This window comes from Mytilus trossulus, chromosome 11, assembly GCF_036588685.1.
Source record: "Mytilus trossulus isolate FHL-02 chromosome 11, PNRI_Mtr1.1.1.hap1, whole genome shotgun sequence".
In the NCBI taxonomy this organism is placed as follows: domain Eukaryota; kingdom Metazoa; phylum Mollusca; class Bivalvia; order Mytilida; family Mytilidae; genus Mytilus; species Mytilus trossulus.
The window spans coordinates 61,521,425-61,665,603 of record NC_086383.1 but is presented as its reverse complement, the minus strand read 5'-3'; the positions used below and the strand labels follow the sequence as shown (position 1 = coordinate 61,665,603).

Genomic DNA, 144,179 nt, shown 5'->3' with positions numbered 1-144,179 from the left:
TTAACGAGCTTTTTTTATTGACCATGCTTTATAGTTATTCTTATTTTATGAATTGAACACATTTTAAATTTGGTAATCTGAATTATATTTTTTTTGCATTCAACTTCACCTAAAACGGTCAAACCTTAACATATCTTAATACAAGTAAGAAACAAAATTCATTTATTGATGTAATTGGCTTTAAACTGACTGTCGTTAATGGTAAGAATTTTTAGATTCACACTTAATCATGTTTATGTCTAGTGTTTTTTGTGTTTTTTAACACAAAACAAATACGTTTGTATACTCTAATGAAACTATAAACTAAAAACCAACAAGGTAGACATATACTTGCTACAAACATTTTGATTTGTTCATAATCTATTTTCAGTCTTCTTTATACAAAGCTGATTATTTGAGCAATGATTAAAAAAAAAAAGACAATTTATAATAACGGAGTTTCTTTTTTTTTTAAATCCTGAACGAAATACACATTGTTACTATTTAATTTTACATGTAAAGAAAAATTCTACAAATCAGATTTCTTTAGATTTAAGTAAGTTGTTAATTTTGTTTTTAATTAAATATTACAGCAGTATACTACCATGCCTTTATTTAACGCAAAGTCATCACATATAAGTAAAGTTAGTACTTCCTTTTCTGACGGATTACCTAATATTTCGTTTAAGGTGGTACCCAACACTTTCACTAAAATTAATTTGGCTCGTTCAATTTTCATAAAATTTTGTCAAAGTATTTACTTTGACCCTTTAACAAAACTATAAAAATTTCAAAAATTTTGAACCAACCATTTTGTCAGAAAAATTACACTGGTTATATAGCAGTTTGACAAACACCAATTTTGATCATTGAGAAGCTTTATATTAATTTTACAACACAACCTCATTAAAACGTTTAGCTAACTTTACAGAGTTATCTCCCTGTAGTGTTAGGTACCACCTTAAAACGCAATGTAAACATTAAAAAACATTACTTACTGCATGGTTATAATTTGATATGTCAAAAATATTTTGTTCATCAGTACAGTTTCACGCCAGTATCTATTATAGCAAAATCTTCAGTTACCTAGGAATTTATTCATACCTAATAAATAAAACTGGTTATCATACTATTTCCTCAAAACATACTACAACTAAGATAATTCTAGAATTGTTCAACCTATTTTGTTTTCACAAATATTTGTGTTGTCTTCTCTGCTCTGTCATATTTACGTGTGATCCTAACACATGTAGCATCTTTCTTTTTTTCAAATTAAGTTTATTACGTCTTATTTTGGTAATTTCTGACTAAATATAAATTTAAAGAGCTCTTTTATTGACCATGCTTTATAGATTTTCTAATTTTATGAATTGAACACGTTTTAAATTTTGTGAGTCTGAATTATTTATTTTTTTGGCATTCAACTTCTTCACCATATATGGGTAAACCTTATCAGATCTATTTAGTACTAGTAAGAAACAAAATTAATTCATTGATGTTATTGGCTTTAAACTGACTTTCGTTAAGAGAGAGAGAGAGAGAGAGAGAGAGAGAGAGAGAGAGAGAGAGAGAGAGAGAGAGAGAGAGAGAGAGAGAGAGAGAGATAGTGTGAGATCGGGAGAGCGGGAGAGAAAGACATATAGTGTGTGTGAGAGTGGGTGAGCAGCGAGAGTGCGACAAAGAGAGACAAAGACAGAGATAGAGTGAGAGAGATAGAGAGAAATTTGTGTTGTTGGGATGTACAAGTACCTAGCCACGTCCGCTCTGTGTTGTTGTTAGATGTATTTCTATTTGTATCCATCTGATGATTTATTAGATATAGGAAGATGTGGTGTGAGTGCCAATAAAATAACAATTTAAAAAAGTAAACCATTATAGGTCATTGTACGGCCTTCAACACGGAGCCTTGGCTCACACCAAACAACAAGCTATATAGGGCCCAAAAACTACTAGCACTACAAACTGCTCAGAGTCTGAATTGACCAGTTTTTGTGCTCGACCAGTAAAATTGAGCACACATTTTACTCGACTGGACTTAACTATACTTAAGTGTACTCGACTAGGTCTCGACTTTACTTAATTAGTCTGAAATGGTCTTAACCCAAGCCTCAACCTGTCTCGACTCACTCTGAACTAGTCTTGACCTGTCTCGACCAGTCTCGACTCAGTCTGAACCAGTCTTAACCTGTCTCGACTAGTCTCGACTCAGTCTGAACCAGTCTCCACCTGTCTCGACTCTGTGGTAAAAAATGCTAGGATTTGCAATTTCGGACAAAATAGAAGTAGTACACTTTAATTTTTTTCATAACTTTTTCAAATCAACTTGGAATTTCATCAAACTAGGCAGCTATCTTAGATATATATCAAGCTTACTGAATCCCATTTCATTTAGTTTTTTGTTGTATTGCTGTGAAATTTAAGAATTAAAGTCATCTCGGTAAAAAATGCTAGGATTTGCAATTTGGACAAAATAGAGGTAGTACACTTCAATTTTTGTTTATAAATTTTTCAAATCAACTTGGATTGTCATCAAACTATGCAGCTATCTTTGATATATATCAAGCTTACTGAATTCCATTTCATTTACTTTTTTGTTGTGTTGCTGTAAAAATTAAGAATTGAAGTAATGAGGGTAAAAAGGCAAGGATTTGCAGTTCGGACAAAATAGAGCTAGTACACTTTAATTTTTTAATAACTTTTTCAAATCAACTTGGATTGTCATAAAACTATGCAGCTATCTTAGATATATATCAAGCTTACTAAATCCTATTTCATTTACTTTTTTGTTGTATTTCTGTGAAATTTAAGAATTAAAGTCATCTCGGTAAAAAAATGCTAGGATTTGCAATTCGGACAAAAAAGAGCTAATAGACTTTAATTTTGTTAATAACTTTTTCAAATCAACTTGGATTGTCATCAAACTATGCAGCTATCTTAGATATATATCAAGCTTACTAAATCCCATTTCGTTTACTTTTTTGTTGTATTGATGTAAAATTTAAGAATTAAAGTCATCTCGGTAAAAAAAAGCTAGGATTTGCAATTTCGGACAAAATAGAGATAGTACACTTTAAATTTTTTAATAACTTTTTCAAATCAACTTGGATTTTCATCAAATTATGCAGCTATTTCAGATATACATCAAGCTTACTGAATCCCAGGTTATTTTGTTTTTTGTTGAATTGCTGTCAAATTTAAGAATTTTATTAATCTAGGTCAAAAAAGCTAGAATTTGCAGTTCAAACAAAATAGAGATAGTACACTTTAATTTTTTTAATATTTTTTTCAAATGAACTTGGATTTTATTCAAACTATATAGCTACCTTGGTGATGTACCAATCTTACTGAACCATAGGTTGTTATTTAGTTTGGTGTATTTCTGTCAATTTGAAGAATTTAATTAATCTTCATGTAGGTCAAAAAGCTACAATATAAGAAATATATCTTTCCTCATAATTTTGGAAAAAGTATATATAAATTAGTTATATAATTCCTTTAATGTTTTATTCCTTTTCATGTATATATCATATAAATATATCAAAAAGCAAAGAAAAATTAAAGAAATTATTAAAATAGTTCTTCTGATTTGTGGTGATTTATAAAGCAAGACCTTCTGCTTGGGGCAAACTTATTAAAAAGATCACATCTACCAGAGAGTTTTAAATTCTAAATAACATTTATTCAAAGTTGCAACATCCTGTTAAATCTAAATCACAAGGCTTTTGAATTCTCTAGATAAGTAATACACTAGTTTAAGAAAAGTAGCCCTTTCTTTTTACCTGTAAAACTCAGGTGTACTGATGTAATTAAACCATGTATAGTGCCATGTCATTAAATTTGACAATAAAATTACTGTAATTTTGGAACACATTTCTTTTTGTAAAAGGTTATCAAGAATTGATATGAAAGTTCATGATATTAAATTTTTGTTTTACAAAAAAAAGGTGTTTATTATGTTTAAGCTGATTTGAAAAAGTTATGAAATCTTAAACAAGACACCTTTTTTTTTGTTAAAACAAAAATTTAATATCATTTATATTTAAAGAAAGATATATTTCTAATATCAAAGCTTTTTGACCTACATGTAGATTAATTAAATTCTTAAATTTGACAGAAATACACCAAACTAAATAACAACCTATGGTTCAGTAAGATTGGTACATCACGATGCCACTGCTGGTGGACGTTTCGTCCCCGAGGGTATCACCAGCCCAGTAGTCAGCACTTCGGTGTTGACATGAATATCAATTATATGGTCATTTTTATAAATTTTCTGTTTACAAAACTTTGAATTTTTCGAAAAACTAAGGATTTTCTTACCCCAGGAGTAGATTACCTTAGCCGTATTTGGCACAACTTTTTGGAATTTTGGATCCTCAATGCTCTTCAACTTTGTATTTATTTGGCGTTTTGACTATTTCGATCTGAGCGTCACTGATGAGTCTTATGTAGACGAAACGCGCGTCTGGCGTATAAAATTATAATCCTGGTACTTTTGATAACTATTTACACCACTGGGTCGATGCCACTGCTGGTGCACGTTTCGTCCCCGAGGGTATCACCAGCCCAGTAGTCAGCACTTCGGTGTTGACATGAATATCAATTATATGGTCATTTTTATAAATTTTCTGTTTACAAAACTTTGAATTTTTCGAAAAACTAAGGATTTTCTTACCCCAGGAGTAGATTACCTTAGCCGTATTTGGCACAACTTTTTGGAATTTTGGATCCTCAATGCTCTTCAACTTTGTATTTATTTGGCTTTTTAACTATTTCGATCTGAGCGTCACTGATGAGTCTTATGTAGACGAAACGCGCGTCTGGCGTATAAAATTATAATCCTGGTACTTTTGATAACTATTTACACCACTGGGTCGATGCCACTGCTGGTGGACGTTTCGTCCCCGAGGGTATCACCAGCCCAGTAGTCAGCACTTCGGTGTTGACATGAATATCAATTATATGGTCATTTTTATAAATTTTCTGTTTACAAAACTTTGAATTTTTCGAAAAACTAAGGATTTTCTTACCCCAGGAGTAGATTACCTTAGCCGTATTTGGCACAACTTTTTGGAATTTTGGATCCTTAATGCTCTTCAACTTTGTATTTATTTGGCTTTTTAACTATTTCGATCTGAGCGTCACTGATGAGTCTTATGTAGACGAAACGCGCATCTGGCGTATAAAATTATAATCCTGGTACTTTTGATAACTATTAGTAAGATATTTAGCAAGAATATTGCAAAGATAGTAATAGAGTTTGATGAAAATCTAAGTTGATCTCAAAAAGTTATGAAAAAATTAAAGTGTACTACATGTATCTCTATTTTGTCAAAACTGCAAATCCAAGCTTTTTTTACCTAGATGACTTTAATTCTTAAATTTTACAGCAATACAACAAAAAAGTAAATGAAATGGGATTCAGTAAGCTTGATATATATCTAAGATAGCTGCATAATTTGATGAAAGTCCAAGTTGATTTGAAAAAGTTATTAAAAAAATTAAAGTGTACTATCTCTATTTTGCCCGAATTGCAAATCCTAGCATTTTTTACCGAGATGACTTTAATTCTTAAATTTAACAGCAATACAACAAAAAATTAAATGAAATGGGATTCAGTAAGCTTAATATATATCTAAGATAGCTGCATAGTTTGATGACAATCCAAGTTTATTTGAAAAAGTTATTAGAAAAATTAAAGTGTACAAGCTCTATTTTGTCCAAATTGCAAATCCTAGCTTTTTTACTGAGATGACTTTAATTCTTAAATTTTACATCAATACAACAAAAAAGTAAATGAAATAGGATTTAATAAGCTTGATATATATCGAAGATAGCTGCATAGTTTGATGACAATCCAAGTTGATTTGAAAAAGTTATTAAAAAAATTAAAGTGTACTATCTCTATTTTGTCAGAAATTGCAAATCCTACTATTTTTTACCAACATTACTTTAATTCTTAAATTTTACAGCAATACAACAAAAAAGTGAATGAAAAGGGATTCAGTAAGCTTGGTATATATCTAAGTTAGCTGCATAGTTTGATGACAATCCAAGTTGATTTGAAAAAGTTATAAAAAAAATTAAAGATGCCTATCTGAATTTATATAATAATTTTTATTTTTACCTATTGTAAAATTTTTTTTTTTATTTCTTAGCCAGTAATCAAACTACCTAGTAAGCTTGAATTTTGTATGATCAATATTTAATTTAGTGAGATGGGCTTCTGTATACTACTCAAAACTAAATTTGAAGGTCAAGACAAGTCAAAACAGGTGAAGACTGGTTCAGACTGAGTCGAGACTAGTCGAGATAGGTCGAGACTGGTTCAGACTGAGTCGAGACAGGTCGAGCCTTGGTCAAGACCATTTCAGACTAATTAAGTAAAGTCGAGACCTAGTCGAGTACACTTAAGTACAGTTAAGTCCAGTCGAGACAATGCCGAGACTAGTCGAGTAAAATGTGTGCTCGATTTTACTGGTCGAGCACAAAAACTGGTCAATTCAGATTCTGAGCATTATGTAGTGCAGTGTAAAACCATTCAAACCGCTTTTTCAACTGATTATTATATTTTGTTCTCATGTTGTACTGTTTCACCTCTGTTCCAGGTTAGAGGAGTGTTGGGCTACTGCTAACATGTTTTACCTTGCCACATTCTTTATGTGCCTGTCCCACGTAAGGAGCCGGTAATTTAGTGGTTGTTATTTGTCACTATTCCTCGTATGCGTTGTTTATTTATTGTTTTGTATAGTTCTTGTTTTGTTCTGTTACACCGTTGTCCCGGGATTAGGAGAGGGTTAGCGCCCGCTAACATGTTTAACCCCGCCACATTCAGGAGCCTGTAATTCAGTGGGTTTGTTGCTGTGTTACATATGACGCTATTAACGCTAGATAAAAATATTTTTTTCTTTTAAAACCAGGACTGTTTGCAATGACTGAAATGCAAATACTACTTCATAAGTCAGAACGGAACAAAATACACGACGCTGTAAATGAGAACAAGGAACAAGATGTTTTTTTTTACTGCAACTAGACAAAATATTGAATGTTTGGTATTTATATATTAACAAATAACTGATAACAAATCTACTTTTCATGAGAATAGCATATCTGTAGATTTTAAACGGCCATCACACATCTTATAGGCAATCGCATATTGCGGTATTGGCCAAGCATACAACATCTTCTTTTTTATATTACTTAAAAAGGGGGAAAATTTACATGTCTACTCACTTAGATAAGGTCTCGTAATTTACGGATAAGACGTAATATCACCTTGACATTTTAAGCCATGGATACATATATAGAAATAATATCTGATAATGCCTGTCAATAATGTTACTACTATCTGGTGTCATGATACTGCGATTAGATGGTTTACTTTTGTTTGATAAAATAGACAACAAACATTATTTCTATATTATAAATTGCATTGATTTTCAGAACGGCAACATGCAAAAAAAAAATCCAAAAAAAAAATCACTGATTTATATAAATTCTTAAAACTCTAAAAATGACATCATCAAGATGCTTGAATTTTGTAACGAAAGAAGAACAGTTCGCATTCTAAAGGTAACCAACGTTCGACTTGTGTCTTTATTCAATTAAGGCAGACTTCATACAGAAGCTTCAATGAATAATCAGCTAGCATTATCCTTTAACTTGAACGTTCCTCTATATAAGATATATGCACTCATTAAAAAATTCAATGGTCTATTACTTTATGTATTGCATCTATCCGGTTTTTTACTCCATTATAGTACAGAAAAAGTTAGGTTTGTATGATGCCTTGAAAAACATCTAGAAATTGGTCATGAGGGTTAGATTATTTCAGTTTCCAGTTGTGAAATTTCCATTTTGATGTAGCAGAATTCTCCATCATCGGATACGAAATATATATTTCCAAGTTGGTACGATATTTCAGAGGTTGCGTTCCCAATCATGATCTCCTTGTTGCTTCCAATGAATCTTTTGAGGCAAGGCTTCCAAGAGACAAACTCGTCCCTTTGACAGTTGTACGGTCGTCATTGACAGTTATTGCATCTATCTGTTTAACAATTGTCGTATCCACAATCCCGTCATGTTTTCTTCCATTGTGACATCTACGGATGAGATTCATTGCATAATATGTTGTAACCATGACCAACACAACAGGTGCAACTATTGGAACAGAATCTTTCTACTCTATCGGACACCTGAGACCACCGTTCAGTTTTGTTTGTTTCAGGGTTGGCAAAGTATTACCCGGGGTGGAAAAAACCAGGTTTTCCCGAGCTGGGCAATACACCCAGAAATGGAAAATACTGGGCATTACTGGGCATTACTGGGCAATATGATTTTTTTTAGCTTATTTTAATATAAAATAGTAAAGTCTTGGTGTAGTTTCATAGTATTACAGCTAAATATATACTTTTTATACAGATAACCATTGACAGTCATTTCTAAAAGACTTCATTTCCTTCTTCATGTATGTAGCCGGAATAAAAGATTTGCACATTTAAGGAAACCTTGTTTATTACCAATTCTAATATGACGTCCTTATTACGCTTTGTAGACAAAGCCGTGTTCTAATGAGCATCAAAAATATGTTTGACACATGCGCACGCACTTACTGTGTATATAAACGTTATTTCCATCGTTATCCTTTAAAATGTATACATTTAAGCTTCTAGCATAAACTTTTATTATATATTTATATAAAACAACATATATTCACCCTGCTCGTGGTTTTTAAACTTATCAAATATGAATTGTAATGCACAGGCTCCTCGGGGAGGAAATGGGAAAAGTCAAACGCTTTTACGGTATTTTCTTACGCTTCGACCTATACAAACACTGCATTTGTCCTATTAGAATCGAAATAATTCATTCATGTCATGTTCTTTGCTCATTTTAACATGGGTAGGCATTATATTTGACCACATTTTACACCTCGCTAACGCTCAGTGTAAAATATCGACAAATATAATGCCTACCCATGTTATAATGAGCATAGAGCATGACATGAAGGAATTATTTCTTAAGCATTGTTTCAATAATCCATACTTTGAAGAAAAAAAACATTGCAATGTTTAAGTGAATTGTTAATTTAAATGTTATACATTCATACATTTGTCATATTGCTAAATAAACACCCTAAGGGGTCATGCCATTAACACTTACTAAAATTAAAAGGACTGATTATTGTTACATAAAGAAATCTGCATTCTAATCAGAATAGTTACTTACTACTGTAAATTCATTTATTTTCGTGGGTACCAATTTTCGTTGTTTAAGGAAAACTTGAATAATCGTGGACGTTATATTTCGTGGTTTTGCCGAAGTCTTCATACAAGCCTATGTAACATTTGTCATCCGTTGAACATTTAATTTCGTGGTTCATCTCTGCCCGCGAAATCCACGAAAATTGGTATCCAACGAATATTAATGAATCCACAGTAATTAGTGACAGTACATATATACATTATTTAAATGTAATTTTTCTTACATGTAATTGTTAATTCTTAATAGGAGTTATATTTATTTAAAAAAGTTTTTTGTTTTATGAATTACAGTCTTGCCAATCCAGACAAACAAAAAAGGTTATATATATCTTAAATGGATAAAATTTGTGTTTGATCACTGAATCCTCTATAAAATTCAGACTAGTATTTTATATTACCCAGTATTGCAAAGTATTACCCACTTAAGCCCAGTAAACCCCGGGTTTTCCCAGTATTTCCCACCGGGCTGGGCAATACTCATAAAACCCAGGTTTTTGCCAAACCTGGTTTGTTTCCAGTTGCTCAATTTTTATTTAAATTCTGTGTTTCGTTATCATTTATGTGTTATCGTCGTCTCTCATTTTTTGTCATGACTTTATATTTTTATATCGAATTTTAATTTTAGAATTTTGCTTTTTGTAAATCATATCAGTACTGGATATTGGATGGATGTTACCCTCGTGGACTTATTGTTCCTATCATAGGTAGAAATAAAAAGTTGATATGATTTCAGAACGTGTAGGGAGACTCAGATATAGCATTAGGTATGATCGTGATCAAAAGTTTAGAAATGTACATGTATACTGTTAAAAAGAGAAACGCATAGCTCGGATAAATTTTCCAAAATTCAAAATATATATTTTACAAGGTAGATGAAAAGTCAATTTCTTGAGTAAATTCATGTTGCGATTTCAGGCATTTAATGCTAAGAACAGTGATCGCATGACAATTTGTCCATGACAAATCAGTCTGGTTTGATACAACTTCAATTAATAAGAAGCGAAATTTAATAGAAGAATGAAAGAACAAAGAAATAATCCATATTTTTAACGTAAAAAAGAGGCAAAGGTAACAATATGAATTTCCTTATAGTTCGGTACGTCTGTTATCTTTTTTTTTTTTATCACAATACATAAAGAGACATTAGTTGTCAAATTCATCTTCACTGATTTGACTCAAGTTCTCATATTTGATTTATAACATACTAAAACGTATATTCAAATGACAAGAAGTATAAAATAAACAATTAACAATGCATAGACTCAATAATATATACGTCGTCTAATTAACCATCGAGATGACATCCGAAGACTGTCGACGGTCAAATAATTTGATATAAACATAAATACAAATACAAACAGATAGCGTCCACGTATTATTGGATTTGTCTAGGTCTGTTTTATTTCATATTGTAGGTCAAAAAGTATGTTTATCGTCGATTTTACGTGCGTAAGAATGATTTGTTTTGTGGATCGGATCAGTCAATCAAATTATTAATCCTTGTTTCACTTTCAGTGTTGACATTCTATTCCTTTTAATAACTGAATACATGCGTTACCCATTTCCAGCTCAGGTAAAAAGTCACATGAATACGGATTCAATTAGGTCGAATTATTCACTTTAAATGAATAATTCATCAGCGATGCTTCTTGTCTTATTTTGACAACATTGAAACAAATTGGCTGTTAAAAGCGAATTAGTATATCACTATATCACTTAATGATTCAACAAAAAACTATCATATTTTATTTAATGTTTTATATCTCGTAGCTAATGCCCCTTCAAAAGAAATGCTTTTGTTTTAGATTTACACCTATCATAACATATTGAACTATCCAAATTACACCATTATATATTGCACTACAAAAATCTTGTATCAATTAAGAAATGTTTATTGATCTAGAATACCTTGTGTTTTGTTAGATGTTTTTCTACCTTGTACCCATCTGATGAGTAAAGCCTTTTTCAGCTGATTTTTATGCTGGGCCTTTTATAGACGACTATACGGTATATTTTTTTTCTCTCATTATTGCAGGCCGCACAGTTCCCTGTCATTGCTGACATCCACTTCATTTGAACTTTAGTGGAAAGTTGTTTCATTGGCAATCATATCACATCTCCTCATTTTTTATATTATGAGTTATTATTTGTTATTGCTTGAGTAAACCTTATTGCGATTTCAGGCATTTACCACTTGAATATTGATATTTCAATATGTTATAGCAATATTTAATATTTTATTTTCCTTCTTAAATGTCTTACTTATAATTAGGAATGTCAACTCGGTGAAGATTTACTAATCGATTACTCGTTGGATTTACCGAGAGATACTCGAGTACTCGCTCGTGAAAAGATTTACAAAATGGAAACACAAAATCATACATTTGTACCCGTTTCGTGTATCGTGGGTCGTTGTCTTATGAACGTAAAACCCTCAACATTATTACCTAGAACCAGATATTAGTCAAAGGAATTCACTACCATAATTAATAACTCATTTACAACATGATTGCAGTAATTATGTAAACTGGCAATAATCTAATCAAGAAATTAATTAATAACTCTAGAAAAATTATTTCTCAAGAAACAGTATTTGGGAACCGTATAAAACACATTTAATGATCAACAAAGGGGTGATGATTAGAACTTACTGATGCCTTATTAATTTTCTGAAGATCGACACAGGGTGCAATGAATTTGGTATTATTTAAAAATATTATCTTGTCAACCCTTTGATGAGGCGTATTGTCAACTTTGGTTGGTAGCTTACAGTCCTGCTGATGAAAAAATATATGCTCGGACGGTACAGATGTAGAGGAATGACTAATGTTAGCTACAAGTGTAAGCTTTGACAAAATGCTCTTGTACATAGCCTACCTCTGTCTTGATGAATTTTAAATGACAATTAAAGTCAAACATCCGAATAGACAACTTTCGAGTTAGATGCATTTCCGTCAAAAACTCCGTTTTAAGTGAACGTCATTTGTGCGATTAGGGGCGTCGTCACTTCCATTTCAATGTTGCGCGATGGGTTGGTTAATTAACTATATTTCTATATTGTACGAATTTTTCGGAAAATTGAATTCTCAAAATTGACAATCAGCACTGCTGTCATTAGGGAATTGTTATTAAGTACATACATAACAACCATTATTTCTAGTTCATCCTGCACAATGACGAGCACCAAGACCCTTGATAAACGTTAAAAGTGCAGGCGCTCTCAATACAATATTTTTTGTTTAAGCTTATGAAAGCAACAACATTCAAACAGGGAACCGATTAGTCGAGTATCATTTTGGTAATCGATACTCGGTACTACCGAGCGATACTCGAGTACTCGAGTACTCGTTGCCCTCCCTACTTATAATCGAGAGTATCACCCCTTTTTTATATCTTATTCTATATAAATAAGATGAGATGTACGATTCACCTAAATGAAAAAGCAATATAACCTTTTCATTAACATCTAGGTATCAACAAATGGTCTTCAGACTTATAGGATACAGTTGTGTGTTGCTGTCAGCATAAGACAAATGTTTCCTGTATTTTCAGTTCTAAATTGCAATCTCACTCTGTTCATGGCAAATACAAGTTTAGTGGTAAGTCGTATTTGATGATATCACAATCGAGGAAAAGAGAGCTTTTGATACAGTCAAACTCATCAAAGATTGCAGGCTAATACAATGTTATACTCTAGTTCGTCAAATAAAACTATTTAGATGCACTCGGATCAAAACAGTTGAGAGAACAGATACGCAGTCAAAAACCATTTCAAACCGAAATTTTCGATCGTTTGTGCCAATAAGGGCCTCGGTGTACAAAACCATAGTGTTTCGAATAATTCAACATTCTATAAACAGTAAATTTACTTAATTGAACATATTGATATTTCATGTCAACACATGCATTGACTGCTGTTCATGATCGTTGTCATATTCGAAATCTCGTTTATACATGCTTCATTCCATTTCACAATGAATTTAATAGAATTAATAAAAATATAACCAGTTGTACGCATTCCAATAAAATATTTTTATTAAATTATTCTGAAATGCATTCATTAGGATATGTCTGTTGTAATTTTCAAACAGTCTTTGTTTATATTAAAGGTTGGAACATTGTAAACCTAGACTTCGTTCCGGTACTCAACGAGAATCTCATGAGAAATTACTGACTGTTTGACAGTAATGCAAAATTAAGTAATAAAGTTTATTTAGGAATTTTTAAATGCAAACCGATATTTTAATTTGTGTTTGCTTTATTTTGAAGTACACAATACAACCGTGTTTACCATTAGAGTTCACTTATTTGTTTTTATTATTTGTTTCGTGATTAACAAGAGTGTGAATCTGACATTTTGTCGACATGTTTAATGTCAAATACCAAATATTGAGTCTACGTTTTTCTACAATCAGCGTTGCCACCACCATGGTACATGTGTTTATACATCATCTTCATCTGGTACACTCTGGACACCATGGATGGTGTACGGAAATGTGCCAAAATATGGTCATAATTCTGCAAGATTTTATATAAAAATTACCCTCCTTTTTGTAACATCCTATACTACAATGCATTTACGTTTGATAACTGTATATCGGTTGTGGGTATATATGATCTATATATCATAATAAATATGCTATTGAGGTAAAGGGGGAGGGTTGAGATCTCACAAAATATGTTTTACCCCACCGCATTTTTGCGTCTGTCCCAAATCAGGAGCCTCTGGCCTTTATTAGTCTTGTATGTTTTTTTATTTTATTTCTGGTCATTTATATGTTTCGGAGTTTAGTGTGACGTCCATTTTCATTGAACTAGTACACATTTTGTTTAGGAACCAGCTGAAGCCTGAAGCCTGCCTCAGGCTGCGGGACTTTTTCGCTGTGTTGAAGACCCGTTGGTGGCCTTCGGCTGTTTTCTGCTCTTTGGTTGAGGTGTTGTCTCTTTGACACATTCCCCATTTTCCCTTACATGTTTAATGATCAATTATTATCTTCAATTAAATTAATTCATTTGAAAGTTCACCTTTCAAATAAGTTTCCAAATGAACCCCGGAAATTTTTCCCCTGATTTGTATATAAGTATAAGTCATTCTTTCTCAAATATTTATATAACTAAAGGATCTGAATTTCAGTAAATGTTATATTTTTTTAGGGAAAAGTGGCATACTCCTACCAAAAAAATATCGAGGTAACCCTCTCCCCGTGCCTGACACAAGATTAGAAAGGCTATTTGAAAAAGACGCAAATACAAAAGGGGCATCCAAAAGTCAAAAGAACCCGACAACAAATGGGGGAAAATACCACGAAAAGACAACATTCTTCAAAACACTACATTTAAGATTAAAGACTGAACCACAAGAACACATACAAAAAAAAAAGATAAATAAAATAAGTATTTTTTTTGTAATTCCTTTAAGTCTTTAACTGTAATAATTGATCTCGTTGAGATTCTAATGCATGACCCTTAAATTCCTTTCCGCATTCTTGAAATTTGATTTCAGATACTTTGAAATCATCTATTTGTTTTAAAACATAATACGTTCTCTTTAACAGATTTTTAAGTTTATCTGAGATATTATTAGTGTTTGTCTTTCAATAAGCGTTAGCATACTTTATGAAAGTTACGACAAAATATATTTATAATGTTATTCTATAGTGCATTTCTTTTTATCAAATTTCTTTTGTCATAATCCAGCATGCAATCGATTACCATTATATTACAGTTTGACACGTCGTTTTGAGAGGTAGTCCAACATTTCCAGATCTCCCATATGTTTCTTTTATCAAACAAAGCATTGAATCTTATGTTAAAACACAAATAACTATATTTTACAAACTCTACTTCACAATGTTCTACATAATCATGATAATGTTTTGTAATATATGATATACACTTTGATAATAAAAATATAACTTGTCTTATGAAATGTTTTATAGTAATTAAAGTTTGTTGGATATCATTTATTATTAGTAAGATAAATAGATAAATGTTTACTCATTCAGTTTAAGGTCAAGGTTGTGTGATATGAGCTTGCCATATCTGATAAGGCATTTAAATTGTGTTTATTATTTTCTTATTCATTGCCACTTCACGCATTTCGTGTCGATAAAATAGATAACAAACATTCCTATTATCAGAGGGAAGTAATTCATGGTTTTCCGATTGTAAATTAATTTCCCACAATGCAAAACGCCACAAATGGTGCTTCTGATGATGTCCTAAAATATAGATACCCATGATAGTTATATTTCAAAACATCAAAAATCAAAATGGTATAATTATGGACTGCAAATAAAAACTATAAAAGAGCGATGATTTGAGTAAATTTAGGCATTTAGTACTCAGAATTTATCATTGAATGATAATCAGTCCATCAAAAATCAGCCTGAATGGATTTAACTCCAGTTAATCACGTATGTAGGTCTTGTTATTTGTGTATTTACAATTGCAAAGATTTAATCATTATTTTTGTTATTATTAAAATATTTTCCTTTTTGAAATCATCTTTATATAGTGGTAGAACATATATGCAGAAAATTCAAATTTGAAACTCCCATGTAAAAATGAAAACCATACCATGTTCTCATCATGATGAAGGTGTAATGGTTGTCACAAAGCGTTAAATATCAACCAAGCCATCAAAATGTTCTTGTGAAACAATCATTTCGTCTCCGATGATATCACCAGCAAAGTAGTAGGCACTTCAGATCAGAGCTGACATAAATATCAATTGTATGGTCATTATATAAAATTTCCCCTGTTTACAAAAGTATGACTTTTTCGAAATACTCATTTTTTTCTTAATTCTTAGAATAGATTACCTTAGACATATTTGAAACTACATTTTTGGAATTATGGGTCATCAAATTGAATGCTGTTCAACGTCGTACTTGTTTAATTTTATAAAACCATTCAATCCAGCATTTTTCTACATTTGAAAATGCATGTACAAAGTTAGGAATATGACATTTGTAGTCCAATCTTTAGATGTATTTTATCATTTGATTTTGCCATTTGATGATTGACTTTCCGTTTTGAATTTTCCTCGAAAATCAGTATTATTGTGATTATTTTTTCTTATCCCAGGAAAAGATTACCTAAGCAGTATTTGGCACAATTTTTTGGGGATTTTTGGATCCTCAATGCTTTTCAACTTTTTTAACATTCCCAAGCATGACAAAAAAGTGTAGAAAATTGAGAATTTTTCAAGTTGAAGGACCATAACTCTGCACACAATCAACATAACGGAACAAAATTCAAAATTGAACTGTAAATTGCCAATATAAAACAATATACCAAATATAAAATAAAACTCGTCAAGCATGAAGAATAAGGTGTGGAAAATTGATTTGCCGATTTAACGGACGGACAGACAGACGGATATATATTGAACTACCAAAATATTCAACTAATCTTCAAGCTTCATTAATAACCTTATATATTACATAGTAAATCCTTGATTTTAATATTTATGATATGGTTTGTGTCTTTACTGGACTACATGCGACCAGAGTTGCGGCTCAATGACCTCGGTTTCTTCTTTTAATAGTTTAGATAATATCATGGGGATAGTTTATGTTGCATCCGATTTTTTTCCCGTTCAAGTAAAGTAGAAAAAATAGAATAGGAATATTTTTGTTTATTTTCAAATAGAACTGGTTTAAGGATTTTTGTAAAAATAAAACTAAACAGTGCATCTTATGTTAAAACACAAATAACTCTGTTTCTTGATCATGTTGATATCTACTTCACAATAATCTATACAATCTTCAGTTATGTGATGTACTCTTTGATAATAAAAAGATACTTTTTCTGATATGTTTTATAGTAATTAAAGTTCGTTGGATATCATTTATTTTTAGTAAGATAAATATTTACATGCTAACTCATTCAGTTTAAGGTCAAGGTTGTGTGATATCAGCTTACCATATCTGATAAGGCATGTAAATTGTGTTTATTCTTTTATTATTGATTGCCACTTCACGCATTTCGTGTCGATAAAATAGATAAAAAAAAACATTACTTTTATCAGGGGGAAGTAATTCATGGTTTTTCGATTGTAAATTGATTTCCCACAATGCAAAACGTCACAAATGGTGTTTCTGATGATGTCCTAAAATATGGATACCCGTGATAGCTAAATGTTTGAAAACATCAAAAATAAAATGGCATAATTATGGACTGCAAATAAAAACTATAAAAAAGATGCAATGATTTGATTAAATTTAGGCATTTAGTTCTAAGAATCAGTCATTGAATGATAATCAGTCCATCAAAAATCATCCTGAATAGATTTATCTCCAGTTAACACTAATGTAGGTTTCTTTAACAAAACTAAATGGAAAATTAAGAACAAATAGAAAATAGATTATCTTGATTTGTCGTATATCAATAGCATTCACACATATTATTACATATCGAATTATCATGTACTTTTCAACTTTCCTTTATCACCTTATATTACTAAAAAAATCCTTGATTGTTCAGTATTATTGTGATTATATTTTCTTATCCCAGGCAAAGATTACCTTAGCAGTATTTGGAACAACTATTTTGAAATTTTGGATCCTTAATTCTTTTCAACTTTGTACTTGTTTGACTTTATTATTATTTTAAATATGAGCGCCACTGATGAGTCGTATGTAGTCAAAACCTGCGTATTGCGTACTAAATTATAATCCTGGTACCTATGATAACTATTTAGCTAGGAAATTATAACTTTTAATCCTGATGCTTAGTCTTTACTTTTCAATGTTGTGTGTTGCGTTCTTTTGTATGTCTGTTGGTCTTTTTTATCTTGGGGTTGTTATTTTCACAAACTGCTATTTTGCAAGTATGTATGTTAAGCCTGGTGCATTACTTTGTTTATAATTTTCAACATACGCCCTCAAAAAAGTAGGACAAAAATAACACATTAGATTTGAATAGTATGTACTGGTTTTTCACAAATACATATTTTTTTTTAAAATAGAAAAAAACACATATTGTGGTTTGAGATTCCGTACAGATTAGACGAATATTTTACATGTGCATTAATGTGTTATTTGTTTAGTGATATATGAAGTAATAAATTGTCCACAAAATAACACGAATTAATACGTTTTTTTTAGGAAAATGTTAGTCCATACAAATCTGTACTACAAACAAATGTATCAGAGAAAGTTTATAATTAGCAAAATAAAGAAAATGTACAAGTTCATCAACAGGTATGTGATTTTGTTTGATTTTTTTTTTAAATGTCCCCTACATTTTTCACTTTGTCCCTTAGTAGTTTGTTGCTTATCTGTTGTCTGCTTACCCTTCCGGAGCACCTGAGATCACCCCTAGTTTTTGGTGGAGTTCGTGTTGTTTATTCTTTAGTTTTCTATGTTGTGTCATGTGTACTATTGTTTTTCTGTTTGTCTTTTTCATATTTAGCCATAGCGTTGTCAGTTTGTTTTCGATTTACGAGTTTGACTGTCCCTTTGGTATTTTTCGTCCCCCTTTGTATAGAAAAGGATTGGAATGGTTTTACACTTGTCATTTTGGGGCCCGTTATAGCTTGCTGTTAGGTGAAAACCCGTAAATTTCTAAAAGTTTAATTTTACAAATTGTGACATGGAAGAGTTGGCTCATTGCCACTCATACCACATTTTCTTATATCTATCTAGATGTACTTTTATTTATCTAAATTTGATGTCACTCAGCCAACATATACTTTTTGTTTATATTATGTACTATTTTTTTCTTTTAGAATGTAAATGAAAAACAGTTACCGGTATTTAACACAGGACTCTGACAAATAGACATATTCACCGGGAAACACTGTCAGCTTTTCCACTAGAGCAGTTTTTCGATGGTTTGAGGGAAGACATTGCCTACTATCCGGAAGAGGCCAAAATCCTGCGATGAATAAAGGCACCACAGTTTTTAGTACAAAATATTTCAGGAAAGGGTCATAGCTTCTACTGCTGGCAAAATGATAGAATGACAGATCAAATTATACAGGATACAAATTTGATTTAAATCGCAATCAAATTAAGAAGATGTGATCAGGAGAAAATAAATAGCATGTAGAGAGTCAAAGAGTTTATTGATTTGTACAATCAGAAGCTGCTTTCTTGTTGTTTAATTACTTACTAATTGGTTAAATGTATCGGTTAAACATGACAATCCAAAGAGTATAAAATGCTTATGTTTACTAGACACATCATTTCAAGATCATGAAGTCTTTCTTAAGCCTTTTTTATTGATCAGTTATAAAATTTGATTACTATAAAAAAGAAGATGTGGTATGATTGCCAATTGTTCAAAAGAGACCACATTAACAACTATAAGTCACACAGAAAAATCACCAAAAGAGACCAATATTTTTTTTTAAACAAGGTGATCACCGTTTAGCCTTCAACAAAAAACAATGCCCATACTGCAAAATTAGACTTAACATACAAAAAAGGAAGATGTGATGTGATTGCCAATGAGACAACTCTCCACCAAAAACCAAAATTACACAGAAATTAGTAGCTATAGGTAACTGTACTGCCTTAAACAATGAGCGAAGACATACCGCATAATCCGCTATTAAGGCCCCGAAATAACAATGTAAAACAATTTAAACAAGAAAACTCACGGCCTTGTTTATGCCACTGCTGGTGGACGTTTCGTCCCCGAGGGTATCACCAGCCCAGTAGTCAGCACTTCGGTGTTGACATGAATATCAATTATATGGTCATTTTTATAAATTTTCTGTTTACAAAACTTCGAATTATTCGAAAAACTAAGGATTTTCTTACGCCCAGGAGTAGATTACCTTAGCCGTATTTGGCACAACTTTTTGGAATTTTTGATCCTCAATGCTCTTCAACTTTGTATATGTTTTGGCTTTTTCACTATTTTGATCTGAGCGTCACCGATGAGTCTTATGTAGACGAAACGCGCGTCTGGCGTATGAAATTATAATCCTGGTACTTTTGATAACTAATTATATAAAAAATTTAGACAAACAAATATGTAACACATAAACAAACGGCAACCACCGAACTGCAGGCTCCTAACTTGTAACAGACACGTACATACATAATGTGGCGGGTTAAACATGTTAGCGAGATCCCAACCTTACACTAGTACAGTACAATATAAAAACTAACTATGAAAATTAGTTGAAAAAGGCTTAACTCATCAGATGGACAATAATACAAGTACGTTTATTTCAATAGTTTATACAACCTCTTTAGTTGTAATCTATCTACAAGTCATTGGTCGTGTTAAGATACTGCATTATTTTCCCTTCCACAACATTTGCAATAGATCTTATATTAACAAAAATCGGCCATGGATTTGGAATTTACAAAATTTACCATAAATTTGGGATGGCATGACGTCATGATTAGAAAATTTAAAAAAACAACTTGCCATAGATTTTGGATGGCATTACGTCATATTTACCATAGATTAGGAATCCGCCATAGATTTGGAACCCACCATAGATTTTTTAATCTTACATAAATATTCAAAATAGCGTGAGCACTGTAGAAATATAATATATACAAAAACGCTCTGTTTTGTTGAACAAAGTGCATTATAGTCAAGCAACAGTAAATGGGCTATGTCACAGATTTTGCTCAAATATTGCAAGCAAATCAAAACTAATAAAACATTTATATTTTGATATTGGTGAATGTGTGTATGGAAAACACATAAAATCTGCAAAATAAAATGTCTTACAAATCGTCAAATCTCTAATTCTACTCAATAGAATCTTCTTTAAAAACTATATGCTGTTGATACATACATTTCTGTTTACTGATATAAAATAATCATATGGTCACCGCCTGTTCTTCAATATATGAACCCCTGGTAGGAATAACTTTACAACGGTCATCCAAGCCTTCCATAACGATCCCCTCATAGTCCAAATCAAGTAAAAATAACGAATTTGGATATTTCTATTTTGCTGATTATGTGTTGTTTTGGAGTATCCACTATTAAAAGTATCAAAGTCTATACCATACAAATTTTCCTCAAATGAATAGTTCAAATCCAAGAGAAAATGTTAACACTATATATTAAGCCCTCAGTTTGCAAATCCAGACAATTTATGAACAAAACAAATATAGAGGATTCAAACACATTGTTTGTTTGTTTGTTTGATTAAAAGTCATCTGTTATTAATAAAGAGTTTAATTATTGAATTGGATGTGAAAACAGGCTTTGCTCAAAAGAGGTATACTTCATATGCTAAGATATACTAACTATAACATTTTTAACACACTCGTGGTGTCTTTTTCTTTCATAAACTCTGTACTCTACTTTCAGAATAACACAAATCGTCGCTATGCACTAATATAGAAAATTAAAGGTGCACATGTCCGTCTCATTGGGTTTTATGACCTTGATCATATTTCCATGGTTTATGCAATATTAGCCAGCATTAATCAATAAGGAGGGTGAAAACATTTTAAATTTTAAAAGTGACCTCTCTTTTTTTCATTTGTTTTTACCTGAATTATTAAAAGGAACATTTGGTTTATCCTGAATACGACGGAACTTGCAATAATTGCATATTCGGAATGTAATCAAAATTAATTGAAAACCTAACTGTGTCATATACTTGACACAGTCATATGTGTTGCACTTAGATCAATTGTTTTTCTTGACGTCATGTTCAGGAAACTGTTATTAAATGGGGCGTACTTTAGCATTCTTCAAAATGAATTAACTAATGTAGTTCCTAATATTATATGTTATAGTACTGACAAATTTGGAAAATTTGATTTCGATAAACATTTCATATAATTGTCCAGCTTGAATCATCTTCCTCGTCTTGAATCTGTATGGATTGTTTCCTTCTTTAGGAGACCAAAACATTTACACTAAAAAATGTATGTCCAGAATCCAAATCTTACGTGTTCAACGTCTTTCATGGAATAATTCTCAATAGAAACCCTAAAGTAATAAACTCATGAAAGCCAATATACAAACATTATAGATCATTGTAACTGAGGGGGTTCTAACAAATTATCAAGATAGCTTTTTTCGAAACTATATGAGAGGTTCTATGATTTTTGATTATCGACTAGAACATAGAAATTAATAGAAAAAAGCAATGTGTTATATTGCGAAAAAGACCACATTTGTTAATTTACTGACCATCATGCACACTATTTGCATCTTATTCCTAGGCTTCTATGTTCTATCATTATTAATTTGATAGAGAATTGCTACTCACAATGAAGCAAATGAACCAAGAGTTCCAAGTGGTGAAGTTGAAAACATTTTTCGTAAATTTACATCACAAGTTGGCCAACCGTTATAGAATAACCGTTTCACAGATGAAATCGGATATATTCCATATGCCGTAACGACAATCCCCTTATATTTTCACGAGTATATTACCTACCAGATTATACTATTTACTGGGTTTGTAATAACATGAGCAACACGACGGGTCTCACATGTGGAGCAGGATCTGCTTACCCTTCTGTTGCACCTGAGGCCACCCCAAGTTTTTGATTGTGTACGTTTTGCTTAGTCTTTAGTTTTCTATGTTGTGTATTGTGTTCTATTATGTGTCTGTTTGTCTTTTTCTTTTTTAGCTGTGGCATTGTCAGTCATATTTTTTTTATGTGTTTGACAGTGCTCTGGTATCTGTTGTCCCTGTTGTAATATGACATCGAAGAAGAAAACAATTGTACACTTCAGTTAACTTTGACACATGGCCAGACCAATTTGTCTTGGTTGCCGTAAAATGTATGGAGTGTCGGATTCACTTGATCGTCCTAGTACATATATTGAAACAGCTTTTGTGTTAAGAAAATACACCTGTTTATTATGAAGTCGGTGTAACATATTAAGTCATGTTATTTTTCGAATATCAAAACACAAATAGAATTTGATCCATGAATATATCAATGTCAAATCAATATTTGGTATTTATCTTACCTCCTGTACATTTCTAGGAATATGATAAGTCAACATCAACCGCGTATATTACATATTAGGCTAGCAGTTATTTCAATACACGGTTCGTAGTGATGTTATGTCCCTTTATATACTTGAACAACACAGGGGTGAGATTTCAACAGACGATGAAATTTATAATGAACAGTTTGAAATAAACTCATAAAACACATCTACAAATAACAAACTGTTTTTGTTGGCATTTGGTTTTGTATAGACCAATGAAAGAATATTCATAATGCTAACAGTATTGAAGACTTGATCACCTGTATAGGCCACTAGTCTAAATACCACATGTTAAGATAGTCGGGTAATATAAAGTCGTTACATAGCTATACATGGGGTTTGTAAATTCTAAATGGCACATTAACACACTATGTAACTAAAAATATAATCCCCAAGTCAATTAATAATTGTTTTGGAAAAAAATATGAAATTAATAAATTTAATATCATTTTTTGAAAATAAAGTTTTTATTTTATTTTTTTTAAATTATAGATGCACAAACGTAAGAAACAAATGTCTTATAGTGTGTATTGGGAGAGTGCACTGTATACTGTAGGATTTCTTACAAAAGATGACGAGAGCAGGTAATTTGTGAATATCATATCAAATATGATAAGTGCTATATATCAGTATGTATGCTTGGATTATGTTTCTGTGTGTAAGAGAGAGTTGTTCCCCTTTTGCCAGTGTTTTTTTTTTGTTTTGTTTGTGACATTAAAATGTAGAAAATGGAAGCAGATGTGTTTTTATCTGTATATAATCGGCTCCATCCTTGCTACCAGAGCTATTCCCCAAGTCTGTAAAATATGTATAAATAAAGTTCATTATGTGGCAGTGTGACATTATCCTAAAATTCTTTTCGCATTCTGTAATACGTTTGTAAATACATTGAAACTATCGAGTAGTTTAAACTGATCGATGTTGTTTTACAGAGATTATTAAGGTAACTTTGAAAATTGTTATTTCTGTTTGTTCCCTATTAACATGATTAATAATCATTGCAATAGTACACCTTTTGCAAAGTTAATCATAGTCTTCTGGATTGCATTTTTATGTTTTTATGGGGGAAGGGGGCGTCATATTTAAACAATTCATTTCCTACATGCGTTTGACTGTCTCTGTGGTATCTTTTTGAATGATTCCTCTAAAAATTGTTTACATTAAACATGTTAAACGAAATAAACGAAGCATCCGATCGTATGTAATAAAACAAAGAACTATATAAACGATTAAAGTTGCAACTTCTCATATAACAACTATCCGTTTACCGTTTCGGAATACGATTTATACTCTGACAATACAAAATTAATTATCTTTTTATGATATATTTATGACTCATTTAATTTAAGGTTTCGTTTTTTACGTATCAGACTTAATATCACCTTGACATTCTAAGCCAATGACACATGGCAGAAATTGTATTTATGATAAGGCCTGTCATGCAATAATGTTACGACTATCTGATGTCATGCTGCTTCCCTAATACTTGTGTATGATACATTGCCAAGACGTTTATTCCGTGTCAATATCATAATAATATAAACAACAAACTTTATTTTTATCAGTTACAGTGTTTTTTTCAATTGTAAATGTCATCTTCACAAATGCAGAATGCGAGATTGATGATTCCATCAGACAACATACAAAGAAACAATGATTAAAAATAAACAACTGATTTATGTAAAAAAAATTCTCTCAGACTGATATTATTAAGATGCAGTCGGGTCTGTAATTTATAGTTTTCAATTGGAAAATATCCATTTTTAAATAGAAGAATTTTAAAATCTTCGGATACGGAATATAAATTTCCTAGTCGGCACGGTATTCTAGATCTTGCGTTCCTAATAACTGCTTTCATTGAATCTTTCGAGGAAAATCATCCCGATTGGATGTTACTACAATTAATCAGTAATGAAAGTGTTATTAACAAAATTAGATTGAAAAAATAAAGGGTAAAAAAACAAAAAAAAATAATACCGATTTGTCTTTTAAAACTAGCTTTATTTCTAATATAATTAAACTGAATGCGACCGGAAAATAAGATAACTGGAAAAATAACTGCAAGCATTTAAAAAATTAGTTCTAGGAAATGATTAATAACATGAAAAATGTTGACTACATCGGGAAGTACTCTTATCATCAAATTCCTGGTAGGCATTGAAAGACATTCAATTGAAATGCACTTGACATATAGTTGTAGATATTTTCAATTGGCAAGATTTAATCATTGTTTGTTTTGTCTTTATATGTAAAACATTTTTCTTTTTGAAACCATATTCATTTAGCAGTAAAACAGATATACAGAAAATTCAAATTTGAAACGTGCATGTAAAAAACAGTTGTTGGCATGACACGGGTTATGTTCTTCTCATATATGTTATGATGGTATAATACTAAACCCCTAACAGGGAGGATTGTGCCTGATGTTCATATGATGAAATCATAAACTTTCAGTCAGTTTAATTGAAGTCTGGAGCTGGCATGTCAGTTAACTGCTAGTAGTCTGTTGTTATTTATGTATTATTGTCATTTTGTTTATTTTCTTTGGTTACATCTTCTGACATCAGACTCGGACTTCTCTTGAACTGAATTTTAATGTGCGTATTGTTATGCGTTTACTTTTATACATTGGTTAGAGGTATAGGGGGAGGGTTTTGATCTCACAAACATGTTTAACCCCGCCGCATTTTTGCGCCTGTCCCAAGTCAGGAGCCTCTGGCCTTTGTTAGTCTTGTTATATTTTAATTTTAGTTTCTTGTGTATAATTTGGAAATTAGTATGGCGTTCATTATCACTGAACTAGTATATATTTGTTTAGGGGCCAGCTGAAGGACGCCTCCGGGTGCGGGAATTTCTCACTACATTGAAGACCTGTTGGTGACCTTCTGCTGTTGTTTTTTTATTTGGTCGGGTTGTTGTCTCTTTGACACATTCCCCATTTCCATTCTCAATTTTATGTAAATATTAAAGTCATACAATGTTCTCATCATGATATAGGACTAATGTGTGCCGTCAAATGTTAAACAATAATTCACCCATCAAAATGTTCTTGTGAAAAAATCGTATCGTCCCCGAAGGAATCACCAGCCTAGTAGTCAGCAATTCGGTGTGACATTAATATTAATTGTATGGTCATTAACATTAATTTCCTGTTAACAAGTATGGTTTATTCGAAATACTAAGGATTTTCTTATCCAGAGTAAAGCTTACCTTATCCGTATATGGCACAACTTAGTGGAATGTTGGGTCCTCAATTCTCCTTATCTCTGTACTTGTTTGGTTTTATAACTTTTTTTATCTGAGCGTCACTGATGAGTCTTATGTAGACGAAAAGTGTGTCTGGCGTCACTGATGAGTTTTATGTAGACGAAAAGTGTTTCTGGCGTATTTAAGTATAAGCCTGGTACCTTTGATAACTACATCGTTACATAAAACCTATTTCATTAAGATATTCACGAAGTAGTTTTTTTTTTATTTAGAAACGGCAGAATTCTGGCATCGCAAGATACGATACATATTTTCAAATCAGTAACAATATTTCAGAGCTTTCGTTCTAAATCACTATCTCTTCAGTATATGATTGCTGCTTTTAACGAATCTTTTGAAGAAAGGCTTCCAAGAGTCACGTGTGTCCCTTTGACAGTTGTACGGTCTTCATTGATGATCACAAATGATATCGGATATGTTCCTTACGTCGTAACTACAATTCCCTTCCCTTTCATTAATGTGACCTATCAAATTAATCTATTTCCCGGATTTGTTATCAAATAAGCGACACAACGGGTGCCACATTTGGAACAGGGTCTGCTTAGCCTTCCGAAGCACATGAGAACACCCCTAGTTTTTGGTGGGGTTCGTGTTGTTCATTCTTTAGTTTTCTATGTTGTTTCATGCGTACATTTGTTTGTCTGTTTGTCTTTTTCATTTTAACCATGGCGTTGTCAGTTTATTTTCGATTTACGAGTTTGACTGTCTCCCTGGTATCTTTCGTCCCTCTGTTATCGCATCTATTATTTATTTTTAAATTCTCGTATCCACCATCGCATTATCTTTTGAACGATTGAAATATCTCCGGCTGAGACTAATTACATAATCTATTAAAACTATGAACAGCACAACAGGTGTTGTGTTTTTTGGATAGGCCCTTTCTACCCTTCAGGGTGCCTGATACCACCTTTACGGTTTGTAGGTTTGTTGCTTAATTCGTAGTCAAATTCAATGTTTAACCTAACATGATGGTGATATCATCGCTTATTTCTTTCTTGTCATGACTTTGTCAGTTTATATTGAGGTTTGCTTTATTCTTTTGCGCTTTCTGTTTATCATGTCAGTACTGGTTATTGAAGGAATTTTACTCCTGGGAACTTCCAATCATGGGTAAAAAAAACAAGATTGGTATAAGTTATGCATGGAAAGAGAGACTAAGAAATAGCATCAAATGAGACCAAAAATTCAGAAACATTATTCTTATATGTATGCGCTAGATTTAAGGTAAATTTTTAGTGCTTAGAATAAGTAATTGTAGTTGCAAGCCTTTTTAAAAACAATTTTTTTATTCGAGTGTCACTGATGAGTCTTTTGTAGGACAAAAGCGCGTCTTGCGTGAATATAATATTTTAATCCTGGTATCTATGATGAGTTTATGAAAGATATCAATTCAATATCTTCATGCATGACGAATAAAAAGTGTGGAAAACTGAAAATTCAAGGACCATAACTCAGCACGAAATCATCTGACCGGAACAAAATTCATATTTAAACTACATTTTGTCATGATAAAACTGTGAACCATTTGTTAAGTTAACATCCCCATGCATGACGAAAAAAAGGGTAAAAACTTGAGATTTTTTTAAAGTTGAAGGACCATAACTCTGCACAAAATCAACACAACGGAACATAATTCAAACTTGAACTGCAACTTGCCAATATAAAATAATATACCAAATATCAAATAAAACTCTTTAAGCAAGAAGAAAAGGGTTTGAAAAATTGATTTGCCGATCTAACGGTCGGACGCACGGACAGACAGACAAACAGACAGATATATATTGACCTTCAGGAACACCTGAGATCACCCCTAGTTTCTGATGGGGTTCGTGTTGTTTATTCTTTGGTTTTCTATGTTGTGTCATGGGTACTATTGATTTTCTGTTTGTCTTTTCCATTTTTATTCATGGCGTTGCCAGTTTGTGTTAGATTTATGAGTTTGACTGTCCCTTTGGTATCTTTCCTCTCTCTTTTTTGAGCTACCAACATACTTCTTAATAACCTTATTTAACATAGTAAATCCTTGATTGTAATATGTTTGATATAGTTTGTGTTTTTACTGGACTAAATGCGACCGGAAGAAAAGAAATAAAACCCTTCATTTAAACGTTGAATCACAATTATTTCCAACTGTGTATGGTTTCAGATGAGTTACGGTCTCTTCTTTTAGTAGTTTAGATAATATCATGGGGATAGTTTATGTTGAATCCGAATTTTTTTCCCATTCAAGTAAAGTAGAAAAAATAGAATAAGCATAATTTTCTTTATTTTCAAATAAAACTGGTTTGAGATTTTTTTTTAAATTAAAGTAAAACATCTGATGTTAAAACACAAATAACTATGTTTCTTGATTTCTACTTCACAATAATCTATAAAATCTTCAGTTATGTGATGTACTCTTTGATTATACAAATATAAATGTTTCTGATATGTTTTATAGCAATTAAAGTTCGTTGGATATCATTTATTTTTAGTAAGATAAATAGATACATTCTAACTCATTCAGTTTAAGATCTAGGTTGTTTGATATCAGCTAACCATATCTGATAAGGCATGTAAATTGTGTTTATTAGTTTTTTATTCATTGCCACTTCACACATTTCGTGTCGATAAAATAGATAAAAAAAACATCACTTTTATCAGGGGAAGTAATTCATTATTTTCTGATTGTAAATTGATTCCCCCTCAATGCAAATGTCACAAATGGTGTTTCTAATGATGGCCTTAAATATGGATACCCATGATAGTTAAACGTTTGAAAACCCCAAATATTAAAACGGCTTAATTATGGACTGCCAATAAAAACTATAAATTAGCGATGATTTGAGTAAATTTAGGCATTTAGTACTCAGAATCAGTCATTGAATGATAATCAGTCCATCAAATATCAGCCTTAATGGATTTAAATCCAGTTAACACGAATGTATGTCTTGTTGGTCTAAATGGAAAATGAAGAAAACATATCAAATAGATAATTCAGACTTGTCGTATAACAATAGCATTCACACATATTATTACATATCGAAAAAAGTCAAATCACAAAAATACTGAACTCAGAGGAAAATCAATACGGAAAGTCCATAATCACATGGCAAAATCAAATAACAAAACGCATCTAAAACGAATAGACAAGAACTGTCATATTCCTGACTTGGTACAGGCATTTTCAAATGTAGAAAATGGTGGATTAAACCTGGTTCTATAGCGCTAACCCTCTCTCTATTTAATAACAGTCTCATCAAATTCCGTTATATTTACATGATGCGTTAAATAAACAGTCACAATTAATAAAATAGTCAAAATATGGGTACATCAGTCATCATCGCATAACAATTTTAAAAGGGACAATTTAACAAAACACAAAAACATCTATCTACGAACACATGGATTGACTTGAGTGTCTGACGTCATAAAATTTGTATACGTCACATAAATTTGTCGTTCAATGTGCATACAAACAGTTTTAAAATTTACATAGGCAATGTAAGCATACAGAATTATCATGTACTTTTCAACTTTCCTTTATCACCTTATATTACTTCATAAATCATTAATTGTAAAACTTAAGATGATTGAACAATTAAGGTTATTGTTTTGTGTTTCACTTGAATAATATAGTTAAACTGAATGCGACCGAAAACAAAAAGATAAATGTGAAGTTTACTGGAAGCATTTAAAGTTTTAGTTTGAGAAGATTTAAAATAACACGAATACTTTTGACTACAACAGGAAGTAAATTGGAGTGCAGTTATTGATTACCTTCAAATGAGTCGCACTTGACATATATTCGTATATTTACAATTGAAAAGATTTAATCACTATTTTTGTCATTGTTAAAATATTTTCCTTTTTGAAATCATCTTTATATAGTGGTAGAACATAAATGCAGAAAATTCAAATATGAAACTCCCATGTAAAAATTAAAACAATAGCATATTCTCATCATGATGAAGTAGTAATGGTTGTCATCAAGTGTTAATAAAATTAACGGTTCGAATTTGCTTGCACCGGATGCGCATTTCAACAATACATGTCTCTTCAATGATGCTCGTGGACAAAATATCTGATATCCAAAGCTAATATAAAAGATGAAGAGCTATAATCCAAATAATATAAGTTAAATATCAACCCAGCCATCAGAATGTTATTGTAAAACAATCGTTTCATCTCCGATGATATCGCCAGCCAAAATGTAGGCACTTCAGAGCTGACATAAATATCAATTGTATGGTCACTTATATAAAGTTCCTGTTTACAAAAGTATGACTTTTTCGAAATACTCAGAATTTTCTTATCCTAAGAATATATTATAACAAGAGTGCATACGCTAAAATGTCTCGCCTACTTTATTAATCATTGATATTATGTTGATAGTTCTAAGTATAAAGCTTTATTAAAAACTGTCACATAAACTTAAAGTTAATCAAGATAACTAAAAATAGACCAATGAACCCATGAAAAAAGTCAAGGTCAGATGAACCATGCCAAGTAGACATGTTCAGCTTACAATGCCTCCATACAACAAATACAGTTGACCTATTGCTTATAGTTTAAGAAATAGTTATCAAAGGTACCAGGATTGTAATTTAGCACGCCAGACGAGCGTTTCGTGTATATAGGACTCATCAGTTACGTTGATAAGAAAAATAGACCAAAACACAAAAACTTAACACTGAGCAATGAACCCTGAAACTGAGGTCGAGGTCAAATTAAACGACTGACATAAAGATCATGAAATATTTCCATGCAACAAATAAAGTAGAGCTATGGCATATCGTATGAGAAAAACAGACCAAAACACAAAAACTTAACTTTGACCACTCAACCATGAAAATGATGTCAAGGTCAGATGACATCTGCTAGACATGTACACCTTACAATCATTCCATACAACAATTATAGTAAATCTTTTGCATAAAGTATGAGAAAAACAGACAAAACACAAAAAATTAACTATAAACACTGAACCATGAAAATGAGGTCAAGGTCAGATGACACCTGCCAGTTGGACATGTACACCTTACAGTCCTTCCATGCACTGAATATACTAGCCCTATTGCTTATAGTATCTGAGATATGGACTTGACCACCAAAACTTAACCTTGTTCACTGATCCATGAAATGAGGTCGAGGTCAAGGTCGAGGTCAAGTGAAAACTCTCTGACGGACATGAGGACCTTGCAAGGTACGCACATACTAAATAGTATTATCCTATTACTTATAATAAGAGAGAATTCAACATTAAAAAAAATTGAACTTTTTTTTCAAGTGGTCACTGAACCATGAAAATAAGGTCAAGGATATTTGACATGTGACTGACGGAAACTTCGTAACATGAGGCATATATATACAAAGTATTAATCATCCAGGTCTTCCACCTTCTAAAATATAATTAAAAGCTTTTATATAGTTAGCTAACGCTGCCGCCGCCGGATCACTATCCCCATGTCGAGGTTTCTGCAACAAAAGTTGCAGGCTCGACAATAAAACCATTCAATCCACCATTTTTCTACACTTGAAAATGCGTGTACAAAGTCAGGAATATGACACTTATTGTCCATTCTTTAGATGTGTTTCATCATTTGATTTGACATTTGATGATGGACTTTCCGTTTTGAATTTACTCAGTGTTCAATATTTTGTGATTATATTTTCTTATCCCAGGCAAAGATTATCTTTAGCTAGCAGTATTTGGCACAACTTTTTTGGAATTTTGGATCCTAAATGCTTTTCAACTTTGTACTTGTTTGACTTCATTATTATTTTGGATAAAAGCGCCACTGATGAGTGTTATATATGTAGACAAAACGCGCGTATTGTGTACTTAATTATAATCCTGGTACATGTATCGTTCATAGCTATTAAACTATGAAATTATAACTTTTTAATCCTGATGCTTAGTCTTAAGTTTTCAATGTTGAGTGTTGCGTACTTTTGTTTGTCTGATGATCGCTTTTTTTTTACAATAGTTTCTTCAGTTTTACTGCACATCACTCAGATGTATATCTTTTGCTTTTTGATACTCGTGTTAACACTAGTTTCAGATATTCTTTCAATTTGGAAAATTAATATCCATAAAAATTAGATTGGAAATGGGGAATGTGTAAACCCGACCAAAGAGCAGACAACAGCCGAAGGCCACCAATAGGTCTTCAATGCAGCGAGAAAATCCCACATCAAGAGGCGGGCTTTAACTTGCCCCTGAACAAACATGTATTCTACAGTACTACCTGTGACTTTATCTTATTAATGATGGCCATAAAAAATATGTTCACCATGGTGGCCCTATATGTTCATCATCATACCCCCTGTTGCTTTTTTAATACACAAGGTATTAATCAAAAACTAGTCAAGGATAAAGGGAAATCTTGAATGCATTGAAGTGTTAAATTATATAACTAACAGGTCATGTGTCTCAGGTAAAATATGTACGTGTTTGTCAAATTTAATAACTGTGATTATGACAAGAAATTAAAAAATAAAATGAAATAAAACTAGTTGAAAAAACAGCTTTATAAAAAAATTATTGTCTCATGACTATTAGTTGTAATATTATACCTTTTAAATAATTTTTAATCAATTAAAGTTATTTTTTTATATTTAAAGTCTATTTTTTGGTAAGTGAAAAAAAAATGAATATCATTTTCAAATATAACTGCATTTACAATGCCTGCCTTTTTTTATTGACAAGGTCATGAAGGTGTTTCTCAAATTATTTTTTTTAAATCAAAATGGTTTATTATTGTTTATAGACTGCATTCAACATTGTTTAACATATGTTTAAGATTGTCTTGAGGACTTATGCTAGATAACATTTAGGCAATTCATTATTTCTCTAAATATTGAATAAAATATAAATATTAGAAATATTCATTACAGCAAAATTTGATAAATTTTTTATTGTCATATGATATTTTAGACATGATCCATGTTTTCGAGGTTAAGCATTTCTTTTACTTTTTGTTTTAAGGTAAGCGACATTATTATGAGAAGGTAAATAATTTTCAAAAACATTATCTTATTTAGATGTTTTGTTAATTCTAAAATCAAGGAATAGGTGTTCTTCATTGACCGATAAATGGCAGTTTACACATTCTATCCTTTTTAGGAGTTTTATACATGTTATATTGTCCACTATTTTCTACTTTTAAAATATGATCAAAAATTCTCTACCTATTGACCCAATACAGTTTACAGTTTTAATCATAGTTTATATTCTCAAGTTTTTCTTTAAATTCATTTTTTATTAAGGTCTTTAAAAGTCTTAATTCATCTAATTCCCTGCAATTATTAATTTTATCTAATAGGCCTAGGTTGAGTGAAATATTCTTTGCAAATGTATACCAAGAATAATTATCATGCCAGTCCAGCACTAACTACAATATAATACACTGGGGAAAAAAATATTTAATTAATAGACCATAAAAGTGTCACCATCTTTAGAAGTGCACTTTATATTTGAAAGAAATTAACCAAAGTGAAGATAATATATTTAATAAGTTTCAAGACAATTTCTTTAAATAATTTATTTTCATAAGATTCACTTTATTCAAATATATAACAACATTTTTCATTATGATTAGCATTTTTAATGAACATTGATCAAAATTTGATGATAACTAGGTGGGAATTTGGAAAATAAGTCTTTTCAATGATTGTTTGTGCACAACTCTTGTTTTAAGATTTGAAAAAAATTAAAATTAGTTTTTTTCCTAAACCATATAATGATACATGTAGTTTTCCTTAGTAGTATTAGACATGTTAGATGTTATATACATTTATATAAACCTTAAAATTATTAAAAGTCTGTGTATTTCAAATGCTAGTCAATAACTTTATCTTTGACTCTTGGCCATTTCTACTCAAGATTCTTATGAAGAAGAAATTAAAAGAATAAGAAACAAAAAAGTACTGAAAAAACAAAGGCACAAATAAAAATTAAATAAGATTAAATACAAAAAAAATAATAATAAATATATTTTATTCTACAATCTCAAAAAAAGGTGAAATGTCAATTTTAAAAGAAACCTGAGTTACCTGTACAGGTAAATATTAATGTACCATACCAGCTGAAAACTTCAACCCTGATTGATTTTTACAGGTAACATAATCAGATAAAACATCAACATATGTTTTATGACCCCCAATAAATGGCCAACATCTCAAGATTGAATACCCCAATAAATGTTCACCATTGGATGTTGACTATGCAAGAGGGTGGACATAACTAAGAGAACGTCACAGGTTGTACTGTAGTTCCTTAATAATGTACGTCATACTAACATCCGAAATATTTAGAAACTTAATTTTAAAATCATACAACTTAACAAAGGCCAGAAACGGTCAGTCGCAAAAATGAGGTGAGGTTAATAATGTTTTATTAGATCTTAATCCTCTTTCTATACCTCTAGCCAATGCAGAAAAAAACAAACACACAACAATACACACAATAAAACTCAGCTTAAAAGAAGTCTAAGCCCGAATAGGTTACAGAAGAAACTAAACAAAATGACAATGATAAATATATTAACAAAGTCAAAGGACTACTAGCAATTACTGACATGACAGATCCACCCCTCAATTAAACTTATTGAAGGATTATGACTTCATCATTTTAATTTCGTTAGAGGTTAAGTAATACACCATCATAAAATGAATGAGAAGAACATAATTCGTATCATGCCAACAAATGACATGCAGGTTTTAGAATAAATGTGTCTAATTCCGATGCAAAGACCTAATACATTATTATAAGTGAATCAATATTAAAGCCAAAATAAGCTTTGTCTGCTAAGAGCTGCAAAAAGTAAACTTAATTAAGACAAGACGAAAATGAATATTCAGCAACATTGAATTTCACGATAAAGCTCGTGAACACATTGAAGTGCGTTCAGTGCCAATTTAATCATTCCACTTTTACAGACATTCTAGAAATATGTTCAGACATATTTATTAAAAATGTTAAACAGACAATTTAATGACATAGCCACAAAAGCTATATAAAGAACACATTTACCCGCTGTAGATTTCGAATCCTCGCCGATAGAGCGAGAGTTCACGTTGGAACTTATACTTTGTTTTGTTTTTAGTTCCAAATAGTTTTGACATTTTTCTCGGTACTGCCATAATATAATATCATCGGGATGGTCAATGTTAAAACCAAATGTTTGCAATAACAATTTTGTCTGTTGGTTTAAAATATCATGGGAGAATTTACAATTCGGACGCGCACATTTCCCAGCAAACCAGTCTTTACAAATGTGCGGGAACGGGCATGCGTCGTCTGCTATAAAACAGCCTTTGTCATTATAATAATAGCACGGTCCTGATATCGTTTTAGAAGGAAAGTCTTTGAGCCATTTAGTACACTTTTCCTTATAAAGTTTTGACAGACGAGAATACTGTTTCTCAACCGGAAATCCGCATTTTTTAAGTTTTTCTAATGATTCTTTGTTGAGCACGTGATGTTTAGTACACATATCATTGCATCCATCGTCTGATAAAATATATTTCGCACAAACATGGGGCCAAATACAGGGTGAATGAGGGGTATCTTGGTTATAGTTTATGCAAGGTAATGGCACAAATGATATTGTAAGCATCGATCCTGGAAATTCTGAAAAAGATAAATTGAAACAGTTTAAAAGTTGGTGCTGTGGTACACAACTGCTAAAATATCACATTTTCGAGATATACATTAATTTGCAGATATGGTATTGACATGTTTCACGAATAAAACATTCCTAAGAAAAAGAATCAACTTCATATAGTGTATATAAAAGACACATGCTTATCTATATCCAGAAAAGAGAAGAAGAAAAGAAAAATGCAACCGCTCATAGGTCTCAATGTATAGTGTTGTATGTAAACCTCTTCTTGATATGTTTAGTGCAACAGTATGGAAGCAAACGTGGAAAGCGACTGAAATACAAAAACAGAAACATTCAAGGAGATTGCCATAGGTACAAGGATGAAGTAGAAAGTGTGTGCATGCATTGTTTATTTTCATTATTTATATATTTATAATGTATATCATACATGTATAATATTTTAAGCCATTGGCCCATAAATGCGTAATGTGCTTTTTCAATACTAGTAAAGATATCAAAATTACCTGTAACTTCCATGTCATTAATAACATCAACAATATCTGGAATCTTTTCGTCAAGTCCAGCTTGCAACAACATATATGTATATGGCATGAGTGCTTCAGGTACCATACAACTGTCTAATTTTAAAATAATTGGCGGGAAACCTTTATTATCCATGTGTAATTGAACTATTTCGGTCATTTCAATATGGCACCAATAACTGTTTTTGAAATTTTCTGATAGAAGGACAATAGTTTTCAGAGACTTTTTCATGTATGTTTTTATGTTGTCCTCTATGAGATGTCCTGCTTGAAACTCAATTTCGTGTAAACAACATGTAAAGCTACTTTCACATAGTTTCGAATATAAAGCATGTGCGATCTGTCGGTCTGGTTCCATTGTTGCGTATGATATGAACACGTGGTATGTTTTCCCATCTGGAAGCGGAAACGGTTGTCGACCTCCATTTTGTATTGAACTGCAGTGCTTCATTGTTCTTTTTTTTCTCGTCTTTCCTTCACTTTGTATTTTGTTTACATTATTGGTTAACTCTCTCCTTGACAACAGTCTGAAATACAAAACAAAATATTTGATGCACGTTTTGGTGGACCAACGTATTGGTTATTGGATAAGCAACCAAACAGCTCAAATGAAAAAAAGACTGTTACGTAAAGTTTGCCTTCCGCAATACACTGGTGACTTTACAATACGAACACAATATCTGTACAATATTACCACAAGCCAAACCACCGTAAATGCCTTTACCGTGATAAGGGTATGGAACACCATAACTTGTCATATATGTACATGTAAAGAGTTCCACATAGTCATTTAGCTATGTTTAATTTGCCAGATACAAAATTCATGTCATAACAGATACACAAAACAAACCCTAAATTCTAACCTATTTATGCGATGTTAAAAATTGATATTTAAAGGACAAAAAAGTCGCGTGTTTCTCCATAATACGTACTTAGTATACAACATAATCGTAAACAATATAATTATATAGGAAGTAATATCCCATTGTCAGGTACAGGTACAGTCACACCTCAAAAACAAATCTTTTTATCTGTAAAATACTTTAGTAAAATGTTTAAGTAATTTATGGTAACGAATTATTATATCCTGACTTAAAGTAATATGATATTAACAATTTCAAAAGATGAATAGGTTTTAAACACTTGAGTAAGTTTTACTATGAAACACGTGTGCTTAGAATTTCTTTTAACAAAACATTTTAATTTTTATCCAAATATTCAGAAAGCATTTTAATCTTACTACTGTCTGAATATCAGGCAGATAACCTTAAAATTATTCTCCTTATTATCTCTCTGCATTCTAATTGTCCGAAATAAAAATATAATTTCAAGGCACACATTTTTCATGCTTTTGCTACTATACACATTAGAAAGCTTTTTTTTCGAATCCCACTTTTCAAATAGACAGAGTATACAGTCTAGTATTTCAATCTGGCTGTCTGATATGTGATTCCTTATTTTCCAGTGTCAAACATTACATGAGAGGGGGTATGACCTTTATGGGGACTTCGGGATCGGGTGTTTTAAAGCTCGGTATTTTGGGATTGACGCTTTCGGGGTCCGGGAATTCTTGTTTTTAATTTCGGGACCTCGGGAATTCGTGTTTTTAAGCCCGGGATTTCGGGATTCCGTGTTGTAAAGCCCGGGATTTCGGGATCAGGACCCATCCTACCCTCCCTCTTACATGCATATTATATATATGATATGTTGCTATATTACGTATTATAAATGTGTCGAGTTTTGGTTTTCTGAAAGATTAACTACAAAGTATGAAATTTCCAAATAAACTGAGAATACTAGTATTTCAATCTGACTGTCTGATGCTGATAGATGGTTCCTTATCGTCCAGTGGCAAACATTACATACATATTAAATACGATATGTTGATATCGTCGTATTACTTTATAAATCAATGTGTCGAGTCTAGGGTTTGTGCTTGGATTAACCACATAGAGACGTCAGCATAAATTATGAATATGATACTGTAATTTGTAATAGATCGACCGGATTTTAATGTGCAAGCTCACATGATAAACTTCAGAGGAAAACATGTCTCCTTATCAATCCTACTTAATAAGTATCAGCTCATACGTTTTACTGAAAATTGAGTGCATAGCAGAAAAACAGCATGTGCCAATTTTCAAGTATGGTACGTTTGACCATTAGCATATCGAAACAGTGGCGGATCCAGAACTTTTCATAAGGGGGCGCTGACTGACCTAAGGGGGGGGGGGGGGGGGGCTGCTCCAGTCATACTTCAGTGATTCCCTATATAATCAACAAAATGTCCCACGAAAGGGAGGGGCCCGTGCTCCCCCAGCCCCCCCTGGATCCGCCTATGCGAAACTACGGGTTAAGACAATTGTAGGTCAGGGGTTTCAACTAACATCTGGAAAGCAACCGTAAATAAAGATGCAATATAAAAAGGGAACTTTTAAAAATAAAGTCATGCAATATTTCAAATAATTTTATATTATTGTTTGAAATGACACAGTTAATTTAACAATTAATATTATCCTATGGTATATCAGGTATGAAATATTTGCCATCGGACGTTAAGCAAACAACAATCAATCAATCACTGAATTATAGACGATTCAGTACTGATAATTGTCTCATTTGCAAGCATACCAAACATCCTTATATTTGTATTTATAAAGCTTGTTAGAGTTTTAATTTCTTGTGCTTTATTTTTTGTACATTTGCAAAATTGTTTAAATTCGATATTAGTATAAATCCTTCGTGCTATGTATGTTTTATAGCTGATACTTATAGATTATATTGTATCAATAGTCCCTGAGTTTACAGCTACTATAAATAATCAATTCATTAATTCATAGAAAAAACGCGATAATATTTTATTTTCATTTTCAAAAGAAGTAAAATTCAGTATGATAACAAACCATCGACATTTGATATAAACTAAAAGCCCATAAGAGCCTCGTGTTTATATACAAATTTCGCCGGTATGCGGAAGATAGATATTTTGCAATCACTACAAGATCCTTCAACTGTACCAAGGATAATGATAAAACATTTAAAACTATTTTTCAAACTGGTAAAGCATGAAAAATCTTACCTTAGTCAGACAATTCCTTCATTAGTACATGAAAGTGTTTATTTTTACCTATGACAACACAACTGTGACAGTTTAACATGTTTAATGACCTAGTTTTCCTCCAGTCGATTTCATAGTTTGTTTGACGTCATACACACATTATCTAGTAGATATATCACTATATTCATATATTAATATCAGCTGACATACAACAGTGATTCATATGATTTTTCTTGTGTAGAGATGACATGAAATTACTTGGAATAAATTTCCATAATTTTCAATTACCGGATATACGTTTTCAGACCAAAAAAAATCCAATTTTTAATTATGAGACAGTTTTTACTTAACTTGATGACCATATTTTGTAATAAAGTGACACACGTTTCACTGGCAATATATTATTATGATAATTATCTTCTTTATGCATGCATGTATAGATGTATACTTTTATATTCATTTTTTAAGCCAAAACTTCAAGATGTTTAAATTATTTCAATGTAATTTCTAACATTCTAATTATAATATAAAACATTATAGTGATTATAATTCTTTGTCTTTTTTACATGTCAATATTAGATTTTTGTTTAATATCTCAGATTAAGGATTAAGAAATTTTGTCGTTTAACAATAAGTTTGAAATGACTTGATAAATAATCTGAATTAGCCCCTTATTGTTAATTTAACCTTTATTTTCATTAAAAATTTGGTGAAAAATGTGTGAATTATGTAATGTAATGTTTGCAATTCATGTTGTCTACAGGGGGATTAAACAGGACTAGTAAAGCCTCTGTCATTGAAGGACTGATAACCTTATCTCTTTTTTTTTAATTTTTTTTTGGTGATTGTCAGCCAGGTGAGGCAGTTTAAAAAGAAAGACTAATTAGAATTCAAATCAAGAAAACGAGAATTGAACCTTTTGGACATATTATTTGGGCGATGAACTTAAAATTAATAGTTAAATACAAATGCTAGAACTTTAATTGTGAAATTATGTATGTACATAATATTTGAATGTAAAAATAATTTATAACATTAAAATACAATAGAAGATCTAGATAAATTGTTTTAAAATACTTAAGCTAAATGATGACCCCACAAGCAGGTCCAACCTTGACCACACACCAAGTAATAGGTCAACACTACCATGTGTCTGCTAATCCATCCCACAGTAAATCAATGATGAGGGTCAAGTTTTCATGCACATCAATCCAGACATGTGTATAAATGTCTCTGCCTCATGCTTGTCAAATTCTAATTTTGTTTTAATTCAACTTTACAACACTTATTATTGTCAGGGTTGGATTCTGTTTTGAAAGGAGCATAATAAAAAAAAAAAAATGATCTACAATGTCTTCATGAGGGACAATTACAATACCCCCTTTTAAAGCAAATTATGTAAATTCCTATCTCAAATCAGGACACCTGTAATTCAGTGTTAGTCATTTGTTGGTGTATATCATATTTGTTTTATCGTTCATAGTTTCGTTTATAAATCATGCTATTAGTTTTCTTGCATGAATTGTTTAAGAGCTAATTATGCTGTGTGGGTTTTGCTCATTGCTGAGGGCCTTATGGTGACCAAAAGTTATTCTACTCATTTGGTCTCTGGTGGAGAGTTTTCTCATTGGCAATCATACCACATCTTCTTATCTATAATACTAAAATTACGAGGTCCAATTTGTCAGCCGTCATCACGTAAAAACGACGAATCAAAGAATTCAACTTTATATTTAACTAATATAGTACAAAGGTGTAGATTAAAAATTACACCACTCCACGCCCTTTTGTTTTCCATGTAATTAATATTGCCAATAATTAAGAAGTTCCGGGTCGAGTCCGATACAGATACCAATAGTATATTCACCTGTTTCCTATTACCTTATCTGTACGTTCCGCATCCGACAGGAGCACCACCAAACGGTGTATTCAGGATTAATATGCTATATACACGGGTCATAATTACAGGGTTGACACTACTAAATTGTCAAATTGTTACCTTTTGTAGTATTTTAATCAGTAAGACTTTCTAAGATAACAAATCTGGGCTAAAAATAAGGCGTATAGGTACAATTTTCAATTTGTTAGTGGGCATGCATGACATAAAACAGCGAATCAAAGAATTCAACTTTATTTATAACTAATATATGACAATGCTGTTTATTAAAAAATACTTCATTCCAAATAGTTAATATTACCAATAATTGATAAGTTCCAAATCGACGGGTTCAAACAGAAAGATTTGAAAGCAGAGAAAACTGTGTATCTTATAATCGGCATGACTTTATCCGATGACAATACTAATAGTACTTAAATAAAGCTTGCGCATAGTTATATACTTTAATTCATTCACGGACCCGCGATATCACGGGTGTGTTCTAGTTTTATATATATATATGAACATGTAAATCATTATGATCTAGGTTACAAGAGGATGTAACCATGACTTCATGCTAAACAAATCAAATCTATAATTTTAAAATGTTCAGAGAAATCAAGAAATCAATATATCACAAGTCATGTATATTCTTTCAAAGAGATAATGATAGAAGAAGCACAATCTGGGTACAGTCCACTTGCCAATTACTGATTTGATTCTACTATTACACACTTTTAAAACAAATTACTTCCCTTTGTCAATTGTAGACTGGTTCCATACCGGACAAGATTCCCTTTTGCCAATGCAAAGCATGATGAATTGAAAGTGATGTATCAGCGGTTTAACTAATTTTTCATAAAAAATAATTTCTGATGTCAAAAGTATTTAGCTAAACAACAAATTAATGTAATTAAAAGATTTAAAAATCTTTTAGATTACTCATTATACACAGGTAAATTTGCTCTTTCTGCTAGCTCTCTATTGTAAATGAAAGTTAATGTCCCTCATAAGTGAGGCAACTGAAAGAGGGATCTCTAATTAAAGGGTCAATTACAGGAATTGGCAAATAGCCTATTGTACAAGATGATTAAGCTTGGTGTATATGTGATAAAAGATAAACAGATGTTATGCAAAAGGTATTGCACTTTCTTTATTTCTTTCAAAATCATCAAATCTATATTTAATTTACAACAATTATTAAAATACATTACTTTTTGTCTTGTAAAAATCATCTAATAATAAACAAGTACATAATTTACAAATAAAATACATAAAATTATATATATGTTAATAATTTATATAATTATCAGCAGTTTGTTTTGATATGACTTTAGACACATATCATGTGACTATGATAGAACCTGTACTCTATAAACTGTTAATTCAGAAATTATTTCGAAAAAAAATTGACAGGGTCATAATCGCATTAATTTAAACTCACCTTTTTTATTATTTTTATAGGAACTGAACAGGATTTCCTCAATATCCCAAAAACTAAAATCGCATTTCAGTCCAAAATGACAAAATTGCAATAATAAATACACACAATATTTCTAAATTAAAAGTAGTTCAATTTCTGAAAGCTTGAATTTGACAAGAGTTATTTCCCCTCATGGGAAGCAATACTGTTTCTCTGTCATGGCGAGAAAATATAAATCATGCTTTCAGAGATAGCCTTGTAAAACAGTTTTATTTTAACATTTGAACAAAAACAGAGGTGTATTCTTAAAACATGCATGTCCAATATGAAATAGACATTTTCAATTTTAATTTTAAATGTAGGTTTTTAAATAAAAGTTATGAATAAAATCTCATTCTCTTTATTAAACATTTGACATTCCATAAATAAATGCATCATACTTTTTACAAATTAGCCAACTGTGCAAGGACTGTATAGCCAGTCATGGTCATTTAAAACTTCCATCATCTAAACAAATTTAATAAAATAAACACACTTTTTTTAACTTAAGAACATGTATTGTGCATATATTAAGGCTAGGGTTTATACACCGGGTCAATGGTTTTGTGTTTATGTGTTATATATAAAGGTTTAACTAATCTCATTACAAAACTGACGTATGGCACTATATTACTTTTTTTTTAACATATCTGAAAGTTACTAAAACATTGCAGTCCCGTTAATTCAGGTAAATTCAGGTTTATGAATATTAAGTGATATTTTAGTTAATTGCTTTTAAAAACAGATCCATGAAAAAATGTGCATTGAAAAGTGTGATTACTGCATGTATTTTTTTCAAAACATTAATCCCGACAGAAGTCCCTCATGTAAAAATGACACAGTGAAAACGTTGAAAAAAATATTTGTTTCTAAATGATCCAAAATTTGATTTGAGTGGGGGCTTGTGTTTTTACTTTCTAATTACATTTTTGTATTGTTTTTGAAGTTTTTTCTGGGGTGGGTATATTTTTGCTCATTATTTTTATTCTGCAAATACCCCAGTTCCAGTATAATAAAAACATGAAAGTTCTAAACAAAAAAGTGTGCAAACTAGCTACTACTCAATTTTATAACTTTATTCTAGACTTTTTTTCGAGGTCAGCAGCTGCAATACTAAAGTTGTATTCATAATTCCTACAAGGAAATGATTTTATTTTGGGGTAAACAATTTACAATTTCTTTTACTTTTACATGTTTTAGAAGCCATAAAACAGAATCTTCATATGGGTAAGAGATTTAGTTATTCATTTCTAATATATATATAAAACCTTACTTATAAAAGGCAAATCCCACTAAAAAATCCAACTGGATTAAAAACAAAATACAAAAACTGGCCTTATTAAACTGTTCAGATATATCAAACAGTAAATGCATCAGTCTAACAAATATTCAATACTATCTTAAATAAGAAGATAAAAAAAAAAACCACATCGATCATTTATTTTTGTAATATAAATTTAGAATAAAAAATTGATATTAGATGGAATGTTTAAATAATGCGAATATGATTTGTGAAATTCATCTACATACCAACATTTTATATGGTCAGATGTGGACTAATTTGAAGCAATGAAATGCTCTTATTTTGATTTTCTCTCTTGCATCTATTTTTTTCAAATTTTCTATTTTGTGACAATTTTTCATCTTAAGGTGGTACCTAACACTTCAGGGAGATAACTCTGGAAAGTCAGCTAAATGTTTTAATTACAACGTGTTGTAAATGCAATATTAAGCTTCTCAATGATCAAAATTGGTGTTTGTCAAACTGCTATATATCCTGTGTAATTTTTCTGACAAAAAGGTTGGTTTAAAGTTTTTGAATTTTTTATATTTTTGTTAAAGGGTCAAAGTAAATACATTGTTAAAATTTTATGAAAGCTAAACGAGCCAAATTAATTTTAGAGAAAGTTTTGGGTACCACCTTAAGTTATTAGTCAAAGATGGGGTTTATAGATGACTACGCAAGAAACTCCTTCTAATTTCTGAACCACACATTACCTATTTAAACTGTCTCATTTTGATTTAAATTTTTGTCTCGATCAACTATTTTTGAAATATAATAAAAAAGTCCACCTCCATGACTTTCAAAATGGATTAGAAAATTTAGAAAATACTTGGTCTGTTCTTTCAATTCTCATCCCTTGAAATTCACAGTAAAATATATTCACCAATGTCATACATGTTTCCTTTAAATTTCATGGTATAATATAATATGTACAAATCAGATTAACAATTACATTAATAAAATAAAACTCTAACAAAAACAGTTTTGTAAAGAACAGATATGATAATAGAGGCATTCTTATAAATAACAGCCAGAATTTAATTTTCTCCCAAAATAATTAACCTGTTACTGGGTTGTGTTTTAAACACCAATCTCAAGGTGTGTTTTTAAGGTGGTACCTAACACTACAGGGAGATAACTCTGTAAAATCAGCTAAACGTTTAATTACGTTGTGTTATTACAGGAATATTAAGCTTCTCAATGATCAAAATAAGTGTTTGTCAAACTGCTATATAACCAGTGTATTTTTTTTTGATAAAACGGTTGGTTCAAATTTTTTGAATTTTTTATATTGTTGTCAAATGGTCAAAGTAAATACTTTGTCAAAATTTTATGAAAATTAAACGACCCAAATTAATTTTAGTTAAAGTGTTGGGTACCACCTTAATGAATGAGTTACACCATGCAAGTTAATAAAAGAAATATTGATTCTTAACAATGGGAGACAACTCTTACTATCCAAATTTGATGAGAATTACAAAATTAAAGTTTTTAAGTTTGTTTTGTTTTTGCATATTTCTCTCCATTTGTGTCTTTTTGAAAATAAAGGGAATACAAACTCATTTTTATATAAATTCATTTAAATGTTACAGTTTTTTGAAATACACAACTTATCGTGGAATTTGTGTCCCAAATGAATTTTTTCCCTTGCATTTCAAAGATTTGCAGAAAATTGTGTTTCTTTAGATGAGAAGTCATCAGACATGGCAATATTTTTTCAGGATGTCACAATAAGAAATTCAGAAGAAATCAAGAAAATTTAACGTCATAATAAAATTAAGATCAATCATAGGCTGAGAGCAGATAATTCACTAGTAAGAAGAAATATTTTTCTCACACGGCTCAAAAAATGTGAAAATAGCACAAAAATTTAAGAAATAATAATAATAAATCTCTACATCGACATGATTATGTCTATGGTAAAATATCACAGTCTAGAAAAAGTTTGTTTTAAAAAGCTAACTGCTATAAATCACAATTTGCAGCAGTTAATTCAGTGACTGACAGTAGCAAATATTCTTTACAGCATACCCAATCAGGTGCAATCTAACATAACATCAAAATAACATGTTCTACTCGCATACAACATAAAATCCCATTGGTTGATTGGAAATGTGTGTGTTTTCTGATTGATATCACAATATTCAATATGGTGTAAATTTGACTAGATCACATGATTTATGACAGCTCTCCGATTGGTGCATTATCTAACCATAGGTCATGCATGAATGAATACAGATTACTACTGACCGACACCTGTAAAAGAAGAAAAAATATATAACTAAAGCAAAAATACACAAACATTCTCACTGCCAATTATTGGTCAGACTTACTTATATATCGCACCCTCAATTATATTTTTTTTATGTATCAATAATTTGAGTAAACAATATCTAGAAATGTATTTATTAGTCCCCTACTAGGTTTGCAATCCATCCATCTATCTGTTTGTCTTTTTTGTTTTCCACACTTTTTTACTTCATGCTTGAAGAAACTGATTTGGATATAGAAAATAGTTTTATAATGACAAGATCAACTCTACATTTTGTTCCAGTTTGATGATTTTGTACACAGTTATGTTCCCTGGACTAACAAAGTTAACTTAAATACTGTGGCTTCATTTATTTTCGTGGGTATCAATTTTCATGGATACAGGAAAACTTGTATGTTCTTAGAACATTTAATTTCGTAGTTTACCTGTACCCACGAAAATTGGTGTCCAATGAATAATAATGAAACCACAGTAATCAGTTTTCAAAACTATACCCAGTAATGTATGTATGTAAACGGTATATGTTAACATTTACGATTTGAGGCTTGATGATACTTTTTGTAAGTTGCAAGATATAAAGCACAAGTATTATATAAGACTTGATGATGACACGATTATGGTTGTTTTCAACTTACTTTGTAAGGTGTAGGATTTAAGGCTCGTCGATGATCAATTCTAAGACTCTTCAGAGAACATAAGGCTTTAGACCTCAGTTCTGTTAATGTAGGTAAAGGTTGCTTAACCTAAAAATAATACAGGAACAAAATAAAACTGAGTGTGTGCATATAAAACAATTGCTTAACCTAAAAATAATACAGGAACAAATTAAAACTCAGTAGGTGCAGTCTGTTTATATAAAACAATTGTGGTATAGCTATCCATCTGTTTGTATTAATAATACTTTATATTTAGAAATGCGAATCTGGTGCAAGAAAATTGGTACCGTTAATTTTATTATATTAATCAATGCTACAACTTCTTTATAATAAAATGAATCTCAACAAGTCTCCTTCTCAATTGAGTATGTACCTGCTTTAAAACCTTTGCTTATTCATTTGGTGGTTCATAAAACTTGTCACTGTCTGCATTTTTTTCTTCATATGTAGCATTCAACACTTTAACATTTGTTATGCAGGTCCTATTTAAACTTACTAAAACAGTATAGTATCGGTTTTATTCATTGTTTACATCCGATTTTTTGCACTCTGGGGGACATTAGTTTCATTTGCAGTAATACCACACATCTTTTTATTTTATTTTGTCATTTTTCTGTGGTCATACAAAGTATATAAGTTGTAATACCTCTCCATTTTCTATAAACACTTTATGTAGTCTCTCTATTTTAGCTGGACATACATAAGCTCTTTTGGACTCCTACAAATAAAAAAAATATTAAATGTTGAATCAATATACAAATTTCTGTGTGAGTGATACCGTCACTGTTTTCCTTAGTCTTTGTAAAATTTGGACTTTTCAAAAAATTGTAAAGAATCAGTACCTTTGTTTCAGTAAAACATTTTCTATAGTAAAAGTTTCAGGTAACACTCATTGCATAAGGGGATCAGTTTGTTGGTCTGAAAGGTCAATAGTCCAAAGGGTAAATAGTCCTAACATGCCTAAGGGTCAATGGTCTGAAGGGTCAATAGTCCGAAGGGTCGTTGGTCCTAAGGGTACTAGTAGGTAATACTCCGTTAATAATCATCTCCCTAGTAAGGAGGGGATGGACAGGGCCTGAACACGGGAGATATGGGACGGGAACCCGGGAGTGAGGGACAGTAACTGGGGTGAATGGGATGAGAAGTTGGAATAACTACCTACTTGTTAATCAACAGAGATAAGAGGGTGGACAGTGGGGACGGGGTAAGAGGGGCGGGAAGCAGTGGTCAAAGGAGCAGGAAGCTGGGGCAAAGGCGACAAAAACAGGGGTAAAACGTAAAAGGGGAGATCAGGGGAAGTGGAGGTACATGGAATGAGGTAGCAGAGAGCAGGGATTAGATATTCCTGTCCAGTCATCCCAATCTCTGTCTTGTTCTTGTTCCCCAGCCCTTCTGCCTTCCGGTTCCCGTCTCCCCACATCCCTTTATTCCCGCGTCCATTGTGCCCGCACCCCTTTACGGCTCCCGTTCCCGTCACCAACTCCTGGTTTACCGCCCCTGACTTCCGGTTCCTGCCTCTGGACTCTTGGGTTCTCCCCCTCTATCCGACCCTCAATAATGTAGCTATGGAATCAGCTGAGTTGTGCAGAAATGAGGGTGCACCCAAAATGAGGCTGTACAATCCCGAATTAGGGCCGAAATTACCGGAGGAAACCAAATATTTTGTACTTGGCATACCCTACTCCCCTACGAATTTGTCAAATCTTTATAGTAAATAGACAGCCTTTTGGACCAATAACCCTTCCGGCCAATGACCTTTCGGACCATTGACCCTTCGGACCAACAACCTTTCGGACCAATGCCCTGGAACCAATTAAAATCACCATTATTTACTCAAACAATTGTTCCCCCTTTTTTTCATGATTACAAGATTACTTAAGCATGTCAAATCAAGTTTCCAAAATTTTAATAGAATCACCAAATAAAAGAAATAGTGCTTTGAGACACCAAACATATTTGTATATTTCTAAGGCTCCCAATTTGTTTCTGCAATGAAATGCAGTGTTAATTTCCAACAACAATTAAATTCAAAGGAATATTTTTTGAACTCTTTTTTTTGGGTAAGAAACTGAATATTATTTGGTGCTATAACATCTGTATAATTTTTTTAACTTTAAGAATTCTAAAAAAAATAATTAATAATATCACCTACCCATCTACCTTAACCTACCCACTCAATGCAATCAGCTGTAAATGATATCAAGACTTACTATGAAAGGATGTCTACAAAGAACTCTCTCATTACTTTTAGGTGGTTCATCATCTGGTTTTAACATCAAGTCAACCAAGGCATTTCCTGAAAGAAGAAATGGATTTCAAGTTATAAAGTTATATTCTGTAGAGTTTTTTTTAAATGTCCGGTAAGGGCCGATTTTGGCCTCAAATTTCAGGTTCATCTAATGAACTATTTTGGACACTTTTTAAACCCTTTAATGTCTATTTCAATTGATTCAATTCGTAAGTGTGAAATATTTTAACTGATTAAGCCATTAAAAACACGCCAATTTAAGCTTAAATATGAAAAATCTATCAAATATGCAAAAAAAGGTAATTTTTCAGAAAGTTTTTATCAAAATTGAAAGTGGCCGCATCAGCTTTCATCCTCAACCTTTATATATGTTATGTATTATCATCAAATACAACTTAGATTTCATTTTAATGAATGAACACGAATGTGGCCACTTTCAATTTAGACAGAAACCGTTTAAAATGTAACTAAAATGCTTAAATTATGAAGATTTCAGTGATATAGCATGAATTAATGATAGTAGTACCTGATATATGTGCATTGTATTGTCAAAAGCAGCTAATATTTGTGTAGCAAAAACATCCTACTTTCAAATAAATAGATAAAAGATTACATTTTCACAATTTTGTAAAACTGCTTTATTTTGGGGCCAAAAAGGGGTCTTACTGAACCTACTTCTTTTCACTGAAATGTTTTGCCTTGGTCCATTTTGTTTAATGTTGTCTTCTGGAACCTGTGTTCATTATCATATTTGAGGCTCCAATTCTAAATAAACTTTGAAATAAACTTTTCATACTCACCATCGTGCCCAAACAGTCTGTAAGCTATCTTCCTGCCTGGTATAGTAACCTTTTCTACATCTTCACTCAGTTTTATTCGTGGTTTACCGTTAACTTCAACTAACTGTATAAATAAACCAATCTCAAGAATAAAATTTACTGTTAACTTCAACTAACTGTAGGAATAAACCAATCTCAAGAATAAAATGGTGAGGGCTCACAAACAAGTTTAATCCTGCCAATTTTTTTATGTGCCTATCCCAAAGTCAGGATCCTGTAGTTTACAGATTGTCGTTGGATCAAATCTTTTACATATTTTTTTTTCATAAAATGTTTTTTTTTTATAGTTTTCTCAATTGAATTATTTTATATTTATCATGTTAGGGACTTTCATAGCTGACTATATGATCTAGTGTTTCTCATTATTGAAGGCCAAACTGTCGCTTTAATTGCTTACATCCACTTTATTTGAACTTTGGTGGATAGTTGTCACATTGGCTATCGTACAACCTCGCCTTATTTCTATATTGAGCTCAGAATAAAGATTTTTATATTGAGCTCAGAATAAAGATTCTATATTGGGCTTAGAATAAAGATTTCTATATAGAGCTCAGAATAAAGATTTCTATATTGAGCTCAGAATAAAGATTTCTATATTGCGCTCAGAATAAAAATATTTTTGTTTGCATGTTCATGCTTTTTAAATGGTTTAGTTATATAGACATGTTTTCTGATAACCTTGACTCTACATACTTTATATACACCTCCTAGTGCTGGTTGTTTCTGACATGTGACCAGATGTGTACCAATCCCAAAGCTGTTTATACTGTGTCCCTGAAGAAAAAATCACACATATGAAACAAACTATTTCATTGGTCAAGTTAAATATGCAGATGTTTTAATGGTTTTACACTAGTGATTTTGGGGCCCTTAATAACTTGTTGTTTGGTGTGAGCCAAGGCTCCGTGTTGAAGGCCGAACTTTAACCTATAATGGTTTACTTTTTAAATTGTTATTGGATGGAGAGTTGTCTCATTGGCACTCATACCACATCTTCCTATATAGATGTACATGATGTATGTCTTTTTTTTTCTCAAATTAAAAGTACCCAAATTTAGCTTTATCATCATTAACCTTGAAGAATTGGACAGGCAATATACCCTTTTATAGCAAAAGCATTTTGAGGGAATATAATAAAAGTAAATTGAGAATGGAAATGGGGAATGTGTCAAAGTGACCACAACCCAATCAAAGAGCAGAAAGCAGCTAAATACCCCTTATAATGCATTCTTTTCTATCAACTTGTTTAAGAAAATAATTTATTCTATCCTCATAAATATCATTTGAGAAATTTTATTATAACAAGCCTACTACTGAGTGCAGAACTGTTAAACTGCAATGATTTTACTATTTTCAAAAAACTTATTATAAAGGGAGATAATTCAAATAAAAATTTAGAAATTATTGCTACATTTATCATAGCAATTTTTCAAGAATTGGCAAAAATGTGAGTTTAAATATTACGACTCATGGAAACTCTGCATACAGATATCGGAATCCAAGTTCTTATTATTGTACTCACTAAGTCCCATTATCTACATTATAAAAACCTCAATAATTTCTGCATTTAATTAGAAAGAGTAAGGTTAAGAAATTCTGACAAACTGGAATATGGGGTTATATAGTCTTGTAACTGACTAGTTATCTTTAGACATACTACCTTTTTTCAGTAATTTTTTAACAAATGATGAATTAATAATTTTAAAGAGGCTGTCCAAGTAAATATCAGGCAAATCATATGATATGGGTGGCACAACATAATTTTTTTCCCACTGAATTTTTGGTTTTAATACAATGTTTATATCATACAAAGGATTATATATGTCAAAGATATTATTGAATCAAAAGTGGATGGCTCAGAAAATGATTTTAAAGTTAACTAACAATGCAACAAAATTTTGTAAAAAATGAAAAGTTATCTCCCCTTTTAATGAATTTCCAGTGCTTTCTATGTAATTTTTTTTCTCTTAATTTGTTGGAGTAAATCAAAAAACAAATTTTAACTTTGAGAAAGAATGAATTTGTGATATGAAATAGATGAAAAAATTTTGAAAACAAAATATGTCATGTGCCTTCCACTGCCTGGATTTTCCATGGACACCCTCTTAAAAACATGGGATACCAAATCAACTATCATAGAAGTCATGGTAACAGACTAAGTACAATTCTAAATGTTCACAAGCACATTTTCTAAACGCTAGACTGCTGACATTTGCAAAATCAGGAAATCAAATATCCTCCAAAAGGCAACTTTCTCTCAATCATAAAAAAATCAGCTTCAATGAAAATAAATGTATGCACTGAATATATATATACCTGTTGATTTAAGGAATGTATTGTATCTTCATTTATATCATTACTGGCTACAATGGTCAATGATGAAAACCAAGGCACATTAAAACTGAAAAATATATAGTAAGTCCTTTATACTGTATATCAATAAAACATTTTTAAAGCAGGAAAATATTTCTTGAATCATTTAATAATTCTTTATCATTATCAGGAGATGGGTCTTTCTATGTGGCATTTTTACTGCTATCATAAACAATGTATTGAGAAAATGTATTGTTTTCATTCATTAGTATGGCAACTTTTCTATGTGTAAAATAGGATTAACTTTCTTGTATAAATGTTATGTGCATTCTTCCATAGCTGATGTTGTTTTATTTCCTATGTAGAAACTAAATTGTTGTGTTTAAAAAATTATGTCCTTTAAATTAGTGTTTGATTGAAGACAATAAAACTCAGTGATTTCTTGATTTTTCATTTAAAACATATAACAATAATACATTATTCTGATTGGCTAACTGCAATCTTGTGTTATTCCTTAATCAACTTCATTACACAATAAAATTCTTGATGACACGAGGTCTCACAAAAAGTTCACATGTAAATTTAATAAAAACTTGATAAAAATCCAGTTTTCCTGTTCCCAGCTAAAAAATGTAATTATAAGTATATATATTGAATGCTTCTTTTTGTAACTTCATAGGGTTGTTAAAGCGATTCATACAAAATGAACTTTGGTCAACGCCTTTACACTGTAATGAAGTTACAAAAAGAAGCATTCAATTCTTAAATAAATATTTAGTCTATTGAAGCTAACAAAATTATGGTATTCAAGGGAGACAACTCAATCATTTTTTTTTTACCTTCTGGCCACTTTTTCAAAAGACTGTCTGACCAGGTTTGAAAGGTAAGCTAAATCACCACTGTCTAGTCGTATACCTCGAGGCTGGTACCCACACTCATGTAGAGCCATAGCAACTGTACAAAAACTTGGTAAACCAGTTCTGTAATTATAAAATCAGTAATGTTTACAATAAAAAAAAATTATTGACACAATATGAGAGTAACCATTTTGGAAGTATTTGTGCACAAATTCAAATTATAATATTACTGATCACTCGACTTCAGAATATGTAAATTCAGAAATTATTGCATGCATTTATTATTGCGATTTTAATTTTTGCTATATAAAAAAATCCTGTTTGATTAATATAAAATATTTCAAAATTTGAGTTTAAAGTATTGCGATTATAACTCTGTCACATTTTTCGCTATAATACAAACATCGCAATAATTTCTGAATTTACAGTAAAGTTCTTTTCAAAAAATTATTGATTGCAAATTATAAATTTTGAGGAGACGAAATGCAAACAGAATTTGAAAGCTTGGTTTAGGTAATGATTTACTACCATGATCATGATGATAGTTATAAAAAAGAAGATTTGGTATGATTGCCAAGGAGATAACTCTCCACAAGAGACCAAAATGACACAGATATTCACATTCAATATTAATAGAAACTTTATAAAAAAACAAAAAATTATTCCTAACTGTATTTTGTCAACTCTAAATATCTCACCTTACAACATCATATGTATCTATAAGTGCTAAGAAACCATCAGGAAATGCAGTAGCATAGGCTATAAAGGCTGCCAGCTCACTTTTTGATACTTGGTCATCTAAAAATCCTGCAATTAAAAGGTTTATAAAATCCATGACTTTTAAAAGGTTAGAAAAGCACTGTCAAATAAAGTAAAACAACTGACTTTTTACCTTTAGCTCTACCCACTTTAATAAGTTACATATTGCTGTGATATTCTTTCACTGTTGGTGTATTAATCTGTGAGAACATCCTAGTTTCATATCTTCGTCATGATTTATTTTCCCAGTACAATTTTCAATCACAATCACCCACATTAAATTTTTAGCGAGTAGCTCAAAACAAATCCTGAGCTTTTAGAGAGGGGAGGTAAGAGGGGTCTTGATCCTGAAATCACAAGCTTAAAAACATGAAATCTTGGGGTGCTGAATTTTAACTACATTAAGACCAGTTCTATGTAACCACCAAAAAAAACATGCCAGGGTATAACAGCAAACTGCGTAAAAATTTCCAGGAATAATTTATAAACCATTAAATCACTCTTTTTTTTTAATTTTTGTTTTTGTTATGTTTTGTTGCTATGGCTACCAATCATTATATATGTGCGTAACTGAAAAGTACAGGTACAATAAAATTAATATTTTTCCGTTTTTGTGAAAAATTTTAAGGCACTTATTTTTTTTCTATTAAATTGCCTTGCATATTGATTGAAGAAAGTAATAAGATTTTCAAAAGATTTGTTGTTTAGCTAAAAACTTACATCAGAAATTATTTTTCATGAAACATTAGTTAAACCGCCAATACATCATTTTCAATTCATCATACTTTGCAGTGGCAAAAGCCAATATTGTCTGGTATAGAACCAGTCTAAGATTGACAAAGGGAAGTAATTTGTGTAAAAAGTGTGTAATAACAGAATCAAATTGGTAATTGGCAAATGGACTATTGACTTCATAACTAACCTAGTACAGGTGCTAATTGTTTCAGCCATTTTTGACAAAGTGGAATAAAATCAACCATCTCATCTGTACCTTTCCTAACCAGTTGCTGCAATAATAAGATACCAGATTATTATCATGGTAAACAATAGAATTGTGATGTGACAAACACTAAATAAGCCAAAACACCATGCATTTTTTATAATAATAATAATAATAATAAAATTCTTTATTTAAAGAAGGTAACACATTTAACAATTACATGTTAATCTTCCATGAGGCCTTCAAAAACTATTAATACAACATGTACAAATAGAAAACGGACAAAAATACATACAAAATAAAATACATAATACAGTTAAATATAGCAGCTTAAATATTGAATAAGCACATATATGAATTCAATAGAAGAAAAAATATGCATTAGTTTCATGCATCTTTATTCTGTTCAGTTAGAAAATAGTTTGAACAGTTGGTCTTAAATGTATCTAAATTGTCTATTTCTTTAATATTATTTGGTAAACTATTCCAGGTAATAAGACCAGAATATTTAAATGTTCTTTTAAAAAAATCAGAATTAGGTCGTGGTACATGAAGAAGTCCTGATGTTGTCGACCTCAGACAATAATTATAAAGATCAGCACAAGCATTCTATGCATTTTCAATAAAGTTAAATTTCAATGCATGTTTTATGACTTTTGAACACAAAATAAGAAAAGCTTGACTCCTTGAGGTAAAACTGTTTCTCTAAGACTCTAACACTTGCTAAAAGATGAAGAAATTGAATTTCAACTGATTTATATGAGTGGAAAGATTAGATGAATACCATTTGTATTTAGTGTGTATAAGAATACTGTAGATTCATAAGTATTTGTCGGATACCAATTTTCGTGGCTTTCTTGGGTACGCGGGAACCACAAGATTGAATGTTCAACAAATAACAAATTTCTAAAGGTTTGTATGCAGACTTTGGCCAAACCACGAAATTAAATATCCAGGAACATGCAAGTTTTCTGTAATCCACAAAAATTGGTACCCACTAAAATCCACAGTGGAAGCAGATAAAGAATAATGAATAATAAGGCAACTCAAGCTTAACAAAATAGGCAACTATAATTATGTGTAACCATGCCATATACAGCCAACACAATGAACAAGTACTTATACCAAATGACAAATTGTCTAGGAAACAAGAAATATTTAATTTACCCGATTATGTAACTCTGATAAGCCTGAAAATGAGGTGATGAAGGCATGAGCATGTGTACCTCTTACTGGAATGCCGTAAAGTTTACCTGCCAATACATTACTGGTTCCATCAAAACCTGCAAGTTAGAAAAATACATGAAATGAACTAAAAGTTTTACATAAAAGAGATTTTTCTGGTTGTGTGCAAAACTTGAAAACTCACATACAATTATATTCCTGCTCATTGATCAGAGACAAATACTACTTATTGCAACACATAAACACTAAATTGAAATGTATTCATATACCAAATATAAGTGTCCAATTTATACCTAAAGTAAATGATATTTTAATATGCCAGACAAACACCTAAGACCATACACCATCTGTATACCAGATAAAAATTATCAAGGTCTTCTACCTTCTTAATGTGAAGCTATGTATAATGTAGCTGTCAAGGTCACAGTGTCAGTGTATTTGTCAGAACTAGAGGCCCTAAACAATTGGGAAAACAATAAAATATCTCTTTGACGAACCATTATATCTTGGGAACACAACATATAGAAATAAGACAAGGGATCTTGTTAAAAAATCTTTACTCTGTACATTGTTGTATGCAGTACTCCAAGAATGAAATTTGTGTTGAAACTCAAATCCAGTTTTTGATTGGTGAATTTCTAAGTATTAAGGATTATTGAGTGAATTGTCCTTGAAATATGACTAGGTCAAAACTTTTAGAATTTAGCAAAACAAATTTTCTTTTGTAAATGACAATTACTTCACAAGTGGGTCTCATTGGGGTGACACAGGATTGCCGATTTTTTGTAAGCCTGAGACATGAAAGTCATATTAGTGTGCCATGTAAACAGGAAATAAAGTCTAACATGACACTGATAATTGCTTACGTACATAGTGTAAGTGGGATACAGGAATTTGACAAAAAAGTAAGCGTGATCCTGGATAAGAACCCCCCAATGAGACCCCCTTATTAATTTTTCAAATCGATTACATCATAACTTGTAACATTCAATAGAAATAGTTTTAATTCAAAAACAAATTTGTTCATCAGGATACTTCTCACCATTGTTAATATTCCCTCAATCAATACACCAATCAATAATTAATTAGATCTTTTAGTTAAAGTATTCTAATTAACAATCAGTTAATTATCTCTCCCGAGTGATCAAACTTAATAGATGTGGTTAGATCGGTACGAGGGTCAGGATGAGGGGGTCTGTTATTTTGTAAACATTTAATTTCTACCCCTTTTTTCTTTAATCTTCAAAAACATATCTAATCTTCAAAAAATTAGACCACACATTTCTCTATTCTTCATTTTTTTGGACGATTATTCTCTAATCTTCACCTTTTAAGGGCATTATTCTTTAATCATTTAACCCCATCCCAACCCTCCTGTACTTTTTAATGATTTTTACCTTTATCTTTGTGTTTCTGGCGAACACGGAACTAGATTTTTATAGAAAAGACATAAAATTTAATTTCTTTCAATAAAGAAGTGTAAAGGGAAGGTTAAGTTATCAATAAATATTGATACATCATTGTGTTGTTGCTATTCTTTGTTTACAGATAAATATTAATTATAGAATCTGCTTCATCATCTCATAACAGAGCTACAAGTACGATATTAGACCAAGGTTTTAACATTGTGAAATTAAAATCATCACTTTCAAAAGTTAAACAGATGCAATCATGAGTTGCATAAAAGAATAAAATATTTCTGTTTCCAATAAGACAACACATATGGTCCATTTGTCCTAACCACAATCCAGTTGTCATTTTTCTCGAATAAGACTTAACTCCTAAAAATAAACAGGCGCAACACAATGGGTGCCACATTGTGGAGCATGATCTGCTTTTCCTTCATGAGCACCTAATGCGTTTTAGTTTGTGTTGATCAGTCTTTAGTTAAAAATTCTATGTTGTGTTTTGTATACTGTTTTTTTGCCATCACAATGTCACATTGTTTTTGATTTATGCACATGAATATCCAATTTTCCTAAACAATGATATCTAGCTATATTGATGGTAAATAAAGTCTTAAATTTAATACATCATTGGTCTTCCATTATCATGCTTAATCAAATATACAGTACCTCCTAAATAACAATATCTAGAGGCAGATAAGGCACCATCAGGTCCCTGGGCCCTCCGTAATCCAAACTCTAATAATATACTTTCTGACCCAGCAGCAATACGAAACCTCATGCCATTTGTTGCCACTAAACTGTAATTAAACAATCAATCATTTAAGATATGGATATAAACCATGTACAATTCAATTCATAATTTTATATATATGGTCATCAGGTCATGGTTATTATGTATTACGATAACAATTCATGTATTTACATTCATAAATGGTTTACAAATCGCTATATATTGTTCAAAGATAAGACACACAACTTTTACTATTTTTATTTTGGCGTTTAAAAATTCTTGGCCTTAGCTCCAACAATAACTTCATCACTGAATTTTGGTAGAGCTGGGTTCCTTCAATACTTGGTTTTCTGTGTGGATTGTTATTCGTTTTTACGTTACCCATGGCTCAGTCATTCACTGACTTTCTTTGATTTAGATTTGCTTGGTGAGAGATTTATAGTATAACTAATTGCTGTATTTGAATATAAAAAATAAGACAATGCGTGACCGAACGACGCATGGATTAAACGCAGCACGAGTTTAAACCATAGCGGCGTTTGGTCACAAGTTGTCTTATTTTTTATATTCAAATACGGCGATTAGTTATACTTTTATTACATTGGATAATGGTTTTTTTATGAAATTAATGAAGAAAATGTAAGGATCTATATGTTTTTCCTACGCATTCACAATTTGTTTTAACCTGACGTTATAGACGTCTTGACAACGCCTTTTGTTGTATGACGTCAGAGAGTGAAATAAACGGTTTTTATTTAACTGGGAAACCAATGTAATTTATTGTAACCAATGTAATAATTATGCTTAGCAGGAGATCTTAACATTATTCCCTCAGTTTTAGTTTGTTACCTTAAGGTGGTACCTAACACTATAGGGAGATAACTCTGTAAAATCAGCTAAACATTTAAATTACGATGTGTTTTTAAGGGAATATTAAGCTTATCAATGATCAAAGTTAGTGTTTGTCAAACTTATATATATATAACCAGTGTAATTTTTCTGATAAATTGGATTGGTTGATATCTTTTGAAATTTTTATATTTTTGTCAAAGGGTCAAAGTTAATACTTTTTCAAAATTTTTATGAGAATTAAACTAGCCAAATTAATTTTAGTGAAGGTGTTGAGTGCCACCTTAATTTGTCTCTTTAATAGATATATATATATGAAATTTGTATATTTTATATACAGTTCTGTGATATTTTCCTTCATTTGAATAATGACATGTAAATTGCCTTCCAAGAACCTTTTCACATTTTTTTCTCAGACATCTTAGCCTAATTGATTTAAAAATAATGTGTACTATTTGTCATTCATTTTCTGATATCAGAATTTCGAAGTTATGTGTCCTATCAGACCTCCCCCTTTTTTTTAAATACCTGAAAATAATTTAAAGACTGACTGACCTGGCATAATTAACTAGATTTAACAATGGTGTCTCCATCAGCTGTACAACAGGTAATGGTCCTTTTACTGTCAATAGTGGAATTTTAGGAAACACAACTGTCCCCTCCTCAATTGCAAATAATGTTACAGTTTTCGTGTTTAATTCTTTCAGATATTCAAAAAATTCTTCTTCTACTGAAGTTGGCAACACTGATTTCAGGTACTTTATATCTGAAAGAAGAAACAAACAGTAAAGCTAATTCATACATAAAACTTAGAAACAAAAATGTGGTATAATTTTGAAAGAGACAGCTATCCACCAGCGACCCTAAGATGAGGATATGATTAATACAGAGGCACATCAAGACTTCCAAACATTTAAATTGGAATCAAATTATACACATTTTATATTGCACTGAATGTACAAGGCTGAAGCATGCAGTTACAAGCATTTAGCAAAGGCCACTGTGGTTCAGGTGGCTGTGAGTTTAGTATGAATACTTATAAAACTTTATTAGCAGACATATGTTAATAATACATTCATCATGACATTTGCTTTGAAAATTTAAGGTGGTACCTAACACTTGAACTAAAATTAATTTTGCTCGTTTAATTTTCTTAAAATTTTGACGAAGAATTTACTTTGACCTTTTGACAAAAATATAAAAATTTCAAAAAATTTGAACCAACCGTTTAATCAGAAAAATTACACTGGTTATATAGTAGTTTGACAAAAACTTATTTTGATCACTGAGAAGCTTAATATTCCCTTAAAAACACAACGTCATTAAAACGTTCTGCTGACTTTACAGAGTTATCTCCCTGTAGTGTTAGGTACCACCTTAAGGAGGCTCGCGGGTATATGATTTTAAGAAAAAAATCAAACATTCATTTTTCTTCACAAATTTTATTAATTGCCTTTAGTAGTTGTTACTTTATCTTATGGTACAAGAATTTTTCAAAAAAATCAATACATGTTGGCCCCAGGTGACTTTTAACATTTAGATATCATTGAAAAGGCACCAAATTATCTCCCTTTGGTGCAAAAATGCAATTTTTTGGCTCTAAAAATGAAATGTCTTTTTCAACTCATCGGTGACCTATATTTTTTATTGTTGTTTTCAAATAGGCTGTTCATAAACTGAATAATTGTGAAAATTTAACCAATTTCTGTAATTTAGTTCTTTTTTTGTTTTGATATTACCAATATTTCTCCTATTAGTTCAACAGAAAAAAAGGACATTTACAAAAATGTATGCTTTTTCCGAAAGCAGATTGTGAGCATAAATGCACGGTGACCCCATTTTTTTATTTCATTTTTCCATTAGGTATAAGATAAAGTTAATTTATAGAAAAATATAGAGAAATCCTATATTAAATAAAAAATTTGATTTAGACCCGCGAGCCCCCTTAAATTCCTATCAACAATAAAAAATCTCACCACTTTCTGTAAACTTGAAATTCTGAATGAATTTGACACACTCCTCCAAACCAGCAAACACAGTGAACTCTCCTTTAAATGGATTACGTCTAAAGTACAAATCAAACACAGCCACATCGTTCATCTTTCCACTCTTCCAGTAGGCATACGCCATGGTGATCTGGTAAAGATCTGAAAAAATAAACAAATAATTATTATTAAGCCTTAAATAACTTTTAAATCTAAACTAAATGTATCAAACTTATTAAGTCATATACAATGATATATCTATAATACTAAAATTACGAGGTCCAATTTGTCAGCCGTCATCAGGTAAAAACGATGAATCAAAGAATTCAACTTAAGATTTAACTAATATAGTACGAAGGTGTCGTTTAAAAATTACACCACTCCAGGCCCTTTTGTTTTCCACGTAATTAATATTGCCAATAATTAAGAAGTTCCGGGTCAAGTCCGATACCGATACCAATAGTATATTTACCTGTTACCTATTACCTTATCTGTACATTCCGCATCTGACAGGCGCACCACCAAACAGTGTATTCAGGATTAATATGCTATATACACGGGTCATAATCACAGGGTTGACACTACTAAATTGTCAAATTGTTACCTATTGTAGTATTTTAATCAGTAAGACTTTCTAAGATAACAAATCTGGACTAAAAATAAGGCGTATAGGTACAGTTTTCAATTTGTTTGTGGGCATGCATGACATAAAACAGCGAATCATCAAAGAATTCAACTTTATTCATAACTAATATATTACAATGCTGTTGATTAAAAAATACTCCATTCCAGGACCTGTTGTTTTCTTTTCCAAATAATTAATATTACCAATAATTGATAACGGTTCCAGTCCGACGGGGTCAAACAGAAAGATTTGAAAGCAGAGAAAACTGTGTATCTTATAATCGGCATGACTTTATCAGATGACAATTAAGGCTTGCGCATAGTTATATACTTTAATTCATTTAGAGACCCGCGATATCACGGGTGTGTTCTAGTATTATATACATGTATATATGATGAAAGAATGGAGGTATCCATCCATGATACAAAATCAGTACATGCACAGAAAAAAACTCAAAAAGCTTAATTTTAAGGAACAGTGCTTTTATTGCTGTTTTTCATCTGAAGTCTATATTTCATATACCAGATTAGTGACTTAGTTTGTTCACTATCATGACTATATATACTGTTATTATTCCTTGAATTTGCTGATTTAGATTTCTGAAACTAATTTATATTCTGGATAATTGTTATGATTGGAGACAACAACTTAAACAATGGAAATTCAACCAAAAACATGACATTATTTTCTGAATAAAAGCATATAGGGTTTCAATATTGTTTGAAATAAGGGAGATTTGCAACTTTGGGTTTAGAAAATGTAACTTTTACTGAGTCTCATATCATGCATATATCATGTACATGTACACATCATACATATATATGAGAGGGGTAAGAGGGGTCCTGATCCAGAGATCCCAGCTGTAAAACACAATCCTTAAGTCCCAAATTTAAGTAAAATTTAAATCCCAAAATCCCTAAATTCGAAAAAAGATTTCCCAGATCCAAAAAGGATCAATTCCAAAATCCAGAGCTTAAACGCTCTATCTCGGAGTCCTGAAAAAGGTCCTATTCCCCTCCTATATGGCTTCATTATGAAACAATATGAAGTAATAATCAATTAACTTTAGATTAAACAGTTCCGGGGCAATAACTCCTTTCAGACATTTTTGTAAGATATGTCATTGGATTGTTTCATACCAAGTTATCATATCTTCATCACAATAAAGCAAACATTTTGCACAATTTGTTTAACATTTCTTTAAAAGTGCCAGAGAAAATGCAATAGGTAAAGGACAAAATTGAAAACATGATGTTCATTGACCTTGACCTTTCCATGTTCAAATCTCTTGTTTTAATTAAGTCTCATCGCATGCTACATGTAGTTGAACATGCACTACATGTACTACTTAGATCTTTGTAAACAAAGCTTGGAAAGAGGAACTGTCATGTCTGTATTATATTCATAGGGAAATGTAAGACAAAAAAATAATATGTGTATTTTCTACTAGTCATCTTTGAAAAAATAGGGTTATTAGGTAGTGATTTTTTTTTTTACATAATCATAATAATTGAGTCTATAGTCATGATAGGAGGGACATTTTAACTTCAACAGTCATGACAGTGCTTGATGAAAAATGCCCAAACAAAATAAGGGTTGGCTATTTTTTAGCTTAAAAAATAGGGCAGACCTGTATATGTACGTAACATAAAAGGAAACACACACCCAAATGGTCTGGTTTGTTATATCTTGAGTTCTGTATTAACATTATTTAATAATGCATTACATGTATTGACAAAATCACAGAGCAAGCAGCATGTTGTAAACAGTATTAGAGAAGCTCTTACAAAGAATTGATAAAATCAATAATATTTTTCTATGGATCCAAGGTGTATTATAGCACCTCTTGTAGTCTTGTTAAATGCATTATCTCAGAATCAATTTCTGTATAAAATCAAAAACATTACTAATATACATGATATAACTGCGATGTAGGACTTGCATGACTTGGTAGGGGTCCTTTGGTTGGTTTTTTTTCATTTTTTTTAGACCACTGTCAATGACTGTTCTCTATTATTCTTTTTTTCATTGTGCCCACTTTTTTCTATTTTAAATTATTTTATTTATATTTTTTTTTTTTAAATTATGTTAAAAAAAATTGGGAAAACTAACACGGTCAAATAACATGAGTAATATGGTCCTTACTGAAACAAGTACATGACTTCATAAAATTGACATATATATATGTGGGGCAATTCGGTATTGTATCACTCATACATTTGTGAAATGAATCAAAGTTTATCACATTTTATATATCTATGTTATATGTAGATCGTTATTATCTATATGTGCTCAATACAAATGAAATTAGGTCTTGTTGACCAACTGTCAATAAAAGATTTACTATTAAACACTTAATGTACATGTTGTAGGAAAATTAAAATGAACTGAGTAAAACATTTGTTAATTTAATTTGAATTTACTTCTGAAGGCAGTTAGCACATCCTATATATATATGATATACAAGGTGATAGGATGTGCCGCAGAAATAGGTCACATTTTCCAGCTTGTAAATATATGATTAGGTCAATAAAGTTCCTATGACTTCTTCATCTGTCATCTTTCTTGGTGTATCATCCAATTTCTTTCTTTTGACACGATGGTATTTTATGCACACATTATCAGATTACACACCACATGAAACCCAAACAATATGAGGAAAAGGTTACATTTTTAACTACGCAATATATGAAAAGGTACACATTTTTTAAATCTAAATTATATGAAAAGGGTGGGGTAACAGTCTAACAGAACCCCATTGGCATGTTGGCATACCCTTTTCATTAAGTGTTGAAGTGGCCCACCTGCGACAGACCTATCATCATGACCAATTGACCAGTGTCCCTGGCTTACATGTATAAGAGAGAATAGGGGAGGGGTTCCTCCATGTCAGAGAAGGGTTGGTCTGCTACTTAAAATCTTTCATCATATTATCACATACATGTATGCATGATCTGCAAATGAAAGGACCTCAATTTTTTTTCCTTTTGAAATATTTGCCACTGGACATTCAGCAGACACCATTCAGTTATGTAATTTATAATAAACAATGAATGCAATTGACTGTTGTCTGCGGTTTGCTGAATGTCCAGTGGCAAATATTTCCAAACAAGAGTAATTTAAACAAAAATTATAATTAGGCATTTTAATATGTTCAGGCCATACTTAACCATGTTAACATGCTTAAAAATATTTTGGTTTGCCCAAACCCTATCCAAAGGTTGAGACAGTGGGTAGGTAGGTAGGCATTTTCTTTTTTTTCAAAAAAAGAAATTGAAGTATCAGAGGTTTATTAGTATTCATGCCTATTTGATTAAAAAAAACTTCTTCAAATCAGGACAATAAAAGAATTTGAGTAGGCAGCTTTTTTCTGGGTAGGTAGCGTTTGGGCAAACAAACCTATTATTTATTTTGGTCCCATCATTGTTCATGCATATGATACCTATAACTAAGATTTATTCTGTGGTGTGGTTGGGTTGCTCAGGATGGAAGGCACAAGGCTTCAAATTTTAAAAGGAGAGTACAAAATGTGCAATTGGTCATGTCCAGGGCACAGATGTTGACCTTCACATATCACATAACTATAACAGGGTATAATAGGTTTATAACCTATATAGTCCTTTAAGAGTAATTTTAATAGTACTATTATATTGGTGTATGTGCAGAAAGAGTGCCATAGTTCATGTAGTACATATATATATATTGTAAACTAATATAGTGAACATGAATAAAGTACTATGTGAAAGGACTATAGCGATTTCAGCACATTGTGTGAAAAAAATAGGTACAAAATGTAGGTATTTTGTAGAAAATAAAAGTGTAGCAGCAAGCATAACCAAGGTAAACAAACACTGATACTCAGTATCTGGGAGAACATTACCACATAGATATGCTTACTTTCAAGGCCATCTATGTGACAAAATTTTGGCACTGGCAAAGTTTGTTCCATCATTAAATTTCAATCCTAAAAGAGTCCTGAAAAATCATACTTGAAAATGTAGATTATAAGCTAAAGTTGTATACCTTTTACAGACCCCCAACCCCCATTTCCATCATTTTATTAAAATACAATGTATACATTGATTCCTCTTATTCAAATCTCATTTAATACCTAAACTCCCCTGCAGTAACTTAAATCATGTTATTTCAACATGGTTTAACTTAAAACAATCCTGTTAATTTTCATAACCACTTTACTTATTCATCAATGTCTGAAAGTCCTTGTTATACATGTTATGTGTCTAATGTGCAATCATGGTAATATTTCAAAGTATTAATAATGAATGTTAATTCATTCCTATATATCTTTTCCTCATATGAATGTAAACATGATCATGATACATGTTTGCAATAGCTGTTTGACAAATTAGCAGCCAAAAAAATATTTAAAATCTCAACATCATTGAACATGTTCAACTTTCACTTTTGAACAAACACTCACTAAGCTGCTCATGAATATCAAGTGCAATATGTTAGGGTTTCATTCCATGTGTCGATCCAGCCATTTTAAAAAGAGGGTTCCCAACCCAGGAAAAAGGGGGGGGGGGGTGTTCCAACTGTATGTCCCCATTCAAATGCATTGATCAGACAAAATAAGGGGGGTTTCAACCCCCTGGATCAGCCAATTCATTCCATGCCTGGTGAGATAAAAAAAACTTCAAAATTAAAAAAAGTGATGCTTCTATGCTTAACAGAACTTAGACATGTATGATTGAAAGCAACTACTGGTGGACAAAGAGTTAGAACAATGTGTTGAGTGCCAGAGTGACCATGATGACATGTCTTATTGGGAACTGTTGGTGTAGAAGAAGTATATGACTCGCTACATGTTTTCTTCCTTAAGGCCAAATAAAATAATATGTGTGTTTCCTGTTTCATCTTTGAAAAAAATAGGGTAGGTAGGTAGGGATTTTTTTTTTATTTTACCATTTTTTTTTACATTGAGTCTATGGGAGAGAAATCCTGACTTTAACAGTGCTTATTGAAAAATGACCAAAAAAACTTTAGGGTAGGCTATTTCTAAGCTTCAAATATAGGGTAGGTAGGGAAACAGGAAACACACATGCTTTTTTATTTGGCCTAATCATGTTAATATGCATTTAATTTGTATGTAGAGTATATATTATACATGATATACACAATAAACATACTGTCATCAACATGATAATCTTTTTAATATCAGTTTAATTATTAAATATAATCTCAAAGCTGAAATATTGAAGTTAAATTATCAGGAAAAATACTGCTGCTAACAGGTTAGGAAGTTTCTCATAAAACATGACCAGTTGAGTGACAAACCCTCAAGCTATGGCTATTAGTATTATAATAGATAACAAGGTGAAGGATAATAAACATATTGATGTCAGATGCATTATAAAAAAAAGTGTGTCATAGTGTTATAGAAAAAAAATTGTTTCACAATGACCATTTCTGTAAATCAGAAATTTAAATCAAATTTCATGAATACCTCATTATTAGTCCAAATAATTATGACGTCTTGGACGGCTATTTAATTATTTTTCTGTGAAGCCTTCCTAGGACAGGAAGGCGTCCCAGAAAAAAATTAAAATAGCCTTGCCAGACATCATAATTATTTGGACTACCTCATTATCAAAAACTTTTATGATTATTGCAACTTAAGTTATCCAGCGTGTCCAGAAAACACATTTTAGGAAAATACTTCTTGTTTTCATTTTAAGAAAATACTTCTTGTTTTCATTTTAAGAAAATACTTCTTGTGTTCATTTTACATTGTTTTAAGAAAATACTTCTAATTTCCAACTAATTTTTTGAAAATTATCACAACCTGAAATCAAGGTTTAGTTGTCATGGTTGTTTTTGGCATTGTTGAACACAATGTCAATATAAATATCATGCAAATGTCATGAATGTTTGGTATGCATTTACAAATTATGTACCTCAAATAAATTAAAATGATTATGAGTATTTGCAATTTGAAGAATTGCTTTTATTTCCTACTCGAGATTTCCTACAAAATCGAAAGTGAAACTATAAAATAAAAACAGAAGTGAAAATGGAAATTGACATAATTTAGCAGTTATTGATCTAAATAAAGGTTGCCATAACAAAAACAAAAATATCAAATAAATGTCATATCTGAAATTTGCAGCATATATGTGCATGTTTACCAGTAAGAATAGGCTGTATAACTCCATTCTGTTCCTTTCCCAGGACCGTGGAAAATTGCCTGTGATCTCCCGACATGTTGTGTCTGAAATGAACCACAGAGGAGTTCATGACCTTAAATCACCTTCGGGGGACAACGTAAACTTTCAATCTCCATTGGGAAAAAGACAGAGAATTTTGTTTTCAAAGGGCGATAATTGGAGTTAAAAAGAAATTATGGACGATGTGGCCAGCAGTGAGGACGAAAAAGAGCCAGATGCAGATACAAGAAACGGATTTGGAATTTGGTCATTGTTAAAAAAGGATTGGCGGTGAGCTTATCTCGCTATGAAACACCAGACAGACAAATTAAAATTGCCGATTCCCTTCGAAAACTTAACACTTGCACTGTCCACTCTCAAATATGACATGTATGAGAATTTCATTATTCTTTTAGGAAGCAATTTATACCTGTCAGCAAAACAGTGCCAGTGTCGATGGTATCCACGTCCATTTTTAAAGTCATGTGACATATTTCCCGCGAAATATCGTGGTGACGTCATTTGACGTTTTAACCAGGAAACAACAGAACAAGTCTTGAGTAGATTTAAAATGGATCATGCCATTTGTACTGTTTAGTGTTCTAATAATGATCTTTTGTGTACGTTATGGTTGTTGTGAAGTCTGAACACCTCGCGGCCGCCTTGATACATACTTCACTATTTTTACAGGTACGGTGCAGTCCGGTGTATCCGCGCACTTAAGACTTATGACTTCACTTCATTCAACTGATAAAACCAATCATTGGATAATTTTGTGTGAACACATCCATAATATACTTTTATTTCAAAAAATCTTCTGTTTGTATGGTTTCATCCATCTAAATTTTTTGTAATGCGTGTCCAAAATTAGGGAAACACCTGTTCTGAGAGTTCCTTCAATGTCCGGTGATTTTGAGTATGACTTCCAAAAATAGCTTATTTAGAATAAAGGAAAGATTTTACACTACGAAATATAGCTGAGTTTGTACCAAACACACTTCCAAGGATGCAGAGCAAAAATTATTTCAATCTGATATTAATTTGACTTAAATAAAACCAATTTTATCTGATGACGTAATTTTTTTAATGGAAATTGGCCAAATATGGTAAATCACGGGATTTCAGCTATTAATTAATTCTTGAACTTATCAATTTTATTCTTTTTTATCCCTTCGGAAGGCTAAATCATTAACAAGAACAATTTTGTATGTGTTACTGTTTTGATATGACGAAGTCAGCTAATGCGCGATAACACGGGCCGCGTGGACACCGGGGACTCCACTGTATATATTGTCAATACACCTTATTGCTAATCCCGGCTGACCCGGCCTCAGAGTTCAAGCTCTTGAATTTTTAGACGTCAACACAGGCACTAGACGTTCTGTCAATAGTATAAAAATATTGGCAATGGGAAAAAATAGTGTCCATATATACATGATTTATAATATATAGAGTACTGAAAAGAGTCCCAGGAAAATTCAATCAGAAATTCACTCATCACATGGCAAAATCGAATGAAAAAGCACATCAAACGAATGGACAACAACGGTCATCTTCCTGAATTGGTACAGGCATTTTAAAATGTAGAAAATGGTGGATTGAACCTGGGTTTATAGCGCTAAACATCTCACGTGTATGAGTCTCATCAAATTCCGTTATATTTACACAATGGGTGACCAAAACAGACATAAAAGATAAAATAGTCAAAACATAGTTACAGCAGTCATAACTGTTAAAATCTTAAATCCAACATTTTACAAAAAAAGTACAAAAGCTTCTATCAAATTAAAAACATTCATTGCTTCGCGTGTCTGACGCTATAAAATGATATATGTACACTATTTTCTTCCCATTGCCAATATTTTTATACTATTGACAGAACGTCTAGTGCCTGTGACGTCAACATCAATCACTTTTCCATTCTGGCGTCAGATATTTTGTTTTATGACGTCAAAATTTCCCAGCAACCTGTGTGATATCCAGTAATTGCGGACAAATAGCGATAAGGTATACACTTATGTTGATATTTTGGGCCAGAGTGACCCTTGCACTGTTCAGCACCTACCACTGAAATATTTATTAACGTAAAATGACAATTTATTTACTTCTTTTTCAGATTTTTACGAGATGATTTTATTTTACTACGACTATTTGCAGTATGTGGAATGACATTTTGTTTTGCCATGTTCTTTCTGCAGATTGGTACATCACTTAGATCATATGAGGTAGGAATGCACATACATGCCAACTGTCACTATTTGCGGGGGATTTCCCCCATGGCGGCTCCCAAATGAAAATTTTAAAAGAGCAATTTTGTCCACAATTAAAAAAAAACCAATAAATTTTACAATGGCAATTAAGGCTTGAAAAAGTAAGAAGAAGTAAAAAAAACCAACATGATATTATATTTGAAGGCCCCTTTGATGGTTTTATAGGACCATAATACTCCATCTTGCACGTAAAACAGCCATGGGCATTTTGAAAAGTTTGCAGGTATGAATGCACAGAGTCAGATCTATAAGAAAAGAAATATTTCCAAGTTGTAGATTGTCATGTTTATCTTTTGTATTTCTCTGCCAGGACAAATGAACAATCATGATTTAATATATAATATAACGTTATAAATCTAGAGTACAATCATGACAATAGAATTTCATTTTTTATTCTATACCAAACTTTCAATGGTATTTTGATCAGTTGATACAATGTAATTGACCATTTTAGAATCTAAAGAGGGCCCTCATGGGGTTTTTGATTATGTGATTACTTGGCCGTTTTTTTAATGATTATTTGATTATTAAGCCAAATATTTCATGATTATTTGATTACCTAGGACTGTATTTTTAGTTTATGATTATTTGATTACTAAAGATAAGCAAATATTTAATGATTATGTGATTATATTGGCAAAAAAATGGTGATTATGTGATTACTAGGACCCCCCATGAGGGGCCTCTCTAAAGGACTATGTGTAGTTTGCATTGTTCAGACCCTAAAAAGAAAATATGCTCATGTCATTGGTTGAATTTCAATGCTTTAAGACGTTTTAAACCAATGATGATGTTTCAATGTACACTTTTGAAAATATTTCCCAGAATGCAATGTTTCTATTGTATTTTCTTTTTCAGCTACTACAGCAATATATAGAAGAGAGAGAATCACAATATTCATTTCTGGACTTTTACGAGAGTAACGAGTATTGGTCGTGGGATCCAGATTTATTTTTATTGACGGTCAACACAACGTTTTATGCTCATTGACCACTGTCCACCTTAGAAATGTGATTATCAGTACATTTCGTGCCCATCTAGATCTAAACATGTGATATTATTAGTTGTCAGCCACTAAGTGGTTAGTATGTCATTACAATGTTCCATTATGGCGGGAAAAAGGATTAACTAGTCTTATTATCAATCATTTTTCAATCATTAGCTTCTATTCGTCAGTGCAGATTGAAAGGATGTCACATATATATGGAATTGATGAAGAGAGTGAGTTGAAGATTACAGATCATGTCATATTTATGATTAGAATGAATTGAAGATTACAGATCATGTTTATCATGTTTATATTTATGATTAGAATGAATTGAAGAATACAGATCATGTTTATCATGTTTATATTTATGATTAGAATGAATTGAAGAATACAGATCATGTTTATATTTATGATTAGAATGAATTGAAGATTACAGATCATGTTTATCATGTTTATATTTATGATTAGAATGAATTGAAGAATACAGATCATGTTTATATTTATGATTAGAATGAATTGAAGAATACAGATCATGTTTATATTTATGATTAGAATGAATTGAAGATTACAGATCATGTTTATATTTATGATTAGAATGCATTGAAGATTACAGATCATGTTTATATTTATGATTAGAATGAATTGAAGATTACAGATCATGTTTATCATGTTTATATTTATGATTAGAATGAATGAATGAAAGCACCAATTTATTACATTTATTATCATGATTATAGGACCAATGAATTCATTTTGATAGATATTTGTAATACTGTGGATTCATTTATTTTCGTTGGTACCAATTTTCCTAGATTAAGGAAAACTTGCATGTTCGTAGATATTTGATTTCGTGGTTCTGCAACAGTCTGCATACAAGCTTAAGCCTATAGAAAATAAGTCATTTGTTAAACATTTAATTTGGTGGTTCACCTTTACCCATGAAACCCACGAAAATTGGTATCCAACGAACAATAATGAATCCACAGTACATGTACATGTATTAGAATATAACATGCTATTATTTGAACTTGGAATTATTTTCAATTATGGAATTTGCATAATTTCTTGTTCTTGAATAATAAATTCCATGTTTATTCTGTACTTTAATGTTCTGTGCTGGGCACAACTCTTTCTATTACAAAGAAGAAAGTACATTTTCAATAGAATGTACTGTACCGCTAAAACACACGTGCACTCTATAGAAAGTGTTTTGAACTGCTCAAAACATAATAATACAAAATGAACATGGAATTTATTAAAATCTTCAAGAACAAGAAATAATGCAAATTCCATAATTGAAAATAATTCCAAGTTCAAATAATAGCCTGTTATATGTATATTTTTGTAAAAACTATCTTGGATTATATGATTCCTTGATAGCTCTTGATAATATATGCCAGACGGTTTATATTGTAAATTGAGTCATAAAATTAGAAAATATTTTAAATGAGACCAAAAAAGGTTTAGGATAAGATATTTTGAAGGCTTTACATATCATTCCAAAGGGCTGATGAAATTAAACCAAAAATAAATAAAATTTAGTTTAATATGATATTAAGTGAGGGTTAATTCTTCACCAAATTATATATATTAAGGCTTCACAGCTACATCTATCATTTCTATAAAAACAAGGGTTTTAAATAAACTCAAGAATACTTTAGATAGTTGTCTCATTGGCAATCATATCAATCCTCCTTATTTTGTTATCAAAATATCACATTTCATCTTCAAAAAAAGTTGTTTGGTCCATTAAAGATGAAAAATAACCCCACCAAATGTTGAATCACTGAAATCACTTTATGTCAATGATTTCAGTGCGTGACTATCATGATTATTGTGTAGATACACAAGGGTTGTGTGGATTTCACTTCATGAAATTATAATGGAAATGGGGAATGTGTCAAAGGACAACAACCCGACTGAAATGCAGAAATATCCACTCTAACTTTAAGGATAGATGTAGATAATCATTTCCAAATTTTGTGTTTGTGTACATGTGGGGTCTCATTGGGGGGGTTATGATGAGGTTCCCGCTTGTCAGATTGCTGTATCCTGCTAACACTATATATGTAAGCAATTTTCATTTTTTTGTAAATTCCAGTGTCCTGCTAGACTTCATTTCCTATCTTCAATAATTTTACTTTCATGTGTTACGCTTACTAAAAATTCGCAATCCCACGTCATGCTTAGACCCCAATGAGACCCACTACGTGGATATTGGGCCTAAAATAAAATATTGTTTGTTTAGGGGCGCTACTCATAAAAACTAAGTTGAAATTATTTTATTCATTTCAGATTTTCAGGCTTGCGGCATCGTTCAATACTATGATACTATTCAGGCCTTTTTTGAAAAATATAAAATTATTTCCCTACCTACCTACCTGCCCACACCTTGCTTGGCAGGGTCGGGATAGGGGAAACAAACATTATATTAAATTAGGCCTTGGTGTACCTTACTATTTTTGCTGTTAATTGTAATGTAACTGCATTGTCCACTGCTTATGTACAATTTTTTTCATATTTTTTGATAGACAGGTCTGCCCTTTTCATTGGGAAGAAATAAAATGGAAAAAAGACAAATGAACCTGAAATTTTGTGTTCATTTAAGCCTTTGAATGATCACGCTATCATTATTTTAATATTTGTTGTATATTTTTTTAGGGGCATTATTTATTGAAATAGTGACTGATAAGATATATTTTATGTTATTTATAATCATGATAATACTGTGAATTTGTTTTTATTCACGGGAATTTAACTTCTGTGATTTTTGTGAGTTAATATGAATTACAAATTTGAATGTTCAACAACATACATTTAATATGGTATAGTGTAGGCGTGTATGTATCTTTAATACACATGTTGTGTAAAACCAATTATTCAAACATCAACGAAAAATACCTTTTTTTTTCTGGACATGTTTCAATCCATAGAAATAGGAACATCAGAAAGGGAATGAATTCACAGTAGTCGGGAAATATTTGAATATTTGATTTGTTATTTGTAGACTATTCGAGGTTGTAATGTATTCTTTCTAAGAAAACAATCATTCATTCATTGTCATAAAACATTGCAAATGCATCAAATTGTATTTGTGAAAGAAAAAAAATGATTTCAATTGGTCTGATTTTTTTTTTAATTAAGATAATTATAGAAAAGAATTTATATCAATGTATATTTATAGGAAAAAATGAATATTAATTTATAGCTTATAAACATTTTTTATTCAAAAATTGTTTCTGAAAGATTTACACTCATCAAAATTGATTTTTTATTTTTATTCAAGAGTTGTCAGCTTTGTATTGATGAACCTAGTTTTTTCTTGTATTACAATTCAATATTTTTCTTTGATTGACTGTTATTGAAAGTTAAAGAGATGTATAAAATAAAAACTCTACCACTGCATTGAGTGTGATACAATATTTATCCAGTCTAGATAGCTAAATTTCTAATTTTAAGCATAACGCACATAGAGACAAGTGGTTTAATTTTCTTAAATTTAACTGTTGAGAACTTGAGATTGAATAAACCTGGTATATTATAGGGTTATTGCATGAATATTGGGGAATATTGCCCTGAGTAGAATTTTATATTGCACGAGCTTGCGAGTGCAATATATGTTCTACGAGGGACAATATTCCCCAATATTCATGCAATAACCCTTTTATTGTATAGCAATATAATATTTGAGAGTAAAAATTGGTGTAAACTAAGATTTTGTCGTTGATGACGTCATGAATTTTGAAGATTTATTGCACTAGTGCAATATTAGAATTTATTGCACGCTAACTTTTGGTTACTTTCTGTGGGAAATATTATATTGCTATACAATAAATATATTTTATTGCATGATATATGGTGGTGGAATCAGTTTCTCTAATAATAGTAAGACGCCATGTTGACAAACTTAAACCTTTGATTGGAATGATCTGCTAACATATTTTATATGTGACTTAATCAGGCATGGTGACGGGGCCCTCCCCCCATTTTTGTGGGGAAAATATAGTTGTTTATATAGGGAATCACTGAAGCATAACTGGAGCGAGCCCCCTTTTATGAAAATTTCTGGATCCGCCACTATGGTTGACTTTTTCATGACATCACAATAGGAATTTCAGAGAAAGGCAAGAAAACTTAATGTCATAATCAAAATTTTGACCAATGAGGAACTAAGATCAAAGAAAGTTGATTGAATAAAAATAATTTACAGGAAAGGAAAAGGACAACAATAACAAATGAATAAGAATAAGGGAAGCAGGAATATCACACGTTAAGGTTATGTTGTTTGTCATAACAAATATCTTATTGTAGAACTTATTCTAATTTGTATTTAAAGAAAACAAACTGATTTTTATACCTCTTTTTCTCCACAATGTAAATTACACAAAAACTTGTGTTAAAAACTATGCCTTATGATATTGTTTGTTGTTTTTATAAATATTTAAGATTATGTACTGTCTTGATGTTGTACATTTGACTAAAAGAATGCTAACAGTTACATCATGACCATAACGGGCCACATCACAAATTGTGGCCCTCAGTATTGTATAAATGGGTGAGATTTGTGATATCTATTGTAAGGTGCTTTCAATTTGTAAATTAAAATGTGTTTTTATTTATATATTTTAGAAATGTGCAGAAAATACATGTATACAAGAATTAAACCTTTGAAAATAATTTAGTTGATTTAACATGTTTTAAAGACCACTTAATTTAAAAAATCTGTTGACTGCTTCAGTGAAATACGTTTTCTCACCCTCAAGTGCAGGAAGTCATTGGTTCTATCTCAAACCAGTTCAAATCAAAAATAAGAAATTTTGGTTTTTGCCGTTTCCCTGCTAGTAAAGGAGGACTGATCATTGCTGTATGTCCAAAGGTTTTCTATGTTGAGTTTTGTGTATACTATGGCTTGTCTATTGTTCTTATTCATCTTTTTTAGCCATGGTGTTGACCGTTTATTTCTGACAATCTAGGACAATTTTTTTTCATATGTAATGTCGATACTTTGTGTAAAGAACTGTTGTCTTTGGATCAGTCAAACAAGTTATGTTGTTATTTAGTCATCTATATACTCAACATGAGAGAAAAGGCAATAAGAAAATGTCTTTTTCATGAATCTTGATCAGTCTTTTTTCTTAATTGGATATCAGAATTTCTGGCTCAATTACAGCAGATTTCAGTCAGTATGTAGCTAATGGTAATATCTTTGGTTAGTTTGCTTGTTAGCTGAACCGTGAAGTCATTGTTAGGTTATGTAAACTACCCTCCTTTGATAGTAGACTAGCCCAACAGATAACCAATCTATCTCTCTGTAGGACTAAGCTACTTTAAAAGGAGGGTAGTTTACCTTACCTAACAATGACTTCACGGTTCAGCTAACAAGCAAGCTAACCAAAGATATTACAATTAGCTACATACTGACTGAAATCTGCTGTAACCACGTACCCAGTTTTCTTTTTATTAAACTACACTCGTTTTGTTTAAAAAAAGGTGACTAAGCTGATCTGTTTGATAAGAGGGTTTATTCTGTATACCAGTGATATAGCATATAATATCAAGGAAGAGTATTTAAACAACATTAATTCTTGAAATATAAAGTAAATATGGGTGCCACATGTGGAGTAGATCTCCTCACCCTTCCAGCGTGCCTAATATCAACCCCAGTTTTTGGTAGGGTTCACGTTGCTAATTCTGTAGTTCTATATTGTATCTTATATTCTGTACCCTTGTTTGTCTGTTTGTCCTTTTATTTTTAACCATGGCGTTGTCAGTTTATTTTTCGATGTATGAGTTTGACTATCTGGCTGGTATCTTTCATCCCTGTTTTATACATTTCCGTGTAGTATATGTGGGGCAAAATTACCACTGCAAAACATACTGATAGCTTGCTTTACTGAATACTTCAAGATACAGTATCATTTTAGGAGAAATGTGAAAAGATTCCTTCTTCATTTGACCAATAAGTGAGTCAAAGTGACACTTCTGATTTAGTTAGGCCAGTTGTTATAAAAAAGGAAGCCAATGCAGAGTCTTTCCCCATGAAAAAAGATCATATACGTACCTATCATAAGACTCCATGAAGTACCTTTTGTTCTTTGTAGATTCATGTTTGGAAATTCACTCACAGTCTATTGCAAGTTAGACATTCTACTTTAAGTTACACAGAGTTTACTTTAAGTTACACATTGTCTCTTTGAAATTATACAAAGTATACTTAAAGTTACACATAGTCTACAAAAAGTTACACATCGTCTTCTCTAAGTTGCACAGTCTGCTCTGAGTTACACATAGTCTACTTCAATTTAAACATAGTCTACTTCAAGTTACACATAGTCTACCCCAAGCTGCACATATTATACTTTAAGTTATACACATAATGTACTGCAAGTTGCGCAATGTTTATTTCATATTAAGCAAAGTCTACTCCAAGTCAATTATATCAAATACATAGTATTTTTGAAGTACATGACTTACATGTATAACTTTCAGAGCTTTAGAAAATATTTAATCAGGAATTTAAAAGGTGGAGGCCTATGAGAGATTTTTTAAATTTTGGTCTACTTTAGAATCTGTTTTATTTTGTCCTTGCTCTTTAATTTAACGAGACATAGGTTTCAGTGCTATTTATAGTATATAAAAGAGTTATTTTAAATACTAAATATAATAAGAGAATTACATGTATTAGTTGTTTCCTCTTTTTAAATACTTTTTTTTATTTGTCCTGGATATAGGATAATCTTTGATATGTTTACAACTTAATAACTTATGATTCCTTTAAATTCTTTGGAAGGGCACACACTAGAATGAAAATACATCCAGTTTTGCTAATGTATTCTTTATTATAAGGTTTAAAATCTTTTGTTTACCTGTAGAAGAGGGACGAAAGATACCAGAGGATCTCAAACAACTCATATGATGAAAAAAATAAACCGTTAGTCTAACAAAAAATGAAGACTAAAAGACGAGCAATAGTACACCAAACTGAACATAGAAAAATAAAGATTGGGCAACACAAATCCCACAAAAAATTGGGATGATATCAATAGCTGCGAATGGGCAGACAGATCATGCTCCACATGTGACAATTGTCTAATAACAATTAATTTACGGATCCTATATGTGACATAAAATATATTTCTATCAGTTCATGGGATTTGTATTTCCTAGATATCTCTATAAATATAATTTGTTTCTTATTAAAGCAGGGACATTATATATTTTATATAGATTTACACATGTACCAGTAAAAGATTTCAATCTATTTGCAAAACCATAATACATTTTGAATTTGTTTACAAATTATTACAATCTGATTCCTTTAAATTCCTTGTAAAGGCACACACTAGAATGAAAAGTCTTCCAGTCTTTTTAACTCTCCTGGCCCAAAGGGCTAAGTGAGCTTTTCTCATCACTTGGCGTCCGTCGTCGTCGTCGTCGTTAACTTTTACAAAAATCTTCTCTGAAACTACAAAATTTAACCATACTTGGGCACAATCATCATTGGGGTATCTAGTTTAAAAAAAGGTGTCCGGTGACTCGCCAAACCAACCAAAATGGCCGCCACGGCTAAAATTAGAACATAGGGGTAAAATGTATATTTTGGCTTATAACTCTGAAACCAATGCATTTAGAGCAAATCTATCCCTTTCTTAGCAGAGATATCATATATTTCATATAGATTTACACATGTATTAGTATAAGGTTCCAATCTAGTTTTAAAATAATAATTAATCAAATTTAAGGCTTCTGAAACCACAATTTTAAGGTACTGAATTTTTTACGTATTATTATTTATCATCATCAGAATTAAGAGTTGTTTCCCCTTCAGAGAAATTATACGATGTGCATAGAACGAATAATGAAAAAAATCATATAAGAGTCCAAACGGACGTTTTTTTTCGTTTTTTCTCCTAATTTATTTATGACTATTGAACTGCGGTATACTACTTCTGCCTTCATTTGTATATCTATATATCATATTCCGATGGATTATATTTGGTTTATGGGATCCTTGCTAGGTAATTATACGTCTTCACAACAGGTTTCTACTGACCTTGTTTTAAGTAATCAAGGTTAAAGGTTTTCTTGGTCAGGTCATGTTACCTCATCTCACCTACCAAAAGTATTCAGTAGTCGTTATAAAAGGAGTTGTTTTAGAAGTCAACTATTGTCAGTTTGAATCATGCTAGTTGCAATTGCATTCTTCTCCAACCTTAAATGATTGGGATTCACATTACAAAAAATATTATAACTTTTGTTTTAAGTATTCACTGAACAATGAAAATGATACCAAGGACAATGTACATGTTACAGACGGAAACTTCGTAACATAAGGCATCTATATACAAAGTATGAAGAATCCAGGTCTTCCAACTTCTAAAATATAAAGCTTTTGAGAAGTCATTTAACTCAGTCACCGCCGCTGCCGGTTCACTATCCCTATGTCGAGCTTTCTGCAACTAAAGCCGCGGGCTCGATAAAAACATACACAATTGTTGCGTTACCCTTTATACTTTTTATCTTGAAATCTTACTTAATCTTTTGTATTCGAGCGCTTATAATGAGACGAATTAACTCATCTTACATACTAGGATAAGCTTTAATTTTGAAGGCTTAAACCCAAAAAAGGCATACGAATCGAACAGCTATAATATACAACAAATGATAGGGAAAAAACCAATAGTAGAATCATCTGCTAGTATATTCAACTTTGACTGAATTAGATTTCTAGTGCATATCTGCGTCTGTCATGCATGTGGTATATTAACTAGCCAATGAATTATTTACAGCAATCTAGTTACAATGTACATGATGCATACCCATTTGTTTTGTTGTAATTACATATAAAATGCTATGCATTATTTTATTTCATTCATGTTTTCATTCAAATCTGTCACAAAAACATTAAAACACATTTTGACGAAAAGGTTATTGAAGTTATCCCAGTTATTTATGTTTGTCACATTGTAAGTTCAATATTCAATTGGTCTTAAAATCAAGGTTGTCTAGGAGTTTGACTATGTTTTCACAGAACTTATGTCTCAATTCCATAACGCCATCTTCGTTTTCATAATGTTTTGCTGAATGGTAAATATTCTGCTTTGGAACAAACAATGTTGATAGATACTCAGTTTCTATGGCAGTTAGCATTTTGTCGTACACTTTTCTTGGCATTGTTTTTAGATCTTTTTTCGAAAGTTTCTTATTTTCTTTATAAAGGAGTTCTACCTCTTTCAGAAAAATGGTCTTGATATAGTATGAAGGAACTAACTTTTCTGCTGTCATGTCATCTTTCCCAAATTCTTCTTCATAGTCCATCATTTCATTTAGATCCAGCTCATTATTTTTCATTGCGGTTTCAAAATTTTGCTTTATTTGATCATTATCATCATCATCATCCTTTTCATCGTCATCATCATCATCATCATCATCATCATCATCATCATCATCATCATCATCATCATCATCATCATCATCATCATCATCATCATCATCATCATCTTCATCGTCATTTTCATCTTCATCGTCATTTTGGTCGTCATCGGATGAAGAAACATTTTGGTTGAGACGGGACAAGAATGCAGACTCCGGGTCATTTATACCCTTTCTCTCAAGTTCGACACTACAGCAGAAAGGTTCCATTCGGAAGGTCTTACACAACATATAACAATCCCTTCCTTCCGGCGGAAGTGACTGAATAATTTCAGACTCTATATGGGCAAAAGAAAAACGCCATAAATCAGTGCTTTCGGAACTTAGTTCTCCAGGCCAACTAGAAACTGCTTCACACATTTTAGGAATCAAGTACATTCCTTTGTCTGTGAGATTTTGCATCAACAAACAGCCATTAACTACATCACGTGGCCAATTTGTTGTGAAAACAACAGGATTGACATCAATGGATATGTCCAAAAACTTAAACTCTCTACCTCTCCATGTTACGGACAAAGCAACAAGATTACCAAGTGGAATGGGAAGGGTACTCATGACGGTTTCACTATCCCGTAGAATCATATATCCAGTATATATATGTTCAACATGTTCTTGGAGAACATCATACTTAGCCATTCTTAGAAGCTGATTGAAGCGCCTCAGTATACAACCCGCGTTTAGATAATTACTCGAACGTTCACAAAACGCATCATACTCTTTGGAAAGTGGTGATTTCACGAATATCTTAGAAAATCCCGGAACTTCGGAAGTTTCAATTGTCTCTATGATAGAACTGAAATGCTCAAGATGGACTAAAAAATCGAATTCATCCGGATATCCTATCTTAACACCTTCCAATGTGCTTCCTGCATTCAGCAAGCAACCTTTAAATAATGGATCTAATTCACCCACTCTTACTAATACCTTGTCTATAAAGTGTTGGATGATCTTGAAAATGTCTGCATTCTCTCCCTTTGCAAAATCGACTTTGCCAAGTCCTGGAGTATTTAGAATAGTTTCCCCTATGTCTCGTTCACTATTTCGCATAGCTTGTAGTTTACTTACAAGGTTATTAAAATATTTATCTACATCCGACATTTTAACAAGAGGTCTGTTCGGAAATAATCCTTCTGGAAAATAGCCAAATTTAACATCAGACTCATTTTCAGCTAATAAGGACGATGCTTTGAACTGTCCCATTTGTTTTGCAAGATCAAGAGGGTTTCTCCCCATGTCGTCGGCTATTATTTTATCGGCTCCATTATCGAGAAGACATGGAATAGAATCGGGATTTCCGTCTGCTGCTGCATAATGCAGCGGAGTAGCGCCAAAATTATCTTTGACATTGACATCTGCATTTCTGTCGATAAATAATTGTATCATGGAGAAATTGCCATTTTCTGCCGCTATATGAATAGGCTGGATCCCTAAATCTCCTACTATTGATACCTCAGCACCCTTGTCAAGAAGGACTTGAACAGCAGTTGTGTTTTCAAACAAACATGCCTGGTGTAAAGGGGAATCATTATGGATATCTCTTGCATTCAAATTGGCGCCAAATTGAAGAAGTAAATCTATTACAGACGTGTCATTATTTCGAACTGAAAGGTGTAAAGGCGTACGCTTTAAGTGATCACGTACCGCTACATCGGCTCCCGATTCTAATAAAAATTTGCAAATGACAAAGTTCAGTTTTGCTGCTGCAAAATGAAGGACGCTTGAGAGATCCTTTCCCTGTTTGTTGACGTCACCACCAGATTTTATCAGTAAGCGTAGAATAGGGAAAAGTATGTCATTGACGTCATCCTCTTCCTCACTCCAGTCACCCTGAGTACACATACAGTAAATAGGAGTCATTCCTAAATGATTGAGGGAATTAACACATGCCCCATGTTTCATAATCAAGTCGACCACATCCAAGTTCTGAGACAGAACCGCATTGTGTAGGCATGTTCTACCTGATGCATCTGTTATATCAGGATTAGCTCCCTTTTCTAGCAGGTATTCGACTATATCCATTTTGTGCTTTCGTATTACTTTTAAATTTTGAACTGAATTTTCATCATCATGCATGTCTACAAACCCATGAGGTGGAATACTATTGATGGCAACTAACAGAGCCGTGTGTTTAAACCAGTCTGTACTATTTATGCTAACTCCAAGTGACAAAATTTGATCTAACAATATTTTCCAGTCTTCAATCATTGATTCCTCACTAACACTACTCATCGCGGAGATAACATTTTGTACGGCACCTCCCTCAGTAGAATTTTCATAAACCAGTGGCACACCATACGAAATGAGTTTTCTCATTAGTTCTATTTTTAGCTTACAAGATAAATTTTCATTGGATAAAAGCACTTTCATTGGAGGAAAATTGCTGTCAGACAAAGAACTCTTATTGATATGCGTTAATAGCTTTTCTATCATCTCATTATCTGTGGCACCCAATAAGGCTTCGTGTAAAAGTGATAAACCACGAATATCGCGAAATATTCCTATATCTATTCCTGTCTTTATGCACAAATCCAAGACGTCTAATCTGTTTTGGCGAACAGCATTCAATGGAACAGTTAGCCAAACACGCGAGTCGTCGCTTAAGCCTGACGCTGTATCTGAAGATCTTGGTATTTCTTCCTTAGACTGTTTCATTTTTTCAAGACTACTCTTATCATTAATATCTGATGTAGAAGTTCTTGAGTACAACAATAAAACACTGGTCTCGTCTGTGCAAGCATTGTCATCTTTTATCTTTTTTTCGGCGGTCGCTCCGTCTTCTTCTACCCTTAGCCACGGACGCCATTTTTTTGTACTGACAGTATGCATGTCACGTGATCTTATTTTCTTTTGAATTTTTGTAACAAACGAATGAAGCTCATCTTTCATTTTACTTTCTTCGGCAACCTTTTGTAAAGCATCCCGAAATTTTTTGGAGAATATTTTTTCACATTGTGCTTGTTTTTTTAAGTGGTAGTTTTCTGGAGTAATATTCTGGAAATTCAAAACTGTGTTATGTGTATCAGCATGAAATTTGAGAAATATTTCTAAATCACTGATCTTCATCATGAATGTCTCCCTTGGTTTAGATTGCGGTTCTAACGGTTCTGACGACATGTTTTCTGTTCGTGGTGAAGATTTTTTTCTTTCATCCTGAAATTTGAATTTGAAATAGTCATCAGAGAAACAATCAAAAATTTAAAATGGTACCTTTTCGAGATAAAAATGCAATTCTTAGTATATGTGTGAGCACCAATTCCCATTCATGCATATGAGTGAGCAAAAACTCTCATTCATGTATAATGTGTGTGCACAAATTCTCATTAATTATAAATGTGTTAGCACCAATTCACATTTAAGCATACGTGTGAGCACCAGTTCTAATTCATTAGATGTGTCGTCACCAACTCTCAGTCATGTATTGGTGTGAGCACCAACTCTTATTCATAAAATTCATTATATGTGAGCACCAATTTTCATTTATTCGATGTGTGAACACCAATTTTTAGCCATGTTTATGTGTTATGTCGGTGATTCAGAGACAGTTTAACTTACGCGTCAAACGTTAACACTACTTTTAACGCCGTTTCCATTCACATTGTTAACGTCATCATTATCTTCTGTTAACGTTGTGCTATTGTTATGTATCATGTTACTATATTGAGTTGAGATTATACGATCAAACGAACCAGACGTTGTTTTACTGCCTGTCTAGACTTTTAGCTAACCCATCCGTCACATGTGTTAGCACCACTTCATTCATATTTATGTGTGCACTTATTCTTATTCGTGTATATGTGCAAGCTTCAAATAATTCTCATGCATTTATATGTGCGAGTACCACTGTCTGTGTCATGTATATGTGTAAGCACTAACTCTCATTCATGTATATGTGTAAGTACCCACTCTTTTTAATGTATATGTGTGAGCATTAACTTTCATTCATGTATATGTGTGAGTACCAACTCTTTTTCATGTATATGTGTAGGCACTTACTCTCATTCATGTATATGTGTGAGTATCCACTCCTTTTCATGTATATGTGTAAGCACTTACTCTCCTTCATGTACATGTATATGTGTGAGTACCCACTCTTTTCATGTTTGTGTGTACGTAATATTCCTTCCGTCGTGAATCAAAAACAAAAATGTATCCATCCAAATTCTTCTCCAAAGATGTTTGGATTATTGATTAATAATCAAATCAAAGAATTTTTTTCTGTTTTCTTTGAATCCGATTGCAACACTATTCCAAGCAAGACCAACTAGATATTACGTACGTCTTTAAAATGGCGATAATTCAGACAGCCACTTATGAGTCGTTTGTTAAGGCATGTATTTGGTTTTGCAACTGACCATTCATATACAGATTACTGCTAATTTGTAGAAAGTTACACATGTTTCTGCCATTAAACGTCATGATTGTAAAAGTAATTAAGTGACTGTGAATTTATACATCCTGCGATGATTGGTATTGGTAGAACAGCAGATGGGAAAGCCTTTTTGATATTTGTGAACCCTAGGGTTGGAAAAGAACGGACGATCACATGATAATGGAGTACATATTTGTTATTTAAATTTGAATTAAAATTTTTACATGTTTTGTTAAATATACATTGTATATATATAGTATACTTACAGCTTTACGTTCTGTTAAAACAAAGCAATACAAGAAGATCTTACCATAGGCTTGTATTACACTTCAATTCGCTTGTTACAGAACGGTCACTTTATAAAATATGTTATCACTACTTCATTGTACTTCCTGTATGTGAACTTTTCAATTTATTGCGCTTGCACTAATAATATCTTTTTATAGTGTTAGGTAATTTTAAATCATAAATATAGTTATTTAAAATCCATTTTTATCGCCAATCGTTTTTATTTGTTTTGAATTTTAAATTTGGAACTTACAAAAAATAACTGTCACTTTAAAATTTTCAATTTATAGAAGCCAGAAACATGGTATTTTTGCCATGTACACACCAGGATTTGGATAGTTTGTAATAAAAAAAAGTTGATAATGCTAGATCTATCTTTGTTTTTAAGTTTAAAACGGACAGCAGTACTCAGTGCAAACCTGAAAAATGAGGCTCGTATATAAACATGTTATAGCGGGGCCTTTTATAGCTGACTATATGCGGTATGGGCTTTGCTTATTGTTGAAGGCCGTACGGTATAATTGTTAATGTTTGTGTCATTTTGATCTTTTCTGGATAGTTGTCTCAATGTCAATCATACCACATCTTCTTTTTTATATGTTATGTTATATGTTGCCTAAAACGTAAATGTAATATCTTTTGTCAGAACCAATTCAAACTTTGAGAAATATCAACGAATTCTTATATAAAACTAAGATGACCCATTTACTAATTTAAGCACCAACGATTAAGGGCAGAAATGATCAAAAACTAGCTTTAGAGTTTAGTCCCTGCTTAACTGAAGTCTTCATGTTTCAGCTCTGGAATTCCCAGTGAAGACATTTTTTTTGGCTTCATACATTTGAGGAATACAGTTACTAAATGAAGAAAAAGTTGAAAAGATCTGGAGCATATTGCCATATACTCGACTGTTAACATATTGAACTTCTTAGATATTTAAATGGAGTCAAAAGACACATTGGAAAAGTCGCAAATGTTTAATCTACGATTTTCTTTTTCATTTGTTTTAAAAATAGACAGATTTACCATCCATACAAATCTGACACTTAAATCCACAATGCCATCTGCAAAAAAAACCAATGTTTATAAAATGACGAAAATCTTCCCTATTAAAGAAATAGCATAACTTATCATTTTTAAGGCATTGCTGTCTCCCTAAAAGACACAGTACTTAGTTTACATTCATAAAAATGACAGGAACTATAATATTTAAAGACAACCAAAATACGAGCGACAAAAGTCATTTTTTTCTTTCATTTTTAAATAAGATCATTTCTTCTTTTTAGGATTAGGTCCTTTTATCTTCTCTACATCTTTCATCAGATATGAAATATCACCTTTAAGGTGGTACCTAACACTACAGGGAGATAACTCTGTAAAGTCAGCAAAACGTTTTAATTACGTTGTGTTGTAGAGGGAATATTAAGCTTCTCAATGATCAAAATTGGTGTTTGTCAAACTGCTATATAACCAGTGTAATTTTTCTGACAAAACGGTTGGTTCAAAATTTTTAAAATTTTTATATTTTTGTTAAAGGGTCAAAGTGAATACAGTGTCAAAATTTTATGAAAATTAAACGAGCCAAATTAATTTTAGTGAAAGTGTTGGGTACCACCTTAACTGCATGTTTGAAAATTTACAATGTCCATCAAAAACAAGTGTGGTTTAAACGCCAATGAGCCGCAACCTAGCGACAAAAATATCCAAAAGACATGTGAAAGTTTGACATTAAAAAGAGATGTGAGGTCTCCTCAATGAGACAGCATTCCAGCGACAAAATATATGTATTAATGAACTATTCACTTGGGTCATGCTACAAATATTATGTTTTTCTCAATTTTTTGGTATTTTCCGAAAATAAAAATTACTGTTCGCATTCAATAGTTAATACTGTTGAAAAGCGGCACAAAAAACGCATTTTCTGAATGCCGGGTTTTAATATCAGTCCCATTGTTGTCATAAGAAAGTAGCAACAACGATCGTTTCTAAGGGCTTGCTTTCCGACTGTACATGGTAACATTTTACAGAAATATATGCATTCCCACCACGAACGCGGACCAAGATAAAAAAAACTCCTACCAGCCATTGAGGCCCGATCGTTACCATGAGTTCTGTTTTATCAGTGAAGAACGGATACAGTCCAACCACACATTAATGAATTATTACCAAAAAAAAAACTGTCCATAGAACCTATCAATGATAATGAGGGAAACTTAAAATGCCCATATATGGTAATCCTATGACTTCCATTGTTGCTTTAAGAAACGGGGTCAAACCGGGGTCAGCTTTCCCACTGAATATCAAAGTCACTCAGTTTTTGGGTGGGGCCGTGTTGCTCAGTCTTTAGTTTTCTATATTGTGTTTTATGTATTGTTGTTGATCTGTTTGTCTGTTTGTCATTTTTTCTTTTCTAACCCTGGCGTTGTCATTTTGTTTTGACTTAGGAGTTTAAATGTCTCTTTGGTACCTTAACTTTCGCCTCTTTTTTTAAGTTTGTATGTCAGTATAGAAAGCAAACAAATTTAATTTTGGTAATTGAAAAGAAGTGTCTCGGTTAAAAATTTCAAATACTAGTCCCACGCTTTTATATTTTTATAAATTACTTTATTTTAAAGCCTTCTTTAAAAAGAAGCACAAAATGGCATATACTAGTAGACCAAGTATATTAGCAAAAGTTAAAGACAATAATACACAAATGTACAATAGTACAGTAACACAATTACGGGATGTATAAGCAATACATTTTGTTTAGGGGCCAGCTGAAGCACAACCCTGGTGCAGGATTTTCTCGCTGCATTGAAGAGCTATACCCGTTGGTAGACTGAGGCTGTTGTTAATTTTGCTCTTTGGTCGGGTTGTTGTCTCTTTGACACATTCCCCATTCCACATTTCCATTTTCAATTTTATCTCATTTTATATGAAACTGTGTTTCAACATTTCAATGTCAATCGTTATGCGCACGGACGGAAGGGAAATAAATAATTTTAACATAAACAATAAATTAAAAAAATATATATATATAGTTTGCATTACAACTATTCACACGAAACATGATATACCGGTATAAATGAGCTTAAAGCATGCAAATAAGTAAAATAAAAATTACCAATATGATGCACGAAAATGACTGAGCTGGAAACTTATGTACATATTTGTATTATTATTGAAAATGTATGACAAAAAAGTTTATTATTAAAATGCTATGTATTTTTAATCTCATAGAAGACATCTAAGTCAATATCTTTCATCTCTATCTCAAGCAATGCATCAAACTTTTCATTCTGCGCCACTGTAAAATGATTCTTCCAGTCAGCAACGGCACCTAGAAAAGAAGAAATTAAACGTTAGACGCAACATGTTGGTATAAAGATAATTGCATTTATTTTATGATAAACCAAGAGGACAAACATATCTTTAAAGATTTGAGTTCTAATTTCTGTTAATATTCTGTTAAGGGCATACGATACATCTACAGGGGAGGTAATGACGTTGCTAACGTAAAATGTTATTTTCGCGACGTCAAACTGTGACATATCGGGAAAAGATGCATTTTTCGACTGATTTTTATCATTCAAACTGATTTAATTTGAAAACGAGTTCATGGACCCCTATTTTTCAAAACAGCAATTTGTTTCATTTTGCAGGGAGATTATGTGATTAAATTTTATAAAACTGTAAATAGAGGATTTTTTTTAATTTTGATAAACATGCAGTAACAAACGACGTTTTTCCTCAATTCATGAATATTTGATAAATATGAGTTATTTCTGAATAAAAAATTGCATATTTTTTTAGCATATTTATAAAATACAGAAATTACAGATTATTTAACAAAAAACAATTTGTGTTGTTCATTTATAACAAAAAAGTTATGTCTTTCTTTCGAAAAAGAAATTACGGCCACAAATCTGAATTTTGAACAAATATACAAAATTTCGACTTCATTTTACTCAAAAAGTAGAACATGAAGGTATATTTTTTATGACATATTTGATTTAATCAGGTAAAAAATAGCCTATATGCAAATTTTCATGAACTTGTAAATACAGGATCAAAACTGTATCGTATGCCCTTAAGAGAGAGTCATATCTCTTGCACGTTAAAGATTTCGAAAAAGGGTAGGCTAATGCCGCTACAAGACAGCACTCGCACCCGCAAAGTGGAAAGGGATTAATATAAGTTGCAAAACTTGTTTCCCAATCCACTATAAATAAATATGTTTAACTAAAACATGAGTGACGTTCTATAATTAGGGAAATTGCATTCTCCATCTATTTTTACTTTAGCATGCGTAACATCCCTATTGTACCGTTGGTGATATTATCCGTCAAGAATAAGAAAAAAGTTAAAACATAAAATGAACGTTTGTTCCAACATTTTTCAAATACATACTAAAATCTTCTGAGTAACTAGAATACTTCAACAATCATCAAAGCTGTGTTATCTACCTTAAAGATCAGTGTTTGGTAGTCTTTGTTTAGGGGGGAAAAGGGGATCTATAAATGTCAGATATTCGAAACACTCTGGTTTTATTAATGTAGTTTGCAAATACAGATTTTTCTTCTAACCTCTTCTTTTCCTCAAATAGTTAAAAAACGTTAATTGATTTTTTTTTTGAAAATGGTAGAAAATCCTTGTTATTTTTTCACACTTTTAAAAGAAACAAAAAGGTGCCAATAATAATATAAACGCATGAAAAATTCTGAGAAAATCATTTTCCGACATTTTTACACTTAAAAACAAGTGCACAGACCTTAATTTTGTTCTGCTTTCTTAGTTTCGTTATATGTCTTATCCATTCATAACAGTCGTTTAAAAGCTTATTACTTTAATTTACAGCCGATTTCAATGAGTATGTAAGCGGGTTTCGTTAGATCTCCAACGCGACATATCAGAAAACGGGAGCGATGAGAGATTGGTTTTTAATTAGATTGCGGTTTAGGAAGCAAGCATACTAACCAAATATATTACCTTTAGCTACATACTCATTGAAATCGGCTGTAAAAAGAATATTAACTATCCTTTACTGAGTATACCTGATAAAATTAAAAATAAAGAGCTTTACCTTTCCTGTAAATTTCCGGAAGTTTGATACTTGGATTCTCTTTGGTTGTAGACTCTAGTAGGACTTTCATTTCATTGCCCATTGTTTTTACATCTTTGTCCGCCTTTTTTAGGTTTTTAAAATCACATTTGTTAACTATATCTTTTACTAAATTCTCAGTCACATGAATATTAAGGAAATCTGCTATCCGTCCTATTTCTGTAGACGGATCCTGTTAAAATATTATTTGAAATATAATTTTAAAAATTTAATTCATTAGTAGTTTACTGTATGGTCTTTACGTGTCAAATGTGTATTAATTATTACAAGGTGTTAATAGAAGATATCCATACACGAATTAATAGTTAGTTAATTGATGTTAAAACAAAACTCTTCGGAATTGCATGACTCTTAAGATTTATGACATTGCTGTCATTTTAAATGAATCGAATGACAAAACAGAAGTCTAATTGCCAGGATCGTTTTCGTCATTTTAATAGTGCTTATATCTTTTTGAACTATCGATAAAAGAAAAAGATGAGGCACAAACATAAAGAACGACACTTACCGATTTTAATTTTTCAAAATGTACAGTGAGAATGTTTTTGTTTTCTTTCTTCGACCATGACATTTCCCTCTCATAAGCAAACCATGTGCCATAAAACTGTACTGTAAACATAAAGCAATGTGCATATAATTGCGGTGTGTCTTATACTACAGTAACGTACAAGTATTGAAAGTTGTTTCATTGGCACCCATACCACATCTTCTTATATAGATATAGGAAGATGCGGTATGAGTGCCAATGAAATAAATCTCCATCCAAATAACAATTAAAAAAAGTTAACAATTTTAACCATATTATATCTTTATATGACGTATAAGATTAAGAATAGAAATGGGGAAAGTGTCAAAGAGATAACAACTCGACTAGAGAGAAACTACAACCGAAGGCCACCAATGGGTCTTCAATGCAGCGAGAAACTCCCGCACCCGGAGGTGTGCTTCAGTTGGCCCCTATTTTTTTACACTAGCTCAGTGATACCAGATTGCAGATTTGAAACCCGGATATGTGTTTTCTCAATCGAGTTATGACTTTTGAACAGCGATATACTAATGTCTCCTTTACTTATTCATTTTTTTAAAGCACTTCCATTCAAATACAAACAGAAATATATGGTGCGGGACAAACGAACAGACCGACAAACCGGAAATCAAATTGCCGCCTCCAATCTTACTGTTATTTTTAGAAATGTTCGAGGATGAGTTTACTTTCTATAGTTCATCACTTTGCAGTTGTTGGAGTTTTTTGGCATCAGGCAAGAGATTTATTTTCCCAGAAGTAAAGCAGGACGTGATTTTTCATTGTTTTTTTCAGAACCAAAAAAAATGAATTGAAGCAAATCATTTCGTTCTACCCGGGCGGCGGCATTTGGTTATATTGGTATAATGATAAATAACGGTACACTCTTTTTGTTTGTTAGCATTATACCTCTATGTATACTGCATCAGAATAAAAGATAAATCTCGAGAGAAAAAATCAAAACTAAGAGGTGTATTGGAATGCCAAGTTCACAACTATTTAGCAACACATTTATTTAATTATACAAGAAAAATATCGAGTCAAACAATTTATGAAACAAGACTATGCATGTTAATTACAAAATTCACCAACATAAAAATCTTAAAACTCTTTTCAGATTCAAAGAAAGCAACCTCTGTATAGTTGAAAAAGAAAGCTAACACATCGCAAAAAGCGCATCCACTTTCCTTTCTTAGGAGTAACATGTCTATATGTTCACAATATACGGACTATTTTAAAAGATGCGAGATCGGACTAATTTTCGTGATAATAAAATCATACCTTCACCGAAAACGTAATCGTTAAAGTATTGGTTCCATATGACGTTTTCACATTTTGGTCCGAAAAGTCCCGAATTGACAGCATGATGGTACATTGAAACATACATGTCTTTAGGATTCCGAGTAACATGGATAATTTTTCCGCCATTTTCAATCAGCTTTCGTGGTAAAAATCTGTATGGAAAATGAGTGTTCAGTATCCGCGATGATTCACTGCTGCCAACTGAACTCAGGTCAATTTTTCCTTCAATCATGAATTCTTCTTTAATATCTCTTTGGTAGTCGGCTTTTCCTTTTATTAACATGCTCACAATCTCCCAAACCCAGTGCGTGCCTGAATAGAATATGTAATAATAATAATATTAATTATGCTCTAATTAAACAATACTTTAAACATTAGGGAGCAACCATTTAACTTCAAAGGGAAGAGGGTAATTTAATCATTAGTTTTTCGACGCAATAAATCAGATTATCTATTTCAAAACTTAAAATCAAATTGGTGATCAGATTTTTTTTTTACAGAAAAACTTGAAAACATTACCTCCCTCATTGAAGTTTAAAAATGGTGGTTCCCTAATTGTCACGGTTCGGTGTTCGTGCTACATTCGCCTCAATACCTAAAGTACTTAGGAAAATCGTTTTTTTTTTCTCTTATCTAGAAATGAGTTTAAATCCTTCAAAACTGCTTCCAAACTATTTGCATCAACTACATTGTACTACAAATACACATGTGGAGCAGGATCTGCTTACCCTTCCGGGGCACCTGAGATCACCCCTAGTTTTTGGTGGGGTTCGTGTAGTTTATTCTTTAGTTTTCTATGTTGTGTCATGTGTTCTATTTTTGGCTGTTTGTCTTTTTTCATTTTTAGCCAGGCGTTGTCAGTTTATTTTCGATTTATGAGTTTGACTGTCCCTTTGGTATCTTTCGTCCCTCTTTTGTAGGAGCGATATTTTCTATCTGTTTTTAAGCTTTAGTTATAATTTGTTAATTTGCATAGTACATAAATTATTGTTAGTGTTAATGATAAAAAAATGATTTTTGCCCCATTATAAAATATTAAGTTGAAGTTTCTATATTAACAAACAGATATATACGTGATCTTTTGTATATACCCCCCCCCCCCCCCCCCCAAATTAAATAATACGTCATATAAGATTGATTGATTTTTGGTTGATTAATGTCCAGTGGCAAACATTTCATGCATTTTCAAGACGATCGCCGTTTAAGATTGAAATTCTATAGGGGTAAACATTAGAAACCTCACCACATTTAGGATAAGCTGCTATTAAAATGTTATCTTCTTTTAATGCCATATTCTGAATCGCTTGTAATCTCTCGGCAATGTGTGAATTGTCTCCCCAGAATGTCATAAAGGGGTGTAGTGCTATTTTGTCCACACATGGATTATCGATTTCGAAGTCACCGTTCTTATACTGGTACCTCCGAACAGTAAACAGTTCACCATTTCTGTCTGAGCTCATTATCCTGTAAAAGAAATGAAAATAAGGGCGTAACCATTTGATTTTAGGGAGGGGCGTAGCTAAGATGACATTTAATAAAAAGACAGGAAAGGAGTTTTGGACAAATAAAAAAGGGAAGGTGGGACACGTAGGACTAGACTGCGGAAAGCCCTATATAATAAAAGATACAAAAGAAGCAGTGGCAAATCATATTGTAAACTGGAAAAGTTGTGCGTAGAAGAACTGAAAATACTTTTAATTGCGAACAAAATCTAATCAAACGGTATGATGAAAACAACGTTACTTTATATTTCAATATCACATTGTACCAGGTTCGAACTAAACTAATAATGTTCTTATTAATCATGTTAATGTTCCGCATTAATTCATATTGGATCGTCATCATCTAATCAATAGTTTATATAAATTATATTGCGACATGATGTTTACGGTTTAAAAATACATCTATAATATGATCTAATATTACTCCCACACATTTTTGTAAACAAGGAAATAATACTATTTACAAACACATTAACACGTGTTTATGAATAAAATGGTACTGATTTCAGCATACTTCGAGATAGTTCGATTTTTCTTTAGAAGTTAATGTGTGTACGAGCCTTTATTTACATATAATATTGTCGGCAAAGCTAATTTAACCGAAGCTACATGTATCCAGAAATAGAAGCCCATTCATAATAAAGATAAGTACCAAATGGGAAAACGAAATATTTCCACTGAAATGAATATAACAGTATGTTTTCCTCACGGAATAAATGGCATAGATTATTTGTTTCAATAGGAACAGATATATAATGACATATTATACATATATATATAAAATTCTATTGGAAATCTGTTTGGCGAAACAAAGATATACGTCGACAAAGTTAGGGTAAGGCATTCACATGTTTCATACTTATATATACTTATATACTAGTCGTTTAAACATCAACCCAACAATGTTAGATCTGTAAATTTGCTTTCGCAAATTTTTGGTTCTTCCCTCGCCGGGATTCGAACCCATGCTACTGTGATATCGTGACACCAAATCGCCTGCACTGCAGCCGTCCCACTAGACCACACGACCACCTGGGCTCTCATATACTAGTATATAGATATTTTACAAGCAAAAATTTGAACAGTTCTTGACTTTACATTTTTAAAATACAAATATACCCTTATTGTCTATATATTTTCGTTTTTTTTGTCTCATATTTAATACTTCGTGATCCTTTTCTTGTCAACTTATTCTTATGATACATACAGGCTCCATACATATTGAGGTTTTCATGAAGAACATTAAGAAGCTAGTATCATTCTTCAACTAAACGTTTCGCTTTATAAATGATGCATCATCTCACGAAATAATAAAAAAAAAAATGATGACTTTTTTGAACGCTGATATCTAAAGTGAAATAAACTTAAGGATTCCACAGATATACAATGGAGTCCCCGGTGTCCGCGCGGCCCGTGATATCGCGCATTAGTTGATTTCGTCATATAAACACAGTAACACTTACAAAATCGTTCTTGCTATTGTTTTAGGACCCTTTTAGCCTTCCGAAGGGATAAAAAAGCATAAAATTGATAAGTTCAAGAATTAATTAATAACTGCAATCCCGTGATTTACCATATTTAATTTCCATAAAAAAAAAATACAACATCAGATTATTTTTGTTTTATTTGAGTCAATTTAATATCAGATTGAAATATGTTTTGCTCTGTATCCTTGGAAGTGTGTTTGGTACAAACTCAGCTATATTTCGTAGTATAAAATCGTTCCTTTATTTCAAATAAGCTATTTTTGGAAGGCATGCGCGAAATCACCGGACATTGGAGGAACTCTCAGAACAGGGGTTTTCCTAATTTTGGACACACATTACACAAAATCTAAAGGATAAAACCATACAAACAGAAGATTTTATGAAATAAAAGTATGTTATGAATGTGTTCACACAAAAATATCCAATTATTGGTTTTATCAGTTGAATGAAGTGAATTCATAAGTCTTAGGTGCGCGGATACTCCGGACTGCACCGCACGTCTGCCTCGTATGATATATTGACTTGCATAGATATATTTAGAAATTGACGATTTGGTTCAGTTAAAAAAATATGACAAAAGGATTGATTTGAAATTCCCAATTTGTTAACTTTTCATTTATATCAAGCAACTTTTTAGCAGCGCCTTTATATTGAGTATATATACGTAGATCTCTTTATTGATATCCTATTTCAGAGCTTGTATTTCCCTGAAAAAGGGTAGGTGCAAAAATGCATAGAATGTTTTATGGACACTGTCACTAGTTGGTTTACCATTATGGAATATCGTTGTTGCAGATGACCACTGATATATCCAATTGGTCCGAGACCACCATTGTCGTCCCTTGATTTGATTTGACAAATATAGTCCCTAGTGTTGACAGTGGTTTACTTGCCATTAATTTTTATACCCCTTCGAAATTAATTTCTCCATTTTTAATGCCTCAAATTGCAAGTAGGGGGATGAAATTACACTTTAAAAAAAATTTGGGTCCAGAATTTTAAAGGAAAGTAGTGGTTTGGTCCAGCTGAAAAAGGTTGAAAATTAGCACTTCGGAAGCTGTCAAAAGATTTCAAGACGCCCTAAACATACAATTGTCCACATTTTGAGTTAGAGACGATGAAGTTTCTATAACTTTGATATAATTTGTCCCAAAAGTAGTACAACACACTGTAAAAGTTTCTTTGAGAAAGCGCAGGTGGAATTTTTTTAATTTTCATTAATGTTCTAAAAGAAATGCACTACGAAATAATTGTGTTCTCGGACCAATTGCCGTAGCTACAATCCAATACTGTATTTTTCGATTATGGCATCAGCTAAGGAGACTTAACACCAGTGTACTAGAAAACACACCACGAATAGTAGCACGTGTAAAACAGGAACTGCGCTTATCCTTTAGGGTAATCTTAGTTCATCCTCAAATTTTACTGTGGGTCGTTTTTTATTTTAATTTAATCCCTAGTTTTTCTGTGAAGTGCTTTGTATTCTTCGTTTCATTTCATTTTGTCAGTTGTTTCTAATATTTATGCATTTCGATTGAGACCAATCGTCATTTTTTTAATTAAAAACTTACATCAAATGAGTATAAAGCAATCTTTTTTCAAGTATTATCAAAGGTACTTTGGGAGAGGACAGCCCTCCCCCTTTTTCCAAAATCCTTTTTTCTCTCTATAAATTTCAACTATTTTCACTTTTTCTGTATTATATGATCATACAAATACCACAAATAATTTGTATTTTGCTATTCACTATCAATTCAACCAATGAACACTGTTTTTAAAATGAGTATTGCCACGTTTGGTTAAAATTTGACCAATATTTTCAGAAAAGCAGATTTTTATACTGACTAAAAGTTAGAGCTGAAAAGTTAACAAGTTAAAGGACGCGTGACGACGGTCCATATTGTCTATTAACGCTAATACTGTCAAAAATAGAAACAATAATACGGATTTTGTAAAAAAAAAAAAAGGGGGAGAACTAAAAAAATTGTCCTGTTTCTAGGTGGCAATGATATTTATCACAAAAGCTACTGATTTCAGAGTTTTGACTTACCAGTAAAACGTTTTAATTTGACGTATAAATAATCAGTTTGTCTATTGCCTTTAATATACCTGATTTACTTTGTGTTAAGAAAATAAAACATGCAAATAAATGTAAATGATACGACAATCTCTTACCCAAGTTCAAGTTTTGTAAACAAACTGCATTACAAACTAGGTCATTTACCTGTGTAACATGTATGCACAAATAAATTTACATATACTAGTATAAAATAGAAGAAAAAAAACGAAATGTTGGACACAGCCCGTCCAAAGTGCAGCTATATAACTGCCGAAATTTACCCATGTGTTTTTAACGAATCGAGATAATCCTCTTTTTGAACAAAGAGGTTGTAGTAAAGAGGCTGCTTATTTATCATTACGTAAACATGGTGGAGATGCGCAATTTCCTCAAAGCAAGTGTAGTGCACATTTAGGTTGTACGATATGGGGGTTTTCTCATGATGAAGTTCTTTGGTTGACATGTAGCTGATAACTTCATTCTATCTTCCAAGAATATGCGCTTCATGCTTCACCTTAGATTGACAGAGAGTTGTTGTTTATTTAAAATGTTTAACGCACAAACTTTTCAATCAAAGTGTCCCAGGGTAAAGTTGGAATCAACTTATCGGAAGTGTTACAGACTCCTTCATATACAAATTGATCACTTATTTGACATCTGTGTCTGCATTTGACATGTAGAATCAGCAATTCTGTCCTCCTTTCCTACCGATTGAAATCACAGAATACAACATTGTGTCAGAAAGACTCAACCAATACCTTTAAATCTTCGAAATTTTCATTTTTCTGATAAGAGTAGGCTTGACAAACAAATATCATTTGCAATTTACAGACAAAAAATGAAAAAAATATGAGACTGACATTATCAAATATTATTTTTTCTGATACCTTTCGGTAAGATCTTGTGATTCTTATCTTAAATCGTAGTCAAACTGAAATAATAATCTTTAGAGTTATAAAAATGTTCAATCACGAATCGACACGCTGGGGCCTGGTTCTCGAAAGTATCTTATGACTAAGACATGTCTTATGAAAGCGAAGTTGAAGATTGATTATATATTACAAACAAATTATCAACTCATATTTCAAATCCTTTTTGAATAAAATTTCATGTTCATTATAATGAAAAAAAATATATTCGTAAATATTAAGAATGGTAATAATTAATAAGCTCATACTTTTCATTTTCATTTTTATGTTTATCAATTTTTAATCATTTAAAATAATGGAAAATAATGTTCACTTATGACAATAATAAGAGCATGACATACATGTACATCTTATGATACTTTCGAAAACCAGGCCCCATGGTTTACAACTAAAAGTACATGTACATATCATACTTCTGACCATTTCCTCATGCTTATAAATAGAGATGTTTAATTGTTTAACATCAGTCACACTTTTCTTACGTACGTGTTATGCAAGTGTAAAGATTGACAGTGTATTATCTCCCATTAATCAGGTAAATCTCAACCGTCAAAGGAGTCAAAACCAGTCAAATGTGCAATAAGTAAACCTTATCTATTTTTCATGTAAACATGTATTTGATACCTAAGTAATGTTGAGTTATGCCGACAATTCAGACATCTTCGCTCGTAATAATCAAGTGATTCAACCATGATAAAGAAAAACAAAACTCATATATAAGAAAAGTATATACGACATGATTTTTTAATTGATTATGTTATTTATTTAATTAAGAAACAAATACTTATGTATTTCTAGACGTGCGTAAGAGCTGTTTGAAAAGTCAATGTATCTGAATCGCATTTTCGCTAGTAGTTCTTTAGATGTACACACAATGAACGCTGACACCCCCAAAAAATTCTCAAGAAAAGAAGCATTCCATTATCATAATTATATATTTGATATAACGAATATATATATAAGCTTTTTCTTTTTGCTCCTCTTAAAATTTATTGTGTTAACGCTACCATAGGAGAAGTCGTAAAGTCATGATCGAATATTGCCTATATTTATCAGGAAATCAAATGATAATTTGAAATTTGCATCATACGTTAGTAAATAATTCAGTAAAATACGATAAAAGTTATGACATAAAGTAACTTGGGACACTTTCGAAAAAGTATCTTACAACTATGACAGGGGCTCATACAGACATGTTTTTAATCATAAAATAATTAAAGAAACTAGGCAATATTCAAGTAATAGAGGGAAAGTTTGATACTGATGTTTTTTATGTTCTTATGTTCTTCGGACAAAACAATATATGAGGGTATGGGTCTGAAAACAAGTTAAGCTGTTGGGATTAAGATTTCATCGTTTCTTTTTTTTTCTCCGAGCGAACTATTTCAGTCCTGATTTCCCGGAAAAAAACACTTCACAGTCACTGCGTACTCAGTGGCGGATCCAGAAATTTTCATAAGTGGGGGCCCATTGACTGCCGAAGAGGGGACCCACTCCAGTCAAGCTTCAGTGATTATCTATATAATTAACCAAACTTTTCCAAGAAAAGGGGGAGAGGCATGAAAAAAAAACCTGTAAATCCGCCTCTGGTACTTAATTCTCTTATTTTAATAATTACACTTTAAATATTGTCACTGTGTGTTAAGCAAATGCCAACTAATTGAATTGGCATCAGTGGTATCAAGCATTTGTCAGTAATTTTCCTAGAAAGCTTTTGTCAATTACATTTTTTATTTGAAATAAGCTGGTCCAGTGCTTGATGACGTTCAAAAGTAGAAACGAGACAGCAATCTGACAAAACAAAAAAGACGCCAAGAGGCGAACGGTCTTGCAACAATATATAAAGTCTTTATTGGCTTGTGATTCATTTCTTTATTCCATAATTTTAAATAACAGTTTTCTGTATTCTCTATTTATTTTGACCATTGTTCTCAATTTTTTTATTTCCGAACCCCATTATTCTCTTATTTTATTATTTTCGAACCCCATTAATATTCTCTATCTTTTATTTTCGAAATCCATTATTCCCTTTTCTTAATTGTCTTACCCTTTTTTTTTTTTACCTTTTGGCTCAGGATATAGATATAGGAATTAGATGTGGTATGAATGCCAATGAGACAACTCTCCACCCAAATAACAATTTATAAAAGTAAACCCTTATAGGTCAAGGTACAGCCTTCAACACGGAGCCTTGGCTCACACCAAACAGCAAGCTATAAAGGTTCCCAAAAAATAGTAATGTAAAACTATTCAAACGGGAAAACCTACGGTATAATCTATATAGAAATAGATACTCTAATATATAAACCCAATTTTGATCTTATATGGACACGCGTCTTTGTGGTATGCTTTTAATTACTGCAAATCTATGATTGTTGGTTGTTTTACGCCGCATTAGCACAAAAAGGCTATATCGCGGCAAATCTATTATATAAAACATTACCAAAATTGCTAAGAAACTTATGAAGCTTAAGAAATTGTAAATTAAGAGAAATGTCTTAAAACTATTTTCTACGGAAATGAATTTCTGCGTGGAAATCGTCGACCTTACCTCTTTCAACATGTTTTTCCTACTACATACATGTATGTGTGCACATTTACCTCTGGATTAGGGGTTTCTGAGTACATCTACAGCCTCTCCCGAATCTGTAAATTTTAAATATTTAGTATTATAGGAATAGGCTTTTAATTTCTGGAACTGCGTGGATGTGAAATTCTCACATATTACTTACAAACAATAGTGCAAATTCTTTATGATAATTTTTATCCAAAACAAAGGGTAGGTCTGGAGAGGGCAGTGGGCGCCGGTAGCGGTTTGTGGTTGTGAACTACAACGGAAAAGGCAATTGATTTTTTATAGAAAAGTACTAAAAGTCTTGTAAATTAATGAAAATAAAAACATTTGATTAATTAATTGTTCATAGAATTAAAATGTTTTTCCTGAAAATTTATAATTATTACAACACTCATAATATAATTTAACTTTTATAAATAATTAACATTTGGACTTCTCCGTTTTGGTTTCAGATCATATTTGATTAGGTCAGCATTTAAAGAACACCTTTAATTGTAAATACACAACTATACATGTAGGAGCATGTAAACCTATTTATAAATAGAATTCCTATGATAGGAAATTTAGAAAAAGATTAATGTATTATCTATAAATATCGAGATCAACATACTTGAATGGTTATATCGACATATATCAATTGACAGTTACTTAGTGTCAGAGGTACGTTAACATTTAATATAAACTAATGCCCTATATGGAAATAAGTTATAAAAAACTGTAAAAATTGCTCAAAATAGTTATCCCGAACTTATGATTGGTTTGTAATATAGAAACAGATCTCAGAAAACAATTCTATATACCTGTATATTGGGGAAAAAAATTGAGACAATTGTCTTTGGATATATACTTAGCCTTATAAACCAGCCATAATATATATGTTGACTCTTCAAATGTAGCTACATGTATGTTTAAAGGTCTTTCTTTGCTGTCATATGCAAGCAATAATCAATGGTAATATACACAAAAGTTGCAACTTGCCTATTCCGATTCCTTCTAGATTTTCCACTGACAACATTTCAACGCTTACAACTATAAGCAATGAACTATTTATTGTCTCTGGGCTTCCAAAATGTAGTAAATTACTCAATTTTCAACAGAGATCAATCTCACAAACAGGTTTGTAAAATTACTGTTAAGGTATGTGAAATGGCTTTGAATTCAATATTTGCAATTTGTATAACACAAGAACTAACCTTTATTTTCACAGAAATAAAAGAAATGTTCAATTCTCGGTACAATTAAAAGTTCTGATTTGCAAAGCCATTTTACAATATTTTTTAAAAAGTTTAATACGACTTTAAGGAAGCAAACTTTACAAACTATTTAGATCGGCAATTTTGTCACATGTCTTATTTCAAATGGCCACGTTTTATTGGTCTAAATTGACGATATTTTAGGTTATAAATCAAACATTTTCTTCCGCCACTTAAGGCGATTTCTGTGAGAAAAAAGAGAATTTAAGGGAAAAAGTCATATACGACATTTTGGAATATTTCTTACTGTGCGTTAAGCAAAATTATCAAATGATATATAAAGGTGTATTGAAAGCTACATGATTTTTTCTGTATTTAAGTATTTATTATTATAAACTGGAGGGGCGAACGTGCTACATCTTTTCTTGATCAGAGGGCTCTCACTTGCAACTTTCAATATTTGATATCTTATTTTTTGATTTGGCTAAAGTTAAATGGCTGCGTGAATGCAAACTTCCTCAAAAGAAATTTTAATCTTGATTCCGAACTCTGTGTAAACGGAAAGATTAATGATGTTGTTGTTTTTTTGTTGGTTTGTTTGGTTGCTTTTTTTGGGGGGGGGGGGGGGGGGTCCTCTGTTTGGCATATAAACTGCATGAATAAAATAAAAAACAGCTGCGCCATGAGCGCATGATACGCCCGACGTCCGGTGTGGAAGTTTATGCAATAATCATAAATAGTTTCTGAGAAAGTTTTAAGCAATAACCATATATTGTTTTTAGGACACGGCGGGACATGTGAAACCCCCAACCCTGTTTTTTTAACAAAAAACTAAATATCAATAAAATAAAATTTTGAATCAAAACCAAAAAGTATACAGATCTTTAGACTAATATAACAAAGAAGTGTGTAAAGTTTTAAGCAATAATCATAAATTATTTTGGAGATACGGCGCGACATGTAAAAAATACCTCCCCTGTTTAATAAAATACTCAATAACTCCAAAATAAAGTTTTTTAAATCATCACCAAAAAGTATACAGATCTTTAGATTAATATAACAAAGAAGTGTGTAAAGTTTTAAGCAATAATCATAAATTGTTTTTGAGATACGACACAACATGTAAAAAAAACTCCCCCTTTTTTACAAAATACTCAATAACTCAAAAATGAAATTTTGAATCATCACCAAAAAGTATACAGATCATTAGATTAATATAACAAAGACATGTGTAAAGTTTTAAGCAATAATCATAAATCGTTTGTGAGATATGGTGCGACATGTAAAAAAACCCTCCCCCTTTTTTACAAAATACTCAATAACTAAAAAATACAAATTTGAATCATCACCAAAAAGTATACAGATATTAAGATTAATTTAACTAAGAAGTGTTTAAAGTTTTAAGCCATAAAAGTTGTTCTCAAGTTACGGTGCGACATGTTTACGCCGGACAGACGGACAGACGGACGGACACCGGACATTTGTATACCATAAATACGTCCCGTCAAAATTTTGACGTGCGTATAAAAATAACAAAAGGAATGTACGCGTTTGTGCAACTATGTTTATTTCAAAGAATATGTGTTTGTCTTAAAGTTAGAATTATGATTTGGTGACATTTATCGCATATGGCAAAATATGGGGCACTATAATTGCTAATGTGCGAAATTTGACTGTTGGTTCATATATCATTTTTAGTTTCATTTTTTTTTGTTACCTCAGCGTTTAAAAAAACTACACATATCAACATTAAACAAAATGTTAACAAAAACGCATACCTTTTTTAATGTATATTGGTAATAGTTAAATATAATTTCAATGGCACAAATGAACCATGTTTAATAAGTAAATCTTTAAATATATTTGTAATAATTTAACAGAAAATTCCCAAATAATTGACAAATAAAGAAGTGATTGGATAAATATAACATAAGATTGATCATTTGCGTGTCCAAGATTAAAAAAAATAAAAAAGGGGGGTGTAGGGCGTACCCCAAACTTAGCAACGTTTGGAGGGGAACTTAAAAAAAGTCTGAATAAACTTATTAATAAATGGAGTCAAAAAGGGGTCTTATCCCCGTTCCCCCACCTATTCAGCCTCTTTTTACATCATATGTTAGACGTTTAAAAATAATCAATTGATCACGAGGCGTTTTGGATGAATCATCACTATTCTAGATAATTCTAAAAATAAATATATATATAATATACACATGTAAACAGTATTACTCATTATTAGGGATACCCTTTAACAAGCTAAGGTAAACGTTTCAAAATATAAATGTATGCTTATTCAAATATTATAGTTATAATATAGGTTATTAATGTTTTAACATATTATTGTGATTTATAGTAACAATTATGTCATCTTTTCTCGATTTGAATAAAAGCTATCAAAAATAAATACTTTATGGCTATCAGTTGATGAAAAAGGGGGGGGGGGTCATATAGTTACAACATGGACATTCTTTATTTAAACGAGCAAATGTACGGATAACATTGCAAAAAATATAGTATTTACGCATAATCAGATAATTTCTTATCAAGTTAGTGTTTAACTATAACGCCTTTTCGTTTAGTTTGAAAATAATAACAAATTTGTTTTACAACTGTTTTATTATATAATTATGCATGTGTTTCCCTTGTAATTTACAAGAACCTCGTCTGCGCTCATTGTTTTAATTTTTGATCTACTCTATCAAAAAAAATCCATATTATAAGTTTCAAAATCTTGAATGAAATTATACCTAAAATTGAGAAAGGAATATTTAATGTTTTTTTTAAGTATAATACTTCAATACTTCAAATCTTTAAGCATGTTAAGGTTTGACACACAAATGTCAATGAAAAAAAATAATTTCAAAAAAAGAACCAATGAAAGTGCTTTATTTTGTGTAATTTGTTCCACTGCTTTAATAATAATTGAATAAACTTGGCAAGTTCCACGTCATTCATCTATTTATACATGTTATACAGTTGTGCAACTTTTTTTATCAATACTTTCTTCTATAGATATAGCTTCAGACATAAGCCTTGTTTTTAGTAAAAAAAATATAGTTGTGCAATTTTTATCTATTGAAAAGTTCTTTCGTGACGTGTTGTAACATCACATATTTCAACATAGAATAAATATATCAGAAAAATATCAAATATGATTTTATAGAAGGATGAATGTAACAGAAAATAAATAGGGGGAGGGCATACAAATAAAGAAGAATGGAAAATTAGAATTAAAAATATAAGGGAAAAAATGTCTGAAATATATTAAATGGAGAATAACAATGAATAATATGTTAGTATCAATTATTATCTAATCTTGATACAAGACTATATTTCTCTACTTATTTTTTTATTTTTCTTTTATTTAGAAGTTTCTGCAATTATGTGTTGTTCAGATACGTCAGATTTTATTCCACTAATACAAATTCAACAATTACGCATCGATTCAACAATGTGCCAACCAAGATTATTCCAAAGATCATTTAGTGATACTGGGCAAGGGCCTCTCATGCTTTCTCGTTCTGTACAAACTGACCTAACACCAGAAAGCACGTGTTTACAAGATACTGACGACACGCATGAACATGATACGACACATGACAAAGAGAATGAAAAAGGATATGAAAAAGTTTGCAGTGACCTGAAAGAACTCGACGAAAAAGTTCAACAACTGACTCTAGCACTAAACCTTTCGGGCCCAGCAAAAATTCCAGAAATTATAAATAGACTGAAATCATTCGCCAAAATTAAAGAACATTCAACGAATTTAAGACTGACCATAGAAAGACTAGAAACAATGGCTGACAAAACAATGTCTTCGGATATGGAACACGTTATAAATCATCAGGAGTTTATGGCAATACGCTATAGTACTGCTTTAAAGAATATTGCGACCGTCAGTAAAGTTCAAAATGAATCAAGCTTACAACAGAATAAAGACAGCTACAATGTACTTGGAGATTTATTGCGAGTACGCATTTTTCCACAGTCTCAACCTCAATTATGTCCATTCAGTTTAACAAACTATTTTGAGAGCATTTCAAGTGGTACGCCAGTATCCCATGGCGAGTCAATGTCAAATGAACTTCTTAGAGTGTCATCGTGTAGCAATTTCCCACGAGAAATTGATATAAATCTAATTAAAATGGCTAAGACTGGTTTTTACTACATTGACGGAAAAAAAACAAAGTGCTTTTCGTGCGGAGTTACATATGACAAATGGAAATCGGGTGACGACCCTGTCGTCATGCATCGCATGCTGTCACCATCATGCGCACTGCTAGCGGAACCAAGATTCGCATCGTCTGGAACTCAAGAAGAACGGACAACGGTTGTTTCGAATAATACTGAGTCTACTGTTGATACAAGAACTGTTACAAGTCAAGGTTTGAATCAGTCAGAAAATGCATCATCAACATCAGAACCTAGACTACAAGTAAGCTCATCTTACAATAGTACCAGCAACAATGTACAGGAAAGACTGGGAAACCAAATACGTTCACCATCTAATAGGGACAGAACTAGCTTTGCAACAGGGAACGCGAATAGTCAAGAAACACAGACATCCATTGAAAACAATAATGCTACTGGTACAAGTTCATGCCAGCATAACACCGAATTCGAATCACTTGGAATACACCTGGAAAAACCTAAGTATCCTAACTATGCATGCTTGACTGTTCGGATCAGTTCCTTTGAAGGTTGGCCATCATATTTAGACCAATCACCACGTCAGATGGCTCTAGCTGGTTTTCTGTTTGCGGGATACCATGACTATACCAGATGCTTTTTCTGTGGGGGAGGACTGCGAAACTGGGAAGCAGGTGACGATCCATGGGTTGAACATGCCAGATGGTTTCCGAAATGTACTTTCCTGAAACAAAACAAAGGAGAAAATTTCATCAACGCCGTTCAGAAAAGACAAGAAGAAATAGTAAGTACAAAGTTTACAAAATTCAATTAACCCGAATGTACATTGCAAAGCCGAAAAAATACTTCTTATTGTCTAATACATATTATTTTCAAACCTATGTTCTATAATGGCAAACTTATGAGACAAAATGAAAATGATGATATCAATGATAAATTTGATAACAATGAGACCAAAACTTGACAAACATAAAGACGATTTCAATGAATAACGAACTTCCTTATCCGTTTACATGCAAAACTAATACTATTGTCTTTTAGAGAATATATTTGATTTTGATCATAACACCACTTCAACCAACTTAACTTTTTAGACAACACTCACCCCTCCTAAACAACAAATAATATCCAAATCTAAATCAGTGAACTCGTAGGAGTGAACAATGCGCACCGGTATGTGGTAGATAGATGTACCATTGGTGTTCTTTTTTGTTCAATTACATGGTTGATTGTTGTTCTTCTGAGTGACACGATGCAACATGCAGTTACATTGATTTGCATATAAAACAAACTATCCTTTTACCAGTTTTCATACATGGTTTATCCAAATTTTTTAAATTTTCCCTAACATTCATTGACATTTTAAACAAGATTGATCTTTTCTTTTTCAGGACCGAGAAACCAATGTAACAACTGAAAATACCAAGACGACAGCACCAAGTGCTCAAACTTCCTCCTCTGCTGTTTATACCAGTACTACTAGAACAACACACAATGACATATTAAAAACAGTTGCTGCTAGAAGTGTCATTGAAATGGGATATACTGATCAACAGGTTATAAATGCCTACCAGCATCTAACGACTTCCGGAAAAGGTATGAACTCTTGCAATTTTATTAGATGTCTAAAACGACATAATACGAACGATATATAAGAAGATAAAGGCAGTTAGATTTGTAGCCTTAATCATTATTACTAAACTACACAATTAATAAAATGAAATTAATATTAGTTAAAAGAAATTAAAAAAATAACAAGTTTATATTTCACCCTTATGAATCAAAAACAGATGTTTATAGAATTGGTGAAATTCACAGCTGATGCGCAATACTTCTTGTTTTGATCGCTTGCATGAAATATGCAATATCATATAATTATTCATAATCATTTCAGATATGAACAGCATATCAGCAACAGACGTAATGCACATTTTACTAGATGATGATACTCAACATCAACAACAAGGAGCAACAACAGACGTGACTCAACATGGTAATAACACGAACACGGCAGGTGACCAGAAATCAGATTGTACCAGTACTCAGTGCAATGGCTTAGACAACACAGTAATTGAACAGAATTTACTCTTTGATGGTATGCTTTCTATTGATTTTCTCACATTTTGTAAACAATTAAATTGCCAAAGCAAGGAAATATACTAAATTAAACTCCATGTATAACAGATATTTCAGATTTTTAAGTAATACCTTTTAGCAAGTAAGCTCAAAACTAGAAAATGACGAATTTCTGATACGACATTGAAAAGTTATTGAATTTTATTCTTTCAAGTAGCGACGGGCGTATCATTGGCTCATTGCGCAGCTGTTTATAGATATATTTTTAATAAGCCAAAAAAAATAAAATTTACAATTTGACATTAGCCATGTTAGTACTGACTTCCTTCATTTTTGTTAGCTAAAATAGTATAAACTAGCAATCAAACAAGAGAGCATTTTGCACAAATACAGAAACTGTATTTTTATTTATATTTCAGATACAGAAAATTTGATAGAAGAAAACAGACAATTGAGGGACCAGCGACTCTGTAAAGTATGTTTAGATCTAGAGGCATCCATTGCCTTTCTGCCATGCGGACATATTGTGTGTTGTATTGACTGCGCTCCTGCCATGAGAAAATGTCCCGTATGTAGGACGTATGTCAAAGGAACTGTAAAAACTTATCTAGCATAAGTTATATTTCAGTGGATCAACCAATCAAATGATAACGATGACTACCAAATCAACCTGCAACGAGAAAATGTACCATATGCAGGACTTACGTTAAAGGAACTGTAAAAACTTACCTCGCATAAGTTCTAATTTTGTGGATCCGTAAATGATTCATATGACCCTCCAATCATGTGCCAAAATCAATCTCAAAAGTAAAATTAAGTTACTATTATTGAAATTTATATTTTGTATGAGCTATTTTATTGTTCTTTTAATTGTACATATTATGTATTTATTATAATGTTGTACTTCTGTGTTTAAAGTTTTGATGGTTTGATGAAAAATGGGATGCTTTACAATTTTTATTAATACAATATAATATATTAAGAATTGTATTATGTTTCAAATACTAAATTAAATATAATTATTTTCAATGATGCAGATCTTAAATAGTGTAAATTGTTTGATTGTAAATTGGAGTCTTTGATAGCTTCTGTTTAATTACTTCATACTTTTCATAGATTGGCCATGGTAATAAAGAACTTTGTATTTTTTTAGCCACTTTTCGCCAACTCATTTCCTGTCGATTTCCTTCATATTTAATTATACATATTTTTCAAAAGCTTTTGAGAATGTGATAGGAAAAATGCACTTAAGAGGTTTAACATAAAAAATAGCCTAAAAGAAAAAACATTTCGATATAGATTTATATTTATGACGCATTTACACTGCAAAAGTAGTCAGACGTATATATCAAATTTACATCTTCAAAATGAGGACGAGATAAACACATATAAAATAGATTTTGGTCATTCGGGAAGTAGCTTGATTTTAAAATGATTAATAATGAAATGATTTCCTCATAGGCTATGACACTATTTTTATCAATGCTAATATTTTGTGTTCTAAAAGTGATCCAAGTCTTTCAGAAGTTTTGTTTTAATTTTTTATAATTTTTGTTGTTGAATGCGTACATCACTAAGCATGTACCTTGTTATCCTGTTTACCTAAATTAGGTTTACTTTTGTTATTGTTATTCTTAAGGTTGATTTTTATGTATCTTGCTAGGGCATATTATTATAACACTTAAAAATGTTTTAAGACTTTTAATACTTTTGCTGGTTATTACATGTGTAGCTCAGGTAAGACGCACACTCCTATGTTTTGTTTATTTATTACTTGTGATTCACTTTATACATGGTCACCTGTCATAACTTCACGAGAAAATGCACGTGCTATTGTTTTTTTAAGCATTGTTTTATCTCAATATTTATTAATATTGTAACTTCTTTCAGTATTTTTGTCATTGTTCATATTTTATATCCAATTGCAAATATTTGTTATCTTTTTATTGCTGTTATTTTAATTAAATAGATTTCTTATAATTGTGTTCGCCAACTTAATTATTCCTTTGTTAATGAAACATTAAAAAGTATTATTCAAAAGATTCAATTTCCGATCAATTCAATCATAAGGATTGACCAAGATAATTTTGAACATTCCTGTAGTTCTTCTGTCCGTTGGAACATGTTTAACTTTTGCGAAAGTAGATTGTCTAAAAGGCTGTGCATATGTTTAAATTCGCAAGCACGACAGGTCATATTTGGTAAGTTGAATTCGATACTTCATGAAAGAAGAATGCCATGTACTCTGTACTTTGAAGGGACGCTTGGAATTATTCAAAAGGGTTCTGTTAGTTGCTCTATATTTGAATTTCGTCCCCGTTTTAGTACCTCTTACTCCGTTAGGTCAAAATGTGCTGCGCTCCATCCTGTCTACATACCTATTAGCTATTACATTCCTATTGAGTTAATTGATTTTTTTTTTGAGAGAACAGACGTATTACATTGATATCTATTATTTGAATGAATATTCATGAAACATTTGCACTGGGCATTGATCAAATATGTTTCGTTGTTATTCTAAAATCCATTGTTTTGCACTACCGAACTCTTAACTTCGATACAAGTGTTGAATGCTCTATGAATAAGTGTGATGCGTCCTGAAATCTAGGCCAAGCGTCGTATATATTACATGTCGACTTAAGATTTTTTTTATAAATATCCATTTGTTATGTTCGGACATTTTATTTAAATTAAAGTTCTTTTACTGAACTGATATGTATTATCCCATGTTTGCTCATATTGTGAATACATGTAGTTAATCTATTTGTTATTATCACTATTATTCATGCATGTAGTTCATCGATTTGTTATTACTAATATAAAACTTGACTATTTAATGCTTTCAATACAAATTTATATCAAGTCTATTAAAATCGAAAAAAAAATCGGTTAACCGGTTTGTGTTTTTAGTATTCGGTACTCGGTCGTTCAAACGGTTAACCGGTTAACCGATTAACCGTTGACAACACTAGTATATACGATTAAAGGTGTTCTTTAAATGCTGACCTGATCAAATATGACAAGAAACAAAAAGGGAAAAAATAATTATTTATAAAAATAAAATTATATTATGTGTGGTGTAACAATTATAAATTGTCAGGCAATTGATATCTATTCTATGAAGAAATAATTAATCAAACGTTTATATTATCAATACAGGTACTTTTCTATAAAAATCCATTACCTTTTCCGCTGAAGCTTACAAACAGAAACCGCGTCCGGCGCCAACTGCCCTCTCAAGACCTACCCTTTGTTTTGTATAAACATTATCATAAAGAATTTTTACTTTTGTTTGTAATTAATATGTGAGAATTTCACATCCACTCAGTTCCAGAAATTAAAAGCCTATTCCGATAATACTAAATATTTGAAATTTAAAGATCCGTGAAAGGTTGCAGATGTACTCAGAAACCCCTAATTCAGAGGTAAATGTGAACACATGTATGTAGTAGGATAAACATGTTGAAAGAGGTATGGCTGATGATTTCCACACAGACATTTATTTCCTTTGAAACTAGTTTTAAGACATTTTTCATCCTAATTTACAACTACTAAAGCTTCATACGTTTTCGTAGCAATTTTAGTAATGTTGTCTAGATTTGCAGTAATTTACAATAACAATCCATTACGACGCGTGTCCATAAGATCTATAGATGGGGTTTACATAATAAAGCAGCATGAGCTAAAAGGTAAAGAATAAAGGGTAAACGAATTAAGAATAAGGAAAAATGGATTTCGGAAATAAAAGATAGAAAAATGTAATGGGGTTCGAAGATAAGGGAATAATGGGGTTTGCAAATACATTTTTTTAAGGGAATAATGGCCGAAATAAATAGATAATACAGAAAACTGGTTTATAAAATTAAAGAATAAAGAAACGAATTTTCAGCCAAATTGATAAAGACTTTATATACTGTTGAATACAGTGAGTTCACCTCTTGGTGTCTTTTTCGTATTGTCAGATTGCTGTCTCGTTTCTACTTTTAAGCGTCATCAAGGAATGGACCAGCTTATTTTAAATAAAAAATATAATGGACAAAAGCTTTGTAGGAAAATTATTGACAAATGCTTAATATCACTGATACCCATTTATTGACATTTGCTTAACACACAGTGACAATATTTAAAGTATAATTATAAAGACGAGAATTAACTACGCAATGACTGTGAAGTGTGTTTTACAGGGAAACCAGGACTGAAATAGTTTGCTCGGAGATAAAAAAAAAAAAAAAAAAGAAAAAGAGAAACGTTGAAACCTTAAGCCCAACAGCTTAACTTGTTTTCAGACCCATACCCTCATATATTGTTTAAAATTTGTCCGAAGAACATAAGAACATCAGTATCATTTTTTTCTCTCTTTTATTTGAATATTGCCTAGTTTCCTTAACTCTCGTATGATTAAAAACATGTCCTATGAGTATGACTGTTTGAGGCCTTTCATAGTTATATGATAAATTTTCGAAAGTGTCCCATGTAACTTTATGTCATAAATTTTATCGTATTCTACTGGATTGTTGACTAACGTATGATGCAAATTTCAAATTAGCAATCATTTCCTACTAAATAGGCAATATTCGATCATGACTACACGAACTCTACTTATGGTAGCTTTAACACACTATACTAAAAGGAGCACACATAAAACGCTTATATATTCGTTATATTAAAAATATTGTAAGTTAAGATAACACAATGATTCTTTTCTTTGGATTTGGTTTAGGGTGTCAGCGTAAATTGTGTGTACATTTTAAGAATTAAAATTGAGAATAGAATGGGGAATGTGTCAAAGAGACAACAACCCGACCAAATAAAAAACAACAGCAGAAGGTCACCAACAGGTCTTCAATGTAGCGAGAGAAATTCCTGCACCCGGAGGCGTCCTTCAGCTGGCCCCGAAACAAATATATACTAGTTCAGTGATAATGAACGCCATACTAATTTCCAAATTGTACACAAGAAACTAAAATTAAAATAATACAAGACTAACAAAGGCCAGAGGCTCCTGACTTGGGACAGGCGCAAAAATGCGGCGGGGTTAAACATGTTTGTGAGATCTCAACCCTCCCCCTATACCTCTAACCAATGTAGAAAAGTAAACGCATAACAATACGCACATTAAAATTCAGTTCAATTGAAGTCCGAGTCTGATGTCAGAAGATGTAACCAAAGAAAATAAACAAAATGACAATAATACATAAATAACAACAGACTACTAGCAGTTAACTGACATGCCAGCTCCAGACTTCAATTAAACTGACTGAAAGATTATGATTTCATCATATGAACATCAGACACAATCCTTCCCGTTAGGGGTTTAGTATCATACCATCATTACATATATGAGAAGAACATAACCCGTGTCATGTCAGCAACTGTTTTTAGAATAAATGTGTTTAGTTCCGATGCAAAGACCTTATCAGTGACTCAATATTAACGCCAAAATATGCAATCTTTAATGACTTGACAACAGTATAGTAATTATATCCCTTCTTGATTAGTCTATTCAAAAGTTTTGTAAGTTTCTGAGGTGAATACTGACACCTTTGTGCTTTATAAAGAATATTTCCATAAAAAATTGCATGTGAAATACCTGAACGTATTAGAAGTCTGCATGTTGAGCTATATTTACGAATGATGCCTTTATACCGATGATAAAATTTAATAAATGTTTTGACTTGTTTGTAATATCGAAAACCCTGGTGTAATAACTTTTCAGTAATACATTAATTTCTCTTGTTAAAATCTAAAACATTGTTACATACACGAGCGAATCTTACAAGTTGAGATATATAAACACCGTAAGATGGTGACAAGGGAACGTCACCATCTAAAAACGGATAATTGACGATAGGAAATGAAAAATTATCCCTTTTATCATAAATTTTAGTATTCAGCTTTCCGTTAGTGATATAGATATCAAGATCGAGAAAAGGGCAGTGGTCATTGTTAGTATAAGCTTTATTTAAAGTAAGTTCAACAGGATAAATTTCACTAATATACATACTGAAGTCGTCATTATTGAGAGCCAAAATATTATCCAAATATCTAAAAGTATTATTAAATTTGTTTATCAGATGTTGTTTCGTATGGTCTTTACTTATTTTTGTCATAAATTGTAACTTATAACAATACAAAAACAGGTCCGCAATAAGTGGTGCACAGTTAGTCCCCATTAGAATTCCGATAATCTGACGATATACGGAATCCCTAATGCGAACAAAAATGTTGTCTAGTAAAAATTCAAGGGCATATATAGTATCAAAGCATGTTCAATTAACATAGTCTTTTTTTGTTTATTGCTACTAAAAAATGACCTGAAAGAGTTTGAACATATATATTCACATTCTGATTTTTTTAATGCCCATTTAATTAGGTGTGTGATTTTTTTTAATGAGAATGTGAGGCAATGTGGTATACAGGGTAGAAAAATCAAAACTTTGAACCGATTCAAAATCACCAATATAAGCATGCAATTTATCAAGTACTTCCAACGAGTTCTTGACACTCCAAAAGTAATTTATTCCACTATTTTCGAAGGCCTTATTTGAACAATTTATTATCAGGTTTTTAATTGTACCAAGTGTGCTGGTAAGAAGAATAGACAATTTAGTAGTTGATCAATGGCTTGAAGACGAAATAAATTTCTATTTGTAAGGGGTTTTGTGTAGCTTAGGAAGCCAATACATAGTTGGGACTTTCATTGTATTTGGCTCTGCTTGTAAAGCGGTGGCTAAAAGATTATATTTGTTACAGATTTCGTTTTCTGAAAATGGAGTCAGTTGGAATGTTGGTGAATTGGTGATTTCCTTTTTCAGAACCTCAGTGTAAAATTTACGTCAAACAATAATAATATTATCGGCAGGGACAAAAACAAATTCCTTGGCTAGTTCTTTTAGTTTATGTTTGATACGAGAAATAGGTTTATTGTGGTTATTGTTAATAGTAAAATGTTCTTTAAAATGTTGAATACGTATATCAACTATCTTCATTACTGAATTAAAAAGAGTCCAAAGATTTTTTGTCAGCTTTTTCCCGTTTTATCCATTTCATACAGTAAGTATGGAGTGAGTCGTGGATGATATTACGACACTCATTCCAATTAATAATTGACGGGGTACGATATTAAGGTCCTTTACTGAGGAATGATTTTAACTCTCGATGTTAAGAGCTCCTGTTATAACATGGGAAATGGGTCCATAAATATATTCGGAATTACTGCAATTACATGAAGTAGGTTTATTTTCACTGATATTAACATCTTTACAAAATTGACTATAATTAAACACAAATGTCCGGGTAGATTTCTTGTAAATATAACAAATAAGAGGTAGCTCAGTATTGTCAAAATATCCAGGATTTTGTTCTTTAACAGAATGGTCGTTAAATATACCGCCAATATTTACAAAATCAAAGCCTTTATTGACATACTTAATTTTAATAAAATGTTTTTTATGATCTTAAGGGCGATCAATTTTGGGAAATAATTTAGAATAACAATATGCCATAATAATTTGAACAATTTCATACTTAGGACTGCTATATGAAATTGTGTTGCAATCCTCCAAAGTTTTATGTAAAATTGAGTTTTGTTAACAAATTATTTCTGCCGTTGTTTTATGAAATAGAAATTAGGTCCGAAATATTGGTATGATTGGCCCGAAATTTTCTTTGATTGCGATTTGTTCTACGACCGTGACAACATTTTTTACGAACAGTTTTAGAAACTACATCCAAAATGTTAACGGAATTGGTTCTAGGTATATTATTAATTCCCCTGATATTATCATTAAGACCGAGAGGGTAAACTGTCTGTAATTTTTTAATCCAATTTAATTCAATTATTTTCCGTGATCGTACAAACTTTGAATGCGATTCACCAGGCTGCTTATTTACTACTTCTAAAGGTTGAACTGCTAAATATTTAAAAGGATGGTTGTGCTTCTTAAGGTGTTGGTAAATGATACTTTTGAATTTATTGGGTCTTTTAAAACGATACAGATGTTCTTGAGTGCGTTTAGATAAATATCGTCCAGTTTCTCCTACGTACTGAATACCACACCCCGGTTTGTTTCATGTGAGTAAATACATAATACTGTTTGTTTTTCAAGTTATATCAGTTTCAAAATTTAAAGAAAATGTGCGACCATTAAACGTGGACCTTACCGTATTGTTGGTGGAAAGACGGGGACATGTAAGTCATTTTTTGGCATGACAATTATCGATAGAAGGGTAACCACGATTTTTATTGTTAAAAATGTTAGCGATGGTAGTATTTTTAAATAACCGATTTTGAAGATTGAGACGTGTAGATACCCTTTGAACAAGTTTAGTATTTAGTAATTTTCGATTTCTAAGATTCATAATTGTTTTGTTAGTGAATTATTTAATAAAGGAGCAAATATTGGCGTCCAGAATATGAACCAGCATACAACAATTTAAGTTATGTAAAATGGATAAATTTGTTCGGCTTAAAATGACAAACGCTATCAGTATTAATTACCCGAAAAAGATAGGGTATATTGCACGCGAAAATGCGCTTCAGATACGTTCAGTGGCAGATCCAGAACTTTTTATTAGGGGGGCCCGCTGACTGACCTAAAGGGGGAGGACGCTCCAGTCATGCTTCAGTGATTTCCTATATAATCAACCAATTTTTCCCCACGTGAGGGGGCCCGGGCCCCCATACCCCCCCCCCTGAATCCACCTATGACGTTGTGGTTCAAACAGCTCACGCCCAGTACTACAACAGTATTTGTTTCTTAATTGATAAATTATACATAATCAATTAAAAAACATATCTTTTATACATTTCTTTTATATGAGTTTAGTTTCCTTTATTAATGATGTTTCTGATTCACTTGATTATTTCGAGTGAAGATGTCTGGATTGTCGGCATTACTCATTATTACTTAAAAGTATCAAACATATAAAACAGACAATGTTTAAATTATTGCACATTTGACTGATTTGGACTTGTTTGACAGTTGAGACTCACCTGATCAATGGGAGATAATCCACTATGAATCTTTACACTTGCATACCACGTACGTAAGAAAAGTGTGACGGATGTTAAAAAAATGAACATCTCTATTTGTAAACATGCCAGATGTATAACACGTACATAAGAAAAGTGTGACTGACCCGATCTATTTATAAATCATCCGAAAAAAGAAATTCAGCGTTAGCAATATATATATATATAAATGTAGAAACATTATTTTATCGACATATATACATATTTATCTGTTTGTGTCAAAGGTAAGTTAAAATTAAATCAAAAGTGATGCAATATATGGTAATGAGTTCATTCTCATTCATCCAACTTTTTAAAATTATAGGTAGTACAGGTGAAATAAAAAGGTTGGATATATGAGATCAAATGTAAGCAAGAACAATGGGGTTTTTAATAAGAGTTTGGGTTGAATAACAGGTGAAAAATAAATCTGAAAATTATACCCGGATTAAATTTTATGTAGTATTATATAGCATAGCATGTTAAAATGAGCAACTGACATTTAGTTAATGTAATGAAAACCATTTGAAAGTATTTATGTCTTACAAAACATTGTCTTATATGTTATGTCTGGATGTAGAGTTGTCTCATTTGCAATCATACAACACCTTCTAATTTTTATATTAATATTTGATCATGACCTGTTGAAGTTTCTCTCCATTCTGGTTGTAAGTCGATGTTTTGTCTGAAGGCGTGCTGCCTAGGTAGTTCTGTATTGCATTGATGATACAGTGAGGATTTACAGGCTGTAAAGGTTAATACCTTTTCTGCAATCTGCCTGGTGTCTTCGTCCCATTCCCTGCACCAGAACTGTATTATTTCACTGTCATAGAGTGTTGGTAGTGGGTCTAGGCAGGAGCGTGCTTTCTCTGATAAGTGTGACAGGGAAAGCTTGGCTTTGATATCTGCATGTGTTAGTGGCTGGTTGTGGTCTCTTGAAAATCTGGTAACTAGATTATCTGCGTTGTATACGGTGCAAGGGCAGTCAATTTCTTTACATTTCCAGTAAACGAGTTCTACATATCTGCCCTGTGTTCTTGTCTTAACACAATATATGTAGCCTGCAACTACTAGGTAGTGACCTCTGGCATGTGAAATTAGTTGTACTCTTACGTGTGCGTTTACCATTTGTGCAATTATGAAATGTTGGATTGCATGGCTATATATACTACAACATGACCTTAATTATTAGTTTTATTAGAATAGAGTTTATTCATTCATTCTTTCAAATGTTTTGGAAAGATTACTGAGTACTATTATATAGTTTTAATTTTGAACACTTGGAGATATGGGCTTGGGTTGTGAAAAATGTTTAGATTTTTGCATTGATTAGCAAATATGCTGAACACGAACAATGTTTAATTTTGTTATCATCTTGAATCAGCACCACAATTAAAAGTTTACAGGTGTCACATTTATTGTAATTTTATAACTTGCCTTGCACCTACAATTTAAAAAAAGTAACAAAGACAGTCATATTTACTTTCATAAATTGTCATATAAAATATTTTGATTTGTGGGTTACTTCTGTATAAATGATGAAACATTTCCATTCTCAATTTTATTTATTATTTAAAATATACTAAATTTTATTTAAAAATAAAATGTAACAAGTTTACTATCGCCTATTTTATATATATATTTTAAATAATATAAAAACATCCAAATTTACTGTCAAATTTAAGAAAGACACCGTATTCTTACTGAACAAACAACCCAATAATTAACAAAAATAAAGTTGGCTAAATGAGAATACCTTATTTAAAAAAAAATGGATAAATGGGAAGACACCCGCATGTCTGCTATTCCATTCAAAATCAAAATAGTTTTGAATTTAAGTTGTAAACATTTTTTGTTCTCAACCATTCATTTTTGTATTTCTCTGATTTGTCTTAATTGTATTCCAATTTACTTTGTTCATATATTTTTAAATATCCTGGTTTGACAAATATTTGGCGAGGAATGTTTCGAAAAGAAAACAACCATAAAAAATCGCATGGCAAAATCAAATGACTAGACATGTTCGGCCAACATAAGTGTGTGTGTATGGAACAGGGAAAGTGTACTCATCCCCAATTGCTATGTCTGCCCCTACATCTAGCAGACTCTGATCCTGCTTTACATTTTTAAATATCTCTGTTACCAATTAGATTACGTAAAGATGACACACAAACACGCGAGTCGTTGTTTGTTAACAAATAAAGAATTATGTTAACATGAAAATATGTTCTTCCTAATAATACTGTGTATAAGATAATTATATGTTAAGATTGTGTATAAAACCTTCACACGTGAATAGTGTGTACAGACACAACACTTAAGTTGTAATCTATATGACCTATTGTTTAAATTTTAGATCAATGCGATTTATGCATTGGCTTAGCGAATTTTTTAAACGTACGCATTTAACCAGGCTCATTTAAAATGTTTAAATGTTGTATATATTCTAGTTAACAAATTCACATAAGATTGAACGGAAGTTGTATATATTCTAGTTAACAAATTCACATAAGATTGAACGGTTCATCGTATTATTTTCCTTATAGTATATTTAGAATAGGAATCATTTCAATATACAACCTAACAACTCATGCTAGAAATATATTGTTTTCTATAAATAGATAATGGAAAATATATTTTAAACGCCGTTCCACTCAACTTAATGATAAAGGGACACTGTAAGGTAAACAAGCGATGCACTATTATCTTATTTACCTAATTATATAAGTTTTGTTTTTTTACAACTAATTTATATCAATTGATAACAACATCGTATACATTGTCTTTTTGTTCTATTATTTTTCATTTTAAATGTATATCTATTAAGAATTTTCATTTGTTCAGAATAAGTAAAAGAACCGCATGATTGATACTTATTTCTTTTTGATTTTTTTTATTAATATTGCCAGCTAAACATGACTGCAGTTTTCTACGCTAAGAAAATTACTGAGTCATTTTGGAAGGGGGACTCAGTGGCGGGACCATAACTTTTCATAAAGAGGGGGACTGACTGACATAAAAGGGGGGACGCAAAAATAAATGAAGTGTTAAACGACGTCACCAAGATTTTGATAAACAAACCAAAACTAAGGAACAACTTAAAAATAATTTACAAACGCATATCCCATGTCAGAAATTAAAATATGAAAAATGATATTCAAAATCTAAATATGCCTTTAACTGGTTTCAATACTTGTTCATGTTACGTTTTATTTCGAAGCAAATTTCATTTGTTTTACCAGTTACTTTGGGTAGTTTTTTTGAAAAGTTATGGTCAGGTTATACTATTTATATGGATGAGTCTTTTTTACATCTCCCTTTTGCATCTGTGTTCGTACAATAATTGTCCTCGTTATGTAAACGTCTTTGTTAGTGCATTATATAATGTGGGTTTCTGTGTTACCGGCAGTACTCATGCCGTGCAGCTTCATTTATGAGTTAAGCATACATTTATTAATAAAAATAAATAAACTGCTTATAAATACTTGAAAAAATATATTTATTGCAGGTTTTCACATAATTCAAGACAATCGTTATCAGTATCTAGTTGTTTGAACAGTGTTATATAAATCGGAAAGCGGAAATTTGGTGGAAAATTGGATATATAACTAGGATGACTAATATCCAAGAAGAACTATGGAGATGTGCATCATTCCACACTTTCCCTCGAGACGTGGACATTAGTTGTCTCATGTTAGCTAAATCAGGATTCGTCTACACAGGTCAAAATTCTGAAACAAAATGTTTTTCTTGTGGGTTAATTGTCAAGCATTGGAGATCAGGCGATATTCCAAATGTTATGCACAAAAATCTTTCTCCTTCTTGTGCACATATTATACAGTTTGAGACAATTGCGCCAGGAATCCAACGAATAGAAACATATGCGCCCAAAGGTAAAAATAGTATGATGAAAACCACTCTGGGTATATTTGAAGATATATTTGACATTTCTAATAAAACTAATATTCCTCAATTTCCGAATTATAGCTCGAATAATATTCGAAACTGTACGTTTCAAACGTGGCCGAAAAATTTACGAAACATAACTCGTTCTATGGTATCTACTGGATTGTTCTACGTTGGGTACAGTGATTTCACCCGTTGTTTCCATTGTGGCATCCGATTACAAAATTGGTTCAAAGATTGTGATCCCTGGGAAGAACACAAAAGATGGTCGCCGTATTGTCAACACTTATTGCAGAGTTCTCGGACAATTCCCTTTAAAGAGGATTAAGATAACATAGTAGGTATCATATCTTTTTGGGGCTGCTTATTGGTAGACTACCATTTCCCGTCGGTACCACTTAATATGAAGCCTGTCCAACGAGTCTGTGAGAATTCCAATTATATATTTTCTTGATCGGTCATGCTTTTTGAAAGCGTGCGGCTTCCTTTGACACATTTGACCAATCAATGCTGAAATATTTCCCCAATAAAACCTTGAGATATACAGATTGTTGATTATAAAAGGTTTAAATAAATCCATATAAAAGTTATATTGAAAGATTTCAGTTAAGTTGACGATGAGTTACAAAAAACAAAATAAGTTCTTTTTTTTCATTATCAGCAACTTACAATAATAGTCAATGATTAAAAAGAAGTTACATTTTATTTTAAAAGTTTTAAACAGTGCAAAATTTGTGCTATATCGCAACCAACTGTATAAGTTATAATGATAGCATGCTTAAAGTTCTTCAATAACTCAAATTAAATACATCAAACATATTTTTCAGGGACAAAAAGGAGTTGGGAGTGCAAGTCACTTTGAGGAATGCAAGGCGAGTAGCAGCAATGATAAAGGTATTTTGATAATCAGATAAGTTAAACATATTGTCTGCGGTTTCGGAAGTCATCAACCGTACACACTATAAATAGCATATTCCTAAAGGTTTTTGGGGGGTAATGTGTGTAGTTCTAATAAATTATTAAACTGCGGGACAAACCCTTTGCCATTAGTTAGAATAGACGTCATTTTAAGATATCTGATTTGAATAAACTTTTTATATTTCGTATCGCATTTCACATTTTTTTTAGTAAATAAATATGACAACAGTACAACGGTCGAAATATTGATTGAAAAAGGATACCATTTAATCAGCAACAAAAGACTCTCAGTATCACAAAATGTAAAAGAACATCACAATACAATTTTGAAAAAATATGAGAGAGAACAACCAATGACAGTGTCTGGCTAATAGATTTCTGGCTTAGGACATGAATGATCTTTATGTTACTTCCTTGTGAAGTATCAATTCTAGCTTGGGAGAGTTGTATAAAAACAATGCAGACAAAACTTTTTATTCTTACATAATCATGTTCATCCACAACCAGAAGCTTCCGAAGCTTCAGAAAATTCCTTACAAATATAGATTTATTTCATCTTCAAGCCATGATTCCACTACTAAACTATCTATTATTCTATCTAGTGCACTTTGTACAATCAAAAACTTTGTAATAAATTGTTCAAATAAGGCTTTTGAAATTAGAGTTAATTACTTCTGGAGTGTAAAAATTTTCGTTAAAAGTACATTCGTATTGGATAAAATTGCATGCTTTCGTTAGTGATTTCAAATCCAAGTTTTGATTTTCTACCCTATATACCACTTTGCCTCATATTCCTGTTAAGAAAAAGTTCGCACACCTGATTAAATGGGTATTTAAAAAGTCAAAATGTGAATATAATGTTCAAACTCTTTTATGTATTCTTGTAGTAACATCAAACAAAAAACAAATATGTCAAAATTGACCTGCCTTGATACTATAAATGCCCTTGAATTTTAAGTAGATCGGATTTATGTTCGCTATGGAGATTCTTTAATGTCAGGCTGTCTGAATTTTCATTAAAACAAACTGTGTCCCAATTATTGCGGACCTTTTTCTGTATTGTAATGAGTTATATGTATGACTTAAAAAGAAAGAAATCTCTGTATTACTGAAAAAAAATATTACCACAGGGTTTTCGGTCACAAATTAGTCAAAATATTAACTAAATTTTATTATTGGACATCAACATGCAGACATTCAGGTATTTCACTTCCAATATCTCATGGTTATATGCTTTACAAAGCACAAAAATGTCGGCATTCACATCAAAAGCTTACCGAAGAAAAGAACAGACTAATTCGGAAGGGATACGATACTGTTGCCAGGTCATTAATGATTGCATATATTGCTCTTAATATTGATTCACTTATAAGGTCTTTGCATCGCAAATGAACACATGTATTCTAAAACCAGTTGTTGGCATGATACAAGTGATAATATTCTCATATAATTTATGGGTGTATGATACTAAACCCCTAACGGGAAGGTTGTACTTGATTTTCATAGGATGAAGAACTAATCTTTCAATCTGTTTAATTGAGGTCTGGAGTTGTCATGTCAGTATATGCTTGTAGTCATTTGTTCATATATATATATATATATTAATGTCATTGTTGTGCTTAGTGTCTATTTTTACCTTTCCTGGCTTCGAACTTGGACTTCTTTTAAACTGAGTTTTTTTGTGGGTATTGTAATGCGTTTCTTTATTTTACATTGACTAGAGGTATAGGGAGAGGGTTGAGATCTCACGAAACCTGTGTAACCCCCGTCACATTGTTGAGCCTCTGGCCTTTGTTAGTATTGTATTTTATTTTTAAATTTCAGCCCATTTGTATCTCTTTAAATTTAGTGTGACGTCCATTTTCACTGAAATAGTACACAATTTAAAGTAGCTGCAAGTTGCGGACCCTCTCCGTTTGCGGGATGTTCTCACTGCGTTGAAGACATCGGTTGTTGTCTGATCTTTGGTCGAATTGTCTCTTTGGCATATTCCCAAATCAATTTTCATGTTATTGATGCATTCATAGCAAACTAGCACAAACTGAATTTGTTTGATGACTCGATGGCTAGTTCTTACGTTGAATAGGTGTTATTTAACAAATTAGTAGATATATATGACGTGTTGATGGCTCAGTTGACTAGGTAAATGATTTCGAATTTTGTTTCTTTATATATCAGTATAGTCGTCCGATTTAAAAGATAGAAATTTCGTTTAAACTGACTGTGAAATGCAAAACAGTGTACGCCTTTTCCATGCTCGAATTCGATATATCTTTTTCATTCAATTTATTTTACCCGATTTGGTTTGGTTGATACATTGATGTGTCTATTCTAACTTGATTTAAGATATTTTAATCCATGTATACGTAAAGTTCGTTCGCAATAACTAATCAAAGTACATACTGCTTTTAAAAAAATAAAACCTTGTGAGTTTTCTGCAAATTTGATTTTTACCAATAGCTATATTACATTGATACAAAAAGAATTTGGCTATTGGTTAGATCCCTTTTAATCAAGCAACTCCTACTGTTCCCACGGCTTCATACATTACTGGTTTTATAATGTTTAGGTTGAGAGTTCCTTAGGTCAATATTATAAGCTCTTGATACCGCTTCAAACGCTAGGAGCTTAATAATTTATGAGTTATTTTTTGATACATAAAGATTGTTCGAACAAATGCATTCGGGGTAATGATCAAATAAAACGAATTTACTATTTTAGCAAGCAGTGGAGATCCGAATTTGGAAGAAAATAACAAAATCCTCTTTGAAAATAGAACAATAGAATGGGGTGATCCAAAAACAGCTGTCCAAGGTAAGTTCCATCATGGCAGATTTTTTGTTATGATCTTGGTACATGCGCAGCGGCTTTTTAAAAAGAATTCTACCGGCTCTTATCATTATGGTTTGATATATGCCATAACCAACATTTATATTTCAAATACCGACAGCTTCTGTACATCGCTTTATAACCTTATTGGCTTTTAATATGATTCTATAGCATGTTCAACTCCTATTTGTTTTTCAAATGTTCACAGTTGTTTTGCTGTGGCTGATAGAATGGTGTTCAATTTTGTTTATAAAAAATAAAGAAACTATGGAAAATGTTTAACCGTTTCCTTTTTGTAAGAAATGGACTATCAGATTATTACATGGCATTTTTCATATCGCATGTATTATCAGCCCTAGGTTCAATATCAGCCCAAGAGCCGCATGGCTCGGGGGCTGATAATACATGCGATATGGAAAATGACATGTTATGATCTTTTTATCACATGCTTCAACTATGATTGATTCTTTTACGTGGTTCTAAAATAGAACTTCAAAGAGTGAAAAGTTTACGGATGTGTGACCCCAAATTTAGTACATTCGATATGAAATTTTTCTAACGTATACATTTACCCAAACAGAAGAGAAAAATATCTAAACATGTACAAACAGACAAAAAAATGTTATTCAACAATATTCATAATGAACACTGTTTCGAAAAGTCAATTTTCTAAATTGTTTGAAACTTTTAAAAAAGCTTTTATTTATAAATTTGTTTGTTTGGTTTTTTTCTGTTTTTTTTTAAATTATTTTACACAATATACTTTCCAGTATCTAAATAATTGTTTTGTACATTACTTTGTACATGTTGTAATGTTTTCCACTGAAAATGTAGCATTGAGGTGTATTTTCCGGAATTTGCCGAGTATCACCGGAATGCCATGCGATAACGTTACGGAAAGGCATGTGATAACAATCGAAGCATGTGATAAACTTTTCATATCAGCCCGCTAAGCCCCAATTCGAAAAATATGGAATTTACGTTTAATTTTAATGCTATTATCATACAGTAAGAATCATATGTTAGTTAGTATACGTATATGATAACAAACATTATTACACATTACAGTATGTTATTCCAAATAAATTAATTTGATTGAATACCGTTTATTATATTACATGCAGCATTAAACAGTACTTTAATTTTTATTCTCATTTATCAATATCTTAATTAAAGGTGTTTGACAAATGCTTGAAAATTATAAAAATATACTTTATGTACTAAACTATAAAAAAAAAAGGACAACAACAAATGCAGGATATGTTATATGAAATATGATATTGCAACCAACTTACAACTAACTAACATGTGAGCTACGTATCACATGACTTTACCTTTGGGACAAACACTGTCAGTGGAAGCATAATACTTTAAATATATCTCATATATTTCCGTGAGGGTGTTTTACAGCCCCTGTAAAAACGGGACAAAAGATACCAGATGGACATTCAAACTAAAAGATAAAAAATAAATTGACAACACCATATCAGACATAAAAAAAGAAAAAAGAAAAATTATCTTACACAAAACACAACATAGAAAACTGAAGACTAAGCAAAACGATCCTAATAAAAAAAATTGGGGTGATCTTAAGTGCTCCGGAAAGGGTCAGCAGATCCTGCTCCACATATGGTACCCGCCGTGTTGATTTAGTTGTCACAAACCCGGTAAATAGTCTCATTCGATAGGTTTGAAAAGGGAACAGGATTGTAGTGACGAAATAATGAACATATCCGATATCATTTGTGATAGGAATATTTCATAACGGTCAACCAACTCGTGATACGAGGAATGGTTATAACTTCACCACTTGGAACTCATGGATTAATAGCTTCCCTGTGAGCAGCAGTCCTCTTTCAAGGAAATAATGGTAGGAAGCTCGGGAATATAGTATCAATTGGAATTCATATAACATTGGTCACCGATGGATTTTAACAAGTTACGGGGTTAATGAAATATAATTATTTTTGATCTCCTCTGAATTTTAGATCTTGAGAAGCTGATCACAGAAAACAACAATTTACGACAGAAGAGACTTTGCAAAGTATGCCTTGAAGTTGACGCTTCTGAAGTATTTCTTCCATGTGGACATCTTGTTTGCTGCTCAGATTGTGCAAATGTAATGGATAAATGTCCAATATGTCGATCAAAGGTGGTGGAAAAGAAAACTATATATTTGTCGTGATGAGACTGGATTTTGAATAGTCAGATTGATCAAAATGGAAAATGTGATGATTCTCTTATTTTCTATTTACACTTCTGTAGCTTGTCAATTTCAAATGACAGGTTAATTTTGTATGTTTATGTTTAAATATTTACCTTATACACATATATTGAATGGTTAATCTAACGTACACAATATATATTTGGTCCCTGACAACGTATAGTCTTGTATGATTTTGAATTTTAATTCATTTATACATTTCTGAGTTTAGTATGGCGTCCATAATCAAGGAACTAGTACACTTTGTTTGTTAAGGGGTCGGTTGAAGCACTCCTCCAGGTGAGAGATTTTCTCGCTGTGTTGAAGACCGGTTGTTTGCCTTCGTTTGTTTCCTTCTCTTTGGTACATTCCCCATTTCCATTCTCAATTTTTGTGTTTTCTTGATTATATTGGAAAGTTGAATATTATGATAGTAGCATGATTCTAAGGTTTTTAAAGACATCTAATCTATATAATATATCCAAAAGTAGTTAAAAACAAATGTTTGTACTAAATATGTTGATAGTAGCATGATAATAACACCTTTTCACATACTAGCCTTCGATATTGGGCTGATTTAAGTATGATGTCTGCCATTTTGAATTTTACCGGAAGTGCGACATTTTTTTCAAATCAAAGAGTAATGGTTCAGGAAGGTCTATGCCAAATTTCATGCTTGTAGCAGGATGTGCACAATTCGTCTGAAATATGCTTGTAGCCGCCGGACTATATTCTTTAAATGGAAAGTTATAAATATATACTTTAAACCATGGGACATAAGATATATACTATACAATAATATGTACATGCCTCCTCTGCTAGCTTATTCATACATCTATTTGCACAGCTCAAACAGTTCTCCAAATGGAATTCACAGTTTAAAAGTTTCAAGATTATTGTCAATTGAATAATGAAGATAACTAGGTTATTTGAAGAAGCAAATCTCTTCTTTGATCCAGTCTATAGCATTAACCTCTAGATACGCATTTAATTTCAAGGATGGTGGATACATCTAAGAATGCAAAGGATGCACAGTCAATAATAACTCTGAGTCGCAAATCATCAGAGGATACTATTTCATCATTCACTTCCACATCAACACTGTCATATAACTCTACTAGCATAATAATTAGGAAATTGTCCTGTATGTCTCTCAATTTTTCATAATATAAAAGGAAATGTTAAATGTCATCGCTTCCCTTGCCACATAATTTACATGCTTAATTAGTTCCACCAGATCGGACATGCTGTAAGGAATATCATGTATATGTTCCACACACATTTTTTGCTTTTATACATAGTTGAATTAAAAGGCTCAGTTCCCCAGTTATCCAAGTCATTGTGGTGTTTTCCTTGAGTGATATTATTGACATTTATAAACTTTAAGCAACATTCCAGCAGCACCTGCATACCGGGTAGTTATCTCCCAATTGATACTATATTCCCGTGCTTGCATTCCCTTTCATGATTTTTTTTTATAGAGGATTGCTGCACACAAGGACGCGATTAAACCAAGAGTTCCAAATGGTGAAGTTGAAATCATCCCTTCGTAAATTTTACGGACGCCATCACGAGTTGGTTGACCGTTATGGGATAAGCGTTTCACGGATATCGGATATGTTCCTTACGCCGAAAATCCCCTTCCCTTTCATGAATATGACCTACCAAATTAGACTATTTACTGGATTTTTTATCACATAAGCCACACGACGGGTGCCACAAGTGGAGCAGGATCTGCTTACCCTTCCGAATCATCTGAGATCACCCCTAGTTTTTGGTTGGGTTCCAGTTGATTATTTTTTTTTCTTTCTATGTTGTGTCATGTGTAATATCGTTTTTCTTTTTTTTTTTCATTTTCAGCAAAAGCGTTGTCAGTTTGTTTAAGATTTTTGAGTTTGACTGTCCCTTTGGTATCTTTCGTCCCACTTACATGTCTTATATAAACTTTAGAGATGACTAAGAGTTTACATCTGTTTTAAGTAGATCAATCCAATACGAAGAAAATAGTTTTTCTTACAATATTTTTCCACTTAATTTTTCCAGATGGCACATTAATAAGATCATGTGATGATAGTAAGCCAAACTGTTCTGTTTAATCAACAATTTTCACAAACCGACTATATTTTTGAATCACGGGGCATTACAGCCAGTTGTCTGATAGGAACTTCAAGCTCGACATAACCATGGTTTCTGATGATGTTTCCGAAAAAAAAAGCATACGTTTATGCAGTTCAGCCTCAACTGGAACTTCACAAAAGAAGTTAGTAAACAACAGAAGTGGCAGTGGGCTTTGACAGATGCTGAATTTGCTTTAGAAGTTTTGTATAGTATACAAACAATAATTCCAGGGTTTCCGCTGGCAAAATAATCATTGTGGCGATTAAAATTCATCATTGGCGAAAGAATTTGGCGAAAGAAATATGATCAAATATATGTACGATTTGTTTGTAGCCATCTTGTTTATTTACATTTTTTCGGGTTTCTCGGATTTTACCTGATCAGACAATATACTCGGAATTTACCTTGAACTCGTTAAGATTTTGACAGAAAATCAATAATCAGCTGATTGCATTTTGTGATATCGATAACAAAGGACTAATTAATAAAAGTGTTGATTGGTTTGTTTGACAAAATTATATGGTTAAATGGCTTCTGCTAAATGTCACATACAGAATTTATTTACTACTTTGCGACGCACGTGTTTGAAGAAACTTTTAAAGATAGTTCAGAGAAGAAAGCTGTTTTTGTGACGAAAAATGTTCAAAAGCAAGAAAACTTTCCGATTTAAGACTTTAATTATCCTTTGACTTTAATATAGGTAATTGATTAGGAAGACTACTTTAAAGTCGTTTGAATGACACACGTGTTTCAAATATAGTTTTACGTCTCAACTTTTTCATTTACGATGGTCGAGAAAAGAAAACTGTCGTTATGAAGAAATCTATCAAAAAAGTTGGGAACAACCCCTCGAATGAGAGTAATCCTTCAATGTAATGACTACACATGAAATGAGGGATCAATTTAATGTGATAAAAGCTTTTGTTTTGTTGTAAAAACCACTGCACTTCTTAGTACAAAAGGGCACATCAGTATTTTTCTTTTAAAGAAACTTTCCTTACGAACTTTACTGGTATTTTACATGTTATATGATCAAAACATGTCCATTAATTTTGTTATATTCAAGGACTTATATCTTTATTAATAAAGTATAAAAGTATAGTGGTCCCCTCATTTAGAAAAGTTGTTTAAAATACAACGAATATTTTTCCTTTTTAAGTTAAAACATTCTGTTGTTTTAAAGTAAATGATTAGTGTTTATTCATTAAAATGTAGACTCTTAAATAAGTCTGAGAGAATAATAAAAGACACAATGGGGCAAAATCATCTTATTTAAAGGAAAAGGGGGGGGGGGGGTTAGAAAAAAGTAAATTTTAAACGGAAAACATATTTATGTCATTTGGCGAAAAAAATAATAAAGTGGCGAAAAATATATTGTTTTGGCGAAAGGGGTGGCGAAATAAATAATTGACCCAGGGGAAACCCTGAATTCTATATCAAATCAGAAAGTCTTATAGAGTCTAATCCATACAGTCTGGGTAGCACTTAAATTTTTACCAGGTGCATATAAATTTTGGATTAAGTCCATTCAATCCATGAAGCCCAGCTTCCATGAGGGCATACACTGTCTTTCTAGCTGTCTGAAGAATTCTATTAGATACAGGATCCTTCACACCATATTTAGAATTGACACCATGATCAATACCCAGATGAGTCGCTTTAATAGAATTTTAAAACGGTGAACCATTCAACGTAAATAAATGTTCAGTTTTACTTCCGTATTGTAGAATACATGACTTCTACAACTTATTATGTAGCAGACCAGAAATTTAACATCGCTTGCATCTCATACTGGTTGATGAAAATTAGTGTAATATCGTCGCAAAAGTAGGTATGCCACAGTAAATAGAACCAAAGTGAGCACCAATATCATTCATTTCGAACGTTACAGTAGTGTTTTTTTGAAGACCATATAGGCAATCGGGGATCGACCTCCACCCTGGTGAAAACCCTATAATTCGTAAACTTGTTTTGATTTGATACTTTGCCATCTAAGAGCGGATGTCAAGTTCTGAAACCAATTATTGAAAAGCAACTAAATATCACCTGTCATTCCTCCTTTATCTCTCTCAAAAGCCCACAGTGCAACAAAATATCAAATGTTTTTTGTGCATCACTCAATAAAGGCAACAGTAGATTACCGCTGTTCAAAACCTATAAATCCATGGACAAAAAACATAATCGGGGTAACAAACTAAAACCGAGAGAAACGCATTAAATTTAAGAGGAGAACAACAACACATTACTAAAATGTAACACACAGAGAAACGGATCAAGCATCAGACAAAAAGTTATGATTAATTTTGTTTTTCAACTTCTCAGCTTTAGCTTTGGGTTCATTTAAGATAATTGCAGCTACGAAGGAAATTCCCCTTCTCTGAATCCTTTTTTTTTTTATCTTTGTTTATCTTTAGAAATGTTCACAATGTTTGATATATGAAGTTTTTCAACTACTTTTCCAATAGTACTAATACAATTTATTTTACGATACGAATGACGCACCTCACTTGGTTTGCCCCCGTTTTTTGAATACTGGGTAGCGTATACCACTTTTCAGATTAGACGGAAGGTTAATATGTTGAAATATAAAGTTTACTAATTTCACAATAACTTCAACAACAGGTTGACCTCCGTATTTTAGATGTTAAAGAGTAATCCCTTGTTGGTCAGGCGCTTTTCTATTTTTAAAAGACATTCAACATTTCTTCACATCATTCTCAGAGAGAAATAATTCATTTGGTTCTTCATTGGTATTAAAAAGGTCCTGTTGTATTTTACATCATCTTCGACCAATGGTTTATAACTGGTATTGAAAAGATCATGTTCAAAGGGGTAGACAGTTTTTAGCCCAAGTTTCAGAAATGGCTACATGGTCACTTAAACGCTTGTCATTATATCTCAGTATAGATGTTAGTACATATAGTAATGGTTCCGTTGATGTTTGATGAGTTTATCAAATTGTTTCTGATCAGTTTCCCTAAGCTCAATTATATTGGTAAAATTGTCACGACGCTTTGCTGCTTCAAGTTGTCTCTGAGCAGACCAGAGATCTTTTTTCGTTTGTTTCATTTCCTTTAAATTTTTGATATCTTTGCTTTTTGGTTGTCCAGCTTATTTCCATTTCCAAAGCAAATGATTTTCTTTTCCAATGACAGTTATATTAATCATGTCCAGATGTATTTCACAGCTCGATGTCAGTACGTTATCAGATGTAATAATATCTGAATTTAGAAGAAAGTAATCAATTTGTGTAGAGTCTTTCCAATTAAAATTAAAAAAAAAACGTTTCTTTTTCTTTTCAAATTCTAGGTATGACCATTAGCAAAAGGTTTAAGGTTATATAGACTTTATTCTTTTCAATCTATTATTTGTATCTCTACCTGTGTGCCGTTTACAATCTGATTTCCAACCCATTGTGTCTGTTTGTTGTGTTCATCTATCATGGTCAATAAAATGGATTTTAATGTGACTGTCGTACAAGTGAAAAGTTTAGTAATAAAATGCTTGTACCAAGTCAGAAATAGGACAGCTGTTGGCCATTCGTTTGATGTGTTTTATCATTTTAGTTTTGCATTTGATTAGGTCTGTCCGTTTTGAATTTTCCTCGGGGTTTAACTTTTTTTTTCAAAACTGTCAAGTCTTATGAAGATCATTTGAAAAAGTTAATCTTGCATAGTTGACAATTAAGATATAAGTGCAAATGAAAAGCCATCAATGTGTTACAATATTAAAACAAACAAATATTTAACATGTTTAACAAAAAAAGCACAAAAAATATCTATCAAATTTAAAAACCATATTCTTTGACGTCAGAAAATGTAAACGTCACATTGAAAGTATTAACAAAATATAAAATTTTACTTTGGGAGTGGTGGTATACAGGGTTTCAAAACTTATGTAAGAACTAATTTCAGACACAGACCGATATCTAATTATCCAGAAGTCTTTCGATTGTTTAAGAATTCACATTTTGTGGATACTACTATGCAAGTAAATTAATTTTGTCGGTCAAAGTATTTTCAAATTAATAATAGAACAATAACAAAATAGAATAATACCATGATGATGGAACCTTTAAAGGTACAGAGTCACGTCATATGAACCTGTAAACACAAAAAGATGAAAGATAATACAAGCACATTGACTGGATGTATAATAACCGATCCACGTCAAATGTATTTCACAGAAAACAGACCAAACAGTAAAAGTGATATCAATAATAGAACATAGACAATGAAAAGAAAAATATAAAACGTTGATAAGGTAATAAACACCACACCGTCAGTACGTAGAGTCTTTACACCAAAACAATCTTGTTTCAACCATTGGTCGAACAGGATGTAAAAATACTACAGATCCTTTTTAATACCAATAAAGAACCAAATGAATTATTTCTCTCTGAGGATGATGCGACATACACCTGGTTCACCAACTTTCTGCTTAGACACTGGTGACGTTAACAAAGTCTGAGTAGGAGCAGCACGCTATTGAACATCGAATAAATTGGGCAATGTATATCCCATTTGCAGATGAAGTTGGTATACTGCTACTAAGGTTGAGGAAATTGATAATTTCAAAACACAAATCGTCCCGTTTGTCAACGATTCTGGTTCTGATATGACTGTGTATGTCAAATCCGAGGTATAAGTCAAGTCTGAATTTCTAGGGAATGTATTTACGGAACCCAATCGGAAAAAAATTGGATTCTTAATGGGAAGAACATATCATCAGTATATCTGAAAGAGAAATTAAATTATCTGGCTTCTTTGATCTTTCTGCTTTTGACAAGCGTCTGAAGGAACTCCTATTCAAATAAAAATAAGAAGATGTGGTATGGGTACTAATGAGACAATTCTAAATCAAATTCATAATGCTTAAAAATTACCAGTTACTGCCAACAGATACTGGTATTGATTTGTACTGTACACATGTATTCAAGTTACAAATGTAATGTACACGGAAATCAATATTTTACGGTGCAAACAAAAGTTATTCCACGTGTTTCACACAAAAACAATCGATATCAAGCTTTACTAGTGATATGTATTCCTGTTGTCTGTGCTTTGTTCTACAAAGTTGGAACTAGCGGATGAAAGTTACACGAGGAACGCAAAAAATAACATCATGCGTTATTCTATTTGAACGCGTTTTGATCACAAACAATCGATACATCCAGCATTCTGACGAATGTCAGTTCTGGGACATGTCTTTTTCATTTTGTAAAGTTACAAAACTGTTTCTCGTAATGGTGATTGTTAATGCCTATTTAAACGTTTGAACCCGCTGCATGGTGACATTGGATCTGTTTTGTTTTCGGGACACTTCAGTTATTGGTTTCGTTCGTGTTGGTCAATCCAAATTTTGTTTTCCTTCCGTGGTTTGTGCTTTCTTTTTTTTGCTACGGCTTTGCTAGTCTTTCTCGACTTCTGAATTAGAAATGTGCTTTTGGTTTGTGCCTTTTTATTTAACAAACCATATAAATGAGGTATAACTATGAGAATGCTATGTTAGAAAAAATATATATATATTATTTATAAATGACCATAATTTTAGAACATCTGTTTGAAACCATATACAAATTATTTGATTTGCCAATTTGGCATGTAATTTGCAAATCAATTAATATTTGATTTATTGTTATTTTTAATCAGAAGTCTTTATCATGTCACTGATAATTTTGCATGACAGAAATTCGTTTAAAAACTTCCTTATGATAATTTTCCTTTTTGTCATTTAAGATATGAAACTTTCAGTTTGTTTCATCTTATAATCTGATTTAGTCGCGGGTTTCTATTCGTTATTATGAAAACTATGAATCTTCTTGCATATTCGTTTAGCATTCTTAATGGATTATGGAACATTTTAAATGCAGGTAGGAAAAACATGAGAAAAGTCAATTTTTTAAATGTCATGTTCCTTTTCAGATAAATATAAAGCTGGATAAGATAAGTTTTTGTAGCAGAGGGAATCGTATGATTATCAGAAAGAGCAACATCGCTTACAATGCCTACCTCAATCAAGTTTGAATTCCCTACCCCCCCCCCCCCCCCCCCCTACCCATTTTGTCAAATTCCACTTACAAATGTTAGTACAATACATATAAAGGTCAAATGATGATTATGATGACAGCATACCTTTTTGCAGTATTTATTAAGATAAAAAGACATTCAAAAACAATGATTTGAAGGAAAAATACTATTAGTTTGCATAAAGTCGTCAAACGATTTTAAAAAGCAATACACAGAAAACTACATATTGAGCACCATCCAACCCGCGGTAAACATGTAAATGATATACATCTTGTCAAAAAGGGACATGCTGGATGTAAGGGTCAACCATACAGTGTCCTCTCGTACATATTGAACAATTATACGCCACCTTTAAAAGGCTAGTTTAAATGTGGGTTTACAAATGTCGCTGACAATCATATATATCGGCTATACTAAAGTACTGTATATAAGTTTTAAGTAGCATTCAATATAAGGATATTATGTAATTTGTAATGAACAAATAAAACTTATCAAAACGTATCCATAATAATAAATGCTCGCCTTTAATTCTGCTCTAGAACATGTTGGCGATTTCTTAGTTTTTGTGGTGTTGTACTTTCTACTTTTACATGTCTACCTATTGCATCTCAAGCGGACATTGACAAATAGACATGTACGATCAGGAAGGGCTGTTAGATTTATAGGATATATGCACAGCTGCAGCATATCAACCAACGACCAAGTAGTACAAATAAACTCATAATAGATACCAGTATTAAAATTTTGTATGTGTTCTAAACACGAATCTTTTGTCCATAAAATATTTATGAGTGACACTCGAATAAAAAAAATTTAAAATGACCAAAAAAGAACGAAATTTAAGAGCATTGACGACCAAACGCTATGGTAATCTATGTCTGGGGTAGAAAAGCCTTAGTATTTTAAAAAATCTAAGTTTAGTAAACAATTTTTTATAATTATGACCATATCAGTGATAAATCATGTCAATACAGAATGCATTAAATTATAAATGTATCATCAATTCCATTTAGTATATACATTTGAATATAGACTTCACAACATTGTTGACGTATGTTTGATTTTTAATAAAAAGGAAACATTGTTTTTTTTTAATATAATACTTCCTCTCGTTTTCATGTTTATTGTATTCATCAATGACATATTCATACATTCATTACGACTTAATTGTTTTGTTAACTATACACTTCCTTTCATAGTTTGACTATCCTTCCGGAACACCTGATCTCATCCAATTCAAGGTGTTTGGTGGGGTTCAGGGTTTTTATTCCCCAAGGGTATCACCAGCCCAGTAGTCGGCACTTCTGTGTTGACATGATTTATCACTGATTAGGTCATAATTATAAATTAACTGTTCACAAAACTTTGATTTTTTTAAATACTAAGGCTTTTCCATCTCAGAAATAGATTACCATAGCTTTTGGTCGTCAATGATCTTCAATTTCGTTCTTTTTTTGGCCATTTTAACTTTTTAATTTTTATTGTCATAAATCTTTTATGGACAAAACGAGCGTCAAGTACAAAATTTAATACAAAATTTTAATACTGGTATCTATGATGAGTTTATTCGTACTGCTTAGTTGTTGGTTTCCTTTTTTTTTTATATATTGTTGTTTGGAAGTTTATAGTTTTTGATATGGTATTGTCAAATTTTCTTCACTACTTTTACTTATAAGTTTGAATGTCCAGTTGGTATCAATCGCCTCTCTTTTATTTCAAAGCTAACTTTTTTAACGAACATTATAGTTTCACCTCCAATATAAACAGTCATCCTGAAATTTTTGGGCTTTGTCGCTATTGTGCACAAAATGTTTGTTTACGTTTTAAGATAGATCCGTGCGTATCTAGTTTGTCCTTTGCATTTAAAAATTAGATTTTTTTTATTTACAAGTAAGAAATGCTCTTAAAATAGTTTAGTCGGCCTCATATCTTGACTAACATTCAGAAATTGACAATGAGGGTTGGTTGAAAACAAAACTCTACGACAAAAGAGATGATTTCAGCTTTCCATTTCTAAGTAGCAACATTCAAGCAGCACCTGCATACGGGGTATATATCTTCCAATTGATATGATATTTCCGTGTTTGCATTTCCTGTCATGATTTTCTTGAAGTAGGGTTGCTGCTCACAACGAAGCTATTAAACCAAGAGTTCCAAATGGTGAAGTTGAAATCATCTCTTCGTAAATTTTACAGACGCAATCACGAGTTGGTTGACAGTTATGGAATAACCGTTTCAAAAAAGATATCGAATATGTTTCGTACGTCGTAACTATAATCTCCTTCTCTCTCATGAATATGACCTACCGGATAGGACTATTTACCGGATTTGTTATAACATAAGCAACACGACGGGTGCCACATGTGGGGCAGGATCTGCGTACCCTTCCGGAGCACCTGAGATCACCCGTAGTTATTGGTGGGGTTCGTGTTGCTAATTCTTTAGTTTTCTATGTTGTGTCATGTGTCCTATTGTTTGTCTGTTTGTCTTTTTCCATGTTTAGCCAGGCGTTATCAGTTTATTTCCGAATTATGAGTACGACTATCCCTTGAGTATCTTTTGTTCCTCTTTTAAATTATGATTTAATTTTTTTTTAAATAATGAACATATACCATATCAACTAATGGTAACCATTTTTTTGAGTTTTCCAATTCATGTTTTCATATGATTGAAATGGACTTTTTCCTATCAGATTTCCAAATTCGTACGTACCCAAAATCTTTGACACAATAAAACTACTTGTTGCACACTACTAATTAGTGACATTATATCGAATTTAGTATCAAATATACAACAATTGTACATTCGTAATCATGTTAATGTATAAATATGTTAAGACAATTTTAAACTTATTTGGACAGGGTTAAGAAACAAAGAAAAGGTAGACTCGTTTACAGACCCTCTTTGGTAACGAATGCAAGCAAATTTCATAATGTACGGGGTTTCTATATTTTGAGGTATTTATAAAAAAAAAAATAGTACTTCGGCGACGTGAACGTTATTCCTCATCAACAGATTGTAATGTAAGAACATAATTCAACCATTAAGAACAATTCGATTTCAAAGTATAACATCAAAATGAGTCAGCAATTCAACATCGTCATTCTAAGGCGAGTAGAATCACTAGTAGCACTGAGTCTTTAAAGCTGCATTTTACATGTGCAGTCAACTTTATTTTGGTATTTCAAATGATTTACATTGAACATTTTACTACATTTTTTAAGAATTTTAGTCAGAAACGATATTTCACTGTGAGATTGGGATTTCTATAAATACTGTATTATTAGTGTTATAATTAATCTCGTACTGCATACATTTTTATCATTTCAGAATCTTACACTATGTCGTACTTGGAGGGGGAAACCGCTCATTTAACATGTTCAGCCGAATTCAACGAAACCATTGAAATAGCAACAATCAAATATGAATATGGATCATGTAGTCACAATCATGTATATGGTATTAGGAATATGTGTAATGAAAACACAGAATGTGTCTTCGACGTTACTAACAGTAATGTTGGAAGTTCCTGTGGTACTAACGGATTGGCAACATTTGAGGTTACATACAACTGCCTGCGTGAGTTCAACCTTTCAAATGACTTTCTCTATCTTTCTTAAACCTTAGTTCCGAGAACTTGTATAGCGTTGATGGTGTAATTACCATCATTGATGAACAAAAGATTGAGCAACACGAACTATACGAGATACGCTTTGTGAAATAATGTTTTTGTAACGGAATATTCATTTCGAACATCCTCGGAGTTCTTTTTTTTTTATTAATTGACTATTTTCCCAGCAGTATTCTATCCAAATACGAAAGAAAACCCAATATCTATATTTTCAGAGAAGTACCGAAGTGCTAAGCTATAGACAATTTATATGTAATTGTTTTTTTTTGTTTAATATCAAACACTTAAAAACTAGATGAATAATAAAATATTAAAGTATTATATGGTTACTGTTCATTTTTAAGAAGAGTTATTACTATCCTTAGGGGATGGTGGCTGGACAGATTGGAAAAAGACATCAACAGCGTGTGTGGATAACTGTGGGCGTGCTTTACAAAACATGACACGCACGTGCACAAATCCTTCTCCGAATGCAAACTCCATGTTCTGGGATCAGTTACGAAGAACGGATATGTAATGATTTTTATTGTCATAGTAAGTACATATAAAAATGTAGGTGTAGTGCCGGTGTAGCTGCCAATGAGACAACTCTTCACAAGAGACCAAATGACACGGAAATTAATAGCTGATGTTCACCAAACAATCTTCGAAAATGAACGAAGCTCATACAGCATAGTATGCGGTATATGCTTATTATATAATGAGTTTGCTTTATGTGTTAAATTTGAAAACCATATGCATGTATATATAATGTCTTTTGTATCGCTCGTTTAAAAATGTTGGTAGACACGAATGCAAAATGGATTTACTGTCATAAAAGAACACAGCTATTTGCGAGGCTAGCTGTTGTAATGCTTTCAGTAGGAAATAAGTCATCAGATCTATAGTCAACTGTAACATATGTGTGTGAACTAGTGACAGGGTACGTATTTCATCAAGTTAGGAATATGGCAGTTGTATAAAATTTGTTTGAGTTGTTATAGATTTTTATTTTGCCATTTGGCCTTTCCGTTTTGAATTTTTATTGGAGGACGCTAGCTTTGTTTTTTTATAATTTTGATAGCTTAGAAGAATGATACGTATCCTTTATCATTAATGACACGTTATATTGTCATTTTAGCGGTATTTCTAACATTATTATATATACGCGAGAGGTTTGGATGGATACATAACCAGTTTCAACCAATCATTTGTTCCTAAAATGCCCTGTACCAAGTCAGGATAGAGCAGTTGTTATCAACTAGTCTGTTTATATGTATGTTAGCGTTTGTTTTTGTAGTAGTTCAGTGTTTCTGTTGTTTCTTTTTTTTTTACTCTTATAGTTGATGTATTTCCTCAGTTTTGGTTTGTGCACATCCTATATTAACTATTTATAAATAATATCTATCTAGCAATTCATTTTATGACAAATGCCTTCAATGTCCGAGGTTCATGTACACCATCTCAGAATTCATTGGAGAACAATAGTATTATAGGTAAACAGTAATGGAAATTTGGGTATGTTTTTTTGTGATTTAAGCAAATCTTCTTTTAGTGGAGAGAATACACAAAAGGTTAAATACGTTACCTTCGTCATTAGTACTTGCATTACCAATACAGTAACAGTGCATTGGAAAATCGCTTTGGAATGTTTGTCCTTTTTTTTTCATCTCCTGATTAAATGTTCTGTTCTGATTTTTTTTATCTTAGAAACAGGAAACATCTGTAAAAATCATACACTTGGTTTGACATGCGCAAATGGTTACCTACAAATGGATATTGCAAGATGGCAAACTAGTGATAAATGTGATGGATATGTCTTTTCAAAGAGCTTTAACGTTATCAAACACATGAAACAACTTTGCAATAACAGAAAGACTTGCATCTTTACAGCAAATGATGAAACATTTCAAGTATCCTGTTCCAAACATATGGAAACCTGTTCCCAACTTTCATATACATATTCGTGCATAGGTAAGTATTTTTTGTTATCATAAGACATAACGCATGATTCATTTTAGTGAAATATAATTTGACTACAGTCATTTTTGCTAGCCAATGGTTACGATCCAGTTCCTTCCTCTCCATCCTTAATGTATTAGGATAAAATGTCTGATCAACAATTTTATTATTGTCATTGGTCGAATTTTTGACTGGCTGCATTTAGTCAGAACCCGCCTTAAAGATGATCAACTGTTAATTCAGGAAATCTAAATAAATAATTGCCACGTACTGATTGCTCAACAAGTATTTACCCACAAAACATAGGACAATATTTGAAGACAATTAAAAAATTTCTTAAAAAACTAATTGAAGGTTTTTGGTAAGGTTCTCATGCAAATCTTCGAATCTCAACGTATAATTTCGGTTCCTGCTTCTCGAAATTTGTAAATACTAATTTCAACCATTTATACACATCAACACTGAAAAGAATTATAATGCTTTCATTGATCAAACATGATGTAGTGGGAATAGGAATGACGTGTATATACCGATAGATGGCATAGCATTCTATTCGTAATGTTAGCTTTATCTGTCAAGAGTGTAAAGTAGGGGAATGGATCGAAACCTTTTACTAGTGCTAGTGAATATGTCACTTCTTTTCGGCGATTTTTATTGTTACAGAACAAAGATAAACTTAGCTGTAAAGCATACAAAAAGCGAAGATATTTGTTTTTTTTTTTGGTTTAATTTTTTTTTTATTTACAATAATTTAGGAGGAATGAAAAACCAAAGGTAGAATATTAATGAATCTATAACATGTTGCAGCGGCAAAATGGAATGAATGGACTAAATGGTCCGACTGCTCTAAATCCTGTGGAACTGGTAAACAAGTAAGAACACGCAATTGCTCAGATCAGAGTAACACAACAGATGGTCATTTCGTTGACTGTGATGGACCGTCTGCAGAAACAAGACTTTGCAACACTGTCAATTGCCAATGTTTGTATACATTTTTAGATTGATATATATTTATATCTATATTTATTAGTTTTAGTTCATCATGGATTATAAACAAATAAGTTAGCACATGCTTTTCCGTAGTTTTTAGAGGACCTTTATCAGTAAATAATGTTTAATGTTACTATATATAATCCTATAGTATCATCAGGATTATACGCCAATGATTAATTTATCCTAATAATTTTGTCATAAAGATTTTATCGAAATATGAACGCGTATAAATGGCTGAAATATGATTGTAAAAGGTTCGTGCAAATCTGTATCGGAAAATGGTCAAGACAAGCATTTGAAAACAAAAGTAGACCTGTGTCAAAGTAAAGCTATGAATTTTCACTCCTGCACACTAATACGTTTTTATTACGTCTTTCAATACAAATATACAAATGCGACCACTTTCTTAGATAAAGGAAGATGTGGTATGAGTGCCAATGTGATAATATTCCATCCAAGTAACAATTTGTAAAAGTAAACCATTATGGATTATTATTCACTTTCTTATCCAAAGAAGGCTCAAATATCCAGGTCTTAATAATATTTCAGTTGTGTTGATAACTATAAAAGTGAAAAAATGTGAAATAAATACTTCATTCATCATTGAACATAGCAATATTGGGACGGACAAATAAATGTTACAGTAAGGATTTCTTCAATAATATGTAAACGAATGTATTACCCGTCAAAACGGAAAGTCCCTAAGTGGCAAAATCAAGAGCTTACACATCATACGATTGGACGACAACTGTCATATTCCTGACTTGGTACAGACATTTTTCGTTTGTAAGCAAATGCTCTTATATTATCTTTATATCAAAATTACGTAAAAGATAATATTCATTAATCTGTCTTTCAGCACATTATTTAATGCTAAAAGTACGCTTTCACATTTCTATATAAAATGTAGAATCACAAAAATACTGAACTCCGAGGAAAAATCAAACGTAAAGTCCTCAATCCCATGGCAAAATCAAATAACAAAACACATCAAACGTATGGACGACATCTCATATTCATATTTCAATTTGGGCACAAACCTTAACATGCGTAACTATCAATACTTTAAGGACTTACCAGTTCACTTCTGATACATTGGTAGTTTGATTAAATTGAAGATATAAAAAAGTACCTTGATGGAAATGAACAACTTTCTTATACTTCACAGATTGCAATAAACACATTTTCACTCACCAGTTGTCGAGTAATAATTTTCTGCAGAAAGATGTGTCCGTTGGTAAATATTTGTACAGTTTTTCTTCTTAATTTTTAATTTGCTAAGTTAACATTTTTAGTCAGTATAAATTTACACTACATTAGATTTTCTTTCATCAAAATCACAAAAGTAAGAAGTGTAAAAAGAGGTATCATTTTGAAATCGGTCGAGTCTTCCATCGAACACTGTCTGTTTATTACTTAATTATACTATACGAAGATGCAAATCATTGCTTTTAAAGCATTGTTTTCAAATTTGAAAAAATAAATAAAACAGTTTACTGTACAAAATGTACAGTAAAAGTAAACTCAGAGTATATGAAGCGATTTTATTAAGGCTTTAATTCTAATAAGTGAGTATTTATGTGAAAAAAAAGTGCTTTAGCGAGTTTTCTATTTTAATAAATATGTGTATAAGTTGCGCTTTGTATACAGCTGTTTCTCAAACCACGCCTCTTTGGGGAGATTTTGAATATTCATAGAAAATTCATTTTGTTTACATACTGGTTCCCACTTCTGATTTGACGTTGCATCTCAAAGAGACATACCTCGGGTAAGTTACCAGAAAATATTCATTTGAATATTGTTGATATTGAAATATATGGTAACCCTACAGTCGAGGTAGGGATAGTTAAGAAATTTAGTGTTAGTTTAAACTCTTAGAAGTTCGGGGAAAATATGCCGCACAGCCCTAAATTTTGACCTTTTTAAAAAAATGGTAGTGCATATGAACTTTCCATTCTAGAATATGTTTTTTTTTTCAAAACTTCATAATAAATGTAGTACAGTTTTAATCGTAAAGGGAGTTGCTATGGAAAAACGCATTGTCAATATTTACATAAATGCAACCTTCAATATGTTGTATTGATAATACTATGTGTTTGTAATACACAAACAAATTTTGACCTTAGGCATGGGATATCTGGGGATGACAGATATATACAAAATCAAATGCTGTGGTACATTGAACATTTTGAAATTTATTCCCCTGAATACTGGAGTGATAACATTTATGGTATGGAGGCGGATTAGAA

The 144,179-nt window shown here is 31.8% G+C and overlaps 6 protein-coding genes across 8 annotated transcripts; 2 read left to right on the top strand and 4 right to left on the bottom strand.

Moving 5' to 3' along the window:
• Window positions 1–35,390: 35,390 nt before the first annotated feature.
• Window positions 35,391–39,895, bottom strand: LOC134691383 (uncharacterized). The gene is made up of 3 exons (XM_063551896.1): window positions 39,668–39,895; window positions 36,571–37,115; window positions 35,391–36,072 (listed from the first exon to the last, which is right to left on the bottom strand). The coding sequence occupies exons 2-3, from the start codon at window positions 37,037–37,039 to the stop codon at window positions 35,396–35,398; spliced, it is 1,146 nt and encodes a 381-aa protein (XP_063407966.1). The 5' UTR covers window positions 37,040–37,115; window positions 39,668–39,895; the 3' UTR covers window positions 35,391–35,395.
• A 5,793-nt stretch (window positions 39,896–45,688) lies between these two features.
• LOC134691381 (nicotinate phosphoribosyltransferase-like) lies at window positions 45,689–68,582 on the bottom strand. Of its 2 annotated transcripts, none has more exons than XM_063551894.1 (15): window positions 68,534–68,582; window positions 61,303–61,473; window positions 59,882–60,092; window positions 58,414–58,544; window positions 56,321–56,436; window positions 55,136–55,220; window positions 54,153–54,261; window positions 53,437–53,577; window positions 52,601–52,685; window positions 50,978–51,058; window positions 50,246–50,348; window positions 49,408–49,493; window positions 47,844–47,915; window positions 47,177–47,284; window positions 45,689–46,525 (listed from the first exon to the last, which is right to left on the bottom strand). In XM_063551894.1, the coding sequence occupies exons 1-15, from the start codon at window positions 68,574–68,576 to the stop codon at window positions 46,448–46,450; spliced, it is 1,620 nt and encodes a 539-aa protein (XP_063407964.1). In that variant the 5' UTR covers window positions 68,577–68,582; the 3' UTR covers window positions 45,689–46,447. The 2 variants fall into 2 exon arrangements, with proteins under 2 accessions (XP_063407964.1, XP_063407963.1); XM_063551893.1 differs by lacking the exon at window positions 68,534–68,582 and adding an exon at window positions 68,086–68,227.
• Window positions 68,226–76,038, top strand: LOC134691382 (uncharacterized). Its single transcript, XM_063551895.1, has 3 exons — window positions 68,226–68,394; window positions 70,220–70,328; window positions 71,232–76,038. Exons 1-3 carry the CDS (start codon window positions 68,300–68,302, stop codon window positions 71,361–71,363), a joined length of 336 nt encoding a protein of 111 aa, XP_063407965.1. The 5' UTR covers window positions 68,226–68,299; the 3' UTR covers window positions 71,364–76,038.
• A 4,167-nt stretch (window positions 76,039–80,205) lies between these two features.
• On the bottom strand, window positions 80,206–85,544 carry LOC134691380 (uncharacterized). The gene is made up of 2 exons (XM_063551892.1): window positions 85,473–85,544; window positions 80,206–83,943 (listed from the first exon to the last, which is right to left on the bottom strand). The coding sequence occupies exons 1-2, from the start codon at window positions 85,473–85,475 to the stop codon at window positions 80,341–80,343; spliced, it is 3,606 nt and encodes a 1,201-aa protein (XP_063407962.1). The 5' UTR covers window positions 85,476–85,544; the 3' UTR covers window positions 80,206–80,340.
• Window positions 85,545–88,641: 3,097 nt separating this feature from the next.
• On the bottom strand, window positions 88,642–97,625 carry LOC134690527 (sulfotransferase 1B1-like). Its single transcript, XM_063550493.1, has 6 exons — window positions 97,544–97,625; window positions 93,623–93,843; window positions 92,359–92,691; window positions 91,063–91,163; window positions 90,516–90,726; window positions 88,642–88,772 (listed from the first exon to the last, which is right to left on the bottom strand). Exons 2-6 carry the CDS (start codon window positions 93,837–93,839, stop codon window positions 88,651–88,653), a joined length of 984 nt encoding a protein of 327 aa, XP_063406563.1. The 5' UTR covers window positions 93,840–93,843; window positions 97,544–97,625; the 3' UTR covers window positions 88,642–88,650.
• Window positions 97,626–104,331: 6,706 nt separating this feature from the next.
• LOC134691379 (baculoviral IAP repeat-containing protein 3-like) lies at window positions 104,332–109,848 on the top strand. 2 transcript variants are annotated; one of them, XM_063551891.1, is made up of 5 exons: window positions 104,332–104,385; window positions 105,493–107,057; window positions 107,665–107,869; window positions 108,168–108,368; window positions 108,769–109,848. In XM_063551891.1, the coding sequence occupies exons 2-5, from the start codon at window positions 105,507–105,509 to the stop codon at window positions 108,963–108,965; spliced, it is 2,154 nt and encodes a 717-aa protein (XP_063407961.1). In that variant the 5' UTR covers window positions 104,332–104,385; window positions 105,493–105,506; the 3' UTR covers window positions 108,966–109,848. The 2 variants fall into 2 exon arrangements, with proteins under 2 accessions (XP_063407961.1, XP_063407960.1); XM_063551890.1 differs by having other exon boundaries at window positions 104,364–104,407.
• Window positions 109,849–144,179: the final 34,331 nt, after the last annotated feature.

Bases quoted from the DNA above. Each gene is read 5' to 3' on its own strand.
- LOC134691383 (XM_063551896.1), bottom strand. From the start codon at position 37,039: ATGAAGCACTGCAGTTCAATACAAAATGGAGGTCGACAACCGTTTCCG. The intron at 36,073-36,570 runs GTAATTTTGATA...TATCTTTTTCAG, and splicing joins TAATGACATGGAAGTTACAG to AATTTCCAGGATCGATGCTT.
- LOC134691381 (XM_063551893.1), bottom strand. From the start codon at position 68,194: ATGAACTCCTCTGTGGTTCATTTCAGACACAACATGTCGGGAGATCAC. The intron at 60,093-61,302 runs GTGAGATTTTTT...TTCTTCTTTCAG, and splicing joins TTTCAAGTTTACAGAAAGTG to ATATAAAGTACCTGAAATCA. The intron at 52,686-53,436 runs GTAAAAAAAAAA...TATATTTTTCAG, and splicing joins TTTGAAAAAGTGGCCAGAAG to TTTTAATGTGCCTTGGTTTT.
- LOC134691382 (XM_063551895.1), top strand. From the start codon at position 68,300: ATGGACGATGTGGCCAGCAGTGAGGACGAAAAAGAGCCAGATGCAGAT. The intron at 68,395-70,219 runs GTGAGCTTATCT...CTTCTTTTTCAG, and splicing joins TTGTTAAAAAAGGATTGGCG to ATTTTTACGAGATGATTTTA. The intron at 70,329-71,231 runs GTAGGAATGCAC...TTTCTTTTTCAG, and splicing joins CATCACTTAGATCATATGAG to CTACTACAGCAATATATAGA.
- LOC134690527 (XM_063550493.1), bottom strand. From the start codon at position 93,839: ATGAGCTCAGACAGAAATGGTGAACTGTTTACTGTTCGGAGGTACCAG. The intron at 92,692-93,622 runs GTGAGGTTTCTA...TATTCTATTCAG, and splicing joins AGCAGCTTATCCTAAATGTG to GCACGCACTGGGTTTGGGAG. The intron at 90,727-91,062 runs GTAAGTGTCGTT...ATATTTTAACAG, and splicing joins ATTTTGAAAAATTAAAATCG to GATCCGTCTACAGAAATAGG.
- LOC134691379 (XM_063551891.1), top strand. From the start codon at position 105,507: ATGTGTTGTTCAGATACGTCAGATTTTATTCCACTAATACAAATTCAA. The intron at 107,870-108,167 runs GTATGAACTCTT...TAATCATTTCAG, and splicing joins TCTAACGACTTCCGGAAAAG to ATATGAACAGCATATCAGCA. The intron at 108,369-108,768 runs GTATGCTTTCTA...TTTATATTTCAG, and splicing joins ACAGAATTTACTCTTTGATG to ATACAGAAAATTTGATAGAA.